This window comes from Ranitomeya variabilis, chromosome 1 (genome assembly GCF_051348905.1).
Source record: "Ranitomeya variabilis isolate aRanVar5 chromosome 1, aRanVar5.hap1, whole genome shotgun sequence".
NCBI classification, from domain to species: Eukaryota; Metazoa; Chordata; class Amphibia; order Anura; family Dendrobatidae; genus Ranitomeya; species Ranitomeya variabilis.
The window spans coordinates 29,712,367-29,856,545 of NC_135232.1; the positions used below are offsets into that span (position 1 = coordinate 29,712,367).

The following is a 144,179-nucleotide window of genomic DNA, read 5'->3' on the forward strand; positions in this document are numbered from 1 at the left end:
GCTCCTGAAAAGCAAAAACAGCCTCAGAGGACCAATTCGTAACATCAGCGCCTTTCTTCGTCAAATCGGTCAGGGGTTTAACCACACTGGAGAAGTTGGCAATGAAACGGCGATAAAAATTAGCAAAGCCCAAAAATTTCTGAAGGCTCTTCACGGATGTGGGCTGGATCCAATCATGAATGGCTTGAACCTTAACCGGATCCAGTTCTATAGATGAGGGAGAAAAAATGAAGCCCAAAAAAGAAACCTTCTGTACTCCAAAGAGGCACTTAGACCCCTTCACAAACAAGGCATTATCACGAAGGATCTGAAATACCATCCTGACTTGTTTCACATGAGACTCCCAATCATCTGAAAAAATCAAAATATCATCCAAATATACAATCATGAATTTATCAAGATAATTCCGAAATATATCATGCATGAAGGACTGAAACACAGATGGAGCATTAGAGAGTCCGAATGGCATCACAAGGTATTCAAAATGGCCTTCGGGCGTATTAAACGCAGTTTTCCATTCGTCACCCTGCCTAATACGAACAAGATTATATGCCCCTCGAAGGTCAATCTTAGTAAACCAACTAGCCCCCTTAATCCTGGCAAACAAATCAGAAAGCAAAGGCAAAGGGTATTGGAATTTGACCGTGATCTTATTCAAGAGGCGATAATCAATACAGGGTCTCAAGGAGCCATCCTTCTTGGCAACAAAAAAAAAACCTGCTCCCAATGGTGAAGAAGATGGCCGAATATGCCCCTTCTCCAAAGACTCCTTAACATAGCTCCGCATGGCGGTATGTTCTGGCACAGACAGGTTGAAAAGTCGGCCCTTAGGGAACTTACAGCCTGGAATCAAGTCAATAGCACAATCACAGTCCCTATGCGGTGGAAGGGAACTGGACTTGGGCTCATTGAATACATCCTAGAAATCTGACAAAAACTCAGGAATTTCAGAAGAGGGGGAGGAGGCAATTGACATCAAAGGAACGTCACCATGAACCCCCTGACAACCCCAACTAGTCACAGACATAGATTTCCAATCTAATACCGGATTATGCACCTGTAACCATGGGAAACCCAGCACAATAGCATCATGCAAATTATGCAACACCAGAAAACGACAATCTTCCTGATTGGCTGGCGCCATGCACATGGTCACCTGTGTCCAAAACTGGGGTTTATTTATAGCCAACGGTGTAGCATCAATGCCCCTCAAAGGAATAGGACTCTGCAAAGGCTGCAAGGGGAAACCACAACGTCTGGCAAATTCTAAGTCCATTAAGTTTAGAGCGGCGCCTGAATCCACAAATGCCATGACAGAAAATGACGATAATGAGCAGATCAGGGTCACAGATAACAGAAATTTAGGTTGTACAGTACTGATGGTAACGGAACTAGCGATTCTCTTGGTACGCTTAGGGCAATCAGAAATAACATGAGCAGAATCGCCGCAGTAAAAACACAACCTATTCTGACGTCAGAATCCTTGTCGTTCAGCTCTAGACACAATCCTATCACACTGCATAGGCTCAGGACCCGGCTCGGAAGACAATGCCATAGTGTGCACAACTCTGCGCTCGCGCAAGGGCCGATCAATCTGAATGGCCAGAGACATAGAATCACTCAGACCAGCAGGCATGGGGAACCCCACCATAACATCTTTAACGGATTCAGAAAGACCCTTTCTGAAGATTGCCGCCAAGGCATCCTCATTCCATTTAGTCAGCACAGACCATTTTCTAAATTTCTGGCAATATGATTCTGCTGCTTCTTGACCCTGACACAGGGCCAACAAGGTCTTCTCAGCATGATCCACTGAATTAGGTTCATCATACAATAACCCAAGCGCCTGGAAAAAGGTGTCTACATTAAGCAAAGCCGGATTCCCAGGTTCCAGGGCAAATGCCCAATCCTGGGGGACACCACGCAGCAGAGATATAACAATTTTAACCTGCTGGATGGGATCACCAGAGGAGCGGGGTTTCAGAGCAAAAAAACAGTTTACAGTTATTTTTAAAGCTCAAAAAATTGGACCTGTCCCCAAAAAACAAATCAGGAGTTGGAATTCTAGGCTCTAAGACTGGAGTCTGAACGATATAATCGGAAATACCCTGTACTCTAGCAGCAAGTTGATCCACACGAGAAGCCAATCCCTGAACATCCATGCCAGCGCCAAACTCCTGAGCCACCCAGAGGTAAAGAGGGAAAAAAAACCACAACAGACTACAGAAAAAAAAATGGCTCAGCACTTTCCTTCCCTTTTTCTGAGATGCAGTTAACTCATTGTGGGCCAGTTGTACTGTTATGATCTGGTGGCCTAGGAGCAGCATGGGACGTACTCTGGAGAAGGTGGTCCCTGTACTGACCGCAGACCCTGAACTTAACACCGCAACTAGAAGTAGCCGTGGAAAGTACCTTTCACTCCCTAGACATCTCGACCCAGCTAAGGTCTAATTACCCCTAGAGATAGAAAAGGGAAAACTATCTTGCCTCAGAGAAAATCCCCAAAGGATAGACAGCCCCCCACAAATATTGACTGTGAGAGGAGAGGGAAATAACATACGCAGACTGAAATCAGAATTTAGCAAAGGAGGCCACTTCTAGCTAAATAGAAAGGATAGGACAGAGTACTATGCGGTCAGTATTAAAACACTAGAAAATATCCACCACACAGCCGGACCACAGAAAATACAAAATCTCCACATCTAACTAAAGATATGGAGGGTATATCTGCATCTCCAGAGATACCAGCTTGGCTAAACAAATCCTTATACAGACCAAGCTGGACAAGACAAAACATGGAAAAGAACTGAACAATAAGGCCCACAGCATGTGGACTACAAAAATCAAGGCCAGAACTTATCTTTGTTGAAATGAACAGAAAAGCAGGAGAGACCAGGCAGGGATGTGAATCCTCCAGGAACAATGGACAACTGGCACTGACTAAAGGGTCAAGCAAGACTAAATAGCCCAGTCAGGATTGCAAAAAGTGGATACACCTGATGAATGCTGCGATCCAGAGACAGCAGCACTACCACTTATAACCACCGGAGGGAGCCCAAGAGCAGAATTCACAACATAGCCCTCTATGCAGTATAATGGCCCACACATAGCCCTCCATGTAGTATAATGGCCCTCACATAGCCCTCCATGCAGTATAATGGCCCACACATAGCCCTCCATGTAGTATAATGGCTCACACATAGCACTGCATGTAGTATAATGGCCTTCAGATAGCCCTCCATGTAGTATAATGGCCCTCACATAGCCCTCCATGTAGTATAATGACCCTCACATAGCCCTCCATGTAGTATAATGGCCCTCACATAGCCCTCCATGTAGTATAATGGCCCACACATAGCCCTCCATGTAGTATAATGGCCCTCACATAGCCCTCCATGTAGTATAATGGCCCACACATAGCCCTCTATGCAGTATAATGGCCCACACATAGCCCTCCATGTAGTATAATGGCCCCCACATGGCCCTCTATGTAGCATAATGGCTCACACATAGCCCTCCATGCAGTATAATGGCCCACACATAGCCCTCCATGTAGTATAATGGCTCACACATAGCCCTCCATGTAGGATAATGGCCCTCACAATGTATTAAAAAATAGTCACCTCTCCCTGTTCCCCCGCTGCTCCAGTCTCTGCCAAAACAGTTGAAAGTGCAATGACGGGTGCAGAGGGTCCCGAGCAGGCGCTGGCACCGGATCTCCCTGACTCAAAGGCTCCATAGTTTACACATGTCCACTACAATTAAGGGTACACCACAAGAGCTGGGGTAGACTGGCAGGTCTGGGGTCTCGGTTTTGACCAGCGTGGCTAAAATAGGGAGATCTGTGATAGGAAAGGATGCATCTTCTGCTAGAATGTGGGTATTTGTGGCTCCTCATGGAAAAATAGGAGAAGACCCCATAGCAAATACCAAAATGGGCTGCAAATCCCAATACAGACCCCAGAACTGATAGGATGAAGGCTCCTGCTCTCTCCATATTCTGGAGTCATATCCACACGTGTTTATTGAAGCCCCCTCTGCAGGTGGTCACATTTATTGGTTCTGGCTTCAATATATGAAAGGACATTTTATTATTCTACAGAATTTCCAAGAAGAAAAACATTTCTCCTGTTCCTTCATTTTCCAGTAAAAATAGTCTTGTTATTAAACATCGGATGATTCAGATCTAGAGTCAGTGAAGGCGAGAAATTGCAATTTCGGGGATTTCGTTCCTAGAAATAAAAAAAAATAATCTATAGAGAAATTCTTCATGAAGTTGAATCCTTAGACCTCAGTGATAAATCTAGACCACGACTCCCTCCTACCACACAGCATTCATAGTACTGGGGGCTTCCTATATGGTAACTTTGGGCTTCCTCAGGCACCAGGACCGAGGATCAACTTTTTACCTCTTCCACACATTTGCCCCTTCTGTTAGAGCCATTTTTCATTTTTGATTTTTCTTTCCTTCTTATTTATATATATTTTTTTTTTTTTTCAGGACATGTTGTATTTTTCACATTTTTTACATTATGCACACTACAATATAATTTTCTGAAAAATAAGGGGGAAAAAAAAATATGAATGAAATAAAAGGGTGAAAAAAAGTTATATTCTGCCATTGATTTTTGGGTTTGTTTTCTAAGTCATTCATTGTGCAGTAAAAATGACCAGTGTGCATGATTCTTCACGTCAGCACAATTACAACGATACCAAATTTATACAGGTTAATTTTTTTTTAAGTTATTCTACTTTTATAAAGAAAAAAACTTTTTAAGAATAAAAATGTGTCTTCTTTGGCCCATATCGCTGGAGATATATGAGGACTGATTTTTTGGAGGGATGACCTGTAGTTTTTTGGCAGCATTTTGGGTACTTTTTCATAGTTTTTCCTTCAATTTTTTTTGAGAGACACGGTGTTAAAAATTTGTCTACTGTTACTTTTATTGTAATTTTTACAACTATTTTCTATAGAAATATGTAACCCTCCAGATAATCAAATAACCCATCACCAGCCTTGACCATGAGGGATGTTATTAACTGTTAACTCCCAAACTGAAGACCATAGGTGTTTCTATTAATTCACTCACTTCTCTAGGCTACCAGTATTATTGTTACTCACCTGTTCCAGATCTGAGCCTTGCTTCTCTCACCCCGGTCCACTGCACTCTGTTGTGTTCCAGATCGGGCTTTGAAGAAGGCTCAGCAAGGTATTAAGACTTTTAAGTGCTCCACAGTAGATTGTGCTATCTGTTCACAGTCTCCTGGACCTCTGCTACCTGTTCTTGGTCTCCTGACCACCTGTGGTCTCCAGGACCTCTGCTACCTGTTGCCGGCCTACTGTCAGCCTGTGGTCTCCAGGACCTCTCCGACCTGCCCACAGTCTCCTGTCCGCATGCAGTCTTCAGAACATTTGCTACTTGTTCACTGTCTGCTGTCCACCTGCAGTCTCCAGGATCTCTGCTACCTGTTCACAGTTTCCTGTCCGCCTGTGGTCTCCAGGATCTCTGCTACCTTTTCACTATTTCCTGTCTGCCTGTGGTCTCCAGGACCTCTGAAACATTTTCACGGTCTCCTGTCCATTTGTGGTATCTAGGACCTCTGATACCATTGCGCGGTCTCCTGTCCATCTGTTGTCTCCAGGACCTGTGATACCTATTCACTGTTTCTGGTCCACCTGTGGTCTCCAGGACCTCTGAAACATTTTCAAGGTCTCCTGTCCATCTGTGGTCTCCCAGACCTTTGATACATTTTTACGGTCTCCTGTCCATCTGTAGTCTCCAGGAACTCTGCTACCTTTTCATTATCTCCTGTCCGACTCTGGTCTTCAGGACTTCTGCTACCTGTTCAGTTTCCTGTCCACCTGTGGTCTCCAGGACCTCTGATACCTGTTCATGGTCTCCTTTCCACCTATGGTCTCCAGAACCTCTGTTACCTGTTCACGATCTCCTGTCCTCCTGTGGTCTACAGTACCTGTTTCCTGTGTGCCTCACTTGCTTGCTGCATTGACACCCATGACCTCTGTGCTCACCTGGACCTTGGGCTTGGAAGATCCACCTCACTAGATGAGCCTAACAGCTTTCTTCAAAAACCGTTTGCCGCCCTAGACCATCAGAGCTGTTAAAGAAATTGTGCACTACTAGGACAACTTCTTCTCATACCCCTCGCTTGGACCCGGTAACATAATAAAGCATACATTCACCTCCCGTGCTGGCGTCGTTACCACGATGTCGGCACTCGCTCTCCTCGGGGCTGTCTTGCAGTGTTTTGACACGTGACCCCAGCACACAATCAGCTCCGTCGCCACTGTCTCCACCTTGGGACAAATCGAACATGAAGAGGAAGTGAGAGATCCACTGCAAAGGCTACAGACCATAGATATTTTCATCAATGAATTTTCCACTCTAGGCCAGTAGGGTTATCATTATTAACCCTTGCACATACCCTCTACCATCAGGCATTTCCTGTGTTAGTTGGGGGCGCTCTTGTGCTGTTAGGTACGTGGTTATATCACAGGATGGTTTACGACTAAGCTGAATTTTACAGTTTTCCTAGCTGATGTACATCTTCTCATATCCATTTCATCGTATTCCTCTCCCTTGCATATAAAATCAATACCCCCACCACCTTACCATATATATAGAAGTCTATTTTCAGCTGTGGAATTCTACATGGCCTTCGTATATGGTAATATCCATAGTCCCATGATTTATTAAGGTACCGCGATAGTAATTGCTAGACCTTGTCCTGCCACTTTCGACCACATAAGTTATGACTTTGTGTCAGCCATAAAGTGGAAGATATATTGGACTCGTGATCAACAACGGACAGAAAGCGATGAGCGGATAAATCTTCTGGACGGCACCAGCGCCCCTTGGCCGGGTCCATTATCTCATGAGACCTGTACGATTCTTAGAAGTTATTATTTACGCTTCTATTATGTTTTTGAGAAGTATATGTTGTTGTATGCTGCATAGAACTTACTTAACTACTATAGTTCTAGCAAATGTCCAATTATGTTTCTGAGTTTTCCAAAAGTAAAGATGTCGTGTTGTTAAAAGATGTGTCCTCTGTTTTATTTTTTTTAGCAGAGACCATTGGATGTATTGTATTTTTTAAATATTTCTGCAATTATTTTAAACAATCTATCTTCTGCAGCTTGCAAGTGTTTCCATGCACTGCAAGCAGCTCTGTCCCCTTCATGGGCAAGTTCTCTGGCGGTTGCCTCCTCCTGTGCTCATGAGCATGTCCAGATGACCCACGCTTTCCCCCATCAATTCCCCACTCTCCATACCGTCTAACTGTCTTGGATCCAGTATTACTCTTTAAGATTGAAGGGGATTGATTCAGCATATGTGATAGGCGTATTCCACAAATTGAAAAGATCTCACCAGCATGGATATTGTCACAAACACGACCTTAAATCCAGATTCAGCGGTGGACTCTTTCTCCCCCACTCCCAGTTGCTGTGGAGGATGCACTGATCGGGCATGACCACCACAGCATTGGGATTGTCCAAATAGTCTGATCCGTAGAGAAAAGATACACAAATCCCACACCAACAAAATAAAGGGCTGTGGGTTATGTGGTAATATAGTTAAGGAACAGAATACTGGTTTCATGCAATGTCTAACCCCACATGGTCATGTGCACTCCATAAGTTTTTAGTGTTGTTTGTCCTATGCACCTTGCATTTTTGTTTTGTTTAGTTTTAGTTTAGTTGTTTAGCTTTGAGAGTATTTAAAAAAATGTAATTAAAGGTTATATCTTCTTAATCCAAAACGCTAAATACTAAATATTGTTTGGATTTCACCACTGTCTTGTATCCAGCAGAACAGTCCCGAACTTGGGGAGGTGTCCCATTGTCCCGGGAGGTCAGGGGTTTGTCCCAACTTTAACTGTATTTGTGTATCCAGAACAGTTGAATATAATGGTGGAGCCGGGAATCATAAATTCTCTGCTCCAGCATTATATCTAGATAGAACTTTTAAGGACCTTCAGGTCAGAAGACATTCTCAGATCCTGTGACTGGGCAGCAGAGTCCAGCTCAGCAGTAGAGGTACAGACATAAGGCAGGACACACAGCTGTCACGCCTGTCAGAGACGATAGGCCCAAAAAGGTTACTACCTCTGATGGACTTGGCACAAGCCACTCCATCGGGCAGATTCCAGAGGAACTCCAATCTTCACCTTTTAAGCCATTGAGCTGGATTCTCCATTTCTTCTGATTACTACACGCCCTGACACAGCGGTTCCGTGCTCCGAGTTCCTCAGGATGTCGACTATGTTGAGCTGGACTTTGTTCTATTTCACCTTTTAACCCCTGCACAGGGATCTGGTGTTTCAGTGAATTGAATTGCTTATGGAGGAGTAAACCGAGGCAAAAAGGGTAGCCAATGAGTAAAGGTCACGTCAGAGACAACATCGGAAAACAAATAGATGGTCAAAATTCAAGCAAAGGTCAGAAAATGGGAGAAATTAGGAAGACAACACAAGAGCAAGGACTAGAGCTACAAACCAGGTAAGCAGAACTCATTGACTGGTAGTAAATGTCAGAGACCAATGGGTTTAAATAGTAGGCAACCCGGCCCAGGGCTCTCAGAAGTGGTAATCAGAACTAGATAATTAACTGCATAGCTCCCTGATCTAGTGACACCCCAGAGTCCCAGGAATAAAACAGGATTGAGGCTGTCATGCATCACCCACAACACAGGCATGGTGCCACTGTAGGGGATGTGATAACTTATGTTGTTCCTTTTTCCCCAATCCCCTGTTGATATAGTGCAAATCATTATTGTGTCCATACACGGTGGTACTGCTGCACATAGAGTGTATTACCACTGTGTATATGAGTACTGCTACACCTTATGTGTATTGCTCTGTCTACATATATCTGATTGTTTACATAATTGCACATGTACTGTTGTTAGGGAAAGTAAGTGCCCCGGGTCCGTATCGTGTTAGGGGAGTAGTACCCCAAGTTGGCCAATAGATAGGGGCATCATAGATATTAGGTATAGCATAGGGAATAGTTAGAGTAGGAGGGGCACGGTAGGATAAGACAGTTAGGTCTTCCTGTTTAGTTCAGTTGGGCCAGGGTACCCGTACAGCTCACAGAGGGCTAGCTAGCCCAGGGCACGTGCCCCGCATCATTCTTCTAGGAAGAGTGAGCCCATCAGTAATATCTAGGGGGCCAGAACAAAGAACAGAGAGTACAGGATCAGCAGTGCAGTATAAGTGGGGCTGCAGCTGCTGAACAGAAGAAGGCTGAGCAAAGTGGGAGAAAGTGCGCCAAGATGTGGCAGGTTTTTGCGTGGGCTGCCATTCTCAGAACCGGGGCGAAACGGTGGGGAATGCCCCCATGGAAGGCAGAAATCCTGGACATTGAAGACACTGTGGGACCGTATAGTACGGACTGTCCCAAACACAGGCTTAGCGACAGGCAAGGGTCAGAGATACCGGTGACTCATGCTTTAACAATGTGTGCCCTCGATGCCAAGTTGCTGAGTAAACATGTTGAAGTTGAAGCAAAACCGGAATGTGACTCTTTATTCTTGGAATCGTCTACAGAGGTAACTGTCCCATGCCGGGAAGACCCTGATGGCGCAGAGGAACTGCACTGAGAGGTACACATGTTTGCATGGAGGGGGAAGGCCGGAGAGTGATAAAGGGATTGCTCTCGGCCTTGACTACTGCCCTGGCTCCCTATCCTACACCACCTAACAGCCGAAGCACAAACGGAGGCACAGGAAACTGCACACGTTATAACAGGCAACTGGGTTGTTTGTGTGGATACTTCAAACTTTTTCGGGAAGGCACTGTGAAGGTATAATGCTGTTTAGACAGAACTGTGTGGATGAAATGTGGGTGGCATCATAATGTGTCAGGAGACTGTGGTGGGCATCATACCATGTTTAGGCCAGTAGGGGGCACCTAACTGTTTTGGGGACCGAAAGGACATCATACTGTCATATGTTATACTAATATACAGTATATGCGGCTGTCATACTGTGTGAAGGGCAATATGAGGGCATCATACTTTGTTGAGGGCTGTGGTGGCATAATATTGGCTCTGTTGAAGCATTATATTTCATAGGGGCCCTGGGCATGGTATCATTCTGTGTGGGGAACAACAGAGGCATAATGCCTCGTTGGGGGTACTTCATGGGCATAATACTGTGTAGGCAGACTGTAGGGAGGAGAGCCTAGCTAACGGTCTCTCTTGCGTGTCTTGGCTGGAACCGTCGGGGCTGTCACCATTGTTTCAGGGGGAAGAGATTTCTGACCTGAGCAGTTCTGGACACCTGACTGATGGGGGCGGGTCCGACATAAATAGTGGTCTGAGCGGGAAGACTGGACACTTGGCGGGGAACGAGCTTGTGAGCAGTGAGATGGTTAGCTCCCTCTTCATGGACCCATGCCAGCTAGCTGTGCCTATATTCCTGGCTAGCAAGACTGCTGACATCTTCTACCCTCAGCCCAGAGACATCCGCACAGGGTAGTGACCAGGATAGAGTGCATACCTTGGCTCCACTTACCACCGCGGAGGCACCGCTTAGTCCCATCCTTGCGGTGCCTGCTAAGGACCGGCCCATTCCTGTGTCCGCTGGACTGTGTGCTTCTACTGCTGCCTTGCCTACTGAACTTTCTGCTTCTTCTACTGTGCCGCTGACCATCACCTCCACCCCACCGTGTGCATGGATCAGGAGATCACGTGCTGAAGAACCCAGAGGATTCGTCATCGCAAGGAGACAGTGCATCGCCCATCTGCGGGACCGGATCAGAGACATCTTGCGCCGCCGCCGAGGGATCTTCCAGCCACCTTCCTCCACCACACAGAGACTAAGATAACCTGTCATTATCTTCTGTGTTTGTCTTTCCTCCATCCGAAAATTCATAATCGTTACCCCCTGCTTATACCATCACTGTTATATATAAAGAACCTGTTAACCCTTGTTCTGCCTCCTGTGTGTCACTGCATCCTACGCACCTGCTAGCATCCTATAGGACCGTAATACTGTAAGGTGGGTTATGGGGCATCATATTGTTTGAGGTGAGGTTGTGAGGGCATTATAAGGTGCCTGTGGGAAAGTTGTGTGGCATCACACTGTGTGAGAGGAGGTTGTGGTAGCATCATACTGTGTGGGATGAGGTTGCTGGGGCATTATTCTGTGTGTGGAGTTGAGGGACATTATACTGTGTGTGGGGCATTATACTGTGTGTGATTTGTGGGGCATTATACTGTGTGTGGGGTTGTGGGGCATTATACTGTGTGTGGGGTTGTGGGGCATTATACTGTGTGAGGGGTTGTGGGGCATTATACTGTGTGTGGGGTTGAGGGGCATTATACTGTGTGTGGGGCATTATACTGTGTGGGGTTTGTGGGGCATTATACTGTGCATGGGGTTGTGGCTCATTATATTGTGCGTGGGGTTGTGGGGCATTATACCATGTGTGGGGTTGAGGGGCATTATACTGTGTGTGGTTGTGGGGCATTATACTATGTGTGGGGTTGAGGGGCATTATACTATGTGTGGGGTTGTGGGGCATTATACTGTGTGTGGGGTTGAGGGGCATTATACTGTGTGTGGGTTTGTGGGGCATTATACTGTGTGTGGGTTTGGGGGCATTATACTGTGTGTGGGTTTGTGGGGCATTATACTGTGTGTGGGGTTGAGGGGCATTATACTGTTTGTGGGGTTGAGGGGCATTATGCTGTTTGTGGGGTTGAGGGGCATTATACTGTTTGTGGGGTTGAGGGGCATTATGCTGTTTGTGGGGTTGAGGGGCATTATACTGTGTGTGGGGTTGAGGGGTATTATACTGTGTGTGGGGTTGTGGGGCATTATACTGTGTGTGGGTTTGTGGGGCATTATACTGTGTGTGGGGTTGAGGGGCATTATACTGTTTGTGGGGTTGAGGGGCATTATGCTGTTTGTGGGGTTGAGGGGCATTATACTGTGTGTGGGGTTGTGGGGCATTATACTGTGTGTGGGTTTGTGGGGCATTATACTGTGTGTGGGGTTGAGGGGCATTATACTGTTTGTGGGGTTGAGGGGCATTATACTGTGTGTGGGGTTGAGGGGCATTATACTGTGTGTGGGGTTGAGGGGCATTATACTGTGTGTGGGGTTGTGGGGCATTATACTGTGTGTGGGGTTGTGGGGCATTATACTGTGTGTGGGTTTGTGGGGCATTATACTGTGTGTGGGGTTGAGGGGCATTATACTGTTTGTGGGGTTGAGGGGCATTATGCTGTTTGTGGGGTTGAGGGGCATTATACTGTGTGTGGGGTTGTGGGGCATTATACTGTGTGTGGGTTTGTGGGGCATTATACTGTGTGTGGGGTTGAGGGGCATTATACTGTTTGTGGGGTTGAGGGGCATTATACTGTGTGTGGGGTTGAGGGGCATTATACTGTGTGTGGGGTTGAGGGGCATTATACTGTGTGTGGGGTTGAGGGGCATTATACTGTGTGTGGGGTTGTGGGGCATTATACTGTGTGTGGGTTTGTGGGGCATTATACTGTGTGTGGGGTTGAGGGGCATTATACTGTTTGTGGGGTTGAGGGGCATTATACTGTTTGTGGGGTTGAGGGGCATTATACTGTTTGTGGGGTTGAGGGGCATTATACTGTTTGTGGGGTTGAGGGGCATTATACTGTGTGTGGGGTTGAGGGGCATTATACTGTGTGTGGGGTTGAGGGGCATTATACTGTTTGTGGGGTTGAGGGGCATTATGCTGTTTGTGGGAGCAACTGAGAGCATCACATTTTATGTGGGAGCCAGGAAAAGATTTTATAGTTTTGGAACACTAATGGGCTTCACTAGGGGCACTATTTTTGTGTGGACACATATAAAGGACTGAGTAAGGTTAAGGGAGTGACTTAGTGTAAAGTAGAAATTGTCATGGCGCAGTATGTGTCCCTCTTTATTGTCTTTCAGAGTAGGCAGGGATCCCGCTGTCTGTTTCTGCACCAGACTAGTTTATGCTGAGCTGTGATCCATTGAAGCACATCTGTGTTTTCACGTGTTACCGCACTGCAGCAGTGCAAAACTGCATTGTTTTTGCTATAAATTTCAGTGAAACTTTGAACGCTGTCGTGCCGAAACCAATGATTTTTTGCACTGAGATCGGAAAACTGCATCAAAAAGAAGGCACCACGGTCACAGTTCAATCACAGGGTGTGAATACAACCTTACCCAAAGATTTCAGGTATTTGTGTCTCACAGTCCATGCCAGCTCATTTATCTGTATGTATTTTTGGATTATTGCAAATTTTTGGCAAATATTGTTTTACCTGTCAAAGCAAATGATATTAATGTCTTTCTATCCGCATTCTGGGCTGCAGACATACAGTACAGACCAAAAGTTTGGACACACCTTCTCATTTAAAGATTTTTCTGTATTTTCATGACTATGAAAATTGTACATTCACACTGAAGGCATCAAAACGATGAATTAACACATGTGGAATTATATACTTAGCAAAAAAGTGTGAAACAACTGAAATTATGTCTTATATTCTAGGTTCTTCAAAGTAGCCACCTTTTGCTTTGATGACTGCTTTGCACACTCTTGGCATTCTCTTGATGAGCTTCAAGAGGTAGTCACCGGGAATGGTTTTCACTTCACAGGTGTGCCCTGTTAGGTTTAATAAGTGGGATTTGTAGCCTTATAAATGGGGTTGGGACCATCAGTTGTGTTGAGCAGAAGTCTGGTGGATACACAGCTGATAGTCCTACTAAATAGACTGTTAGAATTTGTATTATGGCAAGAAAAAAGCAGCTAAGTAAAGAAAAACGAGTGGCCATCATTACTTTAAGAAATGAAGGTCAGTCAGTCCGAAAAATTGAGAAAACGTTGAAAGTGTCCCCAAGTGCAGTGGCAAAAACCATCAAGCACTACAAAGAAACTGGCTCACATGAGGACTGCCCCAGGAAAGGAAGACCAAGAGTCACCTCTGCTTCTGAGGATAAGTTTATCCGAGTCACCAGCCTCAGAAATCGCAGGTTAACAGCAGCTCAGATTAGAGACCAGGTCAATGCCACAGAGTTCTAGCAGCAGACACATCTCTACAACAACTGTTAAGAGGAGACTTTGTGCAGCAGGCCTTCATGGTAAAATAGCTGCTAGGAAACCACTGCTAAGGACAGGCAACAAGCAGAAGAGACTTGTTTGGGCTAAAGAACACAAGGAATGGACATTAGACCAGGGGAAATCTGTGCTTTGGTCTGATGAGTCCAAATTTGAGATCTTTGGTTCCAACCACTGTGACTTTGTGCGACGCAGAAAAGGTGAACGGATGGACTCTACATGCCTGGTTCCCACCGTGAAGCATGGAGGAGGAGGTGTGATGGTGTGGGGGGGCTTTGCTGGTGACACTGTTGGGGATTTATTCAAAATTGAAGGCATACTGAACTAGCATGGCTACCACAGCATCTTGCAGCAGCATGCTATTCCATCCGGTTTGCGTTTAGTTGGAAAGAGCTGAGATTATGGTTCGTTATGCGTTAATAAAAAAAAAAAGAAGTTGACTGTCCATAATAGTTGTATGTAGCGATGAAAAAAAAAATCAGGTTGGCAACCTTGGTACACACTTGGCTTATTCCTGACAGGCATTGTGCTGGTGGGGTTATAGAAAACATCTTCTGAAAGTGGAGAAGGGAATAGGAAGAGCAGAGCTTGTGATGTGCTCCTTCATAAGAATGCTGATACCATTTGACCACTGGTGGGAAAATGAACATACAGTTCGATCTGTGCTGGAGAAACCTCGAGACCAAAGAGTTTGAAGAAGGAAGTGGCTGAAAAAACAAACCTGAAGGTTTTAGAAAGCACTAGAAGGAAGCTCAAAGCAAATATCAACACAAAAACAATAAATTCAACTTTCGTTTTGGTACTGGAACTTACTGACATAGATGCGTTAATTGATTTTTCATGCACAGTGATGTCCATAATAGTGATGAGCGAGTGTACTCATTGCTTTGGTTTTCCTGAGCACGCTCGGGTGACCGAGTATTTATGACTGCTCGGAGATTTAGTTTTCATCGCGGCAGCTGAATGATTTACAGCTACTAGCCAGGCTGAGTACATGTGGGGGTTTCCTGGTTGCTAGGGAATCCCCACATGTAATCAAGCAGGCTAGTAGCTGTAAATCATTCAGCTGCCGCGATGAAAACTAAATCTCTGAGCAGTCATAAATACTCGGAGGTCTCCCGAGCGTGCTCAGGAAAACCAGAGCAACGAGTACACTCGCTCATCACTAGTCCATAACCTTTAAAGGGATTATCCAAGATTTCAAAAATGTTTAACTAAGCATGTGAATTCAAAGTACTGGTGGAAGAAAAAGGTGTAACCCACAAATTACTATTTTTTCTTTATTGCTCCATCCTCGGTGGTATAAGGGGAAGGGGCTCATGTGCCAGATTGCCTCAATTTAGTGTTTTTTACCAAGATTGGTGGTGTAAATTTCCAGGCAGGGAGCATTCGTGTAATTCCGCTGCTGGCAACAGAGGATCACAGTGTAGCAGCAAGAAGCCTTTTCAGGCTTTCTGTCCAGTGACTTTGCCACGACTGCCAGCCACAAGATCACAAAAATAGGAGCAATACTCTTATCTGTAAAATAAACTCTTTTATTATGTATAGTGCTGTCTCTAAGTATATAGTGTCCTCTCTTGTTTATTACATAACATCACGTCTTGTTACCTATAGCGTTGTCCCTTATTATAAAGAGTCCTCTTTTGTTATGTATAGCACCATCCCTTATAACATAGCTTTCCCTCTTATTATGTATATTCAGGACAGCCATCAGGGCATTACTGCCCTTACTGGTGTATGGAGTCCGGTGAGCAGAAAGGCCCTGGACTGGGCCCTCCCTCTTCTGCTCACCAGGCCTCAGGGGCAGAATCCTGTGGTCTCCAGGACCTCAGCTACCTGTTCATGGTCTCATGTCCTCATGTGGTCTCCAGGACTTCTGCTACCTGTTCACGGTCTCCTGTCCGACTGTGGTCACCAGGACCTCTGCTACTTTTTCACTGTTTCCTGTCCACCTGTAGTCTCCAGGACCTCTGCTTCCTGTTCACGGTGTCCTGTCCACCTGTGGTCTCCAGGACCTCTGCTATTTGTTCATGGTCTCCTGTCTACCTGTGGTCTCCAGGACCTCTGCTACCTGTTCACTATCTCCTGTCCTCCTGTGGTCTCCAGTACCTGTTTCCTGCGTGCCGCACCTGCTTGCTGCATGGACAACTATAACCTCTGTGCTCACCTGGACCTTGGAAGATCCACCTCACCAGATGAGACTAACAGCTTTCTTCAAAAACCATTTGGCACACTAGACCATAAGAGCTGTTAAAGAAGTTATCCTCTACTAGGACAACTTCTCATACCCCTCGCTTGGCCCTGATAACATAATAGCTCTGGCGCCACTGTCTCCACCTTCGGTCAAATCGAACATGAATAGGAAGTCAGAGATCCACTGCAAAGGCTACAGAATGTAGACATTTTCATTAATGAATTTTCCACTCTAGGCCAGTAGAGTTGTTATCATTATTAACCCTTGCACATACCCTCTACCATCAGGCATTTCCTGTGTTAGTTGGGGGCGCTCTTGCACTATTAAGTACGTGGTTATATCATAGGATGGTTTACGACTAAGCTGTATATTACAGTTTTCCCAGCTGATGTAAATCATCTCATATCCATTTCATCGTATTCCTCTCCCTTACATCTAAGATCAATACCCCCACCACCTTACCATATATATAGAAGTCTATTTTCAGCTGTGGAATTCTACATGGCCTTCGTATATGGTAATATCCATAGTCCCATGATTTATTAAGGTACCGTGGTAGTAATTGCTAGACCTTGTCCTGCCACTTTCGACCACATAAGTTATGACTTTGTGTCAGCCATAAAGTGGAAGATATATTGGACTCGTGTTCAACAACGGCCAAAAAGCGATGAGCGGATAAATCTTCTGGACGACACCAGCGCCCCTTGGCCGGGTCCATTATCTCATGAGACCTGTACGATTCTTAGAAGTTATTATTTATGCTTCTATTATGTTTTTGAGAAGTATATGTTGTTGTATGTTGCATAGAACTTACTTAACTACTATAGTTCTAGCAAATATCTAATTATGTTTCCAAGTTTTCCAAAAGTAAAGAGGTCGTATTGTTAAAAGATGTGTCCTTTGTTTATTTTTTTTTCATCAGAGACCATTGGATATATTGTATTATTTAAACATTTCTGCAATTGTTTTGAGCAATGTATTTTCTGCAGCTTGCAAGTGTTTCTGCGACGCCGACCAAGGCCATGGGGTACTCGGAACCAGGTCGGACAGTTCTTTTGTCGGAGTCACGGTGCCATGACCCGACTCCGAGGGCCTGGGTGTGCAATAAAAATGCAAGGGGGAAAGTTATATGGGATTGATTCGTGACGCCACCCATGGTGTTCGGCAACAGATAACCGTCGCTGCGGTCCAGGTCCACTGGGGCCGATGGTGACGCAGCCAAGATGGTACAGTTCCCCACGGGTAGAGTGGAGCTCCAGGGCAGATAAAACAGGTGGTTCAGGTGGTGGTGAACATTGGGGTGTGGAGAATAAGCATGGGACACAGAAAAATACAGTTTTCTTTACCTTTACTTCTTGGTAGATGAACATGCAATCCGGGGTACCAGTTACCAATGACAGAAAGAGTCCGGCTAGCCTGGAAGAATTCAGAGGGTCCACCTTACCAGGTGGGGTTGGAGGCCTTCCTGCTGCGCTCCCTTTTTGTGTCCCTGCTGCCTGTAGCTAAGCTGCGGCCCCGCGTGTTGGCTTTGTCCTGTTTGGCAGACAGCGCAAGCCTATCACAGGCACTGCCTTTTCACTGGCAGCCCCGGGCTCTTGGTCTGCTGCGGTGCCTCCGGGTGTTCGGTGTGGCCAGGGAGCTTGCATTCCCTTGCCCTCCAGATTCAGCTGTCGGGGCGTACAGCACCTGCACAGCCAAGGACTCTGGCGTCCTTCTTCTCAGCGCTTCGCTCCGGGGTCAGCTCTGCCATCCCCAGAGCCCTTGTCTCTCCTCCTCTCTCTCTCCTCTCCTCACACTCACCAATTAACTCCATCTCACTCCTGTTTCCATAACAACAATTCACTCCCAACTGTCACTCTTCACTTATCTACTTCCTCCACCCACACCCTCTACCTAGTTCCCCCTCCAGCCTGTGATGGTGCCCTCCCTAAATAGGGTCCGCCCAGATCCCCTGGCCTGTAGTGGTGTGGTGTTGGATGATAGTATGCGGGTACCGGATAGTGTCCCCTCCTACCCGAGAGTGGGATACCACACCTCTGGCTGAGGTGCAGTACCTCTGTGGCGACTGGACCCTCAGGGGCACTACATTTCCATGCACTGCAAGCAGCTGTGTCCCCTTCATGGGCAAGTTCTCTGGCGGTTGCCTCCCCTGTGCTCATGAGCATGTCCAGATGACCCACGTTTCTCCTCATCAATTCCCCACTCTCCATACTGTCTAACTGTCTTGTATCCAGTAGTACAGTTCTGAACTTGGGGAGGTGTCCCATTGTCCTGGAAGGTCTGGGGTTTGTCCCAACTTTAACTGTATTTGTGTACCAGAACAGTTGAATATAATGGTGGAGCAGGGAACCATAAATTCTCTGCTCCACTATTATATCTGGATAGAACTTGCAAGTACCATCTGTCAGAGGCCATAGGCCCAAAAAGGCTACTTCTTCTGATGGACTTGGCACAAGCCACTCCATCTGGTCTTACAACAGGATCCAGTAAATTGCTTCCGCGGAAGGAGTGAATTGAATTGACTTGCTTATGGAGGAGTAAACCAGGGGCAAGAAGGGTAGCCAATGAGTAGAGGTCACGACAGGGACAACATCGGAAAACAAATAGATGGTCAAAATTCAAGCGAAGGTCAGAAAATGGGAGAAATCAGGAAGACAACACAAGAGCAATGGCTAGAGCTACAAACCAAGTAATCAGAACTCATTGACTGGTAGTAGAAGTCAGAGACCTATGGGTTTAAATAGCAGCAGCCGAGCCCACGGCTCTTAGAAGTGGTAATCACAACTACAGTAGATCCCTGATCTAGTGACACACAAGAGTCCCAGGAATAAAACAGAATTGAAGCTGTCACGCATCACCTGCAACACAGGCACAGTGCCGCCTAACTGTTGAGGCACAAATGGAGGGACAGGAAATGGCACAGGTGTTATAACAGGCAAGAGGGTTGCTTGTGTGGTGACTTCAAACATTTTTTGGAAGGCACTGTACAAGTATTATACTGTCTAATGAGAAATGTGTGGGTGAAAGGTAGGGGGTATCATAATGGGAGACTGTGGTGGGCATCAGACCATGTTGGGGTCAGTGGGGGGCATCTAACTGTGTTGGGAACAGAAAGGAAATCATACTGTTATATGTTATGCTATCATATATGGGGATGTCATACTGAGTGAAGAGAAATATGAGGGCATCATACTTTGTTGGTGTGTGATGGTGGCATCATATTCTCACTGTTGGAGAATCATATTACATGGGGCACTGGGCATGGAATCATTCTGTGTGGGTAACAATGGGAGCATAATACTTTATTGGGGGATTGTGTGGGTATAATACTGTGTAGGTGGACTGTGGGGCCATCCTACTGTAAGTGGAGTTATGGGGCATCATACTGTATGAGGTGAGGTTGTGGGGGCATTATAAGGTGCGTGGGGGGAAATTGTGGGGCAATTAATACTGTATGGGGACATCATATTGTATGGAGGGAGGTTGTTGGAACATCATGCTGTGTGAGAGGAGGTTGTTTGGGCACAATACTGTGTGTTGGGGGGGGTTGTAGGGACATCATACCTTATAGAGGGAGGCTGTTGGGGCATCATACTGTATGGGAGGAGGTTGTTTGGGCACAATACTGTGTGCGGGATTGTAGGGACATCATACTGTATGGAGGAAGATTGTTGGGGCATAATATTGTGTGGGAGGAGGTTGCTTGGGCACAATAATGTGTATGAAGTGCTGTAGGGACATCATACTCTATGTAGGAAGGTTGTTGGGGTATTATACTGAGTGGGAGGAGGTTGTTTGGGCACAATACTGTGTGTGCGGGATTGTAGGGGCATCATACTGTATGGAGGGAAATTGTTGGGGCATAATAGTGTGTGGGAGGAGGTTGCTTGGGCACAATACTGTGTATGGAGTGTTTTAGGGACATCATACTCTATGTAGGAAGGTTGTTGGGGTATTATACTGTGTGGGAGGAGGTTGTTTGGCCATTATACTGTGTGTGGGGTTGAGGGGCATTATACTGTGTGTGGGGTTGTGGGGCATTATATTGTGTGTGGGGTTGAGGGGCATTATACTGTGTGTGGGGTTGTGGGGCATTATATTGTGTGTGGGCTTGAGGGGCATTATACTGTGTGTGGGGTTGAAGTGCATTATCCTGCATGTGGGTGCCAGGAAAATGATTTTATAGTGTTGGGACACTAATAGGCTTCACTAGGGGCACTATTTTTGCAGCAGTGCAAAACTGAATTGTTTTTGCTGTTGCCACAATCAATAGGAATTGTGGGACAAATTTTGGTGCCATTTTTAACCACTTCTTGAGTGAAAATGAAAAATCTTTGGCTAAAACAAAATTTTGTTGGTAAAAATATAGTTATTTTTTTCTTCTCTGACCAATGGTATACAATTCTGTGACACACCTGTGGTGTCAATATGATCACTGCACCCCTAGATAAATTCATAGAGAGGTGTAATTCGTAAAATGGGGTCACTTATGGAGGGTTCTGCTGTTTTGGCACTTCATGGGCTCTCCCAGTGGGTCATGGCACCTGCAAACCATAACAGGAAAATTTGGCGCTCCTTCCCTTCTGACCTTTGCACTGGGCCTGAAAAATATTTCCCGATTACATGTAGGGATTGGCGCAGGAAAAAATGGACCTCAGCTTGTTGTAAAAAAAAATTCCTATTAGAAATATCCACCATAGCTCCAAGATGCAACCTCGTATAACGACGACGGAATTATCATTGATCTTGTTTTGCGACCAGCATTCTGTTAAGACCAAACATGATCTGGCTATGCACCGTGAGTAAGCACTAATTCGTTTCTCGGATACCAAGGGTACAGGAAATTGGAAAACGCACTGGGTGATGGCCCGGACGATGCACATAACAAATATATAACTTTCATATCTCTGTCACTAATTGGGGTCAAGTTATGCCTTACTATTAAGTTAGTACATGAACAAAAGAGCACATGGTTTCAGACAAAAGACTGGTTTTCCTGTTCACTCCTGCCTTCGAGAGGGAGGGGGGACAGAGTCCCACACTGGAGTTTCATGTTACAGCTGTATTGCCAGCAGGGAGCAAGAGTTGGGAGGAAGGAGGGTCGGAAAGCCCGCAGCGTGTGTCTGTGCTCAGCTTTAATGGATGTAGCATAGCTCAGTGTGCGTGATAGACACATTCAAATACATCATATTCCTGACCGGTGCAATTTCTCCTGTTACCCTTATGAAAATGCAAAATTTGGGGCTAAAATAACATTTTTGAGGAGAAAATGTGATTTTATCATTTTCACGGCTCAACGCTATAAACTTCTGTGAATCACCTAAGGGTTCAATGTGCTCACCACACATCTAGATCAGTTTTCTGAGGTGTCTAGTTTCCAGAATTGGGTCACTTGTTGGGGTTTCCACTGTTTAGGCACATCAGGGGCTCTCCAACGGGACATGGCGTCCGCTAATGATTCCAAGAAATTTTACATTCAAAACGTCAAATCACGCTCCTTCCCTTCTGAACTCTGCCGTGTGCCCAAACAGTGGTTTTCTCCCTCATCATCGGATATCGTTATGCTCTGGAGAAATTATCCAACAAATTTTGGGGTCCATTTTTCCTGCTACCCTTGTCAAAAAAAGTATCTGAAGCAAATTTTTTTTGAAAAAAGTTAAATGTTCATTTACTTTTCCACATTCCAAAAATTCCTGTGAAGCACCTGAAGGGTTAATGAACTTCTTGAATGTGGTTTTGAGCACCTTTAAGGTTGCAGTTTTTAGAATGGTGTCACTTTTGAGTATCTTCTGTTATATAGACTCCTCAAACTCACTTCAAATGTGAGGTGGTCCCTAAAAAAATGGTTTTGTACATTTTGTTGGAAAAATTATATCGCTGGCCAACTTTTAATCCTTATAACTATAACCTCCTAACAAAAAAAATTGTTCCAAAATTGTGCTGATGTATAGTAGACATGTGGGAAGTGTTATTTATTAAGTATTTTGTGTGACATATCTCTGTGATTTAATGGCATGAAAATTCAAAGTTTGAAAATTGCGAAATTTTCAAAATTTTCACCAAATTTCTGTTTTTTTCACAAATAAACGCAAGTCATATCAAAGAAATTTGACCACTATCATGAAGTACAATATGTCACAAAAAAAGCTTCAAACGTAAATATACCAAATGTAAATTTTTGGTGAAGAATCAACAACAAGTGGAACACAATTGTGAAGTTGAACGAAATTTATTGGTTATTTTTACATTTTTGCGGAAACTCAAAAACTGAAAAGTGGAGCGTGCAATATTATTCGTCCCCTTTACTTTCAGTGCAGCAAACTCACTCCAGAAGTTCATTGTGGATCTCTGAATGATCCAATGTTGTCCTAAATGCCTAATGATGGTAAATATAATCCACCTGTGTGTAATCAAGTCTCCGTATAAATGCACCTGCTCTGTGATAGTCTCAGGGTTCTGTTTGAAGCACAGAAAGCATCATGAAGACCAAGGAACACAACAGGCAGGTCCGTGATACTGTTGTGGAGAAGTTTAAAGCCGGATTTCGATACAAAATGATTTCCAAAACTTTAAACATCCCCAAGGAGCACTGTGCAAGCGATCATATTGAAATGGATGGAGTATCATACCACTGCAAATCTACCAAGACCCGGCTGTCCCTCTAAACTTTCATCTCAAACAAGGAGAAGACTGATCAGAGATGCAGCCAAGAGGCCCATGATCACTCTGGATGAAGTGCAGAGATCTACAGCTGAGGTGGGACAGTCTGTCCATAGGACAACAATCAGTAGTACACTGCACAAATCTGGCCTTTATGGAAGAGTGGCAAGAAGAAAACCATTTCTCAAAGATATCCATAAAAAGTGTGGTTTAAAGTTTGCAATAAGTCACCTGGGAGACACCAAACATGTGGAAGAAGGTGCTCTGGTCAGATGAAACCAAAATCGAACTTTTTGGCAACAATGCCAAACGATATGGCAACACAGTTCATCACCCTGAACGCACCATCCCCACTGTCAAACATGATGGTGGAAGCATCATGGTTTGGGCCTGCTTTTCTTCAGCAGGGACAGGGAAGATGGTTAAAATTGATGGGAAGATGGATGGAGCCAAATACAGGACAATTCTTGAAAAAAACCTGTTGGAGTCTGCAAAAGACCTGAGACTGGGATGGAGATTTGTCTTCCAACCAGACAATGATCCCAAACATAAAGCAAAATCTACAATGGAATGGTTCACAAATAAACGTGTCCAGGTGTTAGAATGGCCAAGTCAAAGTCCAGAACTCAATCCATTCGAGAATCTGTGGAAAGAGCTGAAAACTGCTGTTCATAAACGATCTCCATCAAACCTCACTGAGCTCGAGCTGTTTGCCAAGGAAGAATGGGCAAGAATTTGGGTCTCTCGATGTTCAAAACTGATAGAGACATACCCCAAGCGACTTGTAATCGCAGCAAAAGGCGGCGCAACAAAGTATTAAGTTAAAGGGTCCGAACAATATTGCACTCCCCACTAATCAGTTTTTGAATTTCCACAAAAATTTAAAATAACCAATAAATTTTGTTCAACTTCACAATTGTGTTCCACTTGTTGTTAATTCTTCACCAAAAATTTACATTTGGTATCTTTATGTTTGAAGCATGATATGTGGGAAAAGGTTGAAAAGTTCCAGGGAGCCGAATACTTTCGCAAGGCACTGTATAGCATCCCCTCGTGTTATGTATATTTCCATCTCTTATTTTATAGTGTCCCCTACTGCTATGTATAGCGCCATCCCTTATTACATAGTGCCATCTATTGTTATGTATAGTTCCATCTCTTATTTTATAGTGTTCCTTATCACCATGTATAGTGCCATCCCTTGTTACGCAGTACCATCTATTATTATGTATGGTACTGGACATAAGGGAATCTAATCAGCCACGTGCAACGCTCTCTCTGTCTACTTATGTCTGCCAATGAGCCGTGATTTATCACATGACTTCCAAAAAAGATGATGCGACATTTGACATGATACATGGGGTTCTGGGAGGACGGAAAAGGCCCACACGCTCTAAACTGCTCGGGGCTCTGGCTATCCTTAATCCACCCCTGTGGATGACATGTAGATTGGTATCAGGCCACCAGCGGGTAAATCACTAGTAAACTATATGCCAAGTGATCTGCAATGAAAAATTGTAAATGCGATGTGGCCACGTTGAGTCTTTCATGAGAGCAAAAATAAGTTTATGGGTCTTTATTAGAAATTTATAGTAAATTAAACATATGAGTAGAAAAAAAATAATCCCAGAAAAAAACCTAAATGTGCAAAGTTCAGATAAAAAATGGCAAGAATATGTAACCATTTGTTAGTAGGACAATCAGGTCCATATAATTAGAATCAGACTAATTAAGTGATTTTTTTAGCACCATATTAGACCCCTGAACTCATTCAGACTCCAAAATGGACCCCTTAAGTGAATTTAAATCTGCAACTAGACCCCCTTAATTAGTCAGACTCTAGATTAGACCCATGAAATTAATTCAGACTGAGAACCAGAACATTGAAATTGATTAGATGATCCCGTATCAGATCCCTGACCGGACCCTTTTAAATAATCAGACCCTAGAACAGATAACTAAAATTAATCAGACCTCAGACCAGGCTCCTAAAATTAATAGATCCTAGACTAGACCCTTACACTTATCAAACCACAGATCAGAACCTTAAAATTAATTACACCCCAGACCACACTTAAAAAAGTAATCAGATTCCAGACTAGACCCCTTAAATGAAATAGATCCTAAACCAGACCCATAAAATCAATCAAACCCCCCAAAATTACTATACCTTAGACTAAATCCCTAAAGTTATTCAAGCCCTAGACCAGACCCCTACAATTTATAAGACCCCAGACAAGACCCTTAACATTAATCACATCTTAGATCAGACCCTTCCATTTTTTCAAACTCTAGAATCGACCCCTAAAAATAATTCAGATCCAGACCAGACCCCCTTAAAAGTAGTTCTACAATATGTATTGGAGGAGACATTGTCCTCCTGTAATGCACCAATGACCTGATCTGAGACAGCTGCTCACCCCCCTGGTCCAAACTCGGACTGCGGTCCACCAGTTGAACACAAGTTTTATAAAATTTGGAAATTCTACAATTATTTTTACCGGCTGCCACCACTAGGGGGAGTCTAGGAGCTTCCTGCATACTGACTGATACGGATCTGCACATATAGCGGGTGTCAGCAGGATTTCTATGGAGCGCCCCCTGTTGTTGTTGTGGTGGAAGTCAGCTCAGATTGCAGCAGTTTAACCCCTATTTTGCAATGACATGCAATGACTGTCGCATCTGTGGAATATACAGCGTCAGCCACAGCAGAGTGCCCATACAGATACATTCTCCTGCCTGTAGCTTAACATGGTGGGGGGTATTTATTTAATGAATTTTTTATTATTACCTTTTGAGCACTTCCTTATGAAAAACACGATAAATGTTTGATGACAGAGCAGATCTGCAGATCTAATAACATAAGCACACGTATAATACCAGTTAACGAGCTGCTGCTCCCCCCGAGGATTCTGCACCAGATATGAGCACATTCCTGGGGGCCCTGCATAGAATTATCCCTATCACATTTTCTACTATGTACCTAGTACGAGAGATCCCTGTATTCTCGATAATGCACAGGGACCGTGTAACAAGAAACGCTTGTGCTAGAAATATTGGACTAAACATGCAATTTTTTTTTACGACATCTACAAATAGTATAGCTGTGAAAATGACATAAATGTGGATGGCGAGAAAACACCTCTTCATTATGGCATGTTTCGTTACTAGTGAGGGTCATCTGTCCAGAATCCCGATCTCAATCTTATGGTCAGCGTTATAAAGAGCGTCTCTCCCAATGGAGGACCCGTCCTGTCCTGTGCAGCGCCCCAGAGTCCTGGTCGTTGCAGTACTGTTGCTCTGCCACTAAGGGGAGTGATGGTACGTCTGATTGCACTAAAGGAGTTCACCTGACCAGGTAACACACACCCACAATACACTTCACACTCCGGCCACCAGGGGGGGTGGTTCTATCTATTAGACCACTCCTCACACTTGGGTAAAACTGGGGGTTGGACAGGAAGTCAGGGAGAAAGGAGCTGGGAAGAGCTCGAGAGAGGATCTGTCAGAGGTGGGATCCTGGCAGAGCCTTAGTGAACAAGAAAGAACGTTACGGAGCCGTGCCTGTGCTTACAGCGGCAGTCTCCTAGGAAAGGACAAGAAGCGAGGGGTATTGTGAAGGAGTGAGAAACAGGAATACAGCGCAGAGGTGATAGGACCAGAAGGAGTCGTGCTGTAAGATCGAGGCAACATCCTTCTGAAGCGCAAAGTTGGTGGCCGGAACGCCGAGAAAGTAAGAGACTTTAAGCATTACTTCAAACCACGGCAGGACAGCCAATTATAGGTTGGCTGTCTTACTTAAACACCTAAGCAGACAACGGAGGCAGCTGTGGGAGAGGGGCGACTCTAGGGTCCCGGAAGAACTCCAGGCCTACCCCGTCATACGGGTGCGTCCTAACCATATCATTTGGGGGACGGAGAGAACGAACATCAGAGACAGACAGAATCAGTTGTGAGGACTATCCCGGGGTGCTCAGCAGGGAAGGACTACAACACGCAGGCGCTATAAGGTAGACACTGATTCCCACCTGCTAAGGGAACTCCGGATGTGCCTTTGGACCGGCCGGTCTCAGCCAGCCCTGTTAACAGTGCTCTGGACTGAGTATCTCGAAACCTTCAGTAAAGAGGTAAAGAGACTGCAACCCTGTGTCCTCGTTATTCATCGCACCCTGCACTACACATCATCACTCTCAACTGTCACTGGACGCCCCTTAGCAGGGTCACGGACCGGGTCTAGCCACCGTGACAATCCCAGAACCGAGACAGAGAGGTGCCGGTACCGGGTACCCCTCGGCCCTGCGAGAGTGGGGGCGCTCCAACTTGGCGTCACGAACAGGATCTACTTAAGCCTGAAGAATCAGGTCATGTGTGCCTTGGAACTGTGATTTATTGTGCTTGGACTGTGACTTATTGCAAAGACTGTGCATTGCTATTGCCGCCAAGAGTTCCCGCCACAATTCGCCATCGCCGCGCACAGGGAGGAGCCTTAGCTTCGTGGGCGGAACCGGTCAAAAGGAGCGCGGAACGAGAAAGCGCTGTAAAGCGCCAACCCCGGAAGAGGAACCCCGACCTCCAGCAGGTTAGTAGGAGGAAGGGACGGCCATGTCTGAGTCGGGAGGAGGGGGGGCGGCGGTCGCAGCCGTGTACACAGAGACAGCTCCGGTCCCCGCAGCGGACGTAGCCGCGGCCCTAATACCACCACCGGTTGCCGTAGAGCCCGCTGCCTCCATCAGCCAGTTGGAGACTGCCGCCACCACAATTGCCATAATGCCCTTCTCTATGCCGTACCTGCCCGGAGCGGCCTGGCTCCCGCAGTACTCTGGGGAGTCGCATACATTAACTGACTTTAAAGAAGGAATCTGCAGCCTGCTCGAGTTCTACCCCTTGACAGAGCCTCAAAAAGTTCATATGATAACAGGCCAACTCTTTGGAGCGGCTTTGAGAGAAGTGAAGTCTTGGCCCGCCGCGGATAAGGGAACTGCACAGCAGGTTTTTGCAAAGCTTAAAGCCACCTTCGATACCCGTACTGCTACAGAAATTAAATTGACTTTCTATGGATGTAAACAGAGACCGCAGGATAGCTTACGGAACTATGCCCTTAATCTCCAGGAGGCCCTGCGGGCCATTAAGCAGAGTGACCCCGGCAGCATGCAAGATGAGGATAAACTCCTGAAAGAGAGGTTCATTGAGGGGCTCCTGTGCAGTCACCAAAGGGGCCAATTGCACTTCCTGGCCATGCAAAATCCAGACCTGACTTTTGCGCAATTCAAGGATAAAGCCATCCAGGCGCTACAGGAGCGACAGTCCAGCCGTGCGGTACCCCCCAGGCGTCAAGCCCTCACGTACCACCAGGAGGTGGTGCCAGATGCTCCAGTCGCCGTCGAGGCCGATGCCCAGAGCTTAGAGGACGACTCCCCCACAGGACTCCGCCTCCAGATGCAGGAGCTGACCAAGAGCGTTGCTGCCCTAGCCCGGACTGTGCAGTCCCTACAGGAGGCCCCCAAGGAGAAGATCCAGCTGGCCTCCAGACCAGAGGATGTCCCCTGGATGCGACAGAGGAGGACTCCGCCGACCAGAGGCCGGGACGACGATCGCTTCCATCGGGACGGACGACCTATCTGCCGCTGCTGTCACCAGGTGGGCCACCTTGCAAGGTACTGTCCTTTAAACGAGCAACCCCTGGGGCAAAGGGCCAACCCCCAGGAGTAGGACGGTCAGGCCCGTAGCATTGGAGAGCCAAATACGTTGGAGGGCGACCAGTTCTTCCTGTTGTGATCGACGGTATCCCCATGAACGCTCTGCTGGACACCGGTTCTCAGGTGACGACTATGCCTTACGTGCTTTATAAACGGTATTGGGAGGACAACGATATTACTCGTGGCCCCGATGACGATTTCACCATAATAGCCAGTAATGGTCAGCCATTGCCACAAGTGGGGTATAAAGAGGTCACCATCAAGGTGGGGCGGGTGGAATTGAAGGTCCAAGGGATTGTAATTGTTGATATTGACCGCCGTGAATGTAATCCCATGATGACTATCGGTACCAATGTTATAGAAAATTGTCTTGCAGAAGTTATTGTCTTGTTACAACAGGTAGCAGAAACCGCTGGCTACAGTGAACAACGCACCCTGCAAAAAGAAATCAGAGCTCTGATGCAGAAACAGCAGGTAGAACTGACTGGTGGTGAAATTGGTCGTGTCACTGTGAGTGATTCAAACCCTATCGCGATACCCCCCAGGAGTGAGATGTTAATATGGTGTCGGGCAGCCATAGGCCTCAGGGGTAAGGACTACCAGGCCCTGGTAGAACCCGTATATTCAGACAATAGGCCTACTCTCCTAACAGCCAGGGGGGTGGTCGACGTCCGCCAGGGGAGGGTGCCAGTACGTGTCCTTAATTGTGGGGAGGAAGAGGTCCATCTCACCAAGTATGCCACGCTGCCAAACTGTTCGCTGTCAATAGTGTGATACAGACACCTGGACCCTTGGCCCCATCTAACCTGGCGGAGGACAACGGTTCTGCAGGGTATTCGAAAGATTGGTGTCGGGAATTGCATGTGGGCACTGACTCTACCCCATCCCACCAGAAACAGGGGGCCTACAGGGTGGTCCACGAGTACGAGCGGGTATTTAGCAAACACCCCTTAGATTTTGGACAGGTGAAAGGAATCCAACATCATATCCCCACAGGAGATCACCGGCCCATAAAAGAGAGATACCGCCCTGTACCCCCAGCTCATTACCAGTGTGCCAAGGACATGTTACGAGAAATGAAGGAGGCTGGGGTGGTGAGAGACAGTTCTAGCCCCAGGGCAGCTCCCTTAGTCCTTGTTAAAAAGAAAGATGGCACAATGAGGATGTGTGTTTATTACAGGCAGTTGAATCGCATTACACATAAGGATGCATACCCACTGCCCAGTATAGAGGAGTCTCTGGCTGCCTTAAAATCTGCTAACTATTTCTCTACCTTAGATCTCACCAGTGGGTACTGGCAGGTTCCCGTGGCGGAGGCGGACAAGGAGAAGACAGCCTTCACGACACCGATGGGTCTCTGCGAATTCAACTACATGCCCTTCGGATTGTGCAATGCCCCGGGGACGTTCCAGAGGATGATGGAGTGCTGTCTGGGGCACAAGAACTTTGAAACCGTACTGCTGTATTTGGATGATGTCATTGTCTTCTCTAAGACCTACGAAGACCATCTGAAGCACCTGGCTGAGGTGTTTGAAGCCCTGTCCAACTTTGGCTTAAAGGTGAAACCGTCCAAATGCCATCTGCTGAAACCCAAAGCGCAGTACCTGGGCCATGTGGTGAGTGCTGAAGGAGTGGCCCCAGACCCCGACAAGGTCACGGTGATCCAGGACTGGCCGAAGCCCAGCAACCTCAACGAAGTCCGGCAGTTCCTCGGGCTGGTAGGCTATTACCGAAGGTTCATTAAGGACTTCACCAAGAAGGCCGCGTCCTTGCAAGACCTGTTGGTGGGCCAATCAAAGAAGACCAAGGGGAAGAACGCCCCATTTGATTGGAACGAGGGGCTGGTGTGATAGAAATATATATATCATGTAGATCTCACTTGCATGTATACCCCTCTATAATCATACATACTCATATGCTCACAGCTAATATATACATTATAATAAATGGTTTAAAATGGCTGAAACGAACTGATATAACCCAGACAGATCATATGGGGTTTTCCATCCCAAAAAGCGGAATAGTGTCAGATGTATTAACTGCTGATCAAATGTCTCAACTCTATCCTACATGCAGAGAGCTACATTTTACTTGCTTGGGGTCAGCAGTCATATGAGCATTAATCACAATATTCCATATATGTTTAGATAACCAATGACAGAGGAGCTAGACAATATGGTAATTAACTAACCACCCCTGACAACCCCTAACCACTCCTTTCTATGTGAAAATATAAAACTATGTATGTACAATAAAGTACCAGTATTGATGGAATGTTATTGACACAATGATGTTGTGCAGTCTCATTCTTCCTTGAGCGCTCAAAATACTCAGTCTTATTGGGAGCGGCCACAGCACACACAGGGATATATTTATCCAACCCAAATATTTCCATAACATAATGGCGCCCAACGTGGGGCAAAAGGACGAAACGCACGGGATCCTTCTGACTGGAGACATGGAGGTTTTGGCCGCGGCCTTGGTAAAGGGGATGGAGACTGCGCAGCTCCATAAGGTAAGAAAATGTTATCATCTTACCTGAAAGTCCCCTGTGCCCAGTCCGGGTCTATGCCTCTTGCCGGTCAGGTGTGGTCACCAATTCCCAGGTAGTGTAAAAAGTCCGAAGCCTGAATCCAAGAGCCCTGGGAGGTGTCTGCTGTGTGCCGTGTATGTGTTCTGTGTTTGTGTAAAATCCGAGAGAAGAAGGAATAGTGACTTTTGTTTGTGGTGGCTGGGTGTTGTGAACTCTATTTTTGGGCTCCCTCTAGTGGTCACAAGCGGTACTGGGTAGTGTTGTCTTTCTGCAGGTTGCTTCATCAGCTGGTTCGTTATCCTTGGTTGGTTTCCTATTTAGCCCACCTGGATACTCAGTTCCTTGCCTGCTATCAATGTATTCAGTGCTCTTCAGATTCCTTGTGATTACCTTGCTCCCAGCCTCTCCAAGACAAGCTAAGTTTTTGTCCGTTCATTTTTTGATTATCAGCATTCATCATGTTTCTTGTCCAGCTTGCTAGGATGTGATCTCCTCGCTTGCTGGTTGCTCTAGGGGACTGAGTTTCTCCCCCCACACCGTTAGTTGGTGCGGGGGTTCTTGATCTCAGTGTGGATATTTTGTAAGGGTTTTTTACTGACCGCACAGACCCCTTTACTATTTTCTGCTATCTAGTATTAGTGGGCCTCATTTGCTGAATCTGTTTTCACCCCTGTGTATGTGCCTTCCTCTTACCTCACCGTTATTATTTGTTGGGGGCTTCTATATCTTTGGGGATTATTTCTCTGGAGGCAAGAGAGGTCTTTCTTTCTCTCCAGGGGTAGTTAGTTCCTCAGGCTGGCTCGAGACGTCTAGGAATTTTTTAGGCACGTTCACCGGCTACTTCTAGTGTGTTTGGATAGGTTCAGATTTGCGGTCAGTCCAGTTTGCCACCTCCCTAGAGCTTGTCCTATGTTTGTTACTTAGCTGGAGTAATTCGTGATCCTCAACCACTAAGGATCATAACAGTATAGCAGGCCAAAAGTGTTTAATGCATCGCTGAAGTGGGATTAAAAGAAGACCTGAGTACATTTTTTTTTGTGTGCTCCAGTCTGTCTAGCTTCTTTTCATCCCCTTGAACTCTGAGTGGTTTTGAGCTCAGCTGCTGACATGGATGTTCAGACTCTGACTTCTAGTGTGGATCATCTTGCTGCACGGGTACAAAGTATTCAGGATTTTGTTATTCATAGCCCTATGTCAGAACCAAAGATACCCATTCCTGAGTTGTTTTCTGGAGATAGATCTAGGTTTCAGAATTTTAAGAATAACTGTAAGTTATTTCTATCTCTGAGACCTCGTTCCTCTTGTGATTCCGCTCAGCAAGTAAAAATTGTTATCTCCTTGTTGAGTGGCGACCCTCAGGATTGGGACTTCTCTCTGGCGCCAGGAGATCCTGCATTGCTTAACGTAGATGCATTTTTTCTGGCTCTTGGACTGCTTTATGAGGAGCCTAATCTTGAGAATCAGGCAGAAAAAACGTTGCTGGCCCTCTCTCAAGGGCAGGATGAAGCAGAGGTGTATTGTCAAAAATTTCGGAAATGGTCAGTGCTTACTCAATGGAATGAGTGTGCTCTGGCTGCAAATTTCAGAGAAGGTCTTTCTGAAGCCATTAAGGATGTTATGGTGGGGTTCCCCACCCCTACAAGTCTGAGTGATTCTATGGCTTTAGCCATTCAGGTTGATCGGCGTTTGCGGGAGCGCAAATCTGCTCATCCTTTGGCGGTATTTTCTGAACAGAGACCTGAGTCTATGCAATGTGATCGAACTCTGACCAGAATTGAGCGACAAAGTTATAGACGTCAAAATGGGTTGTGCTTTTACTGTGGTGATTCTGCTCATGTTATCTCAGCATGCTCTAAACGCTTAAAAAAGGTCGCTAAACCTGTCACCATTGGTACTATACAGCCTAAATTTATTTTGTCTGTTACTTTGATTTGTTCTTTGTCGTCCTACTCGGTTATGGCCTTTGTGGATTCGGGCGCTGCCCTGAATCTGATGGATTTGTCATTTGCCAGGCGCTGTGGTTTTGTCCTGGAGCCTTTGGAATTTCCTATTCCTCTGAGGGGAATTGATGCTACGCCATTGGCTGAGAATAAACCTCAGTATTGGACGCAAATGACCATGTGCATGACTCCCGTTCATCAGGAGGTGATTCGCTTTCTTGTTTTGCATAATTTACATGATGTTGTCGTTTTGGGTCTGCCATGGCTGCAGGCTCATAATCCAGTTTTAGATTGGAAAGTTATGTCTGTGTCTAGTTGGGGTTGTCAGGGAATTCATGGCGATACTCCATTGGTGTCTATTGCTTCTTCCACTCCTTCTGAGGTCCCTGAGTTTTTGTTTGACTACCAGGATGTATTTGATGAGCCCAGTTACAGTGCCCTGCCCCCTCATAGGGATTGTGACTGTGCTATAAATTTAATTCCTGGTAGTAAATTCCCTAAGGGACGACTTTTTAATTTGTCTATACCAGAGCATGCCGCGATGCGGAGTTATATAAAGGAGTCTTTGGAGAAGGGACATATTCGCCCATCCTCTTCCCCTCTTGGTGCAGGATTCTTTTTTGTGGCCAAGAAGGACGGTTCTCTGAGACCGTGTATAGATTATCGCCTTCTGAATAAAATCACAGTCAAATTTCAGTACCCTTTGCCACTATTGTCTGATTTGTTTACTCGGATTAAGGGTGCCAGTTGGTTCACCAAGATAGATCTCCGTGGTGCGTATAATCTTGTGCGCATTAAGCAGGGAGATGAATGGAAAACAGCATTTAATACGCCCGAAGGCCATTTTGAGTACTTGGTGATGCCTTTTGGACTCTCTAATGCTCCTTCTGTGTTTCAGTCCTTCATGCATGACATTTTCCGAGAATATCTGGATAAATTTATGATTGTTTATCTGGATGACATTTTGGTCTTTTCTGATGATTGGGAGTCCCATGTGAAGCAGGTCAGGATGGTGTTTCAGGTCCTACGTGCTAATGCTTTATTTGTGAAGGGCTCAAAATGCCTCTTCGGAGTACAGAAGGTCTCCTTTTTGGGTTTTATTTTTTCTCCTTCTACTGTGGAGATGGACCCAGTCAAGGTCCAGGCTATTCATGACTGGACTCAGCCCACGTCTGTTAAGAGTCTTCAGAAGTTCTTGGGTTTTGCTAATTTTTACCGTCGTTTCATCGCTAATTTTTCTAGCGTGGTTAAACCTTTGACGGATTTGACCAAGAAGGGCTCTGATTTGACTAATTGGTCTCCTGCGGCCGTGGAGGCCTTTCGGGAGCTTAAGCACCGGTTTTCTTCAGCTCCAGTCTTATGTCAGCCAGATGTCTCTCTCCCCTTCCAGGTCGAGGTTGATGCTTCCGAGATTGGAGCAGGGGCTGTTTTGTCGCAGAGAAGCTCTGAGGGCTCTGTGATGAAGCCGTGTGCTTTCTTTTCAAGAAAGTTTTCGCCTGCCGAGCGAAATTATGATGTTGGTAATCGGGAGTTGTTGGCTATGAAGTGGGCATTTGAAGAGTGGCGACATTGGCTCGAAGGAGCTAAACATCGTGTGGTGGTCCTGACTGATCACAAAAATCTGATTTACCTCGAGTCTGCCAAGTGCCTGAATCCTAGACAGGCTCGTTGGTCGTTGTTTTTCTCCCGTTTCAACTTCGTGGTCTCATACCTGCCTGGTTCGAAGAACGTGAAAGCTGATGCACTTTCTAGGAGTTTTGTGCCTGACTCTCCGGGAGTTTCTGAGCCGGCTGGTATTCTCAGAGAGGGAGTGATTTTGTCTGCCATTTCTCCAGATTTGCGACGAGTGCTGCAGAAATTTCAGGCGGATAGACCTGACCGTTGTCCACCAGAGAGACTGTTTGTCCCGGATAGATGGACCAGCAGAGTTATTTCCGAGGTTCATTCTTCGGTGTTGGCGGGTCATCCTGGGATTTTTGGTACCAGAGATTTGGTGGCTAGGTCCTTCTGGTGGCCTTCCTTGTTGCGGGATGTGAGTTCCTTTGTGCAGTCTTGTGGGATTTGTGCTCGGGCTAAGCCTTGCTGTTCTCGTGCCAGCGGTTTGCTTTTGCCTTTGCCTGTCCCGAAAAGGCCTTGGATGCACATGTCCATGGATTTTATTTCGGATCTGCCAGTATCTCAGAAAATGTCTGTCATCTGGGTGGTGTGTGATCGTTTTTCCAAGATGGTCCATTTGGTGCCCTTGCCTAAGCTGCCTTCCTCCTCCGATTTGGTTCCTCTATTTTTTCAGAATGTGGTTCGCTTGCACGGCATTCCTGAAAATATTGTGTCTGATAGAGGATCCCAGTTTGTGTCCAGGTTTTGGCGAACTTTTTGTGCTAAGATGGGCATTGATTTGTCTTTTTCGTCGGCCTTCCATCCTCAGACTAATGGCCAAACCGAGCAAACTAATCAGACGTTGGAGACTTATTTGAGATGTTTTGTTTCTGCTGATCAGGATGATTGGGTGACTTTTTTGCCATTGGCCGAGTTTGCCCTTAATAATCGGGCTAGTTCTGCTACCTTGGTTTCGCCTTTTTTCTGCAATTCTGGTTTCCATCCTCGTTTTTCCTCGGGTCAGGTTGAGTCTTCTGACTGTCCTGGGGTGGATTCTGTGGTGGATAGGTTGCAGCAGATTTGGAGCCATGTGGTGGACAATCTGAAATTGTCACAGGAGAGGGCTCAGCGCTTTGCCAACCGCCGCCGCGGTGTGGGTCCCCGACTTCGTGTTGGGGATTTGGTGTGGCTGTCTTCTTGGTATGTTCCTATGAAAGGTCTCATCTCCTAAGTTTAAGCCTCGCTTCATCGGTCCTTATAAGATCTTGGAAATCCTTAACCCGGTGTCTTTTCGTTTGGATCTCCTGGCATCGTTTGCCATCCATAATGTGTTCCATAGGTCTTTGTTGCGGAGGTAAGTGGTACCTGTGGTTCCTTCTGTTGAGCCTCCTGCTCCGGTGCTGTTCGAGGGAGAATTGGAGTATATGGTGGAGAAGATTTTGGATTCTCGTATCTCTAGACGGAGACTTCAGTATCTGGTTAAGTGGAAGGGCTATGGTCAGGAGGATAATTCCTGGGTTGTCGCCTCTGATGTTCATGCGGCCGATTTGGTTTGTGCCTTCCACGCAGCTCGTCCTGATCGCCCTGGGGGTCGTGATGAGGGTTCGGTGACCCCTCCTCAAGGGGGGGGTACTGTTGTGAACTCTATTTTTGGGCTCCCTCTAGTGGTCACAAGTGGTACTGGGTAGTGTTGTCTTTCTGCAGGTTGCTTCATCAGCTGGTTCGTTATCCTTGGTTGGTTTCCTATTTAGCCCACCTGGATACTCAGTTCCTTGCCTGCTATCAATGTATTCAGTGCTCTTCAGATTCCTTGTGATTACCTTGCTCCCAGCCTCTCCAAGACAAGCTAAGTTTTTGTCCGTTCATTTTTTGATTATCAGCATTCATCATGTTTCTTGTCCAGCTTGCTAGGATGTGATCTCCTCGCTTGCTGGTTGCTCTAGGGGACTGAGTTTCTCCCCCCACACCGTTAGTTGGTGCGGGGGTTCTTGATCTCAGTGTGGATATTTTGTAAGGGTTTTTTACTGACCGCACAGACCCCTTTATTATTTTCTGCTATCTAGTATTAGTGGGCCTCATTTGCTGAATCTGTTTTCACCCCTGTGTATGTGCCTTCCTCTTACCTCACCGTTATTATTTGTTGGGGGCTTCAATATCTTTGGGGATTATTTCTCTGGAGGCAAGAGAGGTCTTTCTTTCTCTCCAGGGGTAGTTAGTTCCTCAGGCTGGCTCGAGACGTCTAGGAATTTTTTAGGCACGTTCACCGGCTACTTCTAGTGTGTTTGGATAGGTTCAGATTTGCGGTCAGTCCAGTTTGCCACCTCCCTAGAGCTTGTCCTATGTTTGTTACTTAGCTGGAGTAATTCGTGATCCTCAACCACTAAGGATCATAAAAGCTGGGTAACGGACAGCAGGAGGTCAAATCGCTGAATAAGCTATCACAGATTCCCGTGCAATAGGAGAGACAGAAGGTCTCGGGACAGGCAGTTCCATGTTCCAGGCTCGGATGGTGATAGCTTTGAGGGCTGCCAGATTCCCGTAGCCGGCGGCCAGTCAGGACGACCGGAGCGGAGGGTGGTAGTCCGGCATATGCGTGCCATTGCGATTGATAGTTGTCTGTTCCCAGCGCAACCTGCACGTGTCACAGAATTTAAAAGGGCATCTCTCGGATTGTCTATCTGTTTCTGTCTGTCAAGTGTTGCTTCTTTAAGAAGCATGAAATAGTAAAAGAAAGTTTTGGGTTTTTTTTCCTTCTCTCTTGAACTTCCTCTTTTTTCAGCTACGAGCAGAGATGCATTGTAAATCACACTGTCACATCGGGTTTTTTTTTCCTGACTGTTTTCAGCTGCAATGCTGGCTATGTGTAGCTATTTGTGAAGAAGTGATTGTATCTATCATTTTTGGTGCGACATATGTGTTTTCAGATACGTTACTTTAGTGACATTGAATACAGCAGCATATAAAAAGAGGAAGTGTGTCTCTGACTGTATTTGAGCGCAGAGATTCTAAAAGAAAAAAGGAGAAGAGAAAAGCCGTTTTAATTTTTAATTTTTTTTTTACTCTCTTAAAGGGTCTTTTTCTTTTTGCGGCATTTTAAAAATTTTTAATTAAGTTTTCCTCAATCTTCAATCTCTTTACCTTTTTTACTTTTTTTGGGAAAAAGTTTTTTTTTCCTTCCTTTTGTATCAAAATTTTGAGTTTTTGGTTGTGAACTAAGTTTTTGAAGGTTTTTCTTATCGTTTTGGGTTTTTCTTAGAGTTTTATATACTCATTTTTAGAAGTTTTTTTTTAGTACCGTTTTTTTCATTTTTGTGTGTTTTTCATTTTTTGCTTTTGCCATGGGGAATAAAGTGGCCAAGCAACAGGAGAGTCTTTTATTTCCTGATGAGCAAACAGCCCCTAGATAGTGGCAGAACACGAAGGTGTTACGTATGTGAAGATTTTTGGAAGGTATAAAGTACGTGAAATTCATTAGAATGGCAGATTTCAAGCTGCGGATTGGCATGACATAGAAAGGAAAATAAGGGAAGTTAGCTGATGTTAGATTGCTGAATACTAATACATGGTATGAAGTGGCAGCAGAGCTTACATCGTTTAGGTGGTACAGAAAGTTATGTGAGCAAACCAGGAAGTGATTTTTGTGGGTATGAGACGGGAGAATCTGCGCAGTAGGTAGTTATTTTTGCACAGTATGTGGTGCACCCCGTCTCTCCCTACAGGGAGAAGGCATCATTGCTACACTCTATTGTTCTCATTCTGTTGTCAGTCTTTTTTCTCCGCATTCTTCTCACTCTCCTTTCCTCTCCTCTTCCTCCACACTTTTCTCTTCTCTCTCTCCCCCTCTCTATCTCTCTCCTTCACACCTTCCATCTTCTCCTCCCTCTTCTCCTCACCCCCACTCTCCTCTTTCTCCACACTTTTCTCTCTCTCCACTCCTCTATTCTCCTCTCTATCTCTCTTCTCCACACCTTTTCTCCTCCCTCTTCTCTCTCTCCTCCTCCTTCTCCACTCCCCCACCACACCTGATCTCCTCCTTCTTTTCCTTCTCCACACCCGTCTCCACTCCTCTCTTCTCCTCTCTCTCTCTCTCATCAACCCCTCCTCCTTCTTCTTCCTCTTTTTTTTTCCTCTTCGTTGCCGGCTGGGCCAACGCCCAATTCAAACAATATGGTGCTTACAGCACAAGGTTCCCCTTCCATGTCCCTGGCATAGTCCAGCCATTGCCAGTGAAAATCCCACTACACACAATGCAGTAGGCAACCCCCAGACGTATCAGGCAGCAGACAGCTCAGCCCTGGGTGCAGAGGGGGGAGGAATGATATCAGAACGAGCTCACTGACAGATCCTCCGTTACCTCATTTCACAGTCAACAATATTGTAACCCTTAGGCTATGTTCACACTTTGCGTTTTTTGCTGCGGATTTTTCCGCAGCGTATTTGATGAAATCCGCAGTGCAAAAAGTACTGCGGATTTATCGCGTTTTTTTGTGCGTTTTCCACTGCGGTTTTAGACACCTGCGGAATTTTAACATGGAGCAGGTGTCAAACCGCTGCGGATTCTGCACAAAGAATTGACATGCTGCGGAATGAAAACCGCAGCGTTTCCGCGCGTTTTTTTCCGCAGCATGTGCACTGCGTTTTTGGTTTTCCATAGGTTTACATTGAACTGTAAACTCATGGAAAACTGCTGCGGATCCGCAGCGGCCAAAACGCTGTGGATCCGCAGCAAAAAACGCAACGTGTGAACATGGCCTTAAGGTTTTACATGAACTTTGATATCACCATGTATTGATAATATACAACTTCAGCACCGTTCAGAGCTGCCTACATTCACACCAACATAGAACTATAAGCCTAATCCATCACAGCTTCAGCAAGGGGGGAGACATCCTCACATAAAAAGCAACTTCTAAGTCCAAAATCAGTCAGTGTATGACCCCAGTACAAGCTATCACAACTATTCCTCTGATGAAGATGAAGTGGGAACATCATACATGCTGTCCAGTACTAGGAAAAAGAAACCCATAGGCACCAAGAATGCAGGGGCAGATAGAGGCACCACCATTACACTATGTGCACTGCACTTCAAGCCAGGTGACAATCTTCCAGACCCAGGGATGCATCCCATGCCATTTTACCGAAGAAAGTAGCAGAAGCAGCAAACATATGCAGCCACCTGGAATGATCTCTGGGCCATGAATGAAAATAGAAGCAGGTGATGCACTCTGGCCAATCATGAAGGAACAATTCAAACTTCCAGCAGAATTAGATGTACATGCTTGGGAGTCAGGGCCACAGCTAATATAACAGCTCAGAGAGTGGGCCAAAGGCAGATTGGCAGGACAAGCCAAAACCAAGAGCCAAGATAAGACAGAGTCTGTAAAGAAGTTTCATGGCAGAGTAATGCAAGTATTCCAAGACTTGGGCTTCACCATTCAAGACCAAATACACAGGCAAATGTTGGCACAGGTCTTTGTGCATGGACTGAGACAGCCAATCAGGAAACCACTGATAGTGGCTAGGCCTAGGAACAGGTCAATAGCAGTGGACTGACCCAGAAAAAATGTTTTATGTGCGCCTAGGAGACTGTTTATTGCAGATTGTCACCAAAACTGCCGCCATTATAGCACCACAAAGAGCGCAAAGAAGGAAAAGGGTGCCGTGCTGCTGAGAACGCCAGAAGGGAAGCCAGAGGTGAAGATGCTGCAAAGTGCCGATCAACACACCGGAAGAACCGCTGCAGACTCCAGAGAGGAGACACCGACCTCAATAAGGTTAGCAAAGGGGAGAAGCTATGTTGGAGCAGGGGGAAGAAGTGATGGCAGATGCAGCCACAGCCCCTGTAATGCCCCAAGACCTTGGGTTGGATGCAGCCGCCGGTCTCATGGCACCCCCGGGCCTCGCCACGAATGCACCTGCAGGCCCCATCTTACCACCGCAGCTTCAATCAGCAGGCCGGACCCCGCTGCCGCTACAGTGCCCATCATACCATTGTCCACAGTAGCCAAAGGGACCGAGTCCCAACCAGGATTGCAGAGGACGGCCCCTCTCATGATGACCACTGACCTGGAAGCGCAAACCACCCTACAAAGACAGAAGAAGTGTCAAGTGTTACATCTGTGGCGAGTTTAGCCATTTCCTGAACCAGTGCAAAGCACCCACGCCCCCGAAGAGACTGGACCCATGCAACCCAAGAGTTGGTCCAGAGAAACAGGTCAAGGAAGAAGTGCAGAAAGCAGTGAAGTACCCCATCCAAAGGACAGGGGCAAGCAAGCCAGGTTCGCAAGACACTACGCTCCTGACATGTAAAACTTCCTCTGCAGGACCAATACCTCAAATTACCCTTAAAGTGGATGGCGTTGTCAGATCCAAAGTGGTGCAGCCAGAAGTGTGGTGACACCTGTGGAACTCGCTGATCCCACCTGCCTATCAGAATCCTCTGTGTCTCGCATGGGCATTGATGGTCAAGTCAGACATTCTCAGCTTACAAAGCCACTGAGCGTGTGCACTCAGCCAGGACACTCTATCCTGTCCCAGTTTGTGGTGTAAAGGACCTGCCACTCAACCTGCTGGGAGCGAACCTACTGCAGAAGCTGAAGGCAACCAGTGTGTTCCAGGAAGATGGGACAGTGACACTTTCTTCATCCCTGACCTGAGAAGAGTCATGCTGGCGGCCCTACAAGAACATTAAACAATCGATGAGGCCTACCCAAGGAGGTACTGGATGTAGTTCCAGAAAGTCTATGGTCTAAGGGACCCCAGCACATGAGAAAACCTCAAGTTGCCCCAGAACGGGTGTCACTCAAGCCATGTACCCCATACCCTCGTAAGGCCCAGGCCAGGCCTAGAGTCAAGCTGCCTCTGACCCACTGAAGGTCTACCTGGAAATAGGAATCATTGTTCCTCGCACATCGCCTTGCAATACCCCGCTTTTCCCTGTCAAGAAAAAGACTGTAAAAGGAGAGCCAGCCAAGTTCAGAATGGTATATGACCTGAGAGCTGTGAATGACGCCACGGTGTTTGAAACTGAAATTATGCCCGTTCCGCACACTCTGCTCTCAAATGTGCCTGCCACAGCAAAAGTGTTCACAGTGAACAACCTGGCTAATGTTTTCTCCAGTGTTCCCCTTCATCCAGAAGACCAGTTCCTGTTTGCCTTAATGCACCAGGGGGGACACCACACATGGACAGTGATGCCACGGTGGGCCCAGAACAGCCCTCCACAGTTCACCAAAGCCATGTCCACAGTCCTCACCAACTGGGTCGCAGAACATGCAGAAGTAACCCTGCTACAATACGTGGACGATCTACTCCTTTGTCCAATTGACTTTGACATGTGTAAAGTCCATTCCTTGTATCTCCTACTCTACCTGGTGGAGCAGCACTGCAAGATCTCAAAGAACAAAGTCCAGTGGTGTCTGAAGCAAGTTACGTTCCAGAGACACTGTATTGCTCACCAGGCGAAACACCTGACAGATGACCGAAAGACCACAGTGGAGAAGATGGTTCTACAGGCCTTCCTTGGCCCCGTTTCTCCTGACTGATGCAGCCTTCAGCTCGTTCAAGAAGTTAAAAGGCGCAGTAGTCTCAGCGCCAGCACTAGGCCCATCTGACTACGAGAAGCCATTCCGTCTCTACTTGATGAGAAAAGAAGGCCTTGCTACTGGAGTCCTGACACAGCTTCGGGGGGGAAAGCAGAGACTTTCGGACTACTTTTCAGCTTGCCTGGATCCAGTTGCAAGGGAAGCCTCTTCCTCCCGCATGAGAGCAGCAGTTGCAGCACACGCCCTCCTGGACAGGACTACTGACATCAGTGGAAAAACCATTGGAAATCCTGGCTCTGCATGACATCTCAGCAATCCTCAACCAAACCCAGCTAAAACATCTCTCCACCGCCAGGCATCTTCGCCTCCAGTGCTCTCTACTCCCACTCCCAAGGGGGATACAGATATGGACCCTCAGATAAAAAGTCTGCATGGGATCTGAATTTGCTCCGGATGGATGACCATGATTGCTTCAGCATCATGCCACAGGAAACAGCAGGACTACCCAAGGTGGCAGAAGAGCCAGTGACCAACCCAGAGTTGATCCTCTATGTGGATGGCTCCAGATTTGCAGATGATGAAGGAAGATTCCACACGGGATGTGCAGTGACCAGCAATCAAGAGATCCTGTGATCCAGAAGTCTGCTGCCCAGTCTGTCAGCCCAGGAAGCAGAACTGATAGTGCTGATGAAGGCCTACCAGATGGCAGAAGACAAGACTGAGAAAATGTATACCGATTCAAGGTACTCGCATGGCATAGCACACGACTTCGGACCCATCTGGGCTGCAAGGGACTTCATCACAGCAAGCGGAACAACTGTGGAGCATCATGGAGCCATTAAGGACCTGCTGAACGCACTTCAACTTCCAAAAGTGGTGGCAGTACTAAAAGTCAAAGCGCATGGAAAACTAAACACAGTAGAGGCACGAGGCACCAATATGGTGGATATGACAGCCAAAGAAGCAGTCAAGGGAAGACAATATGGAAAAGTAGAAGAGGTCGGTCGTAGAGCCGGACGGCTACTACATGACGACTGAAGACAAAAAACCTGACAAGATGACATCCTGGGATCTGCTCAAAATAGCTGCAAGAGCAAGCCCCAAAGGACAAGAAGGAATGCTGGATGCAGAAGTGAGCAACACATGAAGAAGGAAGGGTATACTCAATGAACTACAAACTCTGTTTACCCCGAAGTATGTACCCTATCGTGGTCCAGTGGGCACATGGGCCCACACACAGATTAAAGACACAGATGAATGATCTGATTGGTGATTACTGGTTCGCTCCAGGGATCCCCACCCTAACAGCCAAGTTCACTAGCAGCTGTCTGACCTGCGGCAAATGCAACCCTGGAAGAATGGAGAAAGTTCCCACACATCGTCTTGCCAGACCACTGTACCCCTTCCAGAGGATCCAGATAGACCACATCCAGATGCCGCCAAGTGGGGGTTTCAAATATGCCCTTGTGGTCGTGGACATGTTCACAGGATGGCCAGAAGCTTTCCCAGTGAGGAACCAGTCAGCAGAGACTACTGCAAAGAAGCTACTCTCAGAGATGAGATATACAGCTATGGGGTCCCAGAAGTGATAGAGAGTGACTAGGGACCCGCATTCATAGCAAACCTCACATGAGAGATCTAGTCAGCAGTAGGGTCAGACTTAGGCCTACACACTCCCAATTACACTACTCAGTGTTAGGCACACTTCCAGAGGCCCAGCAAAGCTGTCACCGTATGAAGTTTTATTTGGGTCTAGTCCCAGGTTAGGGGTATCCTTTCCCTCAGCAGCTGATTATGTAATATGATACTTTGTCTGCTTATGTAATTGAAATCACCAGGAAACTTGCTAACATCCATTCTCGAGTTTTTTTCTTCATTGCCAGATCCAGATTCAGTGTCCGGTATGCACTCCTCGAAGCCAGGAGACTGGGTGTTGGTGAAAAAGTTTGTAAGGAGAACACCACTCGATCCCAGATTTGATGGTCCTGTCCAAGTGCTGCTGATGACACCAAACTCTGTGAAACTGGAGGGAAGACCCGCTTGGATCCGCTCATCGCATTGCAAGAAAGCTCCCCTACCAGAAGATGACATCCAAGCCAGAATGATGTTGTGGCCTGACCGAATAGATGACCTACCTGATAAAGACTACACATCGCGCACTACACCTGCTATTGACTAAGAGACTGATTGCAACGAACCCCCTTTAGGGACAGATCTCCTGACCGCCCATTTGCGAAAAGTCTGTACGGAGTGGGGCACAGGCGTTAGGCTTGTGTCAGTTCGCCGACAGCACAAAAGAGTTGCAGCGCTTTGGGACAGGAGGCTAGGATTAGGGCAAGTGATATCTAAGGGGGGCTTGTGATAGAAATATATATATCATGTAGATCTCACTTGCATGTATACCCCTCTATAATCATATATACTCATATGCTCACAGCTAATATATACATTATAATAAATGGTTTAAAATGGCTGAAACGAACTGATATAACCCAGACAGATCATATGGGGTTTTCCATCCCAAAAAGCAGAATAGTGTCAGATGTATTAACTGCTGATCAAATGTCTCAACTCTATCCTACATGCAGAGAGCTACATTTTACTTGCTTGGGGTCAGCAGTCATATGAGCATTAATCACAATATTCCATATATGTTTAGATAACCAATGACAGAGGAGCTAGACAATATGGTAATTAACTAACCACCCCTGACAACCCCTAACCACTCCTTTCTATGTGAAAATATAAAACTATGTATGTACAATAAAGTACCAGTATTGATGGAATGTTATTGACACAATGATGTTGTGCAGTCTCATTCTTCCTTGAGCGCTCAAAATACTCAGTCTTATTGGGAGCGGCCACAGCACACACAGGGATATATTTATCCAACCCAAATATTTCCATAACACTGGAAGGATCCTTCACTTGCTTGAAGTCGGCACTGACGGGAGAAGAGGTACTGGCCTACCCTGAATACGACCAACAGTTTGTGCTGTATACGGATGCCAGCAATGTAGGATTGGGGGCCGTGCTGTCCCAGGTCCAGAAAGGCAAGGAGAGGGTGATCGCTTACGCCAGCAGGAAGCTTCGTCCCACGGAAAGGAACCCTGACAACTACAGTTCCTTTAAGCTGGAGTTCCTTGCCATCGTCTGGGCAGTGACAGAGAGGTTCAAACACTACCTGGCCTCGGCGAAATTCACCGTCTTCACGGATAACAATCCGCTGACGCACTTGGATACAGCCAAACTCGGGGCCTTGGAACAGCGGTGGATGGCCCGGCTGTCCAACTACGACTTCACCATCAAGTACCGGGCAGGACGCATGAATGCGAATGCCGATGCCTTGTCCCAGATGCCCAATTTACCAGAAACCGGGGAGCTGCCCGCATTCCATCGCCCCAAAGCCGCTCAGTACTCCCATCATGTGAAGAACAGGCACAAGAACCAACAGGATGCGACGCTGAATCCCCTGCCCCATCACGGGTGGGCAGAGACCCAGGATGGTGACCCCGCGGTCCGTCGGGTGAAAGAGCTCTTGATGCAGGCAGGGTTGCATCCCGGCCCAGATGATCCACAGGAGGCACGACAGCTGTGGAAGGGGAGAAGCAAACTGTTTATTCACGATGGTAAGCTGTGCCGGAGGAGCATCGACCCACGTACTCATGAATTGGTATGGCAGATAGTGGTGCCAAGGCGAGATGCGCCCATGGTTCTGGGAGCCTACCACGATGGAGCCGGACACTTCGGATGGAAGAAGCTGGAGAGGCTACTCCGAGGGAAGTTCTATTGGATTGGCATGAAGAGAGCCATTGAGAAGTGGTGTCGGGAGTGCGGTCCTTGTAGCCTACGCAGGAAGGACCGTGACAGCCAACGGGCCCCCTTGCAGCCCATCATCACCAAACGGCCGCTCGAACTGGTCGCGCTGGATCATGTGAAGCTGACGCCTAGCCGGTCAGGCTATATCTACGTTCTTACCATCGTAGATCACTACTCCAGATTTTTGGTGGTTGTACCTGTCTAAGATCTAACGGCCAGGACGGCCGCCAAGGCCTTCCAGCAGTACTTTTGTAGGCCCCATGGGTACCCGGAGAAAGTACTGACCGATCAGGGACCAGCATTCGAAGCAGAGGTGTTCCAAGAGTTCTGCCATCTGTACGGGTGTAAGAAGATCAGAACCACACCGTACCATCCCCAAACCAACGGGATGTGTGAAAAGATGAACCAAGTGGTGATCGACTTACTGAAGACCTTGCCCGTAGAGGAACGGAACCTGTGGCCAACAAAGTTGACTGACTTGGTGGACATATACAACCACATCCCAGTAAATTCCACCAACTGCATGCCAGCGTACCTGATGCGAGGAAGGTCTAGCCAGTTACCCGTTGATCTGGACATGGGGGTCCTAATCCCCAAAGATACCTCGCCGGATGCCGATTGGGATACAGAGAGGCAGCAAAGGTACTGCAAGGTACAGGAGTGCGTGGAAAGAAGCCTCGCTCAGGCCAGGCAAAAACAGGAAAGGGACTACAACCAGCATGCTCCTGCGATTCCCTTGCCACCTGGTGAGCAAGTGCTCAAGCGGAAGAAAAGGCTACACAAGCTTGACGACCAATGGGAAGCGGAACCGTATACCATCCTACCGTACGATTTCGACAATACTAAAGTCTGTCTCATCAGCAAAGATGGGGGAGAAACCTCAACGGCAATATCCAGAGACCACCTTAAAGTATGCCCTGATAAGTTGAGAGGGAAACAGATCCAAGAACCTCCCCACCTGTAGAAGAGAAGATGATACACACTGTTCTTGGCGATTTTCCCCAGTCCTGGACTCAGATAAATCATCATCAGATAACCATGGGGGTCCTAATCCCCGAAGATACCTCGCCGGATGCAGATTGGGATGCAGAAAGGCAGCAAAGGTACCGCAAATTACAGGAATGCGTGGAAAGAAGTCTCACCCAGGCTAGACAAAAACAAGAAAGAGACTATAACCAGCACGCTCCTGCGATTCCCTTGTCACCCGGTGAGCAAGTACTCAAACGAAAGAGGAAACTACACAAACTCGATGACCAATGGGAAGCGGAACCGTATACCATCCTGCAATCCGATTTCGACAACACGAAGGTCTGTCTCATCAGCAAGGATGGAGGGGAGACCTCGACGGCGATATCCAGGGACCACCTTAAAGTCTTCCCTGATAAGTTGAGAGAGAGGGAAACGGCTCCAGGAACCTCCCCACCTGTAGAAGAGGAGAAGATGATACACACTGTTCTTGGTGATTTTCCCCAGTCCTGGACTCAGATAAATCAGGCCATCGTGGTACCTGTCCTAACGTTCTGTCAACCGAACCCACCAGAACTAATTGTGGTGCCAGATCATCCAGGCCCGCAATCTCAGCAGATCCTACCTGAAGATGCCATGCCAACCGGCAAGTCCTCCCTCTGCTATCGGCAAATCTGCCGTACTCACTGTTGGTAGCAGCAGCCCTGAGAGCTCCAGCCTGCCAGTGCTACCCAGACTCACTAGAAGCGTAGCTAGAAGACAGTGCACTACACCAGCGGTAGCAAGCATAGCGGGCCCTGTTAGGCCAATAGCAACCCCTGCACTGCGGAGATCGACACGCAGCACCAAGAATCAAACTCCACTCCGCTACAAGACTTGGAGGTATTAATGAGGGCTGCTATTTAGTTGAAAATGTTTGTGTGCATATCTTTTGTTACAGGTTTAAAAATGTACAACGGAGTAATGCACAGTGAATTGCTCCAAAAACTTCCAAAAGGGGACCCCTTTGTTTACCCGGGGTCCCCGCTGTTTCAACCACTGGACTGGGAGTCATAAACTGTGCATGACTCAAGATTTGCGTAATGTTCAAGTGTCCTCACCTCCCATAAAGGGAAGCATTGTTATATAGTTACTGTTCATAGCATTTACTTGTTTATAGTGTTTCGAAGTTTTGTGTGTTTCCTGCTAACATCTAATGTTGTTTTTCTTTTCCCAGTCTGGGAGTACTGGATTTAACCGGGGGGGAGTGCAGCGCCCCAGAGTCCTGGTCGTTGCAGTACTGTTGCTCTGCCACTAAGGGGAGTGATGGTACCTCTGATTGCACTAAAGGAGTTCACCTGACCAGGTAACACACACCCACAATACACTTCACACTCCGGCCACCAGGGGGGGTGGTTCTATCTATTAGACCACTCCTCACACTTGGGTAAAACTGGGGGTTGGACACGAAGTCAGGGAGAAAGGAGATGGGAAGAGCTCAAGAGAGGACCTGTCAGAGGTGGGATCCTGGCAGAGCCTTAGTGAACAAGAAAGAACGTTACGGAGCCGTGCCTGTGCTTACAGCGGCAGTCTCCTAGGAAAGGACAAGAAGCGAGGGGTATTGTGAAGGAGTGAGAAACAGGAATACAGTGCAGAGGTGATAGGACCAGAAGGAGTCGTGCTGTAAGATCGAGGCAACATCTTTCTGAAGCGCAAAGTCGGTGGCCGGAACGCCGAGAAAGTGAGAGACTTTAAGCATTACTTCAAACCACGGCAGGACAGCCAATTATAGGTTGGCTGTCTCACTTAAACACCTAAGCAGACAATGGAGGCAGCTGTGGGAGATGGGCAACTCTAGGGTCCCGGAAGAACTCCAGGCCTACCCCGTCATACGGGTGCGTCCTAACCATATCATTTGGGGGACGGAGAGAACGAACATCAGAGACAGACAGAATCAGTTGTGAGGACTATCCCGGGGTGCTCAGCAGGGAAGGACTACAACATGCAGGCGCTAGAAGGTAGACACTGATTCCCACCTGCTAAGGGAACTCCGGATGTGCCTTTGGACCGGCCGGTCTCAGCCAGCCCTGTTAACAGTGCTCTGGATTGAGTATCTCGAAACCTTCAGTACAGAGGTAAAGAGACTGCAACCCTGTGTCCTCGTTATTCATCGCACCCTGCACTACACATCATCACTCTCAACTGTCACTGGACGCCCCTTAGCAGGGTCACGGACCGGGTCTAGCCACCGTGACAATCCCAGAACCGAGACAGAGAGGTGCCGGTACCGGGTACCCCTCGGCCCTGCGACAGTGGGGGCGCTCCACCTGTATGACACAAACCATTGATTTGAGTGGGCAGGGTGCAATACTTCATTTCTCCTGTTGGTGTGCTGTAGGGAAAATGAACACTTACAATGAGGCTTACCCACAGATCACAGCTGATCGTTCGAGGACACTTCATGATAAGCTCATTGTTAAGGAGCCTTATTGTTTAAAGAGGAGAACCACCCACTTTAAAGTCTCATGGAAATAAATGCTTTGTACATTATGGCCATAGTCAGTGGAGATATACGGTACCAGTAGGAATCTGCAAAAAAATATAGATTGATGTATAACATGCTATAATAATGGGGTTTCCTCCCCTTAGAAGACAGGACCCTATGTGTGCCACCGTACACCTCCTGCACCTGGCTCTGCCATGGGTGCCCCAGTTATATGTACGCAACAGAGTTTACCAAGTCACTTATTGGGTAAGGAGGTGCAAAGGATGAACGTCTACAGAGGAAAATGCAGATTACAACTTTCTCATCGCTGGGGGTCTCACTGAGGGAACTAGCAACTGGGATCTCTCTATAAAGTGTTGTCTCAGTGGAGCTATTGTTGAGCATGTCCAACTACGTTTCATCAGAATGTCGGAGATAGTGGAGCGTTGTCTCTCCGGTGATGAATGAGGTGGAGGTCAAGCACAATCATCTGTGCACCACTTATTCTAAATGGAACTGTCAGAGATAGTGAAGTGTGGTCTCTCTGGCGATGAATGAGGCGGGGGTCGAGTACAACCAGCTGCGCACCACTTATTCACTATGGGACTGTCAGAGATGCTGGAGCATTGTCTCTCTGGCGATGAATGAGGCGGAGGTTGAGCACAACCAGCTGCGCACCACTTATTCTCTATGGGACTGTCAGAGATAGTCGAGTGTGGTATCTTTGGTGATGAATGAGGCGGAGGTCAAGCACAATCATCTGCACACCACTTATTCTTGATAGGACTGTCAGAGATAGTGGAGCATGGTCTCTCTGGTGATGAATGAGGCGGAGGTCAAGCACAACCAGCTGCGCACCACTTATTCATTATGTTACTGTCAGAGGTAGTGGAACGTTGTCTCTCTAGTGATGAATGAGACAGAGGTCGAGCACAATCATCTGCGCACCACTTATTCACTATGGGACTGTCAGAGAGAGTGGAGCGTTGTCTCTCCGGTGATGAATGAGGCGGAGGTCGAGCACAACCAGCTGCGCACCACTTATTCTCTATGGGACTGTCAGAGATAGTGGAGCGTTGTCTCTCTGGTGATGAATGAGGCGGAGGTCGAGCACAACCAGCTGCGCACCACTTATTCTCTATAGGACTGTCAGACATAGTAGAGCGTTGTCTCTCCGGTGATAAATGAGGAGGAGGTCAAGCACAACCAGCTGAGCACCACCACTTATTCTCTATAGGACTGTCAGACATAGTAGAGCATTGTCTCTCCGGTGATAAATGAGGAGGAGGTCAAGCACAACCAGCTGAGCACCACCACTTATTCTCTATGGGACTGTCTCAGAGATAGTGGAGCGTTGTCTCTCTGGTGATGAATGAGGCGGAGGTCGAGCACAACCAGCTGCGCACCACTTATTCTCTATAGGACTGTCAGACATAGTAGAGCGTTGTCTCTCCGGTGATAAATGAGGAGGAGGTCAAGCACAACTGGAGCGCCCCCACACCGCCGCAGGGCCTAGGGGCACCCGGAGCCGGGCCTCTGAGTCTCAGTCCTGGGGTTGTCACGGTGGCTAGACCCGGTCCGTGGCCCTGTCTGTCAGTGGGGGGGACGTCCGGTGCAATAAGTCGTGTTGATGATGCAGTAACGGTGGTGTAGCGGTGCAGTTGTGGGGTGCAGGTCGCGGTAAATAACGAGGACACCAGGTTGCAGTCTCTTTACCTCTTTACTGGAGATCTCTCAGTCCGCAGTCCAGAATACGGTTCACCAAGCTGCGCAAGTCCGGCCGGTCCAATGGCACCTCCAGAGTTCACTTCACAGGTGGAAATCAGTGCCCTCCTTCTTAGCGCTATGTGTTGTAGTCCTTCCCTGCTGTGCTCACGGAAAGTACCCCACAACTGTTGTGTCTGTTTCTTAAGTTCCCTCACAACACGATTCACTGATGTTCTTCTCGTATTCCATCCCTCCCTGTTATTCAGGTTGGAACGGCACCCGTTTGTCAGGTAGGCCTGGAGTTCTTCCGGGACCCTAGAGACGCCCCTCTCCCGCAATTGCCCCCCAAGACTTCATAGGTGATATGTGGTAGACAGCCCGCCTTAAACTGACTGCCCTGCCGCTGTTTGGAGTATGGCTTGAAGCTGTGTGCTATTCCACTCCCTCGGCGTTCCGGCCACCGGTAATGCGCCTCAGTAGGATGTTGCTCCGGTCCTACAGCATGACCCCTACTGGTATTCTCCTTTTTGCTTGATCTCGTTTCTCACTCAGCACAATCTATCTCGCTTCTAGTCCTTTCTTGGGCACCGCCGCTATGCTGAGCAGGCACGGTCCCGTTACGTTCTTTCTAATGCCAAGCCTCTGTCAGGATCCCACCCCTGACAGAGACCCTACTGTCTCTTCCTCCACAACACCCTCTGCCACAAGGTGTTGCTTCGTTCAATCCAGTCAGCCTTCTCCACTAACTTCCTGCCTGACCCCCAGTTTACCCACTATGGTGGGGAGTGGCCTAATGAATAGAACCCTTAGCTCCCCCCGGAGGCCCTGCTGTGAAATATATTGGTGACTGTGATACCTGATCAGATGAACTCCTTCAGTGCCATCAGACGCACCATGGCTCCCCATAGTGGCGGAGCCACAGTACTGCAACGACCAGGACTCTGGGGCGCTGCACTCCCCCCTGGTTAAACACAGTACTCCGGGACTGGGAAGAAAACAACAATACAGGTTAGCAAAAAGACATACAATTTTGTTGAGTGCAATGACAATAAGTATACTTGAACAGGCTTCCCTTTATGGGAGGTAAGGACACTTGAACGTTACAAACATAATTAAATATCATAGCAACAGGCTACAATTAGCTCTCATTACCCAACCGGGTATTCTACTAAGTGCAATTTAATGAACAATAATTTAACATTGCCTTCAAGGAACATACACTCCTAGCTCGCTAAAGGCCTTCCCATAATCACATTACAGGGCAAGTTAACTTTTCATTCTCCTACTTTGAACCTGCAGGACCGCCTGTCCCTATGGCACCAGACCTACTGCCTCTCCTTTCTTTTACAGGACCGCCCCGTTCAGCCAGGGCCTACTGCCTTTCTCTACTATACATGGTATAGACCAGTGGCGTAACTACAAAGTTATGGGCCCCGGTGCGAACTTCCAAATGGGCCCCCCCCCCTACCTCCGTGACGCCCCCCCACCCCCTTCCCCTAGATACGCCTCGGACTGTTGCAGGAATCTCCTGCACTGCAACATGGTGTTGGGTGCCAGCACAGCCCGCACAGTGGTATATCCAGCACAGCCCGCACAGTGGTATATCCAGGACAGCCCGCACAGTGGTATATCCAGCACAGCCCGCACAGTGGTATATCCAGCACAGCCCGCACAGTGGTATATACAGCACAGCCCGCACAGGGGTAAATACAGCACAGCCCGCACAGGGGTATATACAGCACAGCCCGCACAGGGGTATATACAGCACAGCCCGCACAGGGGTATATACAGCACAGCCCGCACAGGGGTATATACAGCACAGCCCGCACAGGGGTATATACAGCACAGCCCGCACAGGGGTATATACAGCACAGCCCGCACAGGGGTATATCCAGCACAGCCCACACAGGGGTATATACAGCAAAGCCCGCACAGGGGTATATACAGCACAGCTCGCACAGGGGTATATACAGCAGAGCCCGCACAGTGGTATATACAGCACAGCCCGCACAGTGGTATATCCAGCACAGCCCGCACAGGGGTATATACAGCAGAGCCCGCACAGGGGTATATACAGCACAGCCCGCACAGGGGTATATACAGCACAGCCCGCACAGGGGTATATACAGCACAGCCCGCACAGTGGTATATACAGCAGAGCCAGCACAGGGGTATATAGAGCACAGCCCGCACAGGGGTATATACAGCACAGCCCGCACAGGGGTATATACAGCACAGCCCGCACAGTGGTATATACAGCACAGCCCGCACAGTGGTATATACAGCACAGCCCGCACAGGGGTATATACAGCACAGCCCGCACAGGGGTATATACAGCAGAGCCCGCACAGGGGTATATACAGCACAGCCCGCACAGGGGTATATACAGCAGAGCCCGCACAGGGGTATATACAGCACAGCCCGCACAGGGGTATATACAGCACAGCCCGCACAGGGGTATATACAGCACAGCCCGCACAGGGGTATATACAGCACAGCCCGCACAGGGGTATATACAGCAGAGCCCGCACAGGGATATATACAGCACAGCCCGCACAGGGGTATATACAGCACAGCCCGCACAGGGGTATATACAGCACAGCCCGCACAGGGATATATACAGCACAGCCCGCACAGGGGTATATAGAGCACAGCCCGCACAGGGGTATATAGAGCACAGCCCGCACAGGGGTATATACAGCAGAGCCCACACAGGGGTATATACAGCAGAGCCCACACAGGGGTATATACAGCAGAGCCCGCACAGGGGTATATACAGCACAGCCCGCACAGGGGTATATACAGCACAGCCAGCACAGGGGTATATAGAGCACAGCCAGCACAGGGGTATATAGAGCACAGCCAGCACAGGGGTATATAGAGCACAGCCAGCACAGGGGTATATAGAGCACAGCCCGCACAGGGGTATATAGAGCACAGCCCGCATCTCATCCCCCCCCCCCCCCGATAATGGCCCCACAGTCCGGTGAAAAAGAAAAAAAAAAAACTCTCCTCACCTTTCCTTTTGCCCGCGCTGCTCCTGGTGGCTGCAGTCTGCCCAGGACACTGCAGGTGCGCGATGATATGACATCATCGCGCACCCGCAGTGTACTGTCAGAGGCAGAGCGGGGAATGATGGGAGAGGGAGCGTCAGGTGACGCTCTCCTCCATCATTGCATTGAACTATACCGGTGTCATAGACGCCGGTATAGTTAAATGCGGCGGCGGCGGCGGCGGCGGGGGGGGAGGAACAGTGCAGCGGCCCACTACTGGCATCGGCTCTTCTGGCATTTGCCAGAAGTGCCCGATGTCCAGCCCGGCCCTGCTCAGACCTGCCGGCCCGGGGCCCCTGACCTGCGGGGCCCGGTCGCAATGGCGACCGCTGCGACCGCGGTCGTTACGCCCCTGGTATAGACATAACATTCCTTTCAGTTTGAGAACACTGAGCCGGCTCTACTTGGCTCCTATAAGGACTCACTCACTAACCCCTACGGGTTCACTTTCTGTCCTTAGTAACACATTATTAACTTTCTATGGGGACTCAGGGTTTACCTTCTATCCTAACTTTCTATCAGCATTATCAAAACATTTTCTATCGAACATTAAGCCTTCTCATTATCTTTCTTCCTTTCTTGCATGCTGGACACCCCATCTATCTCTACGGGCCCACTGCATCCTTCTTCTATCTTTCACCTTTCACTTCTCAGAGCACATTATCAGTATTTCTTTACATCTAACTAGTTAAAACACATACAACTTTTCTCATTCCAACATTATCATGGCATTACTGTGCTTAAAACAGTATCTCCCGTAAGTACGCTGTTGGACATCCCCTTTAAAAGAGGATCAAGTCTTTCTGAGGTAGCTCGTCTTCTCAGCCTACCAGTCTTTGTTCAGCAAAGGTTCCAGAACGGTATCTTCGCAAAGAGTCTTTAAATAAAACCAGTAGGAAGCGCCTTTAATAAGGTGCTAACTATATACAAAAAGTTTGTATCATGCACGGTCCATGATTGCGGCAGTTCTTATAACATTGTGGAACAAAAAGCAAAAACGAAAGTGAAAGCAAAAATAAAAAGCAATAGGGATCCCAGGTAAACAAAGGGATCCCTTTAAGAGTTAACCCAGGACGGGTTTTAGCAGCAAAATAGCAAGGAAATAAACAATTAACTATTTACAGTTTCAGGTTTCCGAGGCTTAGTTGAACGGCTTCCAGGGCTGCACCTGGCACTTAACCCCTCTTGGCCCGGGAAGAGTGAAGTCCAGGGTTGCACCTAGTGCTGGACACACGCCGTTAATCCGTCTCTCATGTACAGTTAAATCATGCGCAGCGATGGAGGTCTGCGCAGCTTGAGTAGGGGCATTTGCTGCAGCAGAGGTAGCGGCTGCTGCAAGATCAGTCACTGGAACGGAGTCAGCAGCTGTGGCACTAGCAGTCGCGGGAGTGGTGTCGGTCGTCAGGGCAGGGTCGTCCTTCATACCTGCTTCAGATGCGGTCCCTCCGGTGCCGGTCTGCTCCGTCTCCACTGCGGCCTGTAGCGCTGGTTGCAGGGCCTTGTGCTGCGACGCTGTCATCTCTGCTTGCAGTACCTCGCTTTCCGGCAGGGCCTTGCTTTCTGGCTTCGGAGCGCTGGAACTTCTTTCTTGCTCCGGACCAGACGAGGCTGCCGACAGACGTCTGGCGAGGCTCCCGATGATGGTCTTCTTCCACCCGGCCTCAGTGCTCAGCTGCATCCGCCGGGGTTGATGGATCAGCCCGTCCGCTCCGGTCTGCAGGAGGTCAGCGTCAACTGTGGAGGTCTGGCTGCGGTGCCTCTCCGGGTAGCTGGGGGAGTCCTCGGCTCCGGCCCCACGCTCCGGCTCCGGGCGGCTGGCCATGGCGTCCTCCATGTCGCTGAATTCTTCTTCCTGGTCCTTTTCCCGCTCTCTCCTTCGTGGGCGGTTTCGTTTTCTCTGTCTCTGCCCACCATTGAGGATCAGGAGGCGGATCTCGGCTGCTGACGGACACGTCCTCAAGGGGCCGAGATATTTAGACTGGGCGGCCATTGTCTTTCGCGCTCTTCAGCTTGTTCACGCCCACTTCCACGCCCTTCTTCTTCTCCTGCGCTCTCCTTAGCGCTGTAATGGCGGCGGTTTTGGCGCGAACTTTTGGCGGCAAGTGACAATCCACAGTCTTTGCAATAAAGTACAGTAAATCACAGTTCCAAGGCACACATGACCTGATTCTTCAGGCTTAAGTACATCCTGTTCGTGACACCAAGTTTGGAGCGCCCCCACACCGCCGCAGGGCCTAGGGGCACCCGGAGCCGGGCCTCTGAGTCTCAGTCCTGGGGTTGTCACGGTGGCTAGACCCGGTCCGTGGCCCTGTCTGTCAGTGGGGGGGACGTCCGGTGCAATAAGTCGTGTTGATGATGCAGTAACGGTGGTGTAGCGGTGCAGTTGTGGGGTGCAGGTCGCGGTAAATAACGAGGACACCAGGTTGCAGTCTCTTTACCTCTTTACTGGAGATCTCTCAGTCCGCAGTCCAGAATACGGTTCACCAAGCTGCGCAAGTCCGGCCGGTCCAATGGCACCTCCAGAGTTCACTTCACAGGTGGAAATCAGTGCCCTCCTTCTTAGCGCTATGTGTTGTAGTCCTTCCCTGCTGTGCTCACGGAAAGTACCCCACAACTGTTGTGTCTGTTTCTTAAGTTCCCTCACAACACGATTCACTGATGTTCTTCTCGTATTCCATCCCTCCCTGTTATTCAGGTTGGAACGGCACCCGTTTGTCAGGTAGGCCTGGAGTTCTTCCGGGACCCTAGAGACGCCCCTCTCCCGCAATTGCCCCCCAAGACTTCATAGGTGATATGTGGTAGACAGCCCGCCTTAAACTGACTGCCCTGCCGCTGTTTGGAGTATGGCTTGAAGCTGTGTGCTATTCCACTCCCTCGGCGTTCCGGCCACCGGTAATGCGCCTCAGTAGGATGTTGCTCTGGTCCTACAGCATGACCCCTACTGGTATTCTCCTTTTTGCTTGATCTCGTTTCTCACTCAGCACAATCTATCTCGCTTCTAGTCCTTTCTTGGGCACCGCCGCTATGCTGAGCAGGCACGGTCCCGTTACGTTCTTTCTAATGCCAAGCCTCTGTCAGGATCCCACCCCTGACAGAGACCCTACTGTCTCTTCCTCCACAACACCCTCTGCCACAAGGTGTTGCTTCGTTCAATCCAGTCAGCCTTCTCCACTAACTTCCTGCCTGACCCCCAGTTTACCCACTATGGTGGGGAGTGGCCTAATGAATAGAACCCTTAGCTCCCCCCGGAGGCCCGACTGTGAAATGTATTGGTGTCTGTGATACCTGATCAGATGAACTCCTTCAGTGCCATCAGACGCACCATGGCTCCCCATAGTGGCGGAGCCACAGTACTGCAACGACCAGGACTCTGGGGCGCTGCACTACCAGCTGAGCACCACCACTTATTCTCGATAGGACTTTCAGAGATAGTGGAGTGTGGTCTCTTTGGTGATGAATGAGGTGGCGGTCGAGCACAACCAGCTGCGGACCACTTATTCTCTATGGGACTGTCTCAGAGATAGTGGAGCGTTGTCTCTCTGGTGATGAATGAGGCGGAGGTCGAGCACAACCAGCTGCGCACCACTTATTCTCGATAGGACTGTCAGAGATAGTGGAGCGTTGTCTCTCTGGTGATGAATGAGGCGGAGGTCGAAAACAACCAGCTGCGCATTACTTATTCTCGATAGGACTGTCAGAGATAGTGGAGTGTGGTCTCTTCGGTGATGAATGAGGCGGAGGTCGAGCACAACCAGCTGCGCACCACTTATTCTCTATGGGACTGTGAGATGCTGGAGCGTTGTCTCTCTGGCAGGCGATGAATGAGGCGGAGGTTGAGCATGCCCAGCTTCGCTCCATTCTAGACGACCTCTGCAGAACCCAGTTCTTGCAAACGATGAGAGTTCAGGGAGTTGGACCAACAGGTTTTAGCAAGTTATCCACTATTCAAAGTCTGGTGAAAAGTAATTGTTCTCTCCAGTAGAAAGTGATAGGGTTACTGGGTATGACAGTGTATCTTTATCAGCTTTAGGCTGGGGCTACACAGTGACTTTGGTTATGACCGGGCTCGGACTGGCCCATAGGGTAAAAGTGGGAATCCCCCGGTGGGCCCCTGTGTAGATCTGGGTCCCGAACGCCACTATATGGGCATTATTTGGTATAATTCAATTGATTCACTCTATACCTAAAAAAGCAGCATCTCATCATTCATTAACCAAATTACCCAGTTTATTATTCTATAGAGATATAGGTACATTTGTGAACGAAGGTAGTGTAATACTTGTATGTAGCTGAAAAGTGGGCCCCCAAAGTCATTGTTACTGGTGGGCCCTTAGCACCCCAGTCCGACACTGGTTATGACACACAGGTCGCAAAGCCAAAGATCGCTTTGTATATCGCAGTGAAACACAGGTGAAAGGGGGCTGCATTGCCACTTCTAGGCTAACACCACCAAGTCACTTGCTTGTCGCGGCTGCAGTCCTCTAGGGGCCGGGGGTGCAATGTGGCCACATTCACCTACATTATGCTGAGATGCAACAGTGAAGCATGGTGGTGGCAGCATCATGCTATGGGGGTGTTTTTCAGCTGCAGGGACAGGACGACTGGTTGTCATTGAAGGAAGCATGAATGCGGCCAAGTGCAGAGATATCCTGGATGAAAACCTCTTCCAGAGTGCTCTGGACCTCAGACTTGGCCGAAGGTTCACCTTCCAACAAGACAATGACCCTAAGCACACAGCTAAAATAACAAAGGAGCGGCTTCAGAACAACTCTGTGACCATTCTTGACCAGCCCAGCCAGAGCCCTGACCTAAACCCAACTGAGCATCTCTGGAGAGACCTGAAAATGGCGTCCACCAACGTTCACCATCCAACCTGACGGAACTGGAGAGGATCAGAAAGGAAGAATGGCCGAGGATCCCCAAATCCAGGGGTGAAAACTTGTTGCATCATTCCCAAGAAGACTCATGGCTGTACTAGCGCAAAAGGTGCTTCTACCCAATACTGAGCAAAGGGGCTGAAGACTTATGACCATGTGATATTTCAGTTTTTCTTTTTTAATAAATTTGCTAAAATTTCTACATTTCTGTTTTTTCAGCCAAGATGTGTGCAGAGTGCACATTAATGAGGAAAAATGAACTTTATAGAATTTACCAAATGGCTGCAATGAAACAAAGAGGGAAAAATGTAAAGGGGTCTGAATACTTTCTGTACTCACTGTATAGAAGAAACTTTAAATCTCTTGTTCTTTCCAGACCATGTGGTCTAGATGCCCAATTATTCCCACCTTGGACCCCTCTATTTGCCGACACAGATCCGGAAAATCCATGCGTTACATGACTGACAACCAAATATCAATGACTCACAAACACCCAAGGGGCAAGAAAGTGAGAGATTCCGAATAAGTAACAAAGCCCATTTACCATTCTGGATTCCTGGAAAGCTGAGTGACATCCGTTCTCACAGAAATAGGGACAATTAACGCATTGTTCCTGGAATATTTACCAGACAAGGAAGCGGGGAAGAGTCATGAATTTTTATAGCAAGAAACACAAGTATAAATCATTCATATGTAAATTCCGAAATCTCGACTGAAAGCAGCGCGGCGTAAAATCTCCTGTATACAAGATGCATAATGAACGAGTCTCCGGAGAGGACGGCGGAGAGCTGACTACTCCGATTCCGTGGGATTGTATATGTCAGTGACACACAGTAACACTCCGGACCGCCCCGCACACCGGCCACCATTGTGCCCCAATATTATGTATTGGTGCCAATCCGTAAGAATATCGTACGCTTTGTCATCCGTTGTATCCGGAAATTGCCCCATGTTTGCCTCTCTTCATATAGAGAATGGAAGAAGCGTCCAGAATCTCGCCACGTCCTTCCTGCGTAATAGACGGTAACTGCGCGGCCTACAGGATACATCTGCTTTTAGTGACATGCCAGTATAATAGGTCCAGGAACTGATCGGATTCTCTTGCTCTGTAATTTTCCATCTAATCCTATTCAGCGGGTGCTTTTTTTTTCGGTCAGCACTATAGGTGCTGGAACTTCCTCACATTGCTTTTAACATTCTCTAAGTTTACCTACTCTAAAAAAGTGGACCTAGTTTTGACAGACAGGAGAGCATGAGAAGAGACAAAGATTTGCCTCCACTTCCACCCACCACCACTTTCTGTAGACAAAGACCACCCGCATCTCAGCAGGTTCAGGACTAGGTCAGCGTGCGATTGGCAGGAGTGAGAGATTGGAGCAGGTAAAGAACAAATCCTAAACCTGGTGGGGACCCAACGCTTGCCTGGAGCGAGCACTGTCTGCAGTGTCAATCAGCAGGGAGGGAGGTGGAGCTCTGAGACTCTTGGCCACACCCAGGGTGCGCCAAACTCCTAATTAGCATTTCTGATTATATTTCAGTTTCTGCATAACGGAAGCTAGAATTAGATCACAAAAGTTGCCTTTTATACTGTATACCGCCATATCCCCTATAAGGCTAGGCGCATGGTTTATACCGTCAGTTTGGATGACACACTCCCTTTAACTACCTGATGCCAGCCCTGTACATGGGCGGCGAATGGTGAAATTTTATTTTAAGTGGAATGTCAGATTGTGAAGTGGACATAGGATTTAAGATAAAAACTGGTTTGATGGAAATTTTCCCAAATCGTGACATTTGTACATTCCTAGCGGCCTCTTCGTCCCTGATTACGTGCTCATGCGTTGCGCTCGCTCGCCTCCATACGCGTCTCTTCCATTCTTCTCCACTGAGAATCTTTAAATATTTTTTTTCAAACAAAAAACACATTGTTGTGAAATTGCCTTTTTTTTGTTCTCCGGACCTTTAATTAAATATCAAGCGGGATGTAAAGCGGCGGCAGTGACTCCGCTTCCCATGGTGGTGCCGGCGCGGCTGATCGCTGGCGTGGATGGCCGTGATTTCTCTTCGCTCTTTTGACTTCATTGATTCATTAGCCGGGAGGCCTGGATGCTCCATTATCTCACATGGATGGTTCTCAGTGCGCGGCCTCTTATGCTAAACACAAACAGAATTGTTCCTCTTTGTACTTTGGGTGATAATTAATGGGGCCGGGGCGTTATATCACATCGGGCGTGAATCGGCACTAATCCAATATTTTATCATGCTAACAACATTATCCTCCTGTTCATCTACTAATCCTAATAACCATCAGTTCTGCTGCAGTCCTGTAGAGGGCGCCGTGCAAGAATGGTTTGTGTAGCTCCTTACACAGCGCCCCCTTAGGACAGCTACTGTCATGTCTTACATGCAATCTGACATAGAGGAACCTCTCATCCCATTCTTGCTGCAGCCCCTTTTCATTACAAATCCCATTTGTTCTCAAGAAAGGAGAGATTTTTAACCTTGGTTATTGGACGCTCGACTCTGCTGCATTAATACTTGTGAGCCAACTTACAAACCAAACTCTGCTCTGCTGCTGGGCTCTGCTACATTGCTGCTTGGGAGTCACCTAACAAACCAAACTCTGCTGTTCTCTGCTACATTGCGACTTGTGAACCATCTTGTATACCAAGCTCTGCTGTGCTGCTGCCTGGGCTCTGCTACATTGCTACTTGGGAACCACCTTACATACCAAACTCTGATTTGCTGCTGGGCTCTGCTACATTAATACTTGTGAGCCACCTTACAAACCAAACACTGCTATGCCGCTGGCCTCTGCTACGTGTGAGCTAACTTACATTCCAAGCTCTGCTCTGCTGCTGGGCTCTGCTACATTACTACTTGTGAGCCACTTTACATTCTAAGCTCTGCTGTGTTGCTGAGCTTTGCTACATTGGTATTTGTGAGCCACCTTATCTACCAAGCTCTGCTGTGCTGCTGGGCTTTTCTGCATTGCTACTTGTGAGCCAACTGACATTCCAAGCTCTGCTGTGCAGCTGGACTCTGCTACATTGCTACTTGTGAGCCACCTTACATACCAAACACTGCTGTGCTGCTGGGCTCAGCTACATTAATACTTGTGAGCCACCTTACAAACCAAACCCTGCTGTGCCTCTGGGCTCTGCTACATTGCTACGTGTGAGCTAACTTACATTCCAAGCTCTGCTGTGCTACTGGACTCTGCTACATTGCTACTTGTCAGCCACGTTACATTCTAAGCTTTGCTGTGTTGCTGAGCTCTGCCACATTGCTACTTGTGAACTACCTTACATACCAAGATCTGCTGGGCTCTGCTACATTGCTACAGTGAGCCACCTTACATTTCAACATCTGCCATGCTGCTGGACTCTGCTGCACTTCTCCTTGTGAACCAACTTACATACCAAACTATGCTGTGCTGCTGAGCTATGCCACATTGCTACTTGTTATCCACCTTACATACCAAGCTCTGCTGTACTGCTAGGCTCTGCTACATTGCCCTCTGACGGAGCATTCCTCGCATCAACCTAAGGAGTTTTTAAATAGGGAATGATCCTACCTGCCCATATAATGGTAGGCTTTTAGCCCAGGAGAGGCAACCTGTAAGGTTTATGGTCCCAACAAAGGGGTACATTTTGTCACTGGCTGTTAGCCTCACATGAATTGCCCAATTTTTGCGCTAAGTACCTCAATTTTTTTTACAATGTTTTCTTCAGCAGTAATGCAGTTCCAATTTCATATATTCAATATGTACATATTATAGTTTTTCAGAGTGCAGCTTTAATTTGTTAGTGTGTGATATTATGGCGGTTTGTGTACATGTGATATTATTGTGGTATGTGATATTATGGCAGTATGTGTAGATGTGATATTATGGCAGTGGCGATGTGTATATGTCATATTATGGCGGTGTGTATGTCTGTCATATTATGGTGATGTGTATATGTCATATTATGGCGGTGTGTATGTCTGTCATATTATGGCGGGCGGTGTGTATGTCTGTCATATTATGGCGGTGTGTGTGTGTATATCATATTATGGCTGTGAAGGATGGCACCAGAGAGATGACCGCTGCCACCACATATGACAAATCGCACCTCGCAACCCCACCTAACGGCATTTTCTGTCAGAAGGATGGCGCGGTACGCTCTCCTCACCTGCACCAACATGAAGTTCCGCACCCCCAGGAGACGCGTAAGGTCTGCTTAGCACAGTTTTACACAGAAACCCCCTGTCCACACGGGCCCAGAGAGGCATGAAGAAGGAGAGGAGGTGGCCCACGCAGCTGCTGACGTGGCACCACACTCGCTTATAATCCTGACATGTCCCTATTACTAGCACCAGTGAAACAGCACCTGGTCAGCCCAGTAGGGCGGTCATCAGTTCCTCATTAGATATACGCCTGACCCGTTAGCGGGATTATATTGGGCCAGAAACCAGTTCCAGTAGCATGGAAAGTTAAGCTGAGAACACAGATGTGTGGATTTGTGAACTGAGATAAAAGCGCAGCCCATGGTTAAATTATATACAGTATTTAATCGCCTTAAGGGCACACTAGACAACACACTATATACAGAATGTTTATACATATTCAATGGTCAGATATGAAAATCTAATAGTGGTAGTACAAAGTATGCAGAATGTACGAGGTAGTTACCAGTCAGATGAAAGGCCTGGCTTGTGGGGGAGGGACGGCCACATGGGAGGCTGGTGGTCACCTTGATTTCTTCCCACATGATATGTCATTGTGACCTCCTAGAAAAAAAACAATAGTCCATGCTTTACATGAGTATTTAACCCCTTGGATTCACTTCCCTCCTGCCACCTGGGCTGGACCTAAATCCCCTCCCTTTGCATCTAGCAGATAAGTACTCCAAAACCTAAGATGAGTCATAACTCTTTAATGGACTGTCCTAGAGTTTTGGCACCATTGGATGTGGACAGGCCCCTGCTATGTGTTGAGACCCAACATGGCTTTGGTACCTGTCTCCTACTAGCCATTCTACAGTACGTTACTCCCCCTTTCTGTGGTGCTAGAACTGATCGAGACCCTGAAATGTATTCACCATGTTCTGGGGATCTCAGATGAAAGGCCTGGCTTGTGGGGGAGGGACTGCCACATGGGAGGCTAGTGGTCCCCTCTGTTCCTTGACTTCGTCCCACACTATATGTCGCTGTGACCTCCTAGAAAAAAAACAATAGTCAATGCTTTACACGAGCATTTAACCCCTTGGGTTCACTTCCCTCCTGCCACCTGGGCTGGACCTAAATCCCCTCCCTTTGCATTTATCAGATAAATACTCCAAAGCCTAAGATCTGTCGTAGCTCTTTAATGGACTGTCCTAGAGTTTTGGCACCATTGGATCCGGACAGGCCCCTGCTATGTGTTGAGACCAAACACGGCTTCAGTACCTGTCTCCTATTAGCCATTCTACGTTACTCCCCCTTTTCGGGGGGGTTGAACTGATCGAGACCATGGAAGGTCTTCGCCATGTTCTGGGTATCTCGTAAATATAGACGATGTACGACTAGGATGTATAGTATCTCCATAATGCCTTATGGAATTAAGTTTCTAGAATGTTCTAGAAGGTTTCTTTGGCAGCATCGATTCAGCATGACTCTATATTACAAGCAAGCCTTTGTCCTGACTTTAACTGGCTCAAGGCTTGAGATCTGTCACTCACAGCCTTTTGAGGCCTGACCACCTGCTGGGCTAGGTGTCAACTTACTCCTTGAGGCTTTGAGAATGCTGGATGACCTTCTAAGCCAGGGTTCCTGTCCCTGCTGTGCAAAGAAAGGGTGTTTTATAATTCCATGCCAAATAGGATACAAATGATTGACATGAAATTATATCTCCAATATTCTTCACAATGTCGTTGTGCATATATGTAATATTATCGCAGTGCTGTGTATGTCATATTATGGCGGTGTGTGTAGATGTGATATCGCGGTGTGTGTAGATGTGATAATTTGTGTGTATGTGTGTGTAGATGTGATATTATGGCAGTGTGTGTAGATGTGATATTATAATGGTGTGTAGATGCGATATTATGGCAGTGTGTGTAGATGTGATATTATAGCAGTGTGTGTAGTGTGCGTAGATGTGATATTATCGTAGTGGCGGTATGAATTTGTGATATTGTGGTATTTTGTGTATATGTCATATTATGGCAGTGTGTGTATATAGCTACACAGGACTCACGTTAAATAGAATTCAAGGGCTGAATTCATTAACATATAGAACTACGCACAGAAAGTAGGAAAACCTACGGGCTATATATGCCCATTAAAAAAGATCTTTTTTCTTGAAAATGAAGACATACATGAAAAAGAAAATCTAAAAATGGATGCTACTAGATGCACATGCAGGGGAACATAGGCCAATGTAGGAGGTGAAAAACAAGCAGCATGCATAATGTAGTATAATTATAGATGTGATGTTATGGTGGTGTGTGTGTGTGATATTATGGCGGTGTGTGTAGACAGTGTCGGACTGGGTCACAAGGGCCCACCAGTAACATTAACTTTGGAAGGACCCATTTTTCACCTGCATGTAAATATTACACTACCTTCGTTCACAAATTTACCTATATCTCTATCTACTATATAATTGACTAAGGGTCACTTCTGTCTGTCTGTCCCGGAAATCCCGCATCGCTGATTGGTCGCGGCCGTCAGACCGGGACCAATCAGCGACGGGCACAGTCCGGCCGAGAATTAGTCCCTCCCTACTTCCGTCCAGTCAGTGCCCGGCGCCCGCTCCATACTCCCTTCCAGTCAGCGCTCACACAGGGTTAATGACAGCGTTAATGGACCGCGTTATGCCATGGCTAACGCACTCCGTTACCGCTGCTATTAACCCTGTGTGACCCACTTTTTACTATTGATGCTGCCTATGCAGCATCAATAGTAAAAAGATCTAATGTTAAAAATAATTAAAAAAATAAAAAATCATTATATACTCACCTTCTGTTGGCCCCCCAGATACAGCCCAGGCCTTTCCCACTCCTCGCGACGGTCCGGTCGATGCATTGCGGTCTCGTGAGATGATGAAGTGCGGTCTCACGAGACCAATACGTCATCATCTCGCGAGACCGCAATGCACTCTTGGGAGTGTCGGGCACAGTCCGGCCACGAAATGGCCGCTCCCTACAATCGGCGACATTGGCGCGGGATTTAAATCCCCCTTCGCTGATTGGTCGCGGTTAACAGGCGCGACCAATCGGCGACATTGCCGCGGGATTTAACTCCCGCTTCGCTGATTGCTCATGCCCAGCCGGCGAGACCAATCAGCGACATTGGCGCGGGATCTAATGTTAAAAATAATAAAAAAGCATTATATACTCACCTTCCGGATCCAGCCCAGGCCTTTCCCTCTCCTCGCAATGCTCCAGTGACCGATCCATGCATTGCGGTCTCGCGAGATGATGACTTAGCGGTCTCGCGAGACCGCCACGTCATCATCTCGTGAGACCGCAATGCACTCTTGGGACTGGAGCGTCGCGAGAAGCATCGGTAAATGCCTCGGCTGGATCCGGGGGGCCGACGGAGGGTGAGTATATAACTATTTTTTATTTTCATTCTTTTTTTTTAAAGGGATATGGGGCCCACATTGCTATATACTACGTGGGCTGTGTTAGATACTGCGTGGGCTGTGCTATATACTACATCTCTGTGCTGTATACTATGTGAGCTGTGCTATATACTATGTGGCTGGGCAGTATATTACGTGGCTGGGCAATATACTACATCGCTGTGCTCTATACTGCATGGGCTGTGTTATATACTACGTCTCTGTGCTATATACTACGTGGCTGTGCTATATACTACGTGGCTGTGCAATATACTACATGGTTGTGCAATGTATTACGTGGCTGGGCAATATACTACGTGTCTGTGCTATATACAGTACTATGTGTCTGTGCTATATACTACATCGCTGTGCTATATACTGCGTGGCCTGTGTTGTATACTGCATGGGTTGTGTTATATACTATGTCTCTGTGCTATATACTACGTGGCTGTGCAATATATTACGTGGCTGTGCTATATACTACGTGGCTGTGGTATATATTACGTGGCTGGGCAATATACTACATCGCTGTGCTATATACTACGCAGCTGTGCAATATATTACATGGCTGTGCAATATATTACGTGGCTGGGCAATATACTACATGTCTGTGCTATATTCTACGTGTCGGTGCTATATACTATGTGGCTAGGCAATATACTACGTGGCTGAGCAATATATTACGTGGCTAAGCAATCTATTACGTGGTTGGGCAATATACTACGTGTCTGTGCTATATACTATGTGTCTGTGCTATATACTATGTGGCTGGGCAATATACTACGTGGCTGTGCTATATACTACGTGGCTGAGCAACATACTACGTGGCTGAGCAATATACTACTTGGGCTGTGCTACATACTACGTGGCTGGGCAATATACTACGTGGCTGTGCTATATACTACATGGCTGAGCAATATACTACGTGGCTGAGCAATATACTACATGGCTGAGCAATATACTACGTGGGCTGTGCTACATACTACGTGGCTGTGCAATAAATTACGTGGCTGGGCAATATACTACGTGGCAATTTGAACCACGCTTCGCTAATTGCTCGCGGCCGGCCGAATCCTGTGTGTAAATTGCATTATTCTGAAAACTTTGTAAATAAGCTACATACAGATTCTAGAATACCCGATGCGTTACAATCGGGCCACCATCTAGTATAATAATAAACTGGGTAGTGGGTTAATGAATGAGGAGATGCTGCTTTTTTCTGTACAGAGTAAATCAAGTGAATTATGCCACGTACTGCCCATACAGTGGCGTTAGGGGCCCAGATCTACACAGGAGCCCACCGGGGGATTCCCCTGTTATCCTGTGGGCCAGTCCGAGCATGTGTGTAGATGTGATATTGTGGAGGTGTGTGTTGATGTGATATTATGGCGGTGTGTGTAGATATATTATGGCGGTATGTGTAGATATATTATGGCAGTGTGTGTAGATATATTATGGCGATGTTTGTAGATATGATATTATATCGGTGTGTGTATATGTCATATTATAGCGGTGTGTGTAGATATATTATGGTGGTGTGTGTAGATATATTATGGCGGTGTATGTAGATGTCATATTATGGCGGTGTGTATTGTGAGGCAGTGACCCCTGTTACAGCTAGGGGGCGCTGTATGTGCTCTGCAGAACGTGCATGGAAGTGTAGTGAGGCCATGAGGGTGTACTACAGACACAGGTGTGGCTGTAATTAGAATAGTGAAGCAGTGACTGATTAAAAAGCCCTGTAGTAGTGGGGGAGGTGTGTCAGTGTGTTCTTGGAAGCAGACAGGGCAGTTGTCTACAGAGCTCTCTCTGTGTGGAGCAACACAGAGGCTATAGGAACCAGAGAGACTGACACCCTGTGTCTTGGGCTGTCTTACGTGTACCCGGCTGCACTCCAGAGGATAAAGAGTGCAGTGCGCTGAGTGAGTACAGAGACTTGTTACCGGCGTGCGGTCACCCAGAGAAACTGGACAGAGGGAAGTTCGGCCTGTGTATTGACTGTGTCATATAGCCATACATTATTAATGGAATGTATGAAGAAGCCGTATACTATATTGACTGTGTGAAGTAACACAATAAAAGAACTTTTGTTTGAACTTGTTTGGGTCACTACCGTTTCACTGTGTATGGTCCTACCGCTACATCACATTATTTATGATATTATGGCAGTGTGTGTAGATATATTATGGCGGCGTGTGTATGTGATATTATGGCAGTGTGTATAGACCTATTATGGCGGTGTGTATTTTATATCGGTGTGTAGATATTTTATGGTGGTGTGTGTGAATATGTCATATTATAGCGGTGTGTGTAGATGTCATATAGCGGTGTGTAGATATATTATAGCGGTGTGTAGATATATTATGGTGGTGTGTGTGTATGTCATATTATAGCGGTGTGTGTAGATATATTATAGCGGTGTGTGTAGGATATATTATGGCGGTATGTGTATGTGATATTATGGCGGTGTGTATTGTATTATCGGGGTGTATATAGTATGACGGCACTCTTTATGCCGTTACGCTGTGGTTTTTGTTCTTGAGCCATTACAGGATATTTAGCAGGTGCAGTGCGACATTCAGGTGCCCCAGGTGCAGTGTCAGTGTGCGCCGCCCTCCATCGATGCTCCTTGCAGTAAGTCCGTGGGATCCATGTCTCAGATTGATGAGTAATCGTCGTTCCTCGTGCTGTAGGGCCGCACATTACAGTAATGATCCACTTGTCCGGCCTCGCTTCAACCTTGACTTCAGGTGGACAGGTTCCTGCCGTAGCAACCGCAGCTGTGTTACCATAGCAACATCCTTGTGCTCTCGAAGCAAAACCGATGAGGATTAGATGGAGCCGTATCATCGCCGCTCAGCTTGGACGACCTTAGAAAAAAGCAGAGAAGGATCTGTCCGTTCCCTCCGGGCAGGTGTCCTCCAGATATCAGCTGGATATCAGCACGCCGTGTCCCTGCCAGGGTGGATTACACAGCAGCCATATTCAGGCCTCACGTTTCACACTTATAAATCGGAATCTAAGAAATCCAAACAGAATGGATTATCCTCGCCGGGGGCCCCTGAGCAATAATAGTTACGGGCCCCTGACTGAACTCCACAGCGCTAATCCACAGGAGCCAGGGGAGGATTTATTAAACTGTTTTTGTTTCCACGGCAACCAATCTCTGCACAGCCTTCATGTCATATTCCATGCCTGAAAACTGAAAGCTGTACTGTGATTGGTTGCTACAGCACCAAAAGAGACCCTGCACTGCATATAGAGGACTGGTAGAGAGCGACAGACCCCGCACTACACATGGAGGATTAGTAGAGAGTGACAGACCCCACACTACACATGGAGGACAGGTAGAGAGTGACAGACCCCGCACTACACATGGAGGACAGGTAGAGGGTGACAGACCCCGCACACAGGGCCGGACTGGCCATCGGGCACTTCTGGCAAATGCCAGAAGGGCCGGTGCCAGTAGTGGGCCGCTGCACTGTTTCTCCCCCCCCCCCCCCCCCCGCCAGTGCCGCCGCCGCCGCATTTAACTATATCGGCGTCTATGACGCCGGTATAGTTCAATGCAATGATGGAGGAGAGAGCGTCACCTGACGCCCCCTCTCCCATCATTCCCCGCTCTGCCTCTGACACTGCGGGTGCGCGATGACGTCATATCATCGCGCACCTGCTGTGTCCCGGGCAGACTGCAGCCGCCGAGACAGGAGACAGAGGAGCTAGGAGCAGCGCGGGCAATAGGAAGCTTTTTTAACTGGACTGTGGGGCCATTATTGGGGGGGGGGGGGGGGGGGTGACGAGATGTGGACTCTGCTGTATACACCCCTGTGTGGGCTCTGCTGTATACACCCCTGTGTGGGCTCTGCTGTATACACCCCTGTGTGGGCTCTGCTGTATACACCCCTGTGTGGGCTCTGCTGTATACACCCCTGTGTGGGCTCTGCTGTATATACCCCTGTGTGGGCTCTGCTGTATACTGTGTGGGCTCTGCTGTATATACCCCTGTGTGGGCTCTGCTGTATATACCCCTGTGTGGGCTCTGCTGTATACTGTGTGGGCTCTGCTGCATATACCCCTGTGTGGGCTCTGCTGTATACTGTGTGGGCTCTGCTGTATATACCCCTGTGTGGGCTCTGCTGTATACTGTGTGGGCTCTGCTGTATATACCCCTGTGTGGGCTCTGCTGTATATACCCCTGTGTGGGCTCTGCTGTATATACCCCTGTGTGGGCTCTGCTGTATATACCCCTGTGTGGGCTTGGCTGTATATACCCCTGTGCGGGCTGTGCTCTATATACCCCTGTGCGGGCTGTGCTCTATATACCCCTGTGCGGGCTGTGCTCTATATACCCCTGTGCGGGCTGTGCTCTATATACCCCTGTGCGGGCTGTGCTCTATATACCCCTGTGCGGGCTGTGCTCTATATACCCCTGTGCGGGCTGTGCTATATACTATAGGGGGTATATTATATTCTATGGGGGAGGCCATGTTATATACTATGTGGCTGTGTTATATACTATTGCGGGGGTATATTATATTCTGTAGGGGAGGCTGTGTTATACTATTTGGGGCTACATTAAATTCTATGGGGGGGGGCTGTATTATATATATATATATATATATATATATATATATATATATATATATATATATAGGGTGATTTCATCATACTCTATTGGGGGGGCTGCATTATATTCTATGGGGGGTTACATTATACTCTGTAGGGTTGTGGCTGCATTATACTGTATGTGGGCTGCATTATACTGTATCGAGGACTATGGGGAATACGTTATACTATATGAAGAACTATGGGGTGCATTATACTATGGGAAGTGAATTGTACTACATGGATGACTATGGCGGTGCATTATACTATATGGAGCACTATGAGGAGTGTATTATGCTCTGTGGAGGACTGAGCAGTGTATTTTAATATATGGAGGACTATGGTGCACATTATAATATATTGAGGACTATGGGGTATATTTTACTAAACAAGTAAAATGCTGCATATTCAGATTGTTTTTGCCGGAACAAAAATCATTGTTCTCAGCAGCACATCGCCAGCGTAAACTGTAGATGTGCTGCTGATAACATGATACTGTATGGTGATCTGTTAGTAATCGTTCTGTCCCATCATTCTGTCTCAGACGGTGGAAAGAGGCCGGGAAACAAGCGTTGAACAACTTCAGTATGGTCGATCAAACTCATTTAGCGGCCTGAGATCAGCGCATGTAAGTAAATACAACCGAAATGCTTTTGTGTGATGTGCAATATGTCAGCATTTGGGGCCCCATTTTAAACTTTGCCTAGGGCCCCACTTTGCCTAAAACCGGCCCTGCCTACAAGTGTACAAAGGTATTATACAGTCACCGTGTGACAAGTGGGCCTGTGTAACTTCAAATGCCAGGGCTGAATTTTAGTCCCAGTCTGGCCCTGCCCGCACTACACATGGAGGACAGGTAGAGAGCGACAGACCCCGCACTACACATGGAGGACAGGTAGAGAGTGACAGACCCCGCACTACACATGGAGGACAGGTAGAGAGTGACAGACCCCGCACTACACATGGAGGACAGGTAGAGAGCGACAGACCCCGCACTACACATGGAGGACAGGTAGAGAGTGACAGACCCCGCACTACACATGGAGGACAGGTAGAGAGTGACAGACCCCGCACTACACATGGAGGACAGGTAGAGAGCGACAGACCCCGCACTACACATGGAGGACAGGTAGAGAGCGACAGACCCCACACTACACATGGAGGACAGGTAGAGGGTGACAGACCCCGTACTACACATGGAGGACAGGTAGAGAGCGACAGACCCCGCACTACACATGGAGGACAGGTGGAGAGTGACAGACCCTGCACTACACATGGAGGACAGGTAGAGAGTGACAGACCCTGTACTACACATGGAGGACAGGTAGAGAGCGACAGACCCCGCACTACACATGGAGGACAGGTAGAGAGCGACAGACCCCGCACTACACATGGAGGACAGGTAGAGAGTGACAGACTCCGCACTACACAGGGAGGACAGGTAGAGAGTGACAGACCCCACACTACACATGGAGGACAGGTAGAGAGTGACAGACCCCACACTACACATGGAGGACAGGTAGAGAGTGACAGACCCCACATATAGTGTATTATACTATTTGGAACACTATGGAGAGTGTACTATACTATATGGAGGACTATGGGAAGTGCATTAAACTATGTGGAGGGCTATGGGGCGCATTATACTGTATGGAGGACTATAGTCTGTATTATACTAAACAAGCAAAATGCTGCCAATTCATCGAGTAATGGGATTGGTTATGCCGGCACTGAAGTAATTGTTTTTAGCAGCACACTGCTGGTGAAAACTGCAGATATGCAGCAGATGTTCTACTAGTGATCTTTCTGTCTTCATCGTTGATCCTCAGCTGATATAAATAGGCCAGGAAACAAGTGCCGGCATAACCAATCCAAATACTCGATGAATCGGCAGCATTTTGCTTGTTTAGTATAATACAGACTATAGTCCTCCATACAGTATAATGCACCCCATAGTCCTCCACATAGTTTAATGCACTTCCCATGGTCCTCCATATAGTATAGTACACTTCCCATAGACATCCATATAGTATAATACACTTCCCATAGACATCCATATAATATAATACACTCCCCATACTCCTCCATATAGTATAATGAATACCTCATAGTCCTTCATGTAGTACAATGCACACCTTATAGTTCTCGATACAGTATAATACACCCCCTAGTCCTCCATACAGTATAATGCACTCCATTTAGTCCTCCATATAGTACAATGCACTCCCCATAGTATAATGCACCCCATTGTCCTTCATATAGTATAATGCATTTCCCGTAGTCTTTGATACAGTACAATGCAGGTCCCATATAGTTCATATAGTATAATGCAGCCCATAGTCCTAGAGAGTATAATGCAGCCACCCAATAGAAAATAATGCAGCCATCCCATAGAGTATAATGCAACCCCACAGTCGTGCAGTATTATGGCCACCACTTATTCAGCGATATAAAAATAAATAAACACAATACTTACATCTCCCTATTTCCCCGCTCCTCCGGTGGCTCTAGCACCTCTCAGCAGTTCCATTGCCCAACACAGCATGGTAAACGATGAAGTGACGTCATCGCACAGCTGCTGTGTCAAAAGCAGAGGGGGAATGAAGGGAGAGGGAGCGTCAGCTGACACTCTCTCCTCCATCATTGCTTTCAACTGTATCGGCCCCCCTCGACTCATGGATCCCATAGCGACTGCGTGGGGTGCTGCTATTAGCAGCACGCCACTGGCTGGGTGCCTCTGGGGGGGCAGGAGCCCTAGGCAAATGCCTAGTCTTCCTGCCCCTAATGCCGGCCCTGCCCTGCACTATATATGGAGGACAGGTATAGCGTGACAGACCCTGTACTACACATGTAGGAGAGGGAGAGAACAAATTGAGTTGTATTTATTAATCAAGAGCCATGTTTAAGGCAAATAATGGTATAATAAATAATATGTTCTGCTGCATAGTCATAAATATATAAGTTTCTGTTTACTGGCAACAAGCAGTGATCTTGAGACTGGTAAGCCATTGAAAGAGTGTACAACCCCAATGCAGACAATGTTAGTCTGCTGTGTAAAATGTGAAGAAAAGAAGAATGCAATGATTATTAAATTTCTTATTGACATTGTTCTATGTTCTGCTGAGAATAAACTGAGTTCCTCTGTGCTGGTGTGGCAGGCTCTCCTGAGTTCCTCTGTGCTGGTGTGGCAGGCTCTCCAGAGTTCCTCTATGCTGGTGTGGCAGGCTCTCCAGAGTTCCTCTATGCTGGTGTGGCAGGCTCTCCAGAGTTCCTCTGTGCTGGTGTGGCAGGCTCTCCAGAGTTCCTCTGTGCTGGTGTGGCAGGCTCTCCAGAGTTCCTCTGTGCTGGTGTGGCAGGCTCTCCAGAGTTCCTCTATGCTGGTGTGGCAGGCCCTCCTGAGTTCCTCTGGGCTGCTGTGGCAGGCTCTTCAGAGTTCCTCTGTGCTGGTGTGGCAGGCTCTCCAGAGTTCCTCTGTGCTGGTGTGGCAGGCTCTCCAGAGTTCCTCTGTGCTGGTGTGGCAGGCTCTCCAGAGTTCCTCTGTGCTGGTGTGGCAGGCTCTCCAGAGTTCCTCTGTGCTGGTGTGGCAGGCTCTCCAGAGTTCCTCTGTGCTGGTGTGGCAGGCTCTCCTGGGATCCTCTGTGCTGGTGTGGCAGGCTCTCCTGGGATCCTCTGTGCTGGTGTGGCAGGCTCTCCTGGGATCCTCTGTGCTGGTGTGGCAGGCTCTCCTGGGATCCTCTGTGCTGGTGTGGCAAGCTCTCCAGAGTTCCTCTGTACTGGTGAGGCTGTCTCTTCTAACATCCGACTGACAAAGGATCTCTCTTTTTCTCTCTCTATCATCTTTATTTCTTTTGGGTAACGGATGTTTTTCATTTACTCTTTGTCTGTCCAATCACCTTTCGGGTGCAGCTTTAAATACCTTCCTCTACTGGTGTTTCCTGCTGGTAATAGACTTTATGTGTGATTCCTTAGTGAACTGCTATTCTAGTGATCCAAGGAGCTGATAAGGACATTCAGGGTAAGCCGTCATTGATTGCGGATGCCACTGTTTTTTCTTAGGGGCAGAGAAGGGCTTCTTCCTAGTCTGAACAGGGACCTTTCAGATTCAGATATTTGTCCTTCTAGTTTGTACATTACTGCAGCGCCCCAGAGTCTTGGTCGTTGCAGTAATGTCGCTCTTCCACCAGGGGGAGTGATATTACATCTGATGGTACTAAAGGAGTTCACCTTACCAGGTATCACAAGTCACACACTACACTTCACACTCCAGTCCACCAGGGGGAGCAAAGGTTCTATCTATTAGGCCACTCCTCACACACGGGTAAAACTGGTGGGTTGGATAGGAAGTTAGAGAGAAGCTACCTGGGTTCGACCCAGAGAGGACCTGTCAGGCAGACAGGGGGAGAAGGAGGAACATCTGAGCTGCAGACAGAGGGTCCCTGTCAGGGGTGGGATCGTGACAGAGGCCAAGCACGAGAGAGCGTTACGGAGCTGCGTATGCACCCATTGCGGCAGCATCCTAAGAAAGGACACGAAGCGAAGTATATTGTGGAGAGTGAGAAACGAAGTCACGGCACAAGGAGATAACACTGGGAGGAGTCCTGCCCCAAGATCGGCAGCCTCCTTCTGAGGCGCGTAGCCGGTGGCCGGAACACCGAGGGAGTAATTGACTCTACGTATTACTTCAGAAATCGTCAGGACAGTCAATTCCAAGTTGGCTGCCCGACCTTCATACCTAAGAAGACACTGAGGCAAATTGTGGGAGAGGGGCCACACTAGGGTCCCTATAAAATAGCTCCAGGCCTACCCCGTCATACGGGTTGTCCTATCCATACCATCTGGGGGACAGAGAGAGAAAAGATCAGAAACATCGACAAAAGTTGTGAGGACTATCCCGTGGTTCTCAGCAGGGAGGTACTACAACACACAGGCGCTAGTAGGAAGGCTACTGATTTCCACCTGGATAAGGGAACTCTGGATGTGCCTTCGGACCGGCCGGATTCTGCCTGCCCTGTGAACGGTACTCTGGACGCCGAAGTCTTCAGTAAAAGGTAAAGAGACTGCAACCTTTGTGTCCTCGTTATTCACTGCGCCTTACATCGTCCACCATCACCACCTACACATCTGGGAAGCCCTGGGGATACACTTCACCTGTGGGAAGGTATACCATCTAGCTGCCATTCCATCACCCCAGTGGACTCCTAAGCAGCGTCGATCACCCTGACAGAGTACCACAGGTGGTGTCATGAACACCAGACAAACTACACCTTTAATTGGGCGCCCCTGAAAGGGCCACCGACCAGGTCGGGCCACCGTGACATCCCCAGCATCGAGAGAGGGAGAGATTGAACTGGTACCGAGTACCCCATTGCCCTTGACGTGGGGGTGATCCATTACCTGTGTGAAAGTGATTTGGCAGTCATAACAGTTAAAGTCTTTATTAATACCATGGACGTTGTGTCCTGTGGACTCAGGAGTAAAGGGACCAGCCAGTTTTGTTTTCGAGGAGAGGAACCATCCTGCTTTTTATCGAGGAGATAAAACATCCAGTTTGTTATCGTGGAGAGGCACCATCCAGCTTGTTATCGATGAGGACCATCCAGTTTGTTATAGAGGAGAGGGCCCATCCAGCTTGTTATTAAGGAGTGGGATCATCCATCTTGTTGTTATCTAGGGGAGGGACCATCCAGCTCGTTATCGAGGAGAGGAACCATCCAGCTTTTTATCGAGGAGCGAGACCACCCATATCAAGGGGAGAGACCATCCAGTTTGTTATCGATGAGAGGGACCATCCAGCTTGTTATCAGCCCACAGTTTGGCATCTCTGATGGTATGGGGGCAATGGTGCCCATGGCAGGGACACTGCACACATGAAAGTGTATCTATCACTATCAATGCTAAGATTTATATTGAGAGTATTGAACAACATCTGCTCCATCCAGACAATGTCTGTATCAGGGATGACCTTGTATACTTAAGCAAGACAATGTTAAATCACATACTGTCCCATCTTAGCAGCATGGTTCCACAGAAGATGGGTTCAGGAGATGAACTGGCCGCCAGCAGTCTGAACCTTTCACCAAAAGAAAACATTTGGCGCATTAAGAAACAAAAAATCTGGCAAAGACTCCGAATTGAAGAGCAGCGAGAATCCGACACAAGATAAGAACGAAGCAATTTTCCTATCCCAAAAGTCCAGCAATTGTCTCCTCTCTTCCCCTATGTTTACAGACTGATGTAAGAAGAAGGGAAGCTATACAATGGTAGATGTGGCCCGGACACAACTGCTCTGAGAGATGTCACTGCCATCAATTTCTAAATGAGTTTATTCAAATGAAATGGAAAAATGTCCAACGATCAACTTCTGATCTGTGATCCATGTTCTGTAAGTATAACATTTGGCAATAAGAGATTTCCAGATCATTGCATTCTTGTTTTCTGTACATTTTGCACAGTAGCCCCCAAATTTTGGGATTTTGGATGTATAAGAAATGTTCCAATATTTTTATTACACATCAATACATTATACATGTGTTATATAAAGCCTGAAGTTCTAAATATGAAGTCCTACATATGAATTCCATGACTTTAGTAGTTCTAGGTCAATTTGGCGGCACAATTCGCTTTGACGTTGTTCAGTCACGTTCATGTTAATTGCATTGTCTCCTAATCACAAACACAAGGCCAACAAATATTCGCGCAATGACTTCTGTCTAAATAGATTACATGCACCCCCACCCCCAACCTGAAGAGCAAAACATTAGACAGTAGACATATGGAAACCATTCCTAATGCCCAGGCTTTTGATCTTCCACCATGACACATGCTCATTGTCAGCTAAACCGGACACACTTTGATCGAGACATTGGATTTATTTAGTCTCACAACGTGTACTGTACATATATATTCCGAAGTAACCATACACAGCCATGTTCTATGGAGCAAGCAACAATCAGATTGTGCTTGCGTTATTTACATAGTTAGGAAGCTATGCAAATAAGATGGCACTCCATGGCACAAAAAGAACGTCTCCATGGTGCTCGCTACATTACAACTGTGCATTTTAAACATGTGCAGATGGATAACATATAAATATATACAGATAGATAAGTGTCATGTCTAAGGACGGCACCAAGTCTTCTAGGCATGGAATGAACAAGTTGGTGATATATTACAATATCGATCTTTTCCATTTCTTCAAGAATGACCTCCGTTAGAGCCTGGATGGAGAGTGATAACTGTATCTCAAAATTAATTATAGTTTGATTCACGGGATTAGTTTAAAAAGTGCTCGCCAAAAGACTAACACCATTAAAAATTAACTTTAACTATAAGAATAATTATAAACTACCATCAAAAACATATAACGCCTAACCAGGCAACAAAAGGTTAGCTGACCTACAGCTGACTAATACAACAAACAGGGGGTTAAATGGATGTGTCATGATCCAGACTGGGTTTTGAGTCCTGTCTACCCCTTTACCGGTCTGGTCATGTCAGGGGTTAACTTTGCTCTGCCTCATTCTGGGTTCTTGTTTGCTATTTATCTCCACTGCATCCTGCAGGCGGTGTCAGTTATATCTTCTTCCTATGGCATGAGTATCTGACTCTGGTGTTTCCCTTATTTGTCCTGCTGCTTTGATCCTGACCTGACTTTGACTTTTACTTCTGACTGGTATTGACCCCCTGGCTCCCCGCTGACTCTGTATTTGGTGTTTTCCCTTTGTATTGCGTTACTGTCTAGATTTTGACCCGGCTTGTTTTGACTATTCTACTGCCACCTGGTGGTAGCCTCGCTGCAGCGCTGCAGGTCTGTTCTGGCAGACTTGCTGTTCTCTGTTGTGAATTCCGTTCTCGAACTCCCTCCTGTGGTCATGAATGGTACTTCGGTGAGTTCTGTCCGTGGACTCCCTCTGGTGGCTGTGAGTGGAGCTGCTGGTTCTGAGATTCCTTCCCCACCTGCCCTTGTTTAGGACTAGGCTGGATTCTCTATTTAACTCCACTCAGATCATTACTCCATGCCAGCTGTCAATGTTCTAGTACTGGTTCAGATCTCTCCTGGATCTTTCTGAGGACCTGACTACTCCAGCAAAAGCTAAGTTCCGGCTTGTTCATTTGTTACTTATGGTTTTTCTTGCTAAGTTCTAGTCCAGCTTGCCATCATTAAACTGCCTGGCTAGCTGGAAGCTCTGGGGGTGCAGAGTGGCACCACCGCACCGTGAGTCAGTGCGGGGGTATTTTTTGCACACTCTGCGTGGTTTTTGTAGTTTGTTGTGTTGACCGCAAAGATCCCTTTTCTATCCTCAATCTGTTTAGTTAGACGGGCCTCTCTTTGCTAAAGCCTATTTCATCCTGTGTTTGTGATTTCCTCTTAACTCACAGTCAATACTTGTGGGGGGCTGCTTTTACCTTTGGGGAAATTTCTCTGAGGCAAGTGAGGCTTTGTTTCCTTTCTTTAGGGGTAGTTAGCTCTTAGGCTGTGAAGAGGCGTCTAGGCAGAGTCAGGCACGCTCCACGGCTATTTCTAGTTGTGTTGATAGGAGTAGGGTTTGCGGTCAGCAGAGTTCCCATTTCCCCAGAGCTCGTCCTGATTCCGTGTTTAACTATCAGGTCATTCCTGGTGCACCTAACCACCAGGTCCATAACAGTTCTCCCTCCACTCTATTGCCATCAAGTGGATCTTGTATCATCCTGCATAGCTGCAGCATGACAGGATGTACCTAGTTCACCCCTTTGTCCCTTGATTGATCCTGCCTATCAGCGGAGGTTGGCACCCTAGCTTGAACGCAAAATGACGCCCCCGCTCAATGAGGACTGTCCCTCACTGGCAGCTCAATCGTTCCCTCCACATAGTGCCTAATCAAAAAAGGTGCAAGTGATAATGTAGCAATGGAGGGTGGGGTATAAAGTGGTAATCCCAGGGTGTACATTGATGGAACTGCTCAGGAGATAAATTCCTCAAAAACAATAGGGTAATCTGGAGCTAGAATGTCATGAAACTCCAGAGTTTAGTCATCTTAACTAATGATTTTCTTTCTCAGCTCTTGTGACATTTCTCTTCCATGTGGTGCCATTGCTGACAACACGAAAAGGACTGACCTGTGGGTCAATTCATGTTAATTTGAATTTTATTGTCTAATCTTTAGCTTTGCTCCTAAGACTTCCATTGGGGTGTGCTCATTTCTGAAACATGATCTTGAGTATCTTGAGTGAATTTGCTAGGAAAATTAAATTTTTTGTGTGTCCAAAATAACAAATTTTGTTTTCAATAACTGGCCAGCCCCAGCTCTGCCGTAACAGCCAAATCCTGCTCCACTATTTATCGTATACGTGTGTGATACCCTGTGATATTCCGCGTGTTGTAACATTACACAACTGGTCTGCTGCAGACGTGGCTGTGCTGAGTTTATCCTATGGCTTTATGATCATGTCTGTTTATCATTTCGTCTTCTCGGAGGCGGTGGGGCGAGCATCTGCAGGGCGGTTGCTTTCATTTACTTCTCAGATAACCCGGCCTGTGCCATCGCTGCATTCTCTGTCACGCAATGATCTCTTTTCAAGCTTTTGCAATTAACAAGGGAGGACGGTGCCCCATGGTAACGACTCTCCCGGGCAAATTACACTTCTAGTAGTGACTTAAATAGTCCCAGCGCACTTGTTCACGCTCCGGGTCCGGCATGTAACATCTCAGATGTTTGTGCTCCACTTTCTAATGATGCTCAGACATCTGGTTACATTACTCACACTATTTTCCATTGCAGTTCTTGCAGATTTCCATTGCTGGCAGTGTATGATATACACACCTCAGCCGTGCCCGTGTATTCCTGCATGTACCCGTGTGCACGGTGTGCCGTATGTCAGACTCTGCTGTCTGGATATGTCACAGTATGGGAAAGTAGAGCATATCAGCAGCGATGTGGGTGTCTTTCATTATATTAAAATCACATAATATTATTAAAGAGTTTAGGGACGAAAGCAACTAAAACTCATTAGTCAGCAATAAAGGCAAGAACAGCTGTAAATACAAATACCGAGGTCTCCCCAAATCACAGAGTCCTGGGCGAAAAATCAGCTGTACATAGGAGCAGTATTATAGTAGTTATATTCTTGTACATAGGGGCAGTATAATAGTGGTTATATTCTTGTACATAGGGGGCAGTATTATAGTAGTTATATTCTTGTACATAGGGGCAGTATTATAGTAGTTATATTCTTGTACATAGGGGGCAGTATTATAGTAGTTATATTCTTGTACATAGAGGCAGTATTATAGTAGTTATATTCTTGTACATAGGGGGCAGTATTATAGTAGATATATTCTTGTACATAGGCGCAGTATTATAGTAGTTATATTCTTGTACATAGGGGGCAGTATTATAGTGGTTATATTCTTGTACATAGGAGCAGTATTATATTAGTTATATTCTTATACATAGGGGCAGTATTATAGTAGTTATATTCTTGTACATAGGAGCAGTATTATATTAGTTATATTCTTATACATAGGAGCAGTATTATAGTAGTTATATTCTTGTACATAGGAGCAGTATTATATTAGTTATATTCTTATACATAGGGGCAGTATTATAGTAGTTATATTCTTGTACATAGGAGCAGTATTATAGTAGTTATATTCTTGTACATAGGAGCAGTATTATAGTAGTTATATTCTTGTACATAGGAGCAGTATTATAGTAGTTATATTCTTGTACATAGAGGCAGTATTATAGTAGTTATATTCTTCTACATAGGAGCAGTATTATAGTAGATATATTCTTGTACATAGGAGCAGTATTATAGTAGTTATATTCTTGTACATAGGGGCAGTATAATAGTGGTTATATTCTTGTACATAGGGGGCAGTATTATAGTAGTTATATTCTTGTACATAGGGGCAGTATAATAGTGGTTATATTCTTGTACATAGGGGGCAGTATTATAGTAGTTATATTCTTGTACATAGGGGCAGTATTATAGTAGTTATATTCTTGTACATAGGGGCAGTATTATAGTAGTTATATTCTTGTACATAGGGGCAGTATTATAGTAGTTATATTCTTGTACATAGGAGCAGTATTATAGTAGTTATATTCTTGTACATAGAAGCAGTATTATAGTAGTTATATTCTTGTACATAGGAGCAGTATTATAGTAGTTATATTCTTGTACATAGGGGCAGTATTATAGTAGTTATATTCTTGTACATAGGGGCAGTATTATAGTAGTTATATTCTTGTACATAGGGGCAGTATTATAGTAGTTATATTCTTGTACATAGGAGCAGTATTATAGTAGTTATATTCTTGTACATAGAAGCAGTATTATAATAGTTATATTCTTGTACATAGGGGCAGTATTATAGTAGTTATATTCTTGTACATAGGAGGCAGTATTATAGTAGTTATATTCTTGTACATAGAGGGCAGTATTATAGTAGTTATATTCTTGTACATAGGAGCAGTATTATAGTAGTTATATTCTTGTACATAGGGGCAGTATTATAGTAGTTATATTCTTGTACATAGGGGCAGTATAATAGTGGTTATATTCTTGTACATAGGGGGCAGTATTATAGTAGTTATATTCTTGTACATAGGGGCAGTATTATAGTAGTTATATTCTTGTACATAGGGGGCAGTATTATAGTAGTTATATTCTTGTACATAGAGGCAGTATTATAGTAGTTATATTCTTGTACATAGGGGGCAGTATTATAGTAGATATATTCTTGTACATAGGCGCAGTATTATAGTAGTTATATTCTTGTACATAGGGGGCAGTATTATAGTGGTTATATTCTTGTACATAGGAGCAGTATTATATTAGTTATATTCTTATACATAGGGGCAGTATTATAGTAGTTATATTCTTGTACATAGGAGCAGTATTATATTAGTTATATTCTTATACATAGGAGCAGTATTATAGTAGTTATATTCTTGTACATAGGAGCAGTATTATATTAGTTATATTCTTATACATAGGGGCAGTATTATAGTAGTTATATTCTTGTACATAGGAGCAGTATTATAGTAGTTATATTCTTGTACATAGGAGCAGTATTATAGTAGTTATATTCTTGTACATAGGAGCAGTATTATAGTAGTTATATTCTTGTACATAGAGGCAGTATTATAGTAGTTATATTCTTCTACATAGGAGCAGTATTATAGTAGATATATTCTTGTACATAGGAGCAGTATTATAGTAGTTATATTCTTGTACATAGGGGCAGTATAATAGTGGTTATATTCTTGTACATAGGGGGCAGTATTATAGTAGTTATATTCTTGTACATAGGGGCAGTATAATAGTGGTTATATTCTTGTACATAGGGGGCAGTATTATAGTAGTTATATTCTTGTACATAGGGGCAGTATTATAGTAGTTATATTCTTGTACATAGGGGCAGTATTATAGTAGTTATATTCTTGTACATAGGGGCAGTATTATAGTAGTTATATTCTTGTACATAGGAGCAGTATTATAGTAGTTATATTCTTGTACATAGAAGCAGTATTATAGTAGTTATATTCTTGTACATAGGAGCAGTATTATAGTAGTTATATTCTTGTACATAGGGGCAGTATTATAGTAGTTATATTCTTGTACATAGGGGCAGTATTATAGTAGTTATATTCTTGTACATAGGGGCAGTATTATAGTAGTTATATTCTTGTACATAGGAGCAGTATTATAGTAGTTATATTCTTGTACATAGAAGCAGTATTATAATAGTTATATTCTTGTACATAGGGGCAGTATTATAGTAGTTATATTCTTGTACATAGGAGGCAGTATTATAGTAGTTATATTCTTGTACATAGAGGGCAGTATTATAGTAGTTATATTCTTGTACATAGGAGCAGTATTATAGTAGTTATATTCTTGTACATAGGGGGCAGTATTATAGTAGTTATATTCTTGTACATAGGAGGCAGTATTCTAGAATATGTATGTAGGTTATTTATGAAGATTTTAGAATAATACATTGAATACACAGGATTCGGCCGGCCGCGACCAATTAGCGAAGCGTGGTTCAAATCCCGCGACAATTCGCGTCCGGACTGCGTCTGTCGCTGATTGTTCGCGGCCGGCCATGTAGTATATAACAGCCCACGTAGTATATTGCACAGCCACGTAGTATATTGTACAGCCACATAGTATATAGCACAGCCACGTAGTATATAGCACAACCACGTAGTATATAACACCGCTCACGTAGTATATAACAGCCCACGCACGTAGTGTATAACACAGCCCACGTAGTGTATAACACAGGCCACGTAGTGTATAACAGTACACGTAGTATATTGCACAGCCCACGTAGTACATTGCACAGCCACGTAGTATATAGCACAGCCACGTAGTATATAGCACAGCTCACGTAGTATATAACAGCCCACGCACGTAGTGTATAACACAGCCCACGTAGTATATAATACAGCCCACGTAGTGTATAACACAGGCCACATAGTGTATAACAGTCCACGTAGTACATTGCACAGCCACGTAGTATATAGCACAGCTCACGTAGTATATAACAGCCCACGCACGTAGTGTATAACACAGCCCACGTAGTGTATAACACAGCCCACGTAGTATATTGCACAGCCCACGTAGTATATTGCACAGCCCACGTAGTATATTGCACAGCCCACGTAGTATATTGCACAGCCCACGTATTATATTGCACAGCCCACGTATTATATTGCACAGCCCACGTATTATATTGCACAGCCCACGTAGTATATTGCACAGCCCACGTAGTATATTGCACAGCATATATAGGCAGCATCAATAGTAAAAAGTTGGTCACACAGGGTTAATAGCAGCGGTAACCGTTACCGCTGCCATTAACCCTGTGTAAGCGTTCACTGGAGGGGATTATGGAGCGGGCACTGACTGCGGGGAGGAAGGAGCAGCCATTTGCTGCCGGACTGTGCCCGTCGCTGATTGGTCATTGCCGTTTTGCCGCGACCAATCAGCGACTTGGATTTCAATGACAGACAGAGGCCGCGACCAAAGCATATCCGTGACAGACAGACGGACAGACGGAAGTGACCCTTAGACAATTATATAGTAGATAGGGGTAAAATTATATTCTTTGCATTTTTGTACTTTCAGGACACTTGTTCGATGCCGAATGGATTTAATTAAAATCCATCGATGATGAGATGACTGCTAACTCTTTCCTAGTATGTACACTACACTCTGGTGAAATATCATTACCCCTTGAAATCTAAGGTTACTCGTCGTCTAATTAGCTGCTCCTATGGCAGGACAGTTGCTGGTATATGACAGGTCACATTGTTATATATAGCTACCGTGAAGTGATGCAGCGCACGTCAAACATAAATGCAAAATGTTGCTGCACTTGTAAGGTCATTGGAACAGTCCAGATGCATGATGGGAAATGTGAGACTATATATAATATATGGTGATAGTACCGAGCCATTAATGGCATGTGTCCAGTACAATATTTAGGTCACTTACGTGCAGACGCAGTATAACATATCGCTGGCCGTCATCCAAAACATTTGCATTGTCAGATTTTATTAAGGATTTACTGGGAGATTGCGAGTCCTTTTATGTTCCTTGCACAACAGGGTCCATTCATTTTAATGAGTGCGTTTTCTACATTTACCACTTTCGCTACTTAATCCATTCCAGATACATTGGGGCTGATTTACTAAACCTGTCTAACTTTTAGACACTGCAAACTTCACCCTTTGCTTTTTTTTGAGTGACTTTGCTTTTTTTTTGAGTGACTTTACTTTTTTGATATTGCTGTTTGTTTGTTTTTTTGTTTTTTACCAAATGGTGCTAGAGGGTTCATGAATTTTGAGCAAAATCAAAGCCCTGATTTACTACTGTTGTTATTTTTTCTAAGGGGTAAACAGACGGCTGTATTACATTGCAATTCTCGGACTGGCCGTTTTTTTTTAGGAGTGATGCTCCTATCCAAATGCTTTAGCCTAATTCCTCAGCGGCGACTTTTCAAAATGTGGCAAATTTTTTGCGCATCTGTTCAAATTCAGATTTTTCTTTGTGCACTTTCAGAGTAACGTGCGACATTCTAAAGCATCATGCGACGTTTACGAAGGTAAAATGCAATAAACAAAAAAAACCAAAAGGCGGCTTTGATTTTGCACAACATTCATCAATCCATGTGCACCGTTTTGAAGACTTTTGTGCAAAAACTGGGAACAAATACAGCACACAAAAAAGAAAAATAACTAAAAAAAACATAATTAGTAATGAGGGGAGGGAGGAAAATGGCTGAAGTGGATAGAAACTGTGCTCAATTGGAATGGGAAAAGCATGGGGAAGACGCCTGGACACATCTCTGACTCCCAGGTCGCTGCTGGGAACAAAGTTGTAAGAGTATTACACCACTTTTACTTACTGACATTAAAATATACAAAAGCAAAGATAAAATGGATTTTACAGGAAAAAACATTCCTCCCTATATAATCACCTGTACAGTGCCTTGTGAATGCTTACGACTTCCTGGAAATTTTCAACCATTTCCACATATCATGCTTCAAACATAAAGATACCAAATGTAAATTTTTGGTGAAGAATCAACAACAAGTGGAACACAATTGTGAAGTTGAATTAAATTTATTGGTTATTTTAAATTTTTGTGGAAATTCAAAAACTGAAAAGTGGGGCGTACAATATTATTACTTTCAGTTCAGCAAACTCCCTCCAGAAGCTCATTGTGGATCTCTGAATGATCCAATGTTGTCCTAAATGCCTAATGATGATAAATATAATCCACCTGTGTGTAATCAAGTCTCCGTATAAATGCACCTGCTCTGTGATAGTCTCAGGGGTCTGTGTGAAGCACAGAGAGCATCATGAAGACCAAGGAACACAACAGGCAGGTCCGTGATACTGTTGTGGAGAAGTTTAAAGCCGGATGTGGATACAAAATGATTTCCAAAACTTTAAACATCCCAAGGAGCACTGTGCAAGCGATCATATTGAAATGGAAGGAGCATCATACCACTGCAAATCTACCAAGACCCGGCCGTCCCTCTAAACTTTCATCTCAAACAAGGAGAAGACTGATCAGAGATGCAGCCAAGAGGCCCATGATCACTCTGGATGAACTGCAGAGATCTACAGCTGAGGTGGGACAGTCTGTCCATAGGACAACAATCAGTCATACACTGCACAAATCTGGCCTTTATGGAAGAGTGGCAAGAAGATAGCCATTTCTCAAAGATATCCATAAAAAGTGTCTTTTAAAGTTTGCCACAAGCCACTTGGGAGACACCAAACATGTGGAAGAAGGTGCTCTGGTCAGATGAAACCAAAATCGAACTTTTTGGCAACAATGCCAAACGATATGTTTGGCGTAAAAGCAGCACAGCTCATTACCCTGAACACACCATCCCCACTGTCAAACATGGTGGTGGCAGCATCATGGTTTGGGCCTGCTTTTCTTAAGCAGGGATAGGGAAGATGGTTAAAATTGATGGGAAAATGGATGGAGCCAAATACAGGACCATTCTTGAAGAAAACCTGTTGGAGTCTGCAAAATACCTGAGACTGGGACGGAGATTCGTCTTCCAACAAGACAATGATCCCAACCATAAAGCAAAATCTACAATTCAATGATTCACAAATAAACGTATCCAGGTGTTAGAATGGCCAAGTCAGAGTCCAGACCTCAATCCAATGGAGAATCTGTGGAAAGAGCTGAAAACTGCTGTTCACAAACGATCTCCATCAAACCTCACTGAGCTCGAGCTGTTTGCCAAGAAAGAATGGGTGAGAATGTCAGTCTCTTGATGTACGTAACTGATAGAGACAGACCCCAAGCAACTTGCAGCTGTAATCGCAGCATAAGGTGGCACAACAAAGTATTAAGTTAAAGGGGCCGAATACTTTCGCAAGGCACTGTATATAATTAAAAGTAAAAATAAAGAATAAAAACCCTCCTTCTCCACCCCTCAGGCTTTATTCACATTTAGCGTTTTTGCACTTTCTCACTGTTTTCGGTGGTTGAAAACATTCACCATTAAATGTAATGTTAACATTTTACTGCCTTGTCTGGGTTGTGGTGTGTGTGACATGGTCAGACACATCCTGGGTAATTTATGAAGGAGGAACTCTGAAACTCACAAAGCCTATGCGGGTAATGCAAGAACTGCCAAAAATTAGAAGGAAGGGGGACTCCAATACACCCTGTATTAGACATACAGGAGGGCCTCATACACACTCTGGTAAAATTGTTAGGTAGTAGAACTCTTAGACTCATAATTCCTTTGCACTAAATGCAAGGGCTGCCAAAAATTAGAAGAAGGGACTGCAATACACCCTGGAAGACACGTAGAGGAGAGCCTCAGTAAGCAATTTTTCCCCATTATTAAAGAGTGGAACTCCTAGACTATAAAGCCTATGCACTAAATGCAAAGCCTAGCAAAAATTTAAAGGAGGGACTGCAAGACACCCTGGCAAACACGTAGAGAAAGGCCTCAGTTTTAAAAAAGATTATTCAAAGAGACAGAATCTGTCAGTGAGTTCATGGAAAGAAGCTATCATGTTGTAGACTGTGGAAGAGATGTATATGACCAGAAGGAACACTGAAGGAAAATGGGGCTCCTAGACCCGCTCCCTTAGCCAGCACAGTTTGCCCTGGCCCGCAGCCACAGCCTTTGCATGTGCCACCATCAGAAGCACATCTACTTCTCCTTCCCTTACCACATGCCATGCACATTTTAAATTCTTTAGATAATAAATGCATGCAAACTATACAGTATTATGTGGGAAAATAAAATATATAGCCCTGTAAAGCCAATAAACCCTGCCTACATGCCTCTAATACTATGCTATCCCATCTCAAGCAACTCTTCCTACAATCAGTGCAGGTAACATCAGTATTAATAGGGAAAAGAATAGATGTAGCCCTTAAAAGGACTTTTGGTTGTAGATTATTATACATTTTTATAGTGCCATTTATTCCATGGCGCTTTACATGTGAAAAGTGGGCAAATATAGACAATACAATAAACATGAGCAATAACAATGCACTAACAAGTACAAAAGGAGAGAGAGGACCCTGCCCGCGAGGGCTCACAGTCTGCAGGGGATGGGTGAGGATGCACTAGGAGATGGTAGAGCTGGTTGTGCGGCAGTTCAGTAGGTTGAGGATCACTGCTGGCTGTAGGCTTGTCGGAAGAGGTGAGTCTTCAGGTTCTTTTTGAAGGTTTCCGTGGTGGGCGAGAGTCTGATGTGTTGGGGTAGAGTGTTCCAGAGTATGGGGGAAGCGCAGAAGAATTCTTGGATATGGTTGTGGGAAGAAGAGATAAGAGGAGAGTAGAGAAGGAGATCTTGTGAGGATCGAAGGTTGCGTGTAGGTAAGTACCAGGAGACCATGTCACAGATGTATGGAGGAGACAGGTTGTGGATGGCTTTGTATGTCATAGTAAGGGTTTTGGAGTCTCTGGACGATAGGAAGCCAGTGAAGGGCTTGGCATAGGGGAGAGGCTGGGGAATAGCGGGAAGACAGGTAGATTAGTCAGGCAGATGAGTGTAGGATGGATTGAAGTGTTGCCAGAGTGGTAGAGGGGAGGCCAGAGAGTAGGAGGTTGCAGTAGTCAAGGCGGGAGATGATAAGGGCATGCACTAGTGTTTTTGCAGTTTCTTGGTCAAGGAATGTACGGATCTGGGAAATATTTTTGAGTTTGAGATGGCAGGAGGAAGCAAGGGCTTGGATATGTGGCTTGAAAGAGAGGGCAGAGTCGAGGATCACCCCGAGGCAGCGGGCATCTGGGACTGGGGAAAGTGAGCAGCCATTGACATTGATGGATAGGTCTGGTGGAGGGGTAGAGTGGGGGAAAGATGATGAATTCTGTTTTGTCCATGTTCAGTTTTAGAAAGCGAGTAGAAAAGAAGGCTGAGATATCAGACAGACATTGTCGGATTTTGATGAGTAAGGAAGTGAGGTCAGGTCCGGATAGGTAGATCTGCGTGTCATCGGCGTAGAGATGATACTGGCAACCGTGGGATTCTATGAGCTGCCCCAGGCCAAAAGGTGTAGATGAATTAGAGTAGGGGTCCTAGAACTGAGCCTTGAGGAACACAGACAGACAAGGAGCGAGGTGAGGAGGTGGTGTGGGAGAGGGAGACACTGAATGTACGGTCTGTTAGATATGACGAGATCCAGGATAGGGCCAAGTCTGATGCCAAGAGATGATAGAATCTGTAGCAGGAGGAAGTGGTCCACAGTGTCAAAGGCAGAGGACAGGTCCAGGAGGAGGACAGAGTAGTGTCGCTTGTTCTTGGCGGTTAGTAGGTCATTGGTGACTTTAGTTAGGGCAGTTTCAGCTGAGTGATGGGGTCGGAAGTCAGATTGTAATCGGTCAAAGAGGGAGCAGGAGGAGAGGTGGGAGGACAGTTCAAGATGGACATGCTGTTCCAGTAGTTTTGAGGCGTAAGGGAGAAGAGATATTTGGTGATAGCTAGATGCAGATGATGGGTCTAGGGGGGGCTTTGCGAGGATGGGTGTGATTGAGGCATGCTTGAAGGATGAGGGGAAGACACCAGTTGTAAGTGAGAGGTTGAAGAGGTGTGTTAGGGTTGGGATGAAGAATATGGCAAGGTTAGGGATGAGGTGGGACGGGAGCGGGTCAAACGTGCATGTGGTGAGATGTGATCTCGACAGGAGGGTGGAGAGCTGATCTTCTGTCATGGTGGAGAAGCTGGTTTTGGAGGAACAGGTTTTGAGCAGCTAAGAGGGGCATTGGGGGCTGCGGGTCAAAGCTTTCTCTGATCGCATCAATCTTCTTTTTAAAGAAAGATGCAAAGTCTTCAGCAGAAATGAGAGGAGAGGGAGGAGGTGCTGGAGGAAGGAGTACAGAATTGAAAGTGTTGAAAAGCTCTTTAGGGTTGTGAGACAGGGAGGATATGAGAGATGAGAAGTAAGATTGTTTTGCGGCAGTGAGCGTGGACTTGAAGCTGGCGAGGGACTGCTTGTATGCAGTGTAGTGGTCGGCAGAGCGGGATCGCTTCCATCTCCACTCAGCGACTCTGGAAGCCCGTTTCATTTCTTTGGTCAGGCTGGTCAGCCAGGGCTGCCTGTTGATTGTACGAGTTTTGCTATGCATGAGGGGGGTGGCCGAATCGAGTGTTATTGTGGTGTCAAAAAAAGAGGCAGCAGCATCTGTGTCATGAAGGGAAGCTATGTCTGTAAGAGGGAGAAGGGACTCAGAGAGAGATTATAAATTGAGGTATTTGAGATTTCTGCAAGGGTGAGTGAGTTTGTGGAGTGGGGGTTGCGTACTAGGAGAGGATAGGGAAGAGAATGTCAGTAGGTTGTGGTCAGGCGGGGAGGGGTTAGTTAATGAGATTAGTAAGGGAACAGAAGCAGGTAACGATAAGGTTGCATCAGCAAGGATTGATTTGTATTAACCCTGCCTATATACCTCTAATGTTAAACTATTCCTTCTCCAGCAGACAGCCCTACACTAATAAAACCTACTCATAAAGTCTTATTAATTCTCTCTAATCCAATTGGAGTAATTTTGAAAAATGTAACCTTTATTATATACTTTTTAAAAAACATTGATTATTTATTCCTAATCATCAATAACTATATACAAAAAGAACCATCACAAATTATTGCAGTTACTGTTGTGGTATCAAAGATATTATCAATATCCACAACCTGCAATATTACTGTAAAGGATATTATTGAATATCCAGCTGTTTTTTATATATTAATAATATTTTTAATATTGTGCTCTTTTGAACTGTTATAATCTAATATCTTATTAATAAAGTGCTCTAGTGTTATCCAGATATCGCAGCTGGTTCAATAGCCTTGGCTACTTAGGATTATTATTGAAATGCTCCAATTAAATTGCCCCAGTGACTGATATTCCTCCACACAGCAGGCAGTCAGTACTCAGATGTCTCATCGGCTAAGCTAATATCCGATATTGGATGCGGTGATTCCCTAAGCTCTGCAATGGCTCTCTAAGCCCTACGCGTTTCATCATTGTAAAGTGACTGCCATGGTCATCTAGCTAGCAGTATTTAAAGATTGTATTATTTTTGTCGGTTACATAATAATGGATTTCTACTGATCTGTAGTTAAACATGTCGGCAGGCTGCGTTCAGCGGCCAAACTAGCTTGTTTTTATAGGGAGGGGATTGTTTGATCCACTCCTCCCATAGTGCGCAAAGAGCCAATCCACCGGTAGAAAAATCGCTGCTTTCCCCCACCTTATTGAGGGCTCGTCCCTGCTGACCAATCATTGGAAGGAGGCGTGTACTTCTTTCTGCTTATCGTTGATAATTCTGTGTCTCTGGACTCCGCCTCCAATGACGCGCCTTCACTCTCCGCCTATCGGCGATAGACCCATCCAATGGGGCTCCGTCCATGATGTCAAGCCGTCCATGATGTAAAGCGCTGCGGAATATGTTGGCGCTATATAAATAAACATTATTATTATTACTATTCTCCCTTCTACGGCTGTTACCACCTCTGTGGGATATCATCCATTGGGACTCTGCCCCTGGTAATGCCTCTTCTCCTCTATGTTCTACGGCTAATACAGCTCTCACGGAGCGCCAATCCTCCTCCTTTACGTCACAGACAGCGAAGCACCTCCTGTTCCGCATTCTTATCTTCATTAACATAAATGTTAATATTTACCATTCGGCAATATGTCCCATCGTGTTTTCTAGGGAAACCACTGTCACATTGTGCTGAAATTCCTCTTTATTTTATTTTTCTATTTGTGATGATTTCATACCAGTTATCATCATCACTCTATAGTAAATTATCTCTTGCGGACTGGTATTGGTCTTCTTTTCTTGGATTTCGTAATAGAGTTGCTGGGTCAGCTGATGTGGGTGGTGACCACTCCCATCACCCCTTAAATGGTCACCTGATGCATCAGCTGACTGTTGGTGATAGAGTTTCTCTATGGAGACCAGCCGTGCAGTTGCAGCACTTCTGGCGTTTGGAGTCCTGTTTCTGTGTCATCTGCGGTGTGGAGCTTGGCAGCGGTGTCTGGAAGCTAAGTGTTGTGCTTATTCCCTATCCCTTTCGTGTTTGTCACTGTCCCCTGTGTGGTACTATCTGCAGTGGTGAGGCTAGCGCCCATTGCTGGCCAGTGCACTAGCCAGGGCAGTGCTAGGTGACAGTGAGGGATGAGGTTCCTGATGGCGGTGGGGAGAAAGGACCCACTTAGGGCATTTGGGGAGTGCAGGGACAGGCTCAGGTTTGACCTCAGGTGGTGACCATCCTCTATTTCCCTACCAGTAGGGCCTTCCTCTCCCCATTTCCATCCCGTTGTGTGTGTTGCGCTGTCCGCTGACTGACCCCCATTGGGTCGCGTCATATCGTGACACCTACCCGTGCCCTCCGTTCTGCTAATGACCTAAGATTAACATCCTCAATAATCTGGACCTCCCACTTCCTTCTCCAAGACTTCTCTTGTGCTGCACCAATTCTTTGGAAATCACTACCCAGGATAATTAGTTTAATCCCCAATACCCACAGTTTTAAGCGTGCCCTAAAAACACATTTCTTCAGACTGGCCTACCACATCAACATACTTATGAAACTATCCCTGTGATACCCATAACATTTTCTCCAAATCAGGACCCTCGTAGCATCTGCCCTCACATCCTTTATGCATTTAATAGCCCTCTGTGTCTGCACTGTACACATACTGGCTGGTTACCGGTTGAGGCACCATTACATGAACACACTATCTATCTATCTATCTATCTATCTATCTATCTATCTATCTATCTATCTATCTATCTATCTATCTAAAGCAAGAGAAATGTATGCAAAACATGTAGAAAAAGGGCATGCTATATAACAAAAGCATCACCAGAATGAAACATGCGAAATTCCTTTTTTAATGCAAGCTACAACAAACAATTAAAAAGTCAAAGAACATGACTGCACACACAATCACCCAGAATTGGACGATAAGCGCTGTCAAACGCCGTGTAAATAGTGTTTATGACCTTAATATAACAGATAAGATCCAGGCAGAGGATAATATAAATAGACAGCACTGTGATATAACAAAATATCTATATATACTGGCCATACTAATCACCATGCACTGTAATACCCCCAATGAGGTAACAATATCAGTGTCGGTACCACCCAAGAGCTAATGACCTAATGACACAGGAAAATAAAAAAAACCTTGATAACACATAAAATAAGTAATGTGTGTTATGCTAATCACAGGCGAAGGCAATAATAGCAGTCACCTGATAAAAACATATAGACCATAAGCATGTTATGAAAAAAACAAGGTGCTGAGTGCTAGAAAGCCTCTAATACAAGATATTAGAAGCTAAGATGCCAATGGTTTTGGTCAAAGGTACAGCATTGTAGCCTGGATCCAGTAAAGTCAGAGCACAAGACAGGGCTAAGATGCCCGACGCGTATCGCCAACCAAATGTGGCTTCCTCAGGGGCTTGTGGATGAGGATGTGTAGCATGCATTATATATACACATAAGTGAAGTAATAAGGCAAGTCAGCTGTTTGGACTTACCGGAGGACTGTCGGCGTGTATGCCGGCACGTGCAGAAACAGCAGAACAGGAAAACAGCTGATTACAGCTGAGCGGAAGTGACGCATGTATGAGCCAGCAGTGACATTGGCGCATGCGCGTGTACGAAATAAGGTGAGCTCTGCTGAGCTACTGCGCTTCTGCACCCAGGTAAATATCTGCAGGAGATACGCTTGTAAGCTGGCAGGACGCATTCCCTACGCAAGCGTACGAGATAGCCATACGTTACCTACGTAAGCAGGAAAGACACAGAGGAAACAGATGTGCAAAAGGCACCCAGATACAGTAAATGGTCAAGAAAGTGTGTAAATCACACGCAGCGCATGCTGGCGTCAGTGGTAAGAAACCAGGATATTTTTCCTCCATACATGGGCTGGTTTTAGGTGATCATCACTCAGAGTGGGAAGGAGGGTGCTCACCACATCTCCTCCGGCAGAGCCGACACCGGCATGTGTGTTAACAGGACCTGTGATGAGGTCACGGTCAGGTGATCATCACATGGTCTGGGTTAAAAAGCCTGCCTGGAGAGTCAGTGGGGTGTGTGTCTTGGGAGAGGAGGTACTCCCACAGAGCTCCAAGGGGGAGCAGAGGACATTGCCAGGTGTCTGCAGGTTGAGACCTGCAGAGAAAGGTCTCTGTTATACTTTATTTGCTTTGTTTTCCATTAAGCCAGGAAGGCTCTGCTTTTATTTTCTGAACCCTGCCTTGATCTATGCTGACTTTAATAAACCAGCAGGTGCTTCACTACCAAAGTGTTCCTGTGTCTACCTGAGGGAGCAGCTAAGCATGTCAACCCCTGACAATACGTAAAGGAAAACAGAACAGCGCAGGGCAAAATACTAAATAGTGAAGTGATGCAATAGTAATAAATAATACAAAATATTAGAAGAAAAATAAAAATAATAAATGTAAAAAGATGAAAGGGAAACAATGCTGTTGAAGACTACAGAAGTGGGTAATTTGTAAAATAACGTGAATAGCAAAGAATGATGTGCAAAATTAATGTTAATATATATAATGTGAATATGAGTGTGACCACCCGCTTGACAGGGCTTATCTTCCCATTCTGGGTGATTGTGTGTGCAGTTATGTTCTTTCACTTTCTAATTGTTTGTGTTTGTTGTAGCTTGCACTAATAAAGGACTTTTGCACATTTCATACTGGTGATCCCTTTTTATATAGCATGTCCTTTTTCTACATGTTTTGGATGAACAGAACGCCCTATTTATTACATTGATAGCTGGACCGTACAATGAAAGCAATTGCTACCATCCACCTTTTATGTCTCCCCTATTTCCTCATAGATTGTAGCTTGCAAGCAGGGCCCTCATTCCTCTTGATATATGTTAATTTATGTGATTATCGTTATCCTGTAATGTCTTTTATTGTATGTACAAGTTACCTCTAAAATGTAAAGTACTGTGGAATATGTTGGCGCTATAGAAGTAAAATTATTATTTTTATTATTCGTTGATCATCTTCACTTCCTTTCAAAAAGAAGAAGAATGGGGAACACCTTACCCTTGGCCTGGGAAGTTCATGCGTGTTGATGCTCTGGGGAACAGTTGTCCTCCTTGTGTTTCTGGCCACCCCACTGCCTCTTCCTGCCTGTTGCGGTGCTGCGGATCCCTCCCTCTCTGCGTTGCTAGCCTTGTTCTCCATAGCATCTTCCCAGGTTGGCTCAGTGACTTTATCATCCACCACCTCACCTTCCACTTCTGCATTCTGGTTATCCAGACTTTTTGACTTGGCAACATCACTTGTTGGCAACTGTGCCTCATCATCATCCACCACTACTTTCCATTCACCACCATCATCTTCTCCTGACCATGGGTGCTCAAATATTTGGACATCACTACACACAATCTCCTCATGTCCGTCTTGAAACGTGCAGGTCTAGAGGCCAGAATCAATAAATGGAAATGTAAAGAGATCCTTGGAGTATCCAAGTATGGAATCACTTGTCTCCTGGGACTCGCCAATGTGGGAGGAAGGAGGATCAGGGTGAGGATTATGTGGTCCAAACTCTTGGGTAGTGAGACTGCACCGTGTGGAAGACAGGGTGGTGCTTGGAAACATACTGGAAGCATTATCTGACATCCAATCAACAACCTGTTTGCACTGTTCTGGCTTCAAGAGTGGTGTCCAGCGCTCCCCTGCAAAGAGAGAGCTAGGTCTTGTGGATGAGCATGTTTGTTGTGCTCCCGCAGCAGGCACAGTTTCACCCGGTCCACGTCAGCAGCATGTCCACTTCCCCGTCACTTAGCGCATGACTTCAGCATATTAAATTAGGTATACAACTAAGAGCAGTATTAATAGGGACTAGAATAGAATAAATATAGCCCTGATGATAAGGAGCTTTGGTTTGAGGTTTCAGCAGTAAGGACTGTAAGGCTATGAACCACGACTATAGACCTGTAATGCAAACTTTCCCTTCTCCAGCTGCTATCCCTACACTAAATGCAGCTAAATTAAATATTCAATAGAATAGATGTAGCCCTAAAAAGGATTTTTTTGGTTATAGCTTTCTGCAACAAGGACTGTGAGGCAATATAAACCCTAACCATTGGCCTGTTATGCAAACTTTCCCTTCTCCAGCAGCCCTGAATAGGACTTTTTGGTTATAGGTTTCTGCAGCGAGGACTATAAGGCTATAAACCCTGACTACAGGCCTGTAATGCAAGCTTTCCCTTCTCCAGCAGCTGTCCCCACTCTGTTTTCACGGTACAGTGTGGTGAGTATCACATCACCCGTTGACGTGATGCAGTCGGGAAATCACAGTAATGTCAGTAGCCAACATGGCTACGGAATTACTGTGACCCGTATGTTTAGTGGCTGAAAAACAGTTGTTGTCATGATCCATACCGGGTTTTGAGTCCTGTTTTAACTTTTTCCCGGTCTGGTCATGTCAAGAGTTAACCTTTCTCAGCCTCTGTCTGGGTTCAGGTTGGCTATTTATCACCGCTGCTTCTGCAGGCAATGTCAGTTATAGTTTTTGCCTAGTGCTGCTGTAGCTGACTCTGATTTGTCCTGCTGCGTTTGCTGTCTGAACCCGTGTCTCTGTTTTCCCCTATTCCCATCTTAACTCTGTGTTTCCCTTTGGTGAGCTTACTCCCTGGTTTTGACTTGTCTTGTATCCTGACCTGCTTCTGTCTTTTGTCTTATCCGCTCCTGACCGTCACTGACTCCCTGGCTTGTCTCTGACCGCGAGTTTGCTTATTCCTTTGATACTGCGCTTCAGTCTAGGATTTGACCCGGCTTGTTTGATTATTCTGCTGCCACCTGTGGTAGTCTCACTGCTGCACTGCAGGCCAGCTCTGTTTAGGTGCAGTCCTGCTTCCATTCCACTGCCATCTAGTGGAGCCTGCACCTACCTGTATTGCAGCAGCATAACAATAGTTAAACATGCTGGGTGAGGTCTCAAACATGGCACTCGAGCACCAGGGATAGTTGATTGAGTATTATGCGTGCCCGAGAACCCCAATGCTCGATCGAGTATGGAGCAGTGCTCACTCATCATTACATATAATGAATTAAGTCCTGCATTTTTTATTTTGCACAAAATTCATCAACCCCTGTGCACAATTTTGAAAAATTTGGAGCAAAAAAAAAGGCAATGGATACCGCAAGGCAAAAAAGCATAGTGGTTTAGAAAAACCACTGCAAATGATGGATCGGGGTCCAAATTTATGCCACTAGTTCGTTGGCTTACTTTTGCCTGCAAAGTTATGATTATTTTGGGTGGAATTTCAACACTTATGACACTCGGGATCAAGATTTAGACCACTTTCTCAGGCAACTTTCCCATAGACTATAACCCTTTTGCCAAGCATTGAAAAAATGGGTCTAAAATGTGCTTAAGAGAGAGGAAGTAGTCTCCAGCGTGGAACTGCTTGCAGTTAAAATTTCAATTTTATTCAAAACATTCTTAAAGAAGAGTCTTAACTTAATACATAATGGAGATGGGGTCCCTGGTGATTCCACCGACGTGTTTCGACCATTCAGGTCTTAATCATGGTATGAAATGCAGTCCCTTATCGTGAGTATTATATACAAGATGACATGCAAGAAACAGGTGCACTAATTAAAAACCTTGGGAGAGCAGCTGAAGACTCCCCAATTAATTAACCTTAGTAATGACACATGAAAGAGTGAAAGTATTAGGCGTTAGTTAAATACACAGTGCTGGCTGAATAATGCAATACAAGCGACGATGGTATAAACTACTGTAGTAAAGGTTGTGGTACAAAAAAAAAAGATTAAATGACCTGTTTGGAAAACAAGAAATAATTAGGACTAACGAAAAAAATATCCTGAAAATTAATTCTTACACAGCTATAACCACATAAAAAATTAATCATTTTATAATATTAGGTCCTGCCGCTTATTCAGACCTAGCGGTGCTATCGTCTGAAGTTTAAAGATCCAAAAGGACTCATGATTTAAAACTTTTCTCTGTGTTTTTACACTGTGTTTGGCATTTCCCTTGGTACTACGCTACTCTCTGATATTGACCCGGCTTGTCTGACTTTTCTGCTGCCACCTGGTGGTAGCCTCGCTGCAGTTCTGCTCTGAGCAGCTCTTTCAGCCCTCTTTCCACTCTGCTGCCATCTAGTGGAGTTTGCATTCACCTGCAGTGCTGCAGCGTGACACCTCCGAGTACGTATTAATCGGGTAAGAAATTCCAGTTACTTTTGATGTAAATTTTTTAGTTTTATGTGCAAAGCTGCACATTTTGGAAAGGTGGTGTCCACATTTAAAAAAACAAAACCCTTATAAGTCAGCCAAGTTTTATTTATGAAATCCTTATTATTACTTAGGAAGAGGTTGGGGGATAAAATATCCAGCAGAGAGGGAGCTCTTTTAGCCACACAACGTATGCGGGAATTAATCAACATTTGTGCGAATTTAGGGATTTTTGACAATATTTGTGATGGCATTTATATTGAGGACTGAACTCCATAGTAAAATTAATTGTAAGTGTAGCAGGATTAACATTTGATGACCCGGTAATGTTATTTTTGTTTTTTAAGTATTTTTATTTTTACAAAGTTTTTTGGAAAAGGGCTTTAGGTCACCATTGGCAAAAAGTGTGGTCCTATTTATTTTATTGACTACACTACGAGCCTTAGATAATGTCCAGTCTGGATAACACGGAGTCGGAGTCTATGTATGGCCAAATCTGCTGTTTTTCATAGGTGGTGGTTGAAGTGCAAATTCTTATTAACCTGATTAATTCCCCTATAGGTATGGTGTTAATGACATGCTCGGGATGACAGGAGTGGGTTTTCTATAGGGAGAAATAACTACCGTACTCTGTTGGTAATGGAATAAAAGAGACTAGAAATGATGGTGTGGGGAGGAATGGAAGGATAAAAACCAATTACATCACACGAAACCCAGACATATTGTGAGGACCATCGATAACCATCTAGAGCAGAAATGAACTATTGCTCTAAATGGAGGGGGGAACATTTTTTACTTTATTTTCGTTAAAAATCTGGTGTAACCAGGAAGGTTTGTCACCGACGGTTGTAAATAATGGTCTACAGTGATAGAACATATCCCAGAGACTATTGCTCTAAATGGAGGGGGGAAATGTTTTTGTGTAATTTAGATAAGGCATGATGTATCGGAGTCACCGGATTTTTAATCATCATCATTTCTAGTCTCTCTTATTTTTTGAACAAATATAGTTCTTGCAAGGAAGAAGTACAATCATTTATCTTGGCTGTGGTTTCCTTTTTACTCACCCACAATTATTTTTCTTTTGATGGTCAATTTTTTTTTTTACAGAAACTAAAGGTTAGTATGGGGGGGGGGGGGGGGGGCAAGTGTTCCCCTTCATTCAAGAGAAATATAACTTTAATGATATTAACCCCTTCACCCGTAGGTTACAATTTTTTTGCCCGCTACGTAGACGATCCGATACTTATCTGGAAAGGTGCAGTTGTGGAATAATGGACTTCATCAGCTACATCAATAAAAATGAGTTTAATATTCTCCTTTACCTTTAATGTGTCAGATATTTCTATCAATTATCTGGATATCACACTGACTGTAGATTCCATTACCAACAGAGTAGTTATTTCTCACCACGGATAGCAACTCTATCCTGGAGGCCCAATCCTGTCATCCCGAGCATGTCATTGACACCATACCTATAGGGGAATTAATCAGGTTAATAAGAATTTGCACTTCAACCACCACCTATGAAAAAGAAGCAGATTTGGCCATATATAGACTCTGACTCCGTGTTATCCAGACTGGACATTATCTAAGGCTCGTAGTGTAATGAATAAAATAAATAGGACCACACTTTTTTGACAATGACGACCTAAATCCCTTTTCCAAAAAAACTTTCTAAACATAAAAATGCTTTAAAAAAATAAAACAAAAATAACATTACCGGCTCATCAAATGTGAATCCTGCTCCTCTTACAGTTAATTTTACTACGGAGTTCAGTCCTCAATATAATGCCATCACAAATATTGTCAAAAAATATCTCCCTATTTATAGTGACCCTAAACTCGCACTAATTCTGAATAATTCCCACATACGTTGTGTGGCTAAAAGAGCTCCCTCTCTGCGGGATATTTTATCCCCCAACCTCTTCCTAAGTAATAATAAGTATTTCAGAAATAAAACTTGGCTGACTTATAAGGGGTTTTTTTTTTAAATGTGGACACCACCCTTGCAAAATGTGCAACTTTGTACATAAAACTAAAAAATTTACGTCAAAAGTAACTGGAATTTCTCACCCAATTAAAACGTAGTTGAACAGCAACTCGGAGGTGTCACGCTGCAGCACTGCAGGTGAATGCAAACTCCTCTAGATGGCAGCAGAGTGGAAAGAGGGCTGAAAGACTTGCTCAGAGCAGGCCAGCAGAACTGCAGCGAGGCTACCACCAGGTGGCAGCAGAAAAGTCAGACAAGCCGGGTCGATATCGGAGAGTATCGTAGTGCCAAGGGAAATCCCAAACACAGTGTCAGAGGAGCGCCAAAGGTCAGTAACGGTCCATAGCTGAAGTACCGGAGGGAAGAGACAGAATCAGGTCAGAGCCAAAGCAGAGTCAAGTACCGGGGAATCCAAACACAAAGGAACACGCAGAGTCGGGGTGGGAAAAGAGGAATGAACAGACACGGGCAAAGAAGGCTAAACACAGCAGGACAAATCTGGTCTCACCAGAGCCAGCTACTCATGCCGTAGGCAGGAAATATAACTGGCACTGAATACACAGAGCTGCACAGATATATAGCAGACCTGACACGGGAGTGAGGCTGTGAAAATTAATCCCTGACCTGACCAGATCGGCAAAGGAGAGAAAGACCCAAAACCCGGTCTGGATCATGACAGGAGGGTGTAATTTACCTTGTAGAATGTGTTACTTGCAATTTACAGTATGTGGGATGTACAATGGGGCCATTAAAAAGAAGAATCAGAAAACAACTATCTGAAGCTGCCAGTATGGCTGCCCATAATGTCTAATCATTGCAAGTTAACACATGCAGGTAATACCAACACCCTAAAGGTCACCGGAATAGAAATATGTTTTAGTTCACTCAGAGGGGGGACTTTAGATGAAAAGTTTTAAATCATGAGTCCTTTTGAATCTTTAAACTTCAGACGAGACCACCGCTAGGTCTGACTAAGCGGCAGGACCTAATATTACAATATGATTATTTTTTGTGTGGTTATAGCTGTGTAAGAGTAATTTTCATTATTTATTTTTTTTATTAGTCCTAATTAATTCTTGTTTTCCTAACAGGTCCTTTAATCATTTTCTTTTACCACAACCTTTACTGCAGTAGTTTATACCATCGTGGGTTATATTGCATTATTCAGCCAGCACTGTGTATTTAACTAACACCTAATACTTTCACTCTTTCATGTGTCATTACTAAGGTTAATTAATTGGGGAGTCTTCAGCTGCTCTCCTAAGGTTTTTAATTAGTGCACCTGTTTCTTGCATGCCATCTTGTATATAATACTCACGATGAGTGACTGCATTTCATACCATGATTAAGACCTGAATGGTCGAAACGCGTCGGTTGAATCACCAGGGACCCATCTCCATTATGTATCAAGTTAAGACTCTTTTTTTAAAGAATGTTTTGAATAACATTGAAATTTTCACTGCAAGAAGTTCCACGCTGGAGACTACTCTCTTTTTTGCCATGGACAACGCCTTTGATGAGGGCGGCTCTGTGCATGGTTGAACTTTGGACTTCTACAAAGACTGGTGAGCTGACCTTTTGCCATTTTCACCCCACCCTCCACATTTAATTAAAATGTGCTTAAGGGACATATCAAATGTGGCACACAGTATTAAAGATGGGTTTTTGGGGCCAAAAATTAAGCTAAACATCTAGTACAATCAGTTTAGTAAATCAGCCCCAATATCTTCAACATAGACCTCATGCCCATGGTGTTTGTAGCATCTGAGAAAGGGCATTAAAGTTCAGAAAATTTACTTTGTAAGGTTGTTTGGGCACCGCCTCATGATGACAACTCAAGAAAAAGACCTTCCACCTGATGCTCTAAAGAAATGCAGACCCCCAACCAGACCCCATAAATGTATACAAACTATAAAACACACCCTCTAAACTTATAAGGCTCCCCACATAAACTACTTGGGCTAATACAGACCTTAGAACATACACCAGATCCTCTTTCTAAATACAAGTGAGTCGCCCGTCTGGGCCGTGGGGTACTCGGTACCGGGTCCGGTACTTAAAAGGACATTTCATGATGGCAGCGACCCGGTCCCTGGCCCTGGGTGCCCATGTTAAAGGTAAGGTCTTTAAAGAGGTTTTTGAAATTAGGAAAGTTTGTGACGCCACCTGTGGTATTCGGTCAGTGGGGACCAACGCGGCTTAAAGGGGTTCTCTGGGATGATATTATGGCAGCCGGATGGTATAACTTTCCCTGGTGAAGTAGGTCCCCAGGGCTCCCGATGAATAGATGGAGGATGGTGAGTGGTGCAGTAAAGAACGAAGGACACAGTTGTGCAGTCTTTTTACCTGGTTTACTGATGGTAGCAGGTAGCCTCGCCCCCCCCCCCCTCTCCTGGACTACACTTTGGCTCCCGCAACCTCCTACAGGATCATCTATGTCTGCCTGCAGTTATTTGCCGCCATTTGTAACGTATACTTGCATTGTCTTTTTTTCCTGCATCTGACTTTGTGTTGGTCGTGCTCAATGATTATTATCTACCTGTTTTCCTCATATGCGTGAATCATACATATATTATGAATAGTTGTGTGTGTGTGTATATATATATATGTATGTATGTATATATATATATATATATATATATATATATATATATATATATATATATATATATATATATATACACATCTATAGCATTTTTTTCAGGTAGCGCGTCTCTATTACCAGTTTTATAGGCCATATATTTATCTTTTTGGCTGGGATATTTGCATGTGATGGTTAGTTGCCACTTAAATATGGTGGCTCTGAGATACAGAAGGCTGATTCATACTCTTTCCTGACAGGTGCTAGGTTTAAAGTTGGTATATGTATTGGTCGGCTATTTCTTGCATCTCTAATACCAACTCTGGCTATACTTTTGGGTCGAGCATTTCTATATGTGTGTGGAGGGGGGGGGGGGGAAGCTTACATCAAACAGAGCATTGTTTCCATTTGTGTGTTTTTAAGTGTTTTTATAAGTATTGTAGGTCTGTGTGCACTTTCTAATAGAAGTTTCATTGTTTACATATCTCGGTGTTCTCCCTATCAGCGTATTCTTTCTCTTTTTGCATTCATCACTGTTTTCTGTACGCTGTGGGATCGATCCCATTTTTGTATTTGAGTCTGATCCATGGTGCCCTCCACATTCTGTATACAGGTAGCCACAGTCCGAGCACCAGATCACAGGTACAGGCAGGGTCCGGCCGGCTTGGAAGCGAGTTCAGAGTCCAGCTTTATCAGGTGGAGTTAAAAGCCTTCCTTCTAGCGCTGTGTTGTTATAGTCCCTTACTGCCTATGGCTTTGTAGCAAGGTCCTCTCAGTTATCTCTGTCCTTTGTTGAAATGGGACACAAACCCGTATGACAGGTGACTTGAGCCTTTTTACAGGGTCTCTATCATGACCCGGGCTCTATGTGTCACTGTGTCTCCTGGGTGTTAGGGCAAACAGGTGATGTATAATCCAGCTGTCCTACCAGTTTCTGCTATGTGTCTTAGAGTCCCACAAGAGCCTCAGTCTTCCGGCTACCGGTGTCTGCGCTCAATCAGGGAGGTAGCCCAGTCCCAGCTATTCCCCCTTGTCACTCTCCTGTGCTTCACTCTCCGGCACGTTAGCTAAAACTGTACTTCCTTCTGTCCTTCTGCCTCAGACTACTCCAGTCTGTTGTCTGGCACCAACTGTCTAACCCTTCCTAACTGCCTAGCAACTGCCTAGCAACTAACTCCTCCTCCCGACCAGAGAGAGCAGCTCCCCGGAAGTTGGGTGTAGAGCTACCTTTCTGGCCTGGAGTCAGAACGGTGTTGTATGTGCTAATTACCTGTTAAGAGGAATCTTCCATCACTTCCAAGCATGACTTCACTCTCCCCGTGAGGAAAGCAATGCCACTGTGACAACCAGGACCCTGGGGCATCACACTAGCATCAGACTAGACCCCCATAAATAAGTACAGACCCTTAGACCAGACCCCTAAATAAATGCAGATCCCAGACATGAGGCCCCCAGTTTGCTTTCTCGTCTCTAGGTTTCACCCTTTTTTTGAGGCAAGTTGCTGAATGCTGTACCCATGTTATTTTTACCAACATTTCAGCCCATCTGGTAGAAACCTGAGTGTAGCTTGCAAAGCGCTCTGCCAAAAAGTTTTAGTGATGATTAGAATTTTGCCCCATTTTGAAGTATATCCCCCTCCATGCCCCTTCCTCTTAGAATTGCAATTTCGACAACTCCTGCGGGAGGTCTTCCCTTATTCAAAGAGTCTTCTGAATGTTTTGGGAGAGTTGACAAGTATGAGAAGATGACCTCAAAATCTAGTTCAGTATGGAGCGCCTTATATTGTTTTTTTCTTTTAACTTTTGTCTTTTTCCATGTTTTTTGGGTAATTTCACAATGCCTTGTTCCTCAGGGGAGTGGAATCTTGCACAGGTTCTTACCAGGAAGTAGCATTAGACATGAGCTTAGTCTTCTTTCTATCCGCTTTTATGTTACTCCCTTGAAGATGGCATCCCACTTCCCAGTTCTTGCTTTATCTCTTGGTCTCGATCTGTTCTGGCCCCTTGGACTTTGCAGTCCATTCCTGCTAATTTAGATTATTTTTTATTTTTTGCACACTCACATCCCCCAGACTCATTCTCCTAAATCAAGAGCAACTTAAGCAACTAATTGCTTGATAAAACAATGTGGGGATTATCAGGAGCCTAGGGGACTACGCTCAGTAATATTAAACTCTTCCTTAGTGAATAATTGCAAAGGCAAATAAATAAAGCTCCATTATACGGCTCCCTGGGGAATGATGGGAACATTGACGTCTTGGAGCTTTCTGGACTGAAACTGGAGCACGGTAGATCTTAATCAGACATTGCACATTGGTGGGAGACGTATGCAGCTGGTGGTGTTCCCGTGAGTTACAGGCGGCAGACTCACATCCCTGCAGTGGATTATTATTGCGCTTCATCTTCCTGCAAATTAACTTAATGGAACATTTGGCACTGTGCAGGAGAAATTGCTGTGCGGGCTCGTGTAAATGTGCAAGTCGCATTCATGGATGAATTTAATGATAGGACTTGGAATGAACTCGCGATTGGCATATTATATTATGGAATTCACTATAATGCTAAGAATTATTATTGCCGGTGGGAATGTAATTATAATCTACTGCAGTCAGTGGTGTTGAAAGTCAAAATTAGCTGCACAGGGAAGTGGCGGGCCAACCGATGTGACTGATCATTTATTCTCCATTCAGGGGAAAAATCGGTAAAATCTGTATTCAGTGAAGACAGATGTTCCCATTACTGAGATTAGAGAGGACAGTTGGTGCCTTTAATATTCTACAGAAATGGAGGTGCTAGAGGCAAAGATAGACATTCTAGGGAGGAGCTAGAGGCCGACACAGATATACTAGGGAGGAGCTAGAGACAGAGACAGACATTCTAGGGAGGAGCTAGAGGCAAAGACAGACATTCTAGGGAGGAGCTAGAGACAGAGACAGACATTCTAGGGAGGAGCTAGAGGCAAAGACAGACATTCTAGGGAGGGGCTAGAGGCAGAGACAGGTATTCTAGGGAGGAGCTAGGGGTGTGGAGGAAGGATCTAAAGTGATCCTTCACAGTTGACTCAGTGATTTTCAAATTGATCTCCAGAGCATTGCCGGCAACTGAAAATGACCAGACGGAGAAGTGTGTCTCTGTTTGTGGGGATCAAGCAGATCTCTGGCCCCTGTTTATTGTGTATCACTTTTCATAATCATAGAAGTTATACTTCATCCAATCAGCATAAGAACACGCTCACAGTTCTTAATCTATAAGAATGCAGGAACAGTCTGTGCGTCAAAGTCTCATAGAACAATACACCCTCAGTCTCATGTCCTTTCCAGGTTGAAACAATCAAGGTCTCATAACAGCTGTGAACTTTACCTAGTAACAAAATTTATCTTAAATCAGCAAGATGGAGTCGAAAAGCACAAAATGAAGCCTGGTTTAATATTTTTTAATTTAACCCTTCACAGGGGCAATCACGGGCATTCTAGGGAGGAGCTAGAGGCAGACACAGGCATTCTAGGGAGGAGCTAGAGGTAGGGACAGGCATTCTAGGGAAGAGCTTTGAGGCAGACACAGGCATTCTAGGTAGAAGCTAGAGGCAGTCAGAGTCAGACATTCTATGGAGGAGCTAGAGACAGACATTCTAGGGAGGAGCTAGAGGCAGAGACAGACACTCTAGGGAGGAGCTAGGGGCAGACACACATTCTACGGAGGGGCTAGAAACAGACAGACATTCTAGGGAGGAGCTGGAGGCAGACACAGGCATTCTAGGGAGGAGCCAGAAGAACACAGACATTCCAGGGAGGAGCTAGAGGCAGAGACAGGCATTCTAGGGAGGAGCTAGAGGCAGACACAGACATTCTAGGGAGGAGCTGGAGGCAGACACAGGCATTCTAGGGAGGAGCCAGAAGAACACAGACATTCCAGGGAGGAGCTAGAGGCAGAGACAGGCATTCTAGGGAGGAGCTAGAGGCAGACACAGACATTCTAGGGAGGAGCTAGAGGAACACACAGACATTCTAGGGAGGAGCTAGAGGAACACAGACATTCTAGGGAGGAGCTAGAGGAACACAGACATTCTATGGAGGAGCTAGAGGAACACACAGACATTCTAGGGAGGAGCTAGAGGAACACACACAGACAGTCTAGGGAGGAGCTAGAGGCTGATACAGATATTCTGCAGTTACATTTTTCCATAGAACTTTATAAGCACCAACTTTCATCCCTTATCTCAGTAATGGGAATGTCTGTACTCCCTTTTAGGCAGATTTTATCCCAGAACTGAGAATTTTCAGAAAGAAAGATCAGTCCAGGAGGAGAAAGTAGCAGATTTCTCTGATAATATTTATTACAAAGTTCCTTATTTTCAGGTGCATGGTTGATTTATGAAATACAATAACTAAATAAAACAACAATTTATTTTTTTACCTTTATACTGAGCCCTTTCTGGATTGCAGCTCATTTACCTGTTTTTTTCTAGTGCAATGTGACATGTCATGAATAGCAGATCCCCATGGGCGGGTACATTACCCCATCTGTGGCCACCTAAAACATGGCACAGACTGTTCACATTGAACATCGCAGACTAATAATAATACATAGAAATACACTTGAGTAAACTACATAAAATGTCCAAATACAGCAATGCAATCACACAGGAAAGGTGCGACTGGGGAGCAGCAATAAGGGGTGCGGAGGTAGTAGTTGTCAGGAGCTATCAATCAAGCTAAACTGGAGATCCAGCAGCAGCAGCAGAGTGTGAACGAGTGTCAACTCTGAAAATAGATTATACAGCTTTTTTTTTATTTTACTTGGGATTTTCACAGCAAGTACATCAGTCTCATCAGTTCTAAGGGATCTCTTTAATAATGTATGCAGCATATTTTGTTAAATCTGGTGATAGATCAGCTTTAAATAATAAGAAACAAAAAGTAGCTTGACCTAGTAGTCCTTCACCGGTTAAGCCATCTAAGACTGTTGGCATCGGCCGGACCTCACCTCCATTAGACCTTCATGTCCTCCAAACAAACTTTTGCAGTAGGGTATAACTTGTCTTCCTCATGGACATCTCCTGCCCTGGATCAAGCCAAGAACCATGTCCTCTGCACTGCGTTCTCCATAACCTACGTGCAGCCCCCTCTCCATACCCGGCCGAATGTCTCTCCTTAGATATTTGGGCCCCACGTGTCACCCCTGTATCCCTTGTCGGGTGCAATATTATGGATCACCGATTACGATGGGTGCATAAGCTCCGAGAATGATTAGAAAAGGGTCACATGGGACTCACATACATTCTCTACGTGCAGGACATGGGGATTTTACATTACATGCAGATTTTGCCTCTGGTGAGATTTGAACCCAGGGCCCCTGAGCTGCAAAAACTCCATTGTGGCTTAGGGTGTAGAGAAATAGTTGTAATCCCTGACTCTGTGACTGAAGCTTTATTCTGGGGTGAACTATGAGCCTTTATGTTGTTTTCGCTGTGCTTATTGCAGAGGAAAATACATTTTAATTACTCATTTTGTGAGGAGGAAGACAGGGTTGCAGGTACCTGTATTGAGATGGGACCGGAACTGTGGAGGCGGCGTCTCATGTTCCCGGGGGAAGGAAAAGGGGAGCGGACAGGTCCCATGACCCAGGAAGAGGGGGTGTGATTAGACAGGAAGCAGAACAGAAAGAGCGCGAAGGTGCAGACAGTTTCCCGCCGTCAGGGAGAGTGCAGGAGGGTGAGCTGCGCGCTCCGCACCCAGAGCAGCAGGGCCATGATGCATTGCGGCCGAGACCTCCTGGACACTCCAGCGGGGTTGTGAGAGTGGGAAGTGCCGTGCTCCCAGACGAGGGTAACGCTACTTTCACACATCAGTTTTTTGCTGTCAGGAAGGATGCATTGAATTTTGCAAAAAACGGATCTGTTGCAAAATGTGAAAAACTGAAGAATCGGATCGGTTTTTTTTGCTGGATCCGTTTTTGGTGGGGGTTTTTTTTAGAGAGAGAGAGGGAGAACTGCACAGGTTTATGGACTAGGGGCTTAACGGGCAAAACCGGAGACCGCCCATTGCCGCCAGAAGTTGGACCGTTAGTTTTGGGACCCCATCTGAGGAAACTTTGCCGGCCGTTGCTGGTACTACAACCCCCAATGGATCATCTGCGGCTGAGGAACCTAAGGACACGATAAGCTTGATAACTGGACTGTTGTTACATTATAACTGTATCTTACAATTTAACTGTTATCTCCCTGCGAGGAGCTTCTTCATTGTTCCAAATTAAATTATTAATCTGTTAACCCTTGCTCTGCCTCCATTGCGTCACTGCATCCCGCAACCTGCTTACAAATTCACTGACTGCTATCTCTCCAGAGTTGGGATTAGCCAAAACTTGAGCCCCTAGGACCATTAAGGACCAATGTCCCCAATTTCTTCAAACTGGCGCCACTCCTTCGCTGAGCCCTTTATCGGTCTGCAATCTCGCAGCATTTCACACAAGCACAAGGCTGCAGCCGTCACTGTTTGATCGGTGCCGACATCCACTCTGATGGATCTGTAAAGACTGCAGCCGATCAGCTGACGATTGACTGCAGCACTTATGTGACAAGGATCCAAGCAGAAACCTCTTGTTTTTGGAACTTTCCTGAAACCAATCAGCTATTCCAGGAGGTTTCATTCATGGAATGATGAAAAAAAAACAACATTTGGATAACCCTCTCAAATTCCTATAATCAAAAGTTGGCAAGGAAAAGTCACAACCAATTATATTCAGATATTTTGTCCTTGATGCTTTTATGAATAAAAACAACAAACTCAAAAGTGAAATATAATCCACAAACCAGAGTAACCCACCGCCAGCCTGGAATTTCCAGTTCCTGTGAATGTGTAGATGTGCACGGTGACACAGCGTGGGGCAGCAACACCCGGTGAAAGGTAAGTATATTGCATCCCCTAACCAGTGCATCCCTTCCTTAATCCTAGCCCTAACCTTAATCTTAGCACTAACCCTAACACTAACCCTAACCTTAATCCTATCACTAACCCTAACACTAACCCTAACCTTAATCCTTGCACTAACCATAACCCCAGCCCCTTCCTTAATCCTAGCACTAACCATAACCCTAGCCCTAACCTTAATCTTAGCACTAACCCTAACATTAAACCAAACCTTAATCCTTGCACTAACCATAACCCCAGCCCCTTCCTTACTCCTATAACTAACCATAACACTAACCCTAACCTTAATCCTTGCACTAACCATAACCCCAGCCCCTTCCTTAATCCTAGCACTAACCATAACCCTAGCCCTAACCTTAATCTTAGCACTAAGCCTAACACTAACCCTAACCTTAATCCTTGCACTAACCATAACCCCAGCCCCTTCCTTACTCCTATAACTAACCATAACACTAACCCTAACCTTAATCCTTGCACTAACCATAACCCCAGCCCCTTCCTTAATCCTAGCACTAACCATAACCCTAGCCCTAACCTTAATCTTAGCACTAAGCCTAACACTAACCCTAACCTTAATCCTTGCACTAACCATAACCCCAGCCCCTTCCTTAATCCTTGCACTAACCGTAACCCCAGCCCCTTCCTTAATCCTTGCACTAACCGTAACCCCAGCCCTAACCTTAATCTTAGCACTAACCCTAACACTAACCCTAACCTTAATCCTTGCACTAACCATAACCCCAGCCCCTTCCTTAATCCTATCACTAACCATAACACTAACCCTAACCTTAATCCTTGCACTAATCATCCACACCTGCATTGATATACACAGAATATCCCATATGCCTCCTGAAGAACTATATCATGGGAGGGAAACGCGTCGAGGCTAATGCTATCAAGATATAAATGCAGATAAGTTTTGCCAGTATTTACTGGATTTTATCATTATATATGTTGACCTACTTTTTGGGCATGGTGCAATAGTGTTTTTCTATGGATTCAGGATATTCTCTTTAAGTACATGTTGTAACACTCACTTATCTTGGATGTGTCATAATGAGCTTGCAATTTGTATAGGCATGCTGCTAAACCTTAATTGATTATATTCTGTCTTTGGGGCTCATAATTGGAGACCTCTATATGGTGAATACATTTATCTTTGAACATATTGCACCGCATTTTTTCTATTATAATATGTTCTGGCTGAAATTGGAGATCTCTGGTTTTGCCCACTTGTGATTGAATTAATAAGAGATCTTTTAGGGCTTCCAGGGTCAGCCGCCGAGGAGCGCGGGCGCCACATTGCGTCCAAGAGGGTGCCAACCTCCGCTGGCAGGTAGAGTGTAAGCAAGGGCAACCAGGGTTAAAAATATATGTACAAACCCCTACCCTATCCTGTATCACTGCCTGCTTCGGTAAAGTAGGTCTACTTTTGGAGTAGCTTGGTGTTATTTTATAAGTCTATAATGTCTATGTTTGTTTTTTGATTATTTTGATTAATAAACTTAAATTTTTTTTATGGTATTAGTTTTTCTAGTGAGCATTTGTCTCTACTAATCCTACAACACAGTAACTAAATAATGCTGCTATATAGTGATTGAATAACATTGACACATAGTGAATAAATAATACTACCACACATTAAATAAATAATGCTGCTATATAGTGACTGAATAATACTGCCACATAGTGACTGAATAATACTACCACACAGTAACTAAATAATACTGCTATATAGTGACTGAATAATACTGACACATAGTGAATAAATAATACTACCACACATTAAATAAATAATGCTGCTATAAACTGACTGAATACTACTGACGCACAGTCCCGGAATAATGCTGTCATACAATGAATGAAACATAGGTTGGGAAGTGGTTAATGGATAATTAGATGGTACAGATCCGGCATGCGAGGAGAACATATGGGACTCAGCGCACGGAATCATCTATGGAATAACTTTATTCGCTCCTTTTCTTTTGGACACAAATATCAAAACCAGACCGGTAGTAAATTCCTTCCAGTTTGGGAGTTCTTTGGGGGTTTTTTTCGCTTCCATTCTTCTATTGAGAATGATTTTTAGTCCGTCCACATCAGCCACTCTGCGCTCACAGAACGTTTACTGGGCGAGACGTGTCCCGGGGCGTAACGGCAGCGGCGTCCATCATCCAGACGGGCCGAGCTGGGAAAAAGTTAGAATTTTCAAAATTTGTGATTAATTTTCTTGGATTTCATAACAAGCCGTGATGGAAGAAAAAAAAACCCAAACGATTCTCAATTTCATGGGTCATGGAGGATTTTCAAAGATTAGAAGACGAGTTCAGCGCCTGTCAGGGTGATGGACGGTCGGACACAAGTGTCACTGATTTGTCAATGAGAGTTATGGAGTAGCAGAAAGCATGACACAAGTATGTCAGCGATGCCCCTCGCTCTACGCCGGAGGGAGAGAACGTTCTGAGGCTCATTCAGATATAATTGACTCATAATTGAGAGTCATTTGCAAAAAATGCAGAGAAAACGAGAAGTCCCAAGGACCATGCTCCACATTACTATCGATGGCTAAGGCAGCATTCACACGCAGCATTTTTTTCTGCTTTTTTTTTTTTTGATGATTTCATCTTGACACTACTTGTTTAATAATTTTGGAAATCATCTAGTCTTTGCTGCTACTGTAAAAAGGGGCTTTTTGTTTGCATAAAAAAAGATGCAAAAAAAAGATGTGTGTGAACATAGCCACGCAGTGGCAGCAAAGTGGGTCAGATTTCGGAAAGTTTCACTGTGCCCTATGAAATATATTTGTGCGTTGCAGATTTTAAATCTGCAGTATGTCAAATTCTTCTGCAGATTATTTCTGGAGTATTTAAGAGGCAGCATAACAAGTATGTAACACCAGGGGGCGCCATAACAATATGTAATAGCAGGAGGCGCTATAACAAGTATGTAACACCAGGAGGCGCCATAACAAGTATGTAACACCAGGGGGCGCCATAACAAGTATGTAACAGCAGGGGGAGCCATAACAAGTATGTAACACCAGGAGGCGCCATAACTAGTATGTAACACCAGGGGGCGCCATAACAAGTATGTAACACCAGGAGGCGCCATAACAATATGTAATAGCAGGAGGCGCCATAACAAGTATGTAACAGGGGGCGCCATAACAAGTATGTAACAGCAGGGGGCATCATAACAAGTATGTAACACCAGGAGGCGCCATAACTAGTATGTAACACCAGGAGGCGCCATAACAAGTATGTAACACCAGAAGGCGCCATAACAAGTATGTAACAGCAGGGGGCGCCATAACAAGTATGTAACACCAGGAGGCGCCATAACAGGTATGTAACACCAGGGGGCGCCATAACAATATGTAATAGCAGGAGGCGCCATAACAAGTATGTAACACCAGGAGGCGCCATAACAAGTATGTAACACCAGGGGGTGCCATAACAAGTATGTAACACCAGGGGGCGCCATAACAAGTATGTAACACCAGGGGGCGCCATAACAAGTATGTAACAGCAGGGGGCATCATAACAAGTATGTAACACCAGGAGGCGCCATAACTAGTATGTAACACCAGGAGGCGCCATAACAAGTATGTAACAGCAGGGGGCGCCATAACAAGTATGTAACACCAGGAGGCGCCATAACAAGTATGTAACACCAGGGGGCGCCATAACTAGTATGTAACACCAGGGGGCGCCATAACAAGTATGTAACAGCAGGGGCGCCATAACAAGTATGTAACACCAGGGGGCGCCATAACTAGTATGTAACACCAGGGGGCGCCATAATAAGTATGTAACAGCAGGGGACCCCATAACAAGTATGTAACACCAGGGGGCGCCATAACAAGTATGTAACAGCAGGGGGCGCCCTAACAAGTATGTAACACCAGGGGGCACCATAACTAGTATGTAACACCAGGGGGCGCCATAACTAGTATGTAACACCAGGGGGCGCCATAACTAGTATGTAACACCAGGGGGCGCCATAACTAGTATGTAACAGCAGGAGGCGCCATAACTAGTATGTAACATCAGGGGGCGCCATAACTAGTATGTAACAGCAGGGGGCGCCATAACAAGTATGTAACAGCAGGGGGCGCCATAACAAGTATGTAACAGCAGGGGGCGCCATAACAAGTATGTAACACCTGGGGGTGCTATTACTTGTGTGTTTGCAGGAGGGTCTTTGGACCCCCTCAGGCACTGCTGCTATCTCTGCTCCCCCCATTGTTACACTAGCTAAGTAGATTTATTCTTAGTTTAATGTTATTATTTTCCAGGAAAACTCATTTAACATTTTGGAGTACAATATAAGAGAAAATGCACGGCAGAGACAATTTGATTCCTGAAGTGCTGACAGCATGGGAAAGAAGAGAGTGACATAGACACAGCAAGCAGAACAAATATGGAATAGTGCGGGATATCATGACGTAAGTGAAGAATTAGGAGAAGATGCGACTATAAAAGGTCAAGTGTGAGGAATTAGAGTCTGAAGAATACGCTGTAGTATATGCCGGTGAATCGGCTGTGTGCACATGTACAGTACCAGGCACAGCCACATTAATAGAACCAGAAACACATGGGCCACTTGCACATTGAACAAGTCTGTAGGAACCTGTTCACACCACCAGAAAACTTGAAGACACAAAAAAGCACAGTGAGGTCAAAAATACTCTGTTGTAAAAAAAATTCACAGTAATAAGCAAGTGCTAGTCAAAAGATGTAAAGAAAACAGGGTATTTAGTTGATACGTTTTTTTGCAAAAAAATGTGTATACTAAGCTGCTCCACCAAATCGCCAAGGTATACCCTTATAGAGCAGTCCTAACTAATGTATGCAATCCCTATCTGATGTATTTAAAACCTGATTATCTGTATAGTACCTGTATAAGCAGGGTTCAGAGAGAAAAAAATATACATGTGGACATGCAGGATGGAACAGCTTAAATGCAAATGACCCACAGAGGAGTGGTGGACTCCCCAGTCTTGTAGAAACAAGAGAACAATTATAGAACCAGAAACACATGTTGCTGTTTTACAACAGAGTATTTTTGACCTCACTGTGCTTTTTTGTGTCCACAGCCACATTAATGCATTAATAGTACCAAGCACAGACACATGTACAGTACCAGGCACAGCCACATTAACACCTTAATAGTACCAAGCACAGACATGTACAGTACCAGGCACCGATAATTCCTGTACCAAGCACAGACACATGTACAGTACCAGGCACCGATAATTCCTGTACCAAGCACAGACACATGTACAGTACCAGGCACCGATAATTCCTGTACCAAGCACAGACACATGTACAGTACCAGGCACCGATAATTCCTGTACCAAGCACAGACACATGTACAGTACCAGGCACCGATAATTCCTGTACCAAGCACAGACACATGTACAGTACCAGGCACCGATAATTCCTGTACCAAGCACAGACACATGTACAGTACCAGGCACCGATAATTCCTGTACCAAGCACAGACACATGTACAGTACCAGGCACCGATAATTCCTGTACCAAGCACAGACACATGTACAGTACCAGGCACCGATAATTCCTGTACCAAGCACAGACATATGTACAGTACCAGGCACCGATAATTCATGTACTAGGCACAGACACATGTACAGTACCAGGCACCGATAATTCCTGTACCAAGTACAGACACATGTACAGTACCAGGCACCGATAATTCCTGGACCAAGTACAGACACATGTACAGTACCAGGCACCGATAATTCCTGTACCAAGCACAGACACATGTACAGTACCAGGTACCTATAATTCCTGTACCAAGCACAGACACATGTACAGTACCAGGCACCGATAATTCCTGTACCAAGCACAGACACATGTACAGTACCAGGCACCGATAATTCCTGTACCAGGCACAGACACATGTACAGTACCAGGCACCGATAATTCCTGTACCAGGCACAGACACATGTACAGTACCAGGCACCGATAATTCCTGTACCAAGCACAGACACATGTACAGTACCAGGCACCGATAATTCCTGTACCAAGCACAGACACATGTACAGTACCAGGCACCGATAATTCCTGTACCAAGCACAGACACATGTACAGTACCAGGCACCGATAATTCCTGTACCAAGCACAGACACATGTACAGTACCAAGCACCGATAATTCCTGTACCAAGCACAGACACATGTACAGTACCAGGTACCTATAATTCCTGTACCAAGCACAGACACATGTACAGTACCGGGCACCGATAATTCCTGTACCAGGCACAGACACATGTACAGTACCGGGCACCGATAATTCCTGTACCAGGCACAGCAGCATGTATAGTTACAAGCACAGATCCATGAACAGTATCAGACACAATTTCATGTATAGCACCAGGCACAGGTATATGAAAAGTACTGGCACAATTACATTTACAGACCCAGATATATCTACATGTACATTACCAGACAAAGCAGCACATGCAGAACCTGGCACTAGTGCATGTACAGTACTAGGCACAGCAGAATTAATGGCATAGATGTGTGTACTTTATCAAGCACCACACCATTAATAATACCATGCATAGCCACAGCTTCATGTGCAGTATCAGTCACAGCTTCATGTGTAGTACAAGGCATTTTCACAGTACAAGGAACAGGTGCATGTATAGCACTAGGTGCAGCTTCATGAGCATGCACAATGGCATCCACAGTACCAAGTGTAGATGGAGATATCCTACAAAGAACAGTTGCATGTACTATAAATGTTATAGCTAAAGGTACAGAACCAGGCACAGCCTCATGTACAGTACAAGGTATATGCAATAACGTATGAGGTTTATATAAAACTTAACTTTTAATCTATTTCATTCAAATATTCTTGAGACAATGTTGATTCATCAGGAGAGTCTTATACCCGTCTGGGGCACCCTGTTAGGGCTGTATTATCATATAAGACTCTCCTGATGAATCAACATTGGAGGAAACGCGTGGAGAGCAGGCAGCGCAGCGACATCCAATCCTGGACCTGACAGGCTGAGCATTGGACCCACACCAGGGGTACCTGTCAGCCCGGATTATACAACCCCTAGAGGTCACATACATGGTGAGAGAGTTCCGATTCTATTATCATGTATACATAACTCTCACCATCTGACAGGGGAAGACATACTAGTCATTGTGTTGTTGGTACAGCAAGGCATAGGCTGCATTAATAGGGAGCAGAGATAGCTGCTCCCTATGCCATAAACATACCACTGACACAGTGTGTAGCTTTAGAGGGGATGCCAATAATGATACCCGGTGAGGGAAGCAACATCAATAACCTCAAAACTCTGTCTAAGCGGTAGTATGGTTTGTTTCTGCACTGTTTTTAGCACTTTAAGACCTATTGGGCTCTATTCTGTGTTTGTCTCAAGAATATTTTAATGCAACAGATTAAAAGTTAATTTTCATATATCACTCATTTGCTATTGCACAATTTATAAATCAGTGATTTTTTGCTATATACCCTTGATACTGCTGAATAGTACAAGGTATGGACAAATTTACATAGCTTCAGGCACAGTTACACGTATAGTACCAGGAACATCTGCATGAATAGTACTAGGTACAGCTGTATTTACTGTACCGAGCAAGGAAGCATGTAGAATACCACACACAAACCTACGTACGACTCCATTGCTGTGCTTTATATTGATGTACTAGTAGGTGAACTGGTTTATTCTGGGGCTAAGTTGTAGTTATTGATTAACTTTTACTCCTTTTTATTGGCAGAAGAAATTAACAAAAGCCGTTTTTTATGGTGTTCATTCTGTTGCTTTCATAGTATAGGTTGTTGTATGTTTGTGAACTTACCAATTATGTGACTATTATTTAAAGGGATTGTTCGAGATTTTCACCTTAATGATGTATCCATAGGAAAAGATGCTTAACATCAGATTAATGGGTTTCGACACCCGGCATCCCTAATGATCAGCTGTTATCTCCCCCCTCGGATGGTGGATGTAAGCAATGTATGGTGCAGAACACAAGAGCCTTAGAGGTCGCTGCTGGGTATTGTAGTCTATTACCTATTATATCCCATGCATTGCTTATATCTGATAATTGCTGGAGCACAGACATCAGCTGATTGAGGGTGGTGACGGGTGTCCGACCCCCACAGATCTGATATTAAAGGGAACCTGTCACCACGTTTTTGGAAGATGGGATAAAAATAGCGTTAAATAGGGGCAGAGGTGGGCATTACATTAGTGTGTTTGTTATGCGTTTATTACCCACCTAAGTTGCCGAAATACCTTTGCAAAGTCTCCGTTTTCGCCTGTCAATCAGGCTGGTCTGGTCAAAAGGGCGTCTTGTCTTCCCCCAGATTTTGCGTAGTTTTCCGTTGGTGGCGTAGTGGTGTGCGCATGCCCAAGGTCCCGAATCCTCTGCCAGGGGATTTAAAAGAGCGCGCTGTTCGTTTTCATTGGTGATCGGTGGGCGCGGCCATCTTCCTTTGGCCGCGCGTGCGCAGAAGCGGCGCTCTGCTGGCCGCGGCTTCAGGAAAATGGCCGCCGTGATATCCATCTGCGCACGCGCGGCATCCCGCGGCCATTTTCCTGAAGCCGCGGCCAGCAGAGCGCCGCTTCTGCGCACGCGCGGCCAAAGGAAGATGGCCGCGCCCACCGATCACCAATGAAAACGAACACCGCGCTCTTTTAAATCCCATGGCAGAGGATTCAGGACTTTGGGCATGCGCACACCACTACGCCACCAACGGAAAACTACGCAAAATCTGGGGGAAGACAAGACGCCCTTTTGACCAGACCAGCCTGATTGACAGGCGAAAACGGAGACTTTGCAAAGGTATTTCAGCAACTTAGGTGGGTAATAAACGCATAACAAACACACTAATGTAACGCCCACCTCTGCCCCTATTTAACGCTATTTTTATCCCATCTTCCAAAAACGTGGTGACAGGTTCCCTTTAATGATGTTTTCTGAGGCTTTGTCATCAATATGTAAGTTCCAGACAACTACTTGATTTTTTTTTTCTATATTAAAGAATATTATTTTTTATATTTTTGAACATTTTATTTCAAATTTTCTTTATAATTTATCATCCCACTAAACTTGACCATGTGCCTGATGGCTTATAGAGAGTTCTAGGAGAAAGTTTGCCAAAAGGGTAAAAGATTGGAAACTCTACCAAATCTACTCTCTCGGATATTGTTCGGGCTGTGGACTCTCTTCTTCTACAGGTTTTGGATGATCTGCGGTTCCTTACACTCTTGGATACTACGCAGGCTTTAGATGTTCTTCTATCCCTCCAGTGGAGTATGTCTAATAGTGTCAGACCATTCGGAGGCTGTAGGGCCCGTGAGTCTGGAGGGCCAGTCCACTGCGGCCCCCCAACCACCCGCCCAACCTTCAACTGTATCCACCTCCTGGATGCACATAAAGTTGAAAGTTTCGGTAGAAGAGGGAAGAGCCACCAGCTGATGCTCCCTCATACATCATTCTCCATGTGTATCAAGACACCTCAGCGCAGCGGGCACAATAACGTCATTACATCACGGTCGCTGTGCCGAGCAGTGCAGACCACACACTGCTGAGATGGAAGTAGCGGGGGATCAGGGATGGGTGACTATTTCTTTTAAATCAATGAGTACATACTATTTGGAGAGATAAGTGGGGGCAATGAGACTATTTGGGGAGCTATATGGGGACCACCATACTATATGGGGACCATCATACTATTTGGAGGGCTATGTGGGGGCCATCATACTATTTGGAGGGCTATGTGGGGGCTATCATACTATTTGGGGAGCTTTGTGAGGGGACAACATACTATATGGGGGATCATCATACTGTTTGGATGGTTATGTGGGGGCCATCATACTATTTGTGATGCCATCTTACTATTTGGTGGGCTATATGTGGAGCTATCACACTATTTGGAGGGCTATGTGGGAGCCATCATGCTATTTGGAGAGATAAGTGAGGCAATGATACTATTTGGGGAGCTATATGGGGACATTCGTACTATATGAGGGACCATCATACTATTTGGAGGGCTATGTGGGGGCCATCATACTATTTGGAGGGCTATGTGGGGGCTATCATACTATTTGGGGAGCTTTGTGAGGGGCCATCAAACTATATGGGGGATCATCATACTGTTTGGATGGTTATGTGGGGGCCATCATACTATTTGTGGTGCCATCTTACTATTTGGTGGGCTATATGTGGAGCTATCACACTATTTGGAGGGCTATGTGGGAGCCATCATGCTATTTGGAGAGATAAGTGAGGCAATGATACTATTTGGGGAGCTATATGGGGACATTCATACTATATGAGGGACCATCATACTATTTGGAGGGCTATGTGGGGGCTATCATACTATTTGGGGAGCTTTGTGAGGGGCCATCAAACTATATGGGGGATCATCATACTGTTTGGATGGTTATGTGGGGGCCATCATACTATTTGTGGTGCCATCTTACTATTTGGTGGGCTATATGTGGAGCCATCACACTATTTGGAGGGCTATGTGGGAGCCATTATGCTATTTGGAAAGATAAGTGGGGCAATGATACTATTTTGGGAGCTATATGGGGACATTCATACTATATGGGGACCATCATACTATTTGGAGTGCTATCATACTATTTGGGGAGCTTTGTGAGGGGCCATCATACTATATGGGGGACCATCATACTGTTTGGAAGGTTATGTGGGGGCCATCATACTATTTGTGGTGCCATCTTACTATTTGGAGGGCTATGTGGGAGCCATCACACTATTTGGAGGGCTATGTGGGGGCCATCATACTATATGGAGAGATAAGTGGGGCAATGATATTATTTGAGGAGCTATATGGGGGCATTCATACTATATGGGGGACCATCATACTATTTGGAGGGCTATGTGTAGGCCATCATACTATTTGGAGGGCTATCATACTATTTGGGGAGCTTTGTGAGGGGCCATCATACTATATGGGGGATCATCATACTGTTTGGAGGGTTATGTGGGGGCCATCATACTATTTGTGGTGCCATCTTATTATTTGGAGGGCTATGTGGGAGCCATCATACTATTTGGAGGGCTATGTTGGGGCCACCATACTATATGGAGAGATAAGTGGGGCAATGATATTATTTGAGGAGCTATATGGGGGCATTCATACTATATGGGGGCTATGTAAGGCTATGTAAGGCTATCATACTACTGTATTTAAGGAGCTTTGTGAGAGGCCATCATACTATACGGGAATCATCATACTGTTTGGAGGGTTATGTGGGGTCATCGTTCTATTCATGGTGCCATCTTACTATTTGGTGGGCTATGTAAGGCTATCATACTAGTTGGGGAGCTTTGTGAGAGGCCATCATACTATATGGGGGATCATCCTACTGTTTGGAGGGTTATGTGGGGGCCATTATTCTATTTGTGGTGCCATCTTACTATGTGGTGGGCTATATGTAGAGCCATCACACTATTTGGAGGGCTATGTGGGGGCCATCATAAAAGTTGGAGATCAATGTGGAGGCCATCGTGCTATTTGAGGGAGGGTCAACATACTATTTTGAGAGCTATGTGGGGGCCATTATACTATTGTGGGGCCATCATACTATTTGGAGGGCTTTTTGGTGGCCATCATACTATTTTGAGGGCTATGCGGGGTCCATTATACTATTTGTAGGACCATCATACTAATGTAGGGCTATTTGGGGGCATCATAATAGTTGGAGGATTATGTGGAGGCCATTATACTGTTAGGAGGGCTGAATAGGGTCCATTATACTGTGTGCCGAGTTGTATGGGGCCAATATGCTTTGTGGAGGGGTAGGTGGGGGCCATTACACTGTTGCTATGGCTAGTTGGGGGTAATTATAGTGTGTGCAGGAAATTATACAGTGTGGAGGGTTGTGTGAGGGCCTCTATACTGTATGGAGGGCTGTGTGTGGGCCATCTTACTGTTTTTGGGTCACTGTGAGGGTACCACACTTTGTGGGGAGTACTGTAAGATCATCCTACTGTGCCTGTGGAGGGTACTGTGGTGGATTTCACTGTGGGGTTATCTTCCTGTGTTTGGGGGGCACATTTGTTGGCATTATACTTTATGGGGGCCATGAATGGGGTATCATTGTGCGGGAACACTACGGAGTTTCAATAGGTGGAAAAATTACTTTGTAAGGGCTGCTAAGTTGTGGGATGTGCACTTCTATGACCCTTCTGAATATTATTTTGTGTATGTGTGGTGGGGGGCCCAGTTAGATCTTCTGCTATGGGGCCCCAGTTTACTCCATACATGATTTAGCCTCTCATATATTACTGTATGAAGGCTGCGAATGCTCTCTGATGCAGTACAAGCTCTGGGCGCCAAATGTTCATGAAAGCATAAATTATGTAAGAAAAGTACAAAGAAGCTCTGTATAGGTATATGATCACCACACATCATAGAAAACATAAATATCAAGCCATCTAGTGCTAAAACTGCCGATGAAAGAATTAAAACCAGAAGGGAAATCTGTAGGGAGATGATGATGCTTTATATCAAGATAGAAGTCATAGACATGGGTCAATCCTCCAGCTATCAGGGGTGATGGGTGATTTAGGGGTCATTTGCTTTAATACACCTCTTTTGTTATGTCCATTTTGGCCTTGGGGCGAATGAATACGTCTCCCACTCCCAGTATGCTTCAGATGAACTGATGACTTGCCTGGCTTGGTCATGGATGGACCACTACGTCACTATTAGATTTGGCTGAGGAACTCTAAGGGATTAAGCAATGTCTCCCTTAAAATCCCCCCTTACGGGGGCCTGGAGTCTGGACTTTGTGCACAGAATCTCCAAGTCGTGTCCCATGAAGTAGAAAACTAGTTTAGCACAGTCTGTATGTTTTAGATGCCGTGCTCATGGTTTGCCTATGGTTTGGCTTGGTTTGCAGCCAGAAAAGTATCGATGGGCACGTAGTATAAAAGTAATATAACTTTGTTGGGTTCCATTCATTCTTTCATTCCAAGGTTTAAGCTGTTGCAGGAAAATAGAGACAGTTACACGTTTGATCACAGCAGATATCATGACTGATGAAGGTCCCTGGGGCCCCAGCGGTGAAAAATTTGTCACCTATCCTGGGACTTGCCAAAAGTAGAGCTCAAAAGGATTCCTCCTCTGTGGGATTTTAGGATTAAGAAGATCTTGCCAACTAATGGATACATGTCAGAAGAGAAGAGGAAGAAATGGTAATTATAAGGAAGAATATTGCAGATTTGGAGGACTAGTTGAAGGTCCAGCTGACAGCATAGGACTGGGGCCCCTTGAAAACCAAGATGGAGGAGAATCTGATGAAATTCAGGAGTGACATTGAAATTACTAAAAGGACGAAATGGTTCTGGGATGCAGAGGATTATAAGGTGGGCATTTTTTCCTGGCAGATGGGCTCTAACCAATATCCCAGTAATGGGAATAAGAGATTTAATACCTCTAAGAGACGGAGAAGATCACAAGACAGGAAACAGTCGAACTTTGGCTTCACTACTGCCGATTCGGAATCTACAGACGACTCCAATGTGGGGGGAACTAAGAAAAGTCATCATTTTTTGAGGAAGGAGAAAGTGGACAAAACCACCCCAGGAGGCGAGGTCGGCGAGGTGGCCGCAAGCATAAGAAATGGAGGGACGTCCCGGGAACAACGAGCAGGGCGGAGCACTGCAATGAAGACGAGGAATATGAAGGACAATTAAGAGACAACAAGGAGTTGGTGGTAAATATTTCATCAGTTGTTCTGTCTGTTATTGAAATTAATGTTTTATCTAAAGGACTGTCATTTTGTCCATCGAACAGCCCAGATTCGTTTGGTGTGGAGGTTGATTTCCAGGCGTTTTTTAGAAGATTGAGGTTATCATCTTTTTTTTCTGAAAAAAATGATAATCTAAAAACTGTTGCAGATACTATGATAAAGGGCTTTACCTTAAAGGAAATTGTGTTGTATGGTAGGAGTATTTTCCAACCACCAAATAGGAATCATTTTGTAGAGTCCTATATTGAACTTGTACAAAGAGACATTGAAAAAATGAAAAATAACTTTAGATCTGCTACAGTTCAAAATTTGACATCCGTTGAAAGGAAGACTCTTAATGCCTTGGCTGAAAATACTCTAATTACGATCAGGGTGGTGCGGTGGTGGTAATGGACAGTTCTAAATACAGGGAGGAAATTCTGCATCAGTTGGATGATGGTGCAGTATATGAAAGATTGTCATGTAACCCGACTCTTCGTTTTCAGAAAGAATTGCAGCTTCTGGTCAGTGACTCCCTAGCCATGGGACTCATTGACCACAAGCTGTCTGAGTATTTGATTGTTGAAGCACCTGTGACACCTGTACTGTATGTATTACCTAAAATACACAAAGATTTGAATAATCCCCCGGGACGACCGATCGTCTCGGGGAGAGGCTCCCTCTTTAATAAAACTGCCATTTTTCTGGATCGGGTGCTGAGACCGTATGCTATCTCAGCACGTTCCTATATTAGAGATACGAATGACTTTCTGAACAAAATCGATGACCTGACAATTTCTGAGACAACCATCCTGGCATCTTTTGACGTTGTGTCGTTGTACACGTCAATTGAGCATGATAAAGGACTTGAGGCTGTTTCCTGTATGCTATCGGGCTCTGACGTGGCCCCGGAATGTGCACGGCTTGTCCTCACATTGCTTGAATTCATCCTCAGATGGAATTTTTTTTCTGTTTGGGGATGAGTTTTTTTGCAATTGAGGGGTACCGCCATGGGGTCCAATGTGGCCCCCACTTATGCTAACATCTACATGGTGGTACTAGAGGACAGGTTCGTGTACAGTTCCAGCCTCTGGCACCACGTCAGAGCCTGGTGGCGGTATATAGATGACTTTTTTTGGTATGGGAAGGTAGTCCTGAGGAGTTGGATAACTTCCATATGGACATATATCCGGAATTACAATTCACCCTGACATATTCAACAACACAGTTACAATTCCTTGATACCCTGGTTTCTAAAAATGGGAATAAGTTGTGTACGGATATTTTTGTGAAAGAAACCGATAGGAATGGTCTGTTGTTGTTTGATAGTAACCATCCGAGGAGAATGGTGAGTTCTCTTCCTTGGAGTCAGTTACTGAGGGTTAGGAGGATAGTTTCTGATGAAGAGAGGGTGGACCTACAGTCAGATGAGATGTGTTCAAAATTTATTGCGAGAGGGTACCCCGGTAGAGAGGTGGCCAGATATAAAGAGAAGGCTATAAAATGCTCCCGGGAAAGTATTCGTAGTAAAACCCGGAATAGATTGACATGTGATCGCATCCCATTTGTATCAACGTACAACTCAGCGAGTAATCAGATTGGCAATATTCTCAGGAGACATTGGACCCTGTTACAATGTGGTTTACCGTCCGTCCCTGGTTTTGGGATGTACCCTATGATGTCATTTAGACGGGGACGCAATCTTAGAGACAGATTGGTGAAATCTGATATTGGGGCCTCGAGGACCCTGGTTCAGAGGACTTTAAGCGCAGCCAGACACGGGAATTTTCCGTGTTTGGGCTGTGCGTGCTGCAACAATATGTTAAAAAGGGAATTTTTTTACCATCCTCATACTGGAAAAAAGATTTTTTTGAAAGAAAGATACACCTGTGCTTCAAGCTTTGTAGTATACATGATTGTGTGCCCGTGTGGGCTCACCTATGTAGGTGAGACGACTATGGAGGTAAGGGCCCACATTAGTAAGCATAAGAGCACAGTGAGGACTGGGCTTACTGAGCTACCGGTCCCTAAACATTTTGTTGAGAATAGACACTCAGTAAACCAACTAAGATTCAGGGTCATCGATAGCGTCCCAGTACTTAGAAGGGGTGGTGATAGGTTTCAAATACTTAAAAAAAAGGAACTACGGTGGATTTATACGCTGGGGTCCCTACAACCTAAGGGTCTTAACATTGATTTTAATCTACATACCTGTGCTTTTTGATCAGTGGAATTCTCTGGGGTATGATTGTCAGTATTTGTTTTTAATTATTTCTCTCTGCCGTTTGTTATATATATTCACTTATTTTTCTTTTTCTCTTTTTTTCTTTTTTCGTTTTTGTGCTTTAGGTAATTACGGCTACAGTCGGTTGTCAGAAGGAATGGGACGTCCTGGAGCATTGATTAAATGAAGTATGAGTATACTAATAAAGCCATATATAGACCTGGCTCCCCTCCTTGTGCCCCCCGACTGTCGCTTACATTTAATGAAATTTGTTTTTCTTATTTTTGTTTATTTGTGTAATATAGATTAGATATGATAGAGGTGCTAGAGTTAGTGGTTTGCTCCCGAGATCCCTTCCTTTTTTCCCCTTGTTTAGGAAGTAGGAAGGAATTCCCTGTAATAGAATTAGCCATGGTTGCGGCTGTCTCCTGTGTATCCCGGTCACCTAGGTGATCGGTCTCGGACTGGGTCACGTTGTGCGGCTGACAGGTGGTGGGTGGGCAGTATCGCTGGTTGGTCCACATCGCGCTCATGTGATGTGGACTCTTCCGGTCTGCTGTGCGCCTGCGTGCCTGTGCTGTCGCCTTATTGTGATCCAGGGACTGATGACGGACGTTGCTGTAATATGGCAAAATAAACCTGTTTTTTTGAACTACTACACCTGGATGGAGCGCTGTCACTTTACTATTTACATGTCAGGAGGGTGTCACATCCCCCTGGAAGATCTGGAGTTAGACGGTCATGATGGATAATGAATCGCAGGTCTTCTTTAGAAATGTAGAAATGTGTGTCCTACATTAAATGGATTTAGTTTCTTCTGGTTCTGAAGAGGTTGACAACCCTTTCTATGCTGGTCAAAAACATGCCTTCTTGTCCCTGCCGGTGAAAGATTTGTCTTCCTGTGCTGTGTGCTAAAGCTAAGTGGTTGGAGTAAAGTTGTTGCAGAAGTGATCTGTAGTTTGCTGTAGTACCTGTGTGTTTATCACCTGGTCCCTCATCCAATTTAGTTTATTCCTACCTGTCCCAATCTTCCTCCCTAATGTTGGTTAGTGCTTTTGTATGATAGAGGTTTTCTGTTATCCCTGTTTTGTCTTTGTGTCCTGTTTACATTACATTTCTGTCCCATGCCTCATGGGGTGGGGGAGGTGACAAATCAGGGTTTAACAGGAGCATAAAAACCTACAAGAGCAAAAAGTAAGCAAAAACCCTGATGTACCTAAGTAAAAAAGCAAAAGTGCATTTAAATAACACAGAGTTTTTAGTAATACTGTTTTTTGATCAAAAAATAGCACAAAAGCCATCCCACCGCGTCAAGGTAACTCTGATAGGGACAGTCCTACACTGTATAATATTAAAACCTTACCATGTGTCAATGTTGACCTCAGTGTGAATAAGGGCAGACAAAAGGGACTGGGCCCAACCAGTGAAACACCAGACTGGAGAAGCCTTATATATAGTCTCTAGCTCAGAAACAGGGAGGCCACACCCTGGCTTGCACAAAATGCAACAATACAGAGAAAAGAAAAAGCACAAAAATTGAGCTTAACTTGAGTTGGTACACATGCAGAGGTTAAACATGTTCACATTGGCCACAAAACATTAAAACCTACAAGAGAAAAAAGTAAGCAAAAACCCTGATGTAACTAAGTAAAAAAAGCAAAAGTGCATCTAAATAACAGAGAGTTTTATTTTAATTTTGTGAGATGCTCCTGTATATAGAAAGCCATGAAAGGTGTACAGACTAGCAAATCGCCCAATTGACTACACCCTGATTCGCAGTCATTTTTATGATTGTGTGTGACCTCGAAGACAACATTGATGAGAAACTATTTTTGCTATTTTTGACCTGAAGGAACTGATATACTCAGAAACCCGAAACATGGCATATTATCAGCATGCTTCATTGTTATGGCATGTTGTATCTAAATATGGACACTATACGGAGAAAAGTATGTGCCCCCTCCACCTCTAACCCCAAGGGCTTTTTTGACCTCCCATCCTACATTTATAGACATTAATATGGAGTTTCCCCTCTGACGATATAATGGCTCCGCTCTACTGGGGAGAATTTCAATAGGATTTTAGAGTTGTCTGTTGGATTTTTTGCCTCCTCATCCAGGGGGGTCAGACCCTGATGTTGGGGGGGGGGGGGGGCGGGCTCCCAATCTCCATTATAGGTGGTGGATGGGGCTGAGGTCCGGGCTCTGTGCGGTCGCTCATGTTCTCCCCTCCATGTCTGCATAGACCTTGTGCACTGGGCTCAGTCAAGTTGAACACAAAAGGGTCTTCCCAAAACTATTCCCCTGCAGTTGAAGCTACAATTGTCCACAATGTCATGCGCTGAAGATTGAGATTTCCCTTCACTGGAACTAACTGGAAATAAGAGCCCATAGCATTATCCCCCTCCACCATCTGTACAGTGGGCACAATGCCGTCAGGGGGTAACGTCCTCCTGGAGTCAACAAACCATACTCCTCCATCAGACGCAGATAGAGAAGTGCGATCTGTCCCTGCACAGAACACGTCTCCTGCAGAGTCCAGTGGTGGCAGCTTTACACCACTCCATCCGATTCTCTTCACTGTGCTTGGTGATGTACGGCTGCATGCAGCTGCTCGGCTATGAAGCTCCCAGTGGGGGTGCAGTGTTTTTCCTGGTGTTAATATCAGAGGAGGTCTGGACTCTGCAGTCTGTCTTCTTAGCACTCAGCCCCCCGCTCTGCAATGCTACGGGGTCTCCACTTCGTGGCTGAGTTGCTTCAGCTCCTTCCCCTTCTCAATGATATCAATCACAGGTGATGGTGGAAGATTCAGGAGGGAGAAATATCAGGAACGGACTCGTTACCCCGGTGTGCACTGTTACAGGACCGCACTGGTATCAGTGAGCTCTACACCACCGGCCCATCTGTCACGTTAGTAAAGGTAGACGGCATAATGGTGAGCTGGAGGTTATACACTGAGACTGAATGAGAAACCCAATGGTAGAGATCCCTATTAAAGAAAGAAACCAGCAATATCTACCTACCCACGTCCCCCCGCACCAACGCTGCTGAGCCAATGGTCTCCGATGGACCTTAAATGGTGATGATGTCCCAACCACCAGTCACCTGATGACTTTGGCCACTTTTTGGCTGCAGGATCAGGTGACTGGTGGTCGGGACACGACCATTTCAGGTCTGTTGAAGAGCATCGGCTCCGCAGCGCTTGTGCAGGAGGTTGAGTCCGATAGTAGTTAGTGCTTGTTTCTCTTTTTGTTAGGATTCTTTACCTCTGTGGACTTTTTTTAATCAGTGGAAAACCTCTTTAAGGGACCAAAGAAGTACAAATAACAAATAACAAATAACAGCACCAGTATTTTACATGACCCTGACGGCTCCATGTTATTTATTTTGAGTTTTGCCCAAAGTCTCACTTAAATAAAGGAATGATTGTTCATTATATAAAACCAGACAAGATAAAGAACTGACTCCGCTCCAAGGAGACTTAATGGCCTGAAGATAAGGAGAGCAGAGGATTGCTTGTAGAGCTTTAATCAATTTTTATTTTTTATTTGTGCCAAGGATATTAGATAAGAGCGGTGATCACTCTGTGGATACTCGGGAATCATAAGACAAGGCTGAGCTGTGTGTAACCTTCCGATATCTGTATGAGGCAGGGTAATATGGAATGTCATAAGGTGTCTGTGCTGCATCATTTCCCCATCCCAATCCTCGTGTAGATTCCTATTCTGGGCCCTTAGGGTTTACTACAATATTAGTGCTTGTGTCCTAACAGGGTAGTCCCAGGTGTGGGAAGCTGTTCCCATGTTTCCCGGAAGGTCAGTGGCATGACTTACTTTCAACTGTATCCATGATTTTAGAATGTAGATATCGTGGAATAACATGATGAAGAGGGGAGCTCTCAGCTCCCTGCTCCACCATTCACCAGTGCCATCCGATACTTGGTGCGGGTGCGACAATGACGTCATTAAGTAGTGCTGACTGCACCCGGTCACACATAGCGCTAAGCAGAGACCTGCTCTGATCAAAGAGGGTTAGGCAAGTTTTTTTTGTTAGCCAGTGGAGTGGTGTAAATGGGCACCATATGGTAGAAGGGACCACTGAGGAGCATCAAGTATGTGTCAAGTCACTGAGGAGGCATAACATTGTGTGAGGGGCATCATACTGCATCAACCGCAGTTCGGTATGACACTGTGCGAGGAGGATTATGGGGCTTCTTACTGTGTGTGGAGAGTCTGCGGGGCCGTCATACTGTATGAGGGTCTGTGGGGGACATCAAACTGTGTGGGTCACTATGGGGGAATTATTCTGTGTGTGGGGATCTGTGAAACATCATACTGTCTGGGAGGCTGTGGGGGCATCATACTGTATGAGGAGGGTCAGCGGGGCCATCATATTGTGTGGGAGTCTGTGGGGGTATCATATTGAGTGTGGGTCTGTGATGGGCATCAAACTGTGTGGGTCACTGTGGGGGAATCATACTGTGTGTGAGGATCTGTGAGACATCATACTGTCTGGGAGGCTGTGAGGTCATCATACTGAGTGTGGAGGGTTATGGCGGCATTATATTGTGTGGGAGCACTATGGGGGCATCCTATTATGTGTAGAGAAGTGAAACATCATGTTGTGTGTGTCAGGCATTATGGAGGCATCTTATTGTTTTGGGGAAACTGTGGGATCATCATATTGTATCACAAGCACTGTGGGGGTCATCAGACTGAATCAGGGGGTACTATTGGAGCATTATATTGTGTGGGAATACTATTGGGGCATCATATTGTATAGGTAGCACTGAAGGCATCATATTGTTAGAGAGTATCATGGTGTGTTTGTGAGGGACAATACAGCACCATAATTATATGTGTAGGGCACTGTGGGGGAATTATATTGTGTGGGGCACTGAGGGAACATCATAGTTCATAAGGGAGGCTCTAAGGGAGCACCAAAAAGTGTGATGGGGCATTGTTTTGACGGAGCATCATACTCTGTGTGTGGTCTATGTAGGCATCATTATGTGTAATTGAGGCATCACGAGGCACACATTATGGGTACTGTGTGGAATGGGCACAGTGGGGGCATCATAAGGTATGGGAGGGTGCACAGCGGAGACCTAATTTTGTGTGTGTGGGGGCATCATACTGCATTGAGGCCACAAAAAGGGTATCAAATTATGAAGGAAATTAAGGATGTCACTATGGACATTATTTCAGTGTTGGGTTAGTGATGTGCCCTGTGTCCCTCCATCCGGTCTTTCACAGTTGGGAGGTATGTAGCGTCAATTATGACACCTATCCATTATTAATCCAATTGTATGAAATGGTTAAAAAAAACACACACACAATATTGCAAAGTATTTTAATGAAATAAACACACAGGTTGTTGTAATATTTTATTGCTCTCTCAATCCACCTGAAGACCCTCGTTCTGTAACAAATTAAAAACAATAAACCAACAATATACATACCTTCCGTAGATCTGTAACGTCCCACGATGTAAATCCATCTGAAGGGGTTAAAATATTTTACAGGCAGGAGCTCTGCTATAATGCAGCTGTGCTCCTGCCTGTAAACCCCGGGGAATGAAGGTAATGTAGGTCAATGACCTATAGTTACCTTCAGTCGCGGTGATGCGTCCTCTGCTGGATGTCCTCATATGACGTCATATGATAGGTGTCATAATTGACGCCTCTCCATTATTAATCGGGCTTAATGTCACCTTACAATAGCAAGGTGACATTAACCCTTCATTACCCCATATCCCACCGCTACACAGGAGTGGGAAGAGAGTGGCCAAGTGCCAGAATAGGCGCATCTTCCAGTGGCCAATAACCGTGGACCCTCTCCAGGCTATTAATATCTGCCCTCAGTCACTGGCTTTACCACTCTGGCGGAGAAAATTGCGCGGGAGCCCACGCCAATTTTTTCCGCGATTTAACCCTTAAATTTAATATATATATATATGTGTCTCAATGATATATATATATATATATATATATAACGAAACCCGACTTTGCCAAAAGTCGGCGACTTTTGAAATTGTCCGATCTGTTTCGCTCAACCCTAATTTTGATGATTGGCAGCTGTCACACACTTCTCAGCATGCGTTTAAAAAACGCAAACGCAGGAAAAAACGCATGTAAACGCGTCAAAACGCCGCGTTTTTTTTATCGCATGAGAAAACGCATGCGTCTAAAAAACGCAGCGTTTGCACGTGTTTACATGCGTTTTTTCACCACCTGCGTTTGCGTTTTAAACGCTGCGTTTTTAAACGCAAATGTGAAACTAGCCTTACAGAGAATATACCAGGTGTGCTTCACCCACAGTCACTAAAAAGGAGAAAAAGAGTTCAGAAATATTAAATTTTTTAAACGACTTTAAAGGGATTATATTGTAAGAAAATTCCACTATACGAATTGTAACTGCATAAAGAAATCCTGAAATATTGCTGTTGTTGCTCCGGCCAGTAGAGCGCACGGTTGGCTGACACTTCCTGTTTTCTGCAGCTCATTTGTCAGCTTTGCTGTACAGACTGGGACAGATAAACAGATGAGTCATGAAGGGATTTTTAAAGGGAAGACGAGTTATTGATAGTTGACTGTGAATTCCCATTCATTGCAGCTGCCATATAGAGAAGACATCCTACCGTGCTGCCAATAAAGAGAATGCTGGAGGGAAGTGTGTGTCTCCAATACGGCCATCACCAGGAAGACCTTCAGGCCTTTGATTCATTACCATACACAATATGTCTATACAGAAAGTCATATACTATAGGGAGAGTACTGGAAAGACAGCATAAACTTCCCTCCGCATCCGTACAGTACTTTTGGAAATATCACACTGTATATGGATACTTACCAAATTTCCAAGATGGGTGTCCGGGAGGTTACGATTGGGTGCACAAAATGTTTTTTTCTTTGTGACCATGCCCCTTTTTCGCCAAAATGTTCTCCACCTTACTCATTCCCTGCCCCCTCTAAGATCCATTGTGCCCCTTTGATTGTGCATTTTGATGCCGGGGTTCAGTCTGATGATGAAGTATCCATGCGTTACGTACTCTACACCTTCCAAGAGCACTTTCTTGGAGGCACCTGAGAGATTTGACAACTTTTCTGGGACACCAGGAGTTTTCTCCTTTTTTTGGGGAGCCTCATAAATGATCCAGCAGAGTTGGAAAATACTGCCAGATAATAGATACAGGCATGTACACATAGAATTTGTCTCCTGGTGTAGGAATACCATAACAATATTGACAATCTGAGCTTGGAACCTCAGAATTCTACTGGTCATTCAATCAGTCTAAATGGGGCCCTTTGATCACCTATTTTTTTTCTCACACCGTATGATCATAGAATCATAGAATCATAGAATGTTAGAGTTGGAAGGGACCTCCTGCGTCATTTGGTCCAACCCCCTGCTCAAAGCAGGATTCACTAAATCATCCCAGACAGATGTCTGTCCAGTGTCTGTTTGAAAACTTTCATTGAAGGAGAACTCACCACCTCTTGTGGCAGCCTGTTCCACTCATTGATCACTCTAACTGTCAAAAAGATTTTTCTAATATCTAATCTGTGTCTCCTCCCATTCAGTTTCATCCCATTGCTTCTCCTGTTTCCTTGTGCAAATGAGAATAAAGATGATCCTTCTACAATGGGACAGCCCTTGAGATATTTGTAGACAGCTATTATGTCTCCTCTCAGTCTTCTTTTTTGCAAGCTAAACATTCCCAAATCCTGCAACCGTTCCTCATAGGACATGGTTTGCAAACCGGTCACCATTCTGGTCACTCTTGTATTCCAGATGAGGTCTGACCAAAGAGGAGTTGAGGGCAATAATGACTTTGAGTGATCTCGACTGTATACTTCTGTTAATACATCCCAGAATTGTATTTGCTTTTTTTGCTGCTTCATCACACTGTTGACTCGTGTGCAGTCTGTGATCTATTAGTATACCCAAGTCTTTTTCACATGTGCTGTTGCTTAGCCCTATTCCTCCCATTCTGTATATGCTTTTTTCATTTCTATTGCTCAGATGTAGTACTTTGCATTTTTCAATGTTAAAAACCATTCTGTTAGTTGCTGCTCACTGCTCCAGTTTATTTATATCTTTTGAATCCCCTCTCTCTCTTCTCTAGTATTATCTATCCCTCCTAGCTTTGTGCCATCAGCAAATTTAATTTCCCTGATCCACCCAGTCAGTGATTCTGTCATAGAAGGAAATTTAGTCTGACATGACTTATTAGTTACAAACCCATGCTGACTCTGGTTAATCACTTCATTTTTATCCAGGTACTTACATATATGTTGTTTAATAATTTGTTCAAAGATCTTTCCTGGTATGGAAGTCAGACTCACCGTCCTATAGTTCCCTGGGTCCACCTTCTTCCCCCTTTTGAAGATAGGAACAACATTTGCTCTTTTCCAGTCTTCTGGGACTTCTCTTGTTCTCCAAGAATTTTCAAAGATTATGGAGAGTGGTTCAAAAATGTCTTCTGTTATCTCCTTCAGTTTTCTGGGGTGTAATTCATCTGGACCTGGAGACTTGAATTAATTTATGTTAGCTAAGTGTTTCCTCACTATCTTTCTGTTTATAGATATCCTGGATTCTTCTACTCCTTTAATAGGACAGTGAAGATCAGTTGATGTTACATTTCCTTTCTGAAAGAAAACAGATGCAAAATAGGAATTTAAAAGTTTGGCCTTCTCAACATCCTTTCTTACAATTTCATCATTTTCATCCTGTAAAAATCTTATAGCATCTTTGACTTTTGTTTTATTTTTGACATATCCCCCAAATCCTTTTTTACTGCTATTGACATCTCTTGCAAGCCCTAATTCATTGTCAGCTTTAGCTGACCTGATTCGTGCCCTGCAGGTTCTGCAGACAGCATTATATTCTTCTTTAGATATGCCCCCCTTTTTCCATTTGATAAACATTTCTTTCTTCCTTTTTAGCATGTGTTTAAGTTCTGTGTTCATCCATCCTGGTTTGCTTTGTATTCTTCCCTCTTTTTGGAATTGTTAACGATTGTGCTTTGAGAATCTAATTTTTCAAGATTTCCCAACCTTCCTGGACATTTTTGTCCTTAAGGATATCCAGCCATTGGATCCCTCAAATTCTCTTTCTGAGTCCCTTAAAATCTGCCTTTCTGAAAACTAACCTTGAAGTCTGAGTCTTCACAGGTCTTCGTCCTCCTCTAGTTATCCAAATTCTAATGATGCTTCACTTAGACTTGTACACAGTATCATGGCTCCAAGAGCCCCACTACAGTATGATGACCTCCAGAATCTCCCACATAGTATGATGTCCCCACAACGCCATACACAGTATTGAGCCCATCACAGTCCCTCATGGCTCCCTACACACTGTACGCTGCCCTATATAGCATCCCACACACATTATGATGACCCCTTAGCCTCCCAGACATTGTGTAATCCCACACAGCCTCCCACATAGTGTGATGGGCACCACAGTCACCCCACCCACAGTATGATGATCCCCCACAGCTCTCCACACAGTATGATCACCTCTACACAGTATAATGTCCTCTCAGCCCCCCATAAAGTATCATGGCTTTTAGAATCGCTTACACAGTATAATGTACCCCCTTCCCAAGCACTGTCATTTAGAAGAGAAGAAAATGAATACTACTCACCTGGCCGCATACCCCTGCTTCTCCGGCCTGTGCAGTGAACAGAATGAGGCTCTGCACCGTAAGTGCGATCTAGTGCCATCATCATGTATGGTGTGGAGAGTCTCATATGTACAAGCTGAATGGTGCAGCAGGGAGCCGGCAGCTCCCTGTTCCACCATTGTTTTCCCTGGTATCTACATCCCGAGGATGCAGATACCGTTGAACTGTGTCAATGGGCAAGGGGAGTGGAGGAAAGGTGAGAGACTGGTTTTTGCCAGGAAATAGGCACATCAACTCACGGGCCGCACAATTGCCATGTGGTGGTTGTTAAAGGCAATCTGTCACCCCATTTTTGTGATATGATGTAAGAATATCCATCAATTCAGCATCAGTCCTGCATTACAGCAGTACTTTTGATACCCCCTGACTCTCCACCTTTGATGATTAAATACCTTTTTTTTTATCTCTCCTGCGTTGTATGTAAATCTCCTCGGTCCGGTCCGATGGGCGTGGCTTATTCTCCTCTCCCCCCTCCTGTTTTGCTTTACGCATTTATTTCTCCTCATTCCTGCGTTCACGTACAGCTGCCACGCATGCGCATTGAACCGGCCTCTCGCGCGTGCGCAGTATGCTTTGCCCAACCGTGGGCAAAGCATAAAAATCAGTATTGCGCATGTGTCGGCATTTTTCATTACATTCTATGCCCCGGAAGTCTTGCCATGCAAGGGGGCATAGAACGTAATGTAAAATGCGGCATGATTTTATGCTTTGACCACAGTTGGGCAAATCATACTGCGCATGCGCGAGAGGCCAGTTCAATGCTCAGAGTCAACAAACAACTGGAGACAGAGCTTGCAAAGGGAAAAACTGCCGAAAAATGCAGGATACGGGTCGTATAATTGCCAGAGATAGTGTTATTCCCTACGTAAACACATGACAGATAATTTTGAAAAATTAGCTGTACCGATAGGTATGCTCGAATTTTCTTGTAGCAGCTGTCTAATATTAATCTATGATGTGTACAAGTGGCTATGCTAGCACCTGGCACGGGGGTATGTGCCCGGAGCCTCTTGGCACCAGCTACCAACACATTCAGTTGTATTTGCATTCTTCCTTCTACCGGTGCCCCAGGTCTTCTCAGTGCTCACCTGTACCTGTATGCACAGTACACCCTCAGAGGTCTTTTTTTACACTTAGGTTACAAATAAAACAAGGTTGGACTTGGAGACCTCCTCAAAGGTGCCCTTGAGGGGGTACTGTACCTCCGGCAGGTAATTCAGGAGGAGGTACATTGTGTCTTCAGAAGGTATTTACTAGGTAATCCTCGTGCTACATTGCGACATACAGGTTAATGGCTGCATTTGTAGCTGAGGGTGCGCTCTGTGCTCACAATGTACAGTACGTTTCAGATTCCTCACTAGTCTATGAAATATTTGCAATCCCGTAGGCTGACATCACTCTTGTGCAATCGCCATGAGTGCGAAATGTGACACATTTAACCCCTTGAAGACCAATCCCATTTTAACTTTTGGCAACTTTAGTCTGGCAAAATCTGAGGTCCTTCTTCTCATTTAAGGTGTGGGCAATTATTACATCACAGGTGTTCCTTGTAATGTAATAGAGCTGATATGTCGCCAAGTGATCAAAGGACATTTATAGTTAAAAAAAAAATCCAGTTAATATAAACTATGAATATAAAACTGATTAACAAACCGGTATGTTCAGTATTGCATCCCTCACACGAATTGTCACATGGCTTCTATGTGATATCTTCGTTATTTAGAAGTGGGTGTGGGTGCAGGACTCACCTACTCACAGGATCTCCTTACTAGTGGGTGCGGGAAGTAGGGCCAAGAGGTTTCTCTGTGAATGGGAAGGGATGCTTTTTCTATTTGTGGGTGAGGAAGTAGGACTCACAGGCTTTCTTTATGAGTAGGCGGAGAAGCAGGACTCACAGGCTTCCTTTATGAGTAGGCGGAGAAGCAGGACTCACACGCTTTCTTTATGAGTAGGCTGAGAAGCAGGACTCGCAGGCTTTCTTGATGAGTGGGCGGGGAAGCAGGACTCGCAGGCTTTCTTTACGAGTGGAGGGTGAAATGAAGGACTCACAAGCTTTTTCTACTTTATGAGTGGGTGGGGGAAGCAGGACTCAGTCGTTTTCTATTTGTGGGTGAGAAAACAGAACTCACAGGCTTTCTTTATGAGTAGGCGGAGAAGCAGGACTCACAGGTTTTCTTTAGGAGTAGATGGAGAAGCAGGACTTGCAGGCTTTTTTATGAGTGGAGGGTAGGATGAAGGACTCACAGGCTTTTTCTACTTTATGAGTAGGCGGGGAAGCAAGACTCACAGGCTTTTTCTACTTTTTCTACTTTCTCTTTGAGTAGAAGGGGGAAGCAAGACTCATAGGCTTTTTCTACTTTCCTTTGAGTAGGAGGGGGAAGAAGGACTCGCAGGCTTTCTCTATGGATGAAAAGAAAAAACAGGATTCATAGGCTTTCTCTATGAGTGAGCGAGGGAAGTAAGGCTCAAGCTTTCTTTATTAATAGGTGGGAGAAGCAGGACTCACAGGCTTTTTCTATGCGTGGTCAGGGGAAGTAGTACTCTTCTCTATGAGTTGGAGGTAGAAGCAGGACTCACAGGCTTTCTCTATTAATAATGGGAGGAAGCAGGACTCACAAGCTTTCTCCATGAGTGTGGAGTGGGCTGCTGGACTCACAGGCTATCTATGAGTTGCTGGTGGATGTAGGGGTCACAGGCTTTCTTTATGAATGGGGGGTGGGGTTCAAAATTCACAGGCTCTCTCTATGAATGGGAGGGGGTAGCAGGACTCATAGGCTTTTGTGGCGCCCCAGGGTCCTGGTTGTCACAGTAGCATTGCTTTCCTCACGGGGAGAGTGATGTTACGCTTGGAAGCGATGAAGGATAACTCTCATCAGGTAATCACAATGCACACAACATGTTCACACTCCAGGCCACAGGGGGGAGCTTTTGATCCTATTTCTAGGTGACTCCCCTGCATATGCATATATATTGTGGTTTGGAGCGAAAGAGAGTTCAGTTTCAGTCAGAAAGTGCCAGGAAGCAGACTGGAGCACTCTGAGGCAGGAAGAACTTATGAGGGGCAATGCAGCCACGAAAAAATGCTGCAGCTCCTGGATAGAGATACAGAAGGAAAGGACATCGAGTGAAGGAGAGCGAGGCACAGGCGAGGACACCAGGGGGAGGACAGCAGTGAGCAGACTGTCTCCCTGGCAAAGTGCAGAAAACCGGTAGCCGGCACACCGAGGTTGTAACGGACTCTACCACTTGCATCAGAGACCGGCAGGACAGCTGAATTGCAAGTTACCTGTCCGCCACACACACCTGAAGACACAGTAACACATAGAGCCCGGGGCGTGATAGAGTCCCTGTAAAAAGGCTCGAGTTACCTGTCATACAGGTATTGTCCTATCCTATATGGGGGACAGAGAGAAGAACTGTGAGGACCTTAGGAGCCATAGGCAGTAAGGGACTACAACACCACCGCGCTAGAGGAAGGCTTTCATCTCCACCTGGATAAGGGGACTCTGGATTCACTTCCAAGCCGGCCGGTCCCTGCCTGCCCTGTGATCTGGTGCCCTGGACTGTGGCTGCCTGAAGTCTTCAGTAAACCAGGTAAAGAGACTGCAAACCTGTGTCCTCTTTCTTTACTACACCATTCACCATCATCTTCCATCTACACACCGGGAGCTCTGGGGATATACTTCACCTGTGGGAAGTTATACCATCTAGCTGCCATAACATCACCCCAGAGGACCCCTTAAAGCAGTGTCGGTCCCCACTGGCCGAGTTCCACAGGTGGCGTCACGAACATAAACTCTATTCAATTTCCCCTTTTACATGGGCGCCCAGGGCCAGAGACCGGGTCGCCACCGTGACATCCCCCTGTGAACACTGGACCCGGTACCGGGTACCCCACGGTCCTGGTGGGCGACTCACTTTATGAGTGGGTGAGGGAAGCAGGACTCTCAGGCTTACACTATGAGTGGGCAGAGGAAGCAGGTCTCACAGGCTTTCTTTATATGTGGGGTGCTAAACTCACAGGCTTTCTTTATGGGTGGGTGGGGAAGCAGGACTCACAGGCTTTTTCCATGAGTGAGGGGTAGGGTGTAGGACTCACAGCCTCTCTTTATGAGTGGGGTGTAAAACTCACAGGCTTTCTCTATGAATGGGAGGAAGAAGCAGGTCTCACAGGTAAAAATTATTTTGCAAGAAAATACTGAATTAAATCTTAAAAAACTGTCCATTGTCGGGTTTATCTTTCTCTATATTATTCTGTCCCCACGTGGCAGACCTGACTGAGTCACTTTAAGGTAAATGGAGATCATGAAAGTGAACAAAGCCTTAGGTACTTTTAGTACTGAGCTTCATTTGTGGTTTATTGTGTCTTATATAACAATTTAGGCTACAGTTATGGTGATTTGTGTTGGTGTTGAATGTTGCTTGGTGCGTGCTGAATGCCGTTGGGCGCGTAGTTATTAACAAGTCAATACTGAAATTTAATAAGTTCATATTAGATGACAAAGGCATAAAACACAGTAATAGTTCATGGATACAGGAGAGTCTGTGGATATAGATCGGACAATGGCAGTTTCGCGCCTCCTGCGCTTCAACGGGTCCAGGATAGAGCAAGTACCTTTTGTCCCTTCCATTTGACTACACAATGCTATGCATTTTCTGAAAAATGGTGCTGTGTCCCTGTAATACAATGATACAATGTTTGGGGAGGTTCTCTTGCAAGATCCTCATCATTTCCTATTCATTATAGCACCAGTTGAAGCGCAGGAGGCACGAAACGGCCATTGTCCGACATATATCCACAGAATCTCCTGCATCCATATTTTAATGTGAAACAATAAAAGAACTTTTTACGGGATGGTGAGTGTCACCACTTTCTTCTTCTTTATGGACATTGCTTGACTTGTTTTTTTCCATGGTGGGCACCTGGGATCCCAGGGCTTCGGTATAATCTGCTTTCCCTTTATTGTAAAAGACTTTGGCTACAGGTGCGGCAGCGGTATTGGTCTCATTTTCTCATGCTCATTTTTATTGAGTCAGTTAACGGTGCATACATCATATTATTCAGGGAAGCATGATCTTGATTTTTCTAAATGGAATCAGAAATACCGATTTATTAACGGTATTTTAAGGTTTGATAGATTGGACTTTTACGTTCACAGCAATACCGAATATATGTATTTTTTTTGTTTTTTTTTTAATTTTTCAACAGGGTAAAAGGATGGTGATTTGAATTTTTGTGTTTTTTTTCTTGTGTTTAAAATGTTTTTCCTCCACTTTTTACTGTATTTAGTAGTGCCTTTAGGGGACTTTAAGCTGCGATCATCCGATCACCTGTGCTATACATAGCAGGGCTTTAGCACTGCTATGTATAGTAGAACTCGTGACCTTCTATGAACGCCGGTCACAAGCCGGCCTTCAAAGGAGGATCGTAATGACAGGCATGGGGGTCATCAGCAGCCTGTCAGGGCAACCCATCGGTGCCTTGCATTCAAAGGATGGGGGCGCCGATGGGCGGGATGAATGACGCACTTCCGACCTGCGAGTGTTAAATGCTGCTGTCAGTGACTGACAGCAGGATTTAACTGGTTAACAGCAGAGGGCAGAGCACCAGTCCACTCATGGCTGTTAAAGGCACATGATTACTGATTAAATCAGCCATCATGTGGGGGAAAGATGTGGACTCATCAAAGGCAGATACATTTGCTTTTGACGTAAACATTTGAAAATGTCAGGTCAGTCTGCATACAACTCTTTAGAATGTGTTTGTACACTCAGCCGCTGCAGGAAGATCATGAATCGCCAGGAGCAGAGACAGCTGAACTCCCCACACAGAAGACAGAGACGATTTATTACCTTCTTGATTGCTGTATTTAGTGTTTAATGAGTACTGCACATAAGATTCTGGAATTGTTACATTGTTTCCTCCTCTTGTCTCAGTGATCATGTGATCGCCACTATGGGAAAAGTCTAGGACCATCTACAGTGGATGCGGAAAGTATTCAGACCCCTTTAAATTTTTCACTCTTTGTTTCATTGCAGCCATTTGGTAAATTCAAAAAAGTTCATTTTTTTTCACATTAATGTACACTCTGCACCCCATCTTGACCGAAAAAAAACCCCTGAAATATAGAAATTCTTGCAAATTTATTAAAAAAGAAAAACTGAAATATCACATGGTCATAAGTATTCAGACCCTTTGCTCAGACACTCATATTTAAGTGACATGCTGTCCATTTCCATGTGATCCTCCTTGAGATGGTTCTACTCCTTCATTGGAGTCCAGCTGTGTTTAATTAAACTGATCGGACTTGATTTGGAAAGGCGCACACCTGTCTATATAAGACCTCACAGCTCACAGTGCATGTCAGACCAAATGAGAATCATGAGGTCAAAGGAACTGGCGAAGGAGCTCAGAGACAGAATTGTGGCACAGATCCGGCCAAGGTTACAACAGAATGTCTGCAGTACTCAAGGTTCCTGAGAGCACAGTGACCTCCATATTCCTTAAATGTAAGAAGTTTGGGACCACCAGAAGTCTTCCTAGACCTGGCCGTCCAGCCAAACTGAGCAATCGTGGGAGACGAGCCTTGGTGAGAGAGGCAAAGAAGAACCCCAAGATCACTGTGGCTGAGCTTCAGAGATGCAGTAGGGCGATGGGATAAAGTTCCACAAAGTCAACGATCCTGCAGCCCTCCATCAGTTGGGGCTTTATGGCAGAGTGGCCAGACGGAAGCCTCTCCTCAGTGCAAGACATATGAAAGCCCTCATAGAGTTTGCTAAAAAACACATGAAGGACTCCTGGACTATAAGAAATAACATTCTCTTGTGTGATGAGACAAAGATAGACCATATTGGTGATAATTCTAAGCAGTATGTGTGGAGAAAACCAGGCACTGCTCATCATCTGCCCAATACAATCCCAACAGTGAAACATGGTGGTGGCAGCATCATGCTATGGGGGTGTTTTTCAGCTGCAGGGACAGGACAACTGTTTGTCATTGAAGAAAACATGAATTTGGCCAAAGGTTCATCTTCCAACAAGACAATGACCCTAAGCACACAGCTAAAATAACAAAGGAGTGGCTTCAGAACAACTCTGTGACCGGCCCAGCCAGAGCCCTGACCTAAACCCAATTGAGCATCTCTGGAGAGACCTGAAAATGGCGTCCACCAACGTTCTCCATCCAACCTGATGGAACTGGAGAGGATCTGCAAGGAAGAATGGCGGAGGATCCCCAAATCCAGGTGTGAAAAACTTGTTGCATCATTCCCAAGACTCATGGCTCTACTAGCTCAAAAGGAGCTTCTACTCAATACTGAGCAAAAGTGTCTGAAGACTTTTGATCATGTGATATTTCAGTTTTTCTTTTTTAATAAATTTGCAAAAATTTCTACATTTCTG

The 144,179-nt window shown here is 45.5% G+C and overlaps 2 long non-coding RNA genes across 4 annotated transcripts; one reads left to right on the forward strand and one right to left on the reverse strand.

The window, feature by feature from the left end:
• Positions 1–4,092: 4,092 nt before the first annotated feature.
• On the reverse strand, positions 4,093–69,837 carry LOC143793666 (uncharacterized). Of its 3 annotated transcripts, XR_013220183.1 has the most exons (6): positions 69,288–69,837; positions 64,231–64,348; positions 63,822–63,919; positions 6,203–6,316; positions 6,032–6,117; positions 4,093–4,232 (listed from the first exon to the last, which is right to left on the reverse strand). It is a non-coding gene; the product is annotated as an uncharacterized LOC143793666 (long non-coding RNA). The 3 variants fall into 3 exon arrangements; XR_013220184.1 differs by lacking the exons at positions 4,093–4,232; positions 6,032–6,117; positions 6,203–6,316 and adding exons at positions 61,107–61,300; positions 64,894–64,948; XR_013220182.1 differs by lacking the exons at positions 4,093–4,232; positions 6,032–6,117; positions 6,203–6,316 and adding an exon at positions 61,107–61,300.
• Positions 8,186–10,985, forward strand: LOC143793665 (uncharacterized). The gene is made up of 3 exons (XR_013220181.1): positions 8,186–8,521; positions 9,571–9,626; positions 10,707–10,985. It is a non-coding gene; the product is annotated as an uncharacterized LOC143793665 (long non-coding RNA).
• Positions 69,838–144,179: the final 74,342 nt, after the last annotated feature.